The sequence below is a fragment of the Tachypleus tridentatus genome, chromosome 9, assembly GCF_004210375.1.
Source record: "Tachypleus tridentatus isolate NWPU-2018 chromosome 9, ASM421037v1, whole genome shotgun sequence".
NCBI classification, from domain to species: domain Eukaryota; kingdom Metazoa; phylum Arthropoda; class Merostomata; order Xiphosura; family Limulidae; genus Tachypleus; species Tachypleus tridentatus.
Genome location: NC_134833.1, coordinates 85,189,720 through 85,306,526, shown reverse-complemented (window position 1 = coordinate 85,306,526; position 116,807 = coordinate 85,189,720). Strand labels below are relative to the sequence as shown.

General features: G+C 31.6%; 2 protein-coding genes across 10 annotated transcripts; one reads left to right on the top strand and one right to left on the bottom strand.

Annotated features, from left to right (window-relative positions):
- Positions 1 to 700: 700 nt before the first annotated feature.
- On the bottom strand, positions 701 to 37,270 carry LOC143225662 (3-hydroxyisobutyryl-CoA hydrolase, mitochondrial-like). 9 transcript variants are annotated; one of them, XM_076455471.1, is made up of 14 exons: positions 36,751 to 36,791; positions 35,837 to 35,923; positions 34,584 to 34,744; positions 33,095 to 33,128; positions 30,131 to 30,268; positions 22,952 to 23,036; positions 19,847 to 19,927; positions 15,357 to 15,409; positions 13,383 to 13,461; positions 7,875 to 8,026; positions 6,178 to 6,264; positions 4,478 to 4,630; positions 3,653 to 3,791; positions 885 to 2,847 (listed from the first exon to the last, which is right to left on the bottom strand). In XM_076455471.1, exons 3-14 carry the CDS (start codon positions 34,604 to 34,606, stop codon positions 2,729 to 2,731), a joined length of 1,143 nt encoding a protein of 380 aa, XP_076311586.1. In that variant the 5' UTR covers positions 34,607 to 34,744; positions 35,837 to 35,923; positions 36,751 to 36,791; the 3' UTR covers positions 885 to 2,728. The 9 variants fall into 9 exon arrangements, with proteins under 9 accessions (XP_076311591.1, XP_076311593.1, XP_076311592.1 ...); XM_076455473.1 differs by lacking the exons at positions 35,837 to 35,923; positions 36,751 to 36,791 and adding an exon at positions 37,180 to 37,270; XM_076455474.1 differs by lacking the exons at positions 35,837 to 35,923; positions 36,751 to 36,791 and adding an exon at positions 37,014 to 37,137.
- Positions 37,271 to 38,711: 1,441 nt separating this feature from the next.
- LOC143225661 (salivary peroxidase/catechol oxidase-like) lies at positions 38,712 to 62,663 on the top strand. The gene is made up of 16 exons (XM_076455468.1): positions 38,712 to 38,808; positions 40,760 to 40,813; positions 45,266 to 45,418; positions 46,432 to 46,558; positions 47,109 to 47,320; positions 48,862 to 49,032; positions 50,841 to 51,020; positions 51,252 to 51,353; positions 51,948 to 52,058; positions 53,626 to 53,823; positions 54,226 to 54,362; positions 54,509 to 54,676; positions 55,270 to 55,472; positions 56,441 to 56,610; positions 59,294 to 59,402; positions 62,226 to 62,663. Exons 1-16 carry the CDS (start codon positions 38,718 to 38,720, stop codon positions 62,305 to 62,307), a joined length of 2,268 nt encoding a protein of 755 aa, XP_076311583.1. The 5' UTR covers positions 38,712 to 38,717; the 3' UTR covers positions 62,308 to 62,663.
- The last annotated feature ends 54,144 nt before the right edge of the window (positions 62,664 to 116,807 follow it).

Sequence of the window (116,807 nt, the reverse complement as noted above, 5' to 3'; positions counted from 1 at the left end):
TTAAACTTTAAAAGAGTGTTAACATTTACAAAGAAAGAAAGGACTTAATAGTTCATCTTCCAGACTGAGGGTTCGAAAGAGAGAGCTAAATATAAAATATAGTATTACATACCAAAGTCTACACTAGTATCTCCTCATGGTGTGTACACCACACATCGCTTGTTTGTTTGTTTTAGAATTTCGCACAAAGCTACTCGAGGGCTATCTGTGCTAGCCGTCCCTAATTTAGCAGTGTAAGACTAGAGGGAAGGCAGCTAGTCATCACCACCCACCGCCAACTCTTGGGCTACTCTTTTACCAACGAATAGTGGGATTGACCGTCACATTATACACCCCCACGGCTGGGAGGGCGAGCATGTTTAGCGTGACGGGGGCGCGAACCCGCGACCCTCGGATTACGAGTACCACACATCGCTGTTGGATTGTTTTGCCGATACATTAAATTACGGTGCAGTAACCTCAAGATGTCACACGACCTACCAACGAAGGGCACTATTGTCGACATTATTACACTACGAGAAGCATTACAACCATATTACCCAGATATTACAGGTTTTTCCAGAGAATGACAAAATAAGAAAGGCAGCCAAAACAAAATCAATGGCTTTTTTTTATCATGAGTTACGTAACACTAGACATATACAGAATACGAGATAAATTTATAATAATAATATACTAAACATGGAGGTAGAAATGCAGTATACATTTATATCACAAACGACTAACCAGTTATGTCAAAGGCGTAGCAACCACTTTTAATGCTTTAAAGAAATAATGATCAGTTATGTGATGGCTTATTCTTAGAATACGTATTGTTCTTTGTGAAACAAATAAACATACGGTTGTAAGAGAACAGAAGTCAGCATTTTAAGAATTAAAAAGCTATCAATGGTTTTATTAAAAGCATACTTACACATCAACCAGTAAATGCTTAGTTTTCAGGAGTATAAATATGGCCCATTTTGGTTTAGCTAATATTTCTGCCTTAACCTTCTTGTTAATCGATTTAGAAGTTTTACAGAAAAGGAACATTACTACAGTTTACGAAGATAAGATAATTCGTCATTTTTAGGAGCAATAAAAGAGCATAAAGTTATAAGGCCTAAGAAGCTGAGGACGCTATTAAGAAAGTGAAATTTCATTAACAACACTGACAACAAAATTGTTTCAATAAATCATTGTCAATTTTTAACTAGAATCATAAACATTATGAAACAATGGTTATTCACACCAAGTTCTTCTCGTAAACCAAATGGATCATGCACATGAACTTCTAATTTCATTCCAAACAATTTCTGAGCATTGTACCTAACAAGTCAATGATTGGCCAGCAAAGATAAATCAAAACTTTGAAGAAAAGGAAATAGTGTCCCTTTGTAACAGTTCATAATGCCATTTTCGAAAAACAATTATTGTGTACAGATACTTTCTAGACAACTGTAGGTCCCACATTCCATCAAATCTGAATTCTTTAACTGGGTGTTCAAAAGTAATCTCATGAAGTTCTTTTGAACGAGAATGAGATTTAGGCTGTTAATCAACCACGTGACAAATTTCATGTTCGCTAGCTTCACGGCACTCTGATTCAAAACTGGAAACCAGACGAATACCTATATAAACAGCTTAGGTGTCATTGTTCAGCAAGCTTGGACGTTCTGTTAACAAGCTATCCAGGAATTCAAAATTTCAAGGCGAGAGAATTTTTTTTTATATATTGTAATATTTTTAAAGGTAGACTTCAGTTACCATTACAATTTAAAGTTACTATTTCTGAAATGTTTGTTTTTATGTATTAGTGATGTAACAAACAAAAATCATACTAATGTTTTCAAAATGCATTCCATCACTTCTTTATTTATCACTACACCACTGCTTAAGAGTAAATGGTAAGCTTAAAAGTTTACTTTGAACAAGGGTAGGCAAGTAGTCTTGTAAAACCAATTGGTCCCTGGTTGTGTTATGTTACATTGATTTTTGACTATTTCTTTCCATGTTTCTTGTTTTAAAACATGTAGTTGTTCCATTTGTCACTGTGATGTTACTGAGTATTATTATAGAAATAACAAAAATCACACACACATAAATAAGCACTACTAACCTCAAGCTTATTACCATTTCAGAACACACTTTACTTAGACCACATCTAGATTATCATTGTCTAGTGGTAGGATTACCACAGAATTTATTTGATAATATTCTGTATCCAATTCATGTCTGAAGACAGATTTCTTAAAATAACTAAATATATTTTCTTTTGAAAGAAACAAAATATAATCAAGATTTATAGCAGCATCTAATATCATAGTTAATTCTAGTTGTTTTTTACATGTTTAATAAGTTTCCTGAAATTTCCTGAGAAAAACACCTTTTTTAATATACTGTCACTTGTGTGTTAATACAAACTAGTTTTTCCAACAAGTTTAACAAAGATAGAACTACTGCACTACATCCAACCATCTTAACATCCTTCATACTTTTAATATAACTTATTACAAAAAATAACTTAATGCTGTTACTTTCAACAAATACAAAAAGAAATAGCACAAAGTTCAAATATCTAAATAAAATTTTAAGTTCAACAAACAATCCATGTTGAAGAACTTATGTTTATCAAAACAAACTATGAAGAACTTTGGAAACATGATTACTTTGTCACAGATTCCATAGAGTATACAAAATACATATGGTTTATTATCTGCAGTTAACACTTTCAAATATTATGCTCTGGCTAAAAAACAAGCTCTTTGTCCTCAGGAAGGGCTGCGAAATAAGATTTAAGTACACTGTCACTAACTTCTTCTACTGTTGGTGGCATCCACACAGGTTTGTTGTCTTTGTCAATCAAAACTGAAAACATAAAGAGTACATTTTGTTTTCTCACAAAGACTGAAAACCAGAAAGTTGCAACACACAAAATTAAGTCAGTTTCATGTGCACTGGGTTACACGATTCTTTACATTATAATCTTTGCAACATTTTACCAAAAAGTGAAAAAAGGAAGAAAACGTGCACTTTATTACAAAAAATTAAAAAGTATATGTTTAATTACATAAGATGTTCTTTATTAGTTACATAACCATAAGAATCTTTAATTAGATATTTTAATAATGGGTGATGATAGATTGAAAGTAACTTTTAAGAATTATTTATTAAGTTCAACCTCCTGTTACTTTATACCAAAAAAAATGATATGTTATTTTGACTGGACTTCAGAAAGAAACTTTCACGACCTGTACTATATTATGTTCATTATTAATATAATTTTACTTTTTCACCATAATTTTGTCAATTTAAAATTTATCCCAGATGTTATTATCATAAAAACAATAAGAAACAGTTTGACACTTACACATAAGCCACAACAGACAAGTGACTGTTTTGTTATCTTTATGAAATATAGTGAATGGTTTAATTTCTCTAATACTTTGTACAGAAATCAATAGCAGTTTAATTACTACTTCAAAGAAGATAAACATCCTAAAACTTCAGACATCTTAAATTCACAGAAAAAAATGGCAATGTACACTATCTCTTAAAAATGTCATAACAAACAGGATTTATATCATAAATTTATATCATATGTACTTACGTAGACAGCTCACTAGCTGTTATCTAGTGCTCTAATGTCTGTATAGATAACTGGAGAACTTACATGCTCTAACTCCTTCAAGGAAGTCCTGATTCTTCACAAATCTCTGAGAAATTCTGTACTCCATCTTTAGGCACTCCTGAAGACTCATGTTTTTTCCAAGCTCTAGCTGATGGAAGATTACTTTAAGGGATGTGGGTGACTAGATAAAACATTATGAATTATCTTAAGTGACACTACATGTACACTTCTCCCTGTTTCATCTGTGGTGATTAATTTTCAAGCTATTAAGAAGGCTTTAAATAATAATGAAACCACCATTTACATTCTCCGAATCAAATGTTATACAAAGCAGTTGTTTTTAAGCCAAGCCAAAGTCTTTCCAATATTTTTTGTACTGTGAAGATAACTTTTTCCTGTGTTATTACTCAAGCATAAGTTTAAATTACTTAACATCTCAGTGCTTTATGACTGTACTAATAAGCTGCTAGGTTCATTTGTGAAGTATTATGATCACAGAATAATTTTTACAATTTATTTTCATTTGTTGAACTAAATCTTGATTGTTGTAAAATATTTAGTACACTAGTGAATTAAGTACTGTAGTAACTTAGCCAACCATAGTGATTTCTTTTTTAACTACAGCTTTAGGCAACAGATATCAAAAACATTATATCATAATTCTACATAAAATTAGAAAATTATTCATTTCTTTTATACTTCTTAAAAAAAACAACAATTAAAACCTTACATAATGTAAATATGTGATGAAGTCACTGTTTGATTAATTTTTAATCAGTACAATGTAAGTGTTACTAATTATCATTACTTTGCCAATTTCAGTGACAGTTTACAATACAAAATCTGACTGTACATTCGCTAACTTGCCATTTTAAACAAAGTCTGTAGATGCTGGTTAGCCCATTCAGATTTATCTCTTTTTAGATTTTCTATGATTGCATTCAAACTCCCACCATCAAACAGTGTGTTGATTTTTCTCAAAAGCAACTGGAAACTTAGGTCCCAATCTTTCATTGGAAACTAAAAGATAGCAACACTCCAAAATTTTCTTCACTTACTCAGTACTGTACAATTATATGAAGAATTACCAAAGAAAATATTTAAAAAATATGCCAAGAATTTAATGTTTTTGTATATCATATAACATTTTATACAAAATGCTGGTTACTTCGTGTTTTGGGAAATGCAAATTTGTACTTTTATTCAAATCTTAAGAAAATATATTTTTTTAATTCTCACTTTTATACCTTTTTATCTTTATACATAAATAAAATGTAAGTCAATTTTTCATGCATTTCTCATAAAAAAAAGTTCAAATATATTTTCCATCTAAGATGTTTAAAGTAATTGATATTAGTTCTTCTTCCATTATCATAAAAGCTAATATTACTCTAAATAGTAGCTACATCAGCATGTAATAAATTATACACTTCAACAAAATGGTCAAACAAATTATGTTAAAAATCCACATTATATGCATATAAGATTTACTTTTCATTTAATAATAAAAATAAAATAACTCATAGAATAAATAATTATGTAGAAAACTGTCATTCTGCTTTGAAAAATGTAGTACATTACGGCATCAACAACACTTGAGTCAAAAAACAATTAATGCAGGTTGTCAGAACTCATGTTTAACTTACCTTCATAAAGTTGACATGTTTTACTCTTGACCAATGTGTGTTTGTTTGTTTGAAGTTAAGCACAAAACTACACAATGGGCTATCTGTGCTCTGCCCACCACAGGTATCAAAACCTTATTTCTAGTGTTTCTAGTCCATTGACATATTTCTGTGCCACTGGGAGACCTTGATCAGTGAAATCAGTTTCACTGCCTATCAGTTAAAAATCCATTAATCTAGAAAAAAATACACTGAAAAAACTTTGCAGGATATATTTTTAAAATGTTCTATATTCTTCTTATTTTCAGTTACACTTTTGTGCTTATTGCAAAAGTACAGTCACAACAGTGTTGAGATAACTCAGATATTTGAACACTTAAAAATGTATGCTACTTTTACTTTATTTTCTATACATTTTTAAACATGGTTTTAGAAGTATAAATGAAGATATCTGGATTATTTTTCAGTGGTTACAAGAGAAAGTAAACTGATTATTTAAACTCCATATAATATGAAATTTTCTTAATTTCATATATTTTTGATAGTTTACTTAATCTACAGAAATAAAACTTCAAGATGTTAGGTGGACTACAGTAAATAATATTTCTCTGAAGATTGATGCATAATGTAAACATTCTGTTATATCTCTCCAAGAAACAAATACAATTTTTTCAAATTACGTCATTCTTTCAAAATCCAGTGTATCTTTCAAATATAGCTGCCTTAAACAAAATTTTTAATTTTATGGGGTATTCCAAAAAATAACTTTTTTTAAAGATCTAACTGATTGTTTAAAGTGGTTAAAAATTTAACTGACGAACTAGATTTTATTTTACCTTTCTACAAAAAAAGGTTTCCAATGATAATGTTTCAAGTAAAAATATTTTAATGTACATTATAAGCATGTATCAATCAAATTTAGGAAAAAAAACTGCCCATTACTTGTTCCTGGGTTTCGCATAACAACTTGTCGACTTTTTGAAGTGAAGGAGATTCTATCTTTAAAAGATCCTCTTCTATAGTTTTTATCTGTGAAAATAAAAGAGAAAGAATTGCTTCCTATTAATTGAGGTGAACTAATAAAGGTTTCATAATTTCTAAGGAAGCAACAGTTCACGAATATAAGAAAAAAGGAAGCCATAAATTTACTTATTCCAATATTTTTCAATTAAATTGATTAAAAAGTAAAACAGTAAATTCCTAATGCATGGGGTGTTATGAAAGAAATCAGATTTTTATTTCATACATGTCACACAAAACAGTTTACATGTACAGCCATTAAACATAAACCAACTGTGATAAAGATATAGCTAGCTAAGTATCACATCTCAATAATCCCTCTTATAAACAATGCACTTCCTCTATTTCAGTCTTTTGTGAGTTCATACACACTAAGTTAGTAAAATGTATAAGGAAGATGCAATGTAATAAAAGAATTTGCATACAGTTGTTAAAAAGAAAAACAAGGAAGTTCCTAAAGTAAATGTTGACATTGAATTTATGGACAATATTTTTGACCTGAACCAGTTATTCTAATTTCTCATTTTGCTTATTCTTACACTCATCTATTTATTTATAATGGATAAATTTTTTATGTGATTTCAGCTAATTTGGCTTAAAGTTGAAATTTATGACTTGTTTGTAGTGATAAAGTTCAAAACCCATATATTACTTTGTATTTTAACTTTCTACAAGGATATTTATTACAGCTGCAGAAATATTTTATAATCCATGATTTTATGTTTCTCAAAATTTTTAAGATGTGCAGATTTATACAAGGCCAAACTGAGAAATTCACAGAAGACTCACATGTCTTACATTTTTAATAAATATTTATATTTATCATCATATGAACAATTACTTAATATACTTGTTACTGATTTCTTTTATTAACAAGTTTCTCTTATATTTGAGGCAAGTGTACAAAATAAATCTGCTGCACATGTTTATGTAGTGGTGAATTTTACTGTAAATTAGAGATTTCATGGTAAGCAATAACTCAAAAACAAATTTCACAGTAATCTTAAAACCTTATACGTTAGGTATTAACCAAAAATATAAACAGAAGAAATGACCTAAAGAAGGGGTCTAAGAAAAAAAATTAAAGGTTGATATTTATTCCTCCTCTTTCTTTATAGATATTTTCTTCAGTTTTGCATACTTATAACAAAGTTATATGATATAATCCATTCACAATTAATATCATATGTTTTTATATTTTCTTGGCAAGTCAACCCAGAGTTACTTGAAACTCTACCCACACTTCTATCTTTGCTCTTACAGCTTCTCAACTATTAGAGTTTTGTTACAAGTTCAATTACTTATTGTTAATTTTGTGTTTTTCAATTCTTCTAATATATGACTTTGCTGAAGATAAGAATGAAATATTATGTAAGTACAACATAATTTTAATGCATTCTAGTACATTTGATTGAGAATGTACCATCATGTAAATTTATTTCAGTGTAGTTTTTTTTGTACATTCAAATAAACCCAAAGTAAATATGAGTTGCTGTTTTTTTCAGAATTTTTGTGCAAAGCAGAATGCAATGTGGAATTGCACATGCTGCTTTAGAGTCTCTGGAAAATGTTGTCAAAAACAATATACTAACAATAAGCAATAGTAATATATTTAATACACATACACTGTCACTGTTCACAAAATGTGTTGCTACCCCAGCTTTGACCACATCATGTCCAGTAAGTCGACAGCTTGTCAGAGCAAGATATCGGCCTAATTTACCCTGAAGACGAGGAAGAAAATGACTTCCACCCACACTTGCAAAAAAGCCTATATACATAGGATATAAAAGTATTAAAAGTTAATGGCTGTTCAAGAACATGATAATGAAGAAAGCAGTTTTCTTTCAATCAAGCTTCTCTTTAATCTAAAGTCCTATTGGTAAAGCATGCTTTAATAATGTATTATGAAAGCTCAAGACTGATATTGTTCTCTCAGTGATGAGAAGCTAAAATGGCCTTGTTTAGTTACTGCAGTATAATTATAAAAAAACACTAACATACATGTATAACTTTTTCATTGTAACATATATAACTTGTTTACATCTCTATTAATCAAGGAAAGCTATTTATCATTTTGTGGTAGTTATGTACATTGTAACTTTGATACTGTTTTTAATTTCTTAAATCTTTTTATTCTTCTATGCAACTTACTACTTGAAACACAAAAATTCCTTAGTATCTTAATTATATGTACAGAACCTTGTTTTGCCACATGTGAACTGCTTGAAAAAGAAACCTACTAGAAAGTACATGAACACTAGCAATAGAAGAAAATCTGCTCTCGTCTTGTACTGGAAACAGTTTATATTCTACTTTGTATAAGTTGTGTAAAGAGACAAAAATAATACTAACCTTATATTTGTGAATACATGTTTAGGAGACCCTGAAAAAATGCTACAACTGATAGATTAAAAAAACATTTAACTAACATACAGTTTTATATGGTATGCAACACTGAAACTAAAGAAATATGATTTCTTTTAGGATTACATCAGATTAAAATGATAAAAAGCCTAGGTATATCATTATATTTTATAGAGGATCATGCTCGAAAAACATCAGTGTTCTACAGGGTGTTCGAAAAGTAACCGTGCACTTATATATTTTATTAACAGACATGTTTCAATATAGAATACAGGAGGTGAATATGAATGACAATTATAAACAATGTTGAAAGTTACCCCTGTTGGCATCAGTACAGGCTTGAATCCTTCTTATTTTGTTTCTAATCACCGCTATCAGTTGCTGGCTTGAAAGAGACTGAATGAATGTTGATTACAAAAATGCACCGTGACTTTCCAAACACCCTGTATATTATACAAATTACCTTCCACAGTGCCAATACCAATAGAGCCTTAAAAACATTCACAAAAAATTGGATTCTATCGAGCTGGATATAAAAAATCACCAATGGTAGTGGCATGCAGCACAATTTATATTTATGGTTAAAGTGCTGTTAAATAAATAATTTTATTTGAAACAAAAATCCATGCTGGACCAGTTAGAAATATGTTTAAAAGTATCATTAGGTGTTATTCTATCACTTCTAATTTTATTTTATATAGATATTATGTAAACAAGTTGCAACGTTTTCTTCATGAGTACAACAAATTATACAGTCTTAGAATGACAGTGAAAATAGCTGTACAGTTCTTTCTAAAGAACATTAAAAATTACTAATTAAAGAATCTGTTTAGATTTAGCATCCATATACAAGACTAAATGACATGAGACAAAACTAAACAAGACCTTATAGGATCTCAGACTTAATACATGCATTTACAGTAAGCATATTGCAAAATTATTTTTCAATCACAGTAAATAAATCTATAAAATTAGAGAATTCACTACTATCAAAATGTTTTCGAGTTAAAAATTAGCTTAATTACATATTCAGCAATACAAGTTCTTTTTTCACATGTTTACTTGTTTGTTTAATGTAATATTTCAATAGGCATAGGAAGGTTGTACTTATAAACAAGTTTTAAATACAATGAGGTTCCAACTGCAATATTTATTGTTCAGGTATTATTGGCTAGTAATTCCTGCTTCACATTGTATCTAAGTTTTCTTAAAGGATCACTAGATATTTGTAAAAAAGCTAACTTCAAGGGATAATGATAACATCATCTACACTAGAATTATATATTTTAGATAATGTAAAATACATTTTTCTCCTTCTCATAAGTATAACACTCATGCTTGTTTTGTGAATTTTTTACATTGGTACAGCCTTAACAGTCAATAGCAAAAGTTCAAAATGCTGTTTGAACTGAATTCAGTAGAGTCTAGAGAATAGACAACACCAGAGACAGTGCAATGGGTGGCCACAAAACCATGTTTTTAAAAGTAGACCGAACAGATTTATTCAATACAAGGCACATAGGAGGACTGGGCAGCTATCCTTTAAAAAGAGAACAAAAAGGAGTGTCCTCTTGGTGAGTAATATAAACCACCACCAAGTTAAAATGGAATGGGATCAGTCAAACTGAATAAGAAGAGTGTGAACTAAACCACCTCAGACTGGCAGAAGTGTTTGGGTATAAAGATAAGGCCTTTCAACTGGAGACCATTATCCTGAAGCTTCCTACTGTTAAAACCACACCTCCTACTTATGGAGATGAACATAAGAGAAGAGAAAAATTTCAGAAGAGGGGGTAAGAAGCAGTAAACCTAAAGTCTTGAACTATTAATGCATATAGACAAAGGGGAAAGGGAGGAAATGAAGAAAAAAAACCCAAAGTAAAGGTTTAGATACCTGAAAACACATTTGAGTGCACTTGTGGAAGAGAATGGATATTCCAAATGGAGTGACTGTTTAAAAATACACATCTCAAAGAGACTAGAATGTAAAGAATGTAACAGAAAAAATATTATCCAACTGGAAAGTTTAACTACTTGAGGACTACGAGAGAGCAAAAGAGCATAATAAAGCTACCTCCACTTGAAATCAGCAAACCAAAGCTGGATATCCAATAAACGTTGTTGGCAAAGTTCTCCAAATGTGTAAGTCTGGTGAAATGCATACTACCCCACAAAAGATACGTGGAACCAAAATAAGTCCAAAGGTCAATCCATGAAACTGGTACCCAATCATGCGGTAAAAAAAATGAAAGACAAGAATGTATATTGTGGGCATTCTGTGTCCTGTAGAAACAGCCTACCCCCAATGTTTCATTACAACATATTAAAACAGGGAAGACCTAAGAAATGATTGAGGTGGAATCAACTAATCCACAACCCCAGGTAAAGGAGGGGGAGGTACTGAACACCAAATAAATAACATCTCAGAATGAAACAAAAGAGCAACCAAACAAAACTGAACTGACTGTAAGACATGATTAGCAGTGGATGGCAAACAAATAGTAGTGTCCCATCATATAAAATCCTAAAAGTAAAGAAAATGTGTGGAGAGAATGAACTGAAGATGACAATCAACACAGCATGAATAGGAAAAGGAAGAGTTATCCAATGAAGATATTTAAAGATAAGTGGAACATCAGAGAGAGGAAACCGAACTTAAGGGTAAAACAAAGCCAAGAAAAGAAAAACTAGGTGAGGGAAAAAACGCAATCAACCTAAATCAGGAAAAAATACACTTGATGGTAAGCTAAGGCAAAAAAACCAAACAAAAGCAAAGTATATTTTGGGTGGGGTTTGCAAGCATTTAGTCTCAAAAGAGGGATAAAAGATCACCAAGAAACAATGTCACGAGAATGCGAATATACAGAGAAATGCATAAAAAAACAACAAAAAAAACTTAGATAGGCCTGGCACATTCTACAGTAGAAGTCTGGAAACCACTCCATGAGAAGGTGGAGGAAAACTAACAAAATCTACGTCATCTGAAAATGTATTCAGCCACCATAAGTGGAAGACAAGAAATATTCAAAGCAGGAAGGGTGTGTCCCAGCCCCTAGGGACCCTCATAAACAAAATTAATGGTAGGTAGTATAAATTATAAATTAAATGTAATTAAGGGCAAAAAGTATAAGGTATAAATTAAATTAAATCAATGATGAAAAGTATAAAATATAAAGAAATATGAAAATGAAATAGTTCACACAGTGGAAATGTTAAGAAATTGTGTAATGAAGTAAACATAAGGTTGTGATGTTGTGTTGACAAAAAGATGTTTGACCAAAGTATTAATGAACCTATAAATAGAACCACAGGTAAACCAAAAATAACAGACACTTATTAAGCCTAATTGAATAAGAAACTTAACCAAATTATCAATTAGTCCAAAAGTAGAACTACAGATAAACCAAAAATAAATACTTGTGAAGCCTAAATGAACAACATATAACAACACAAAACACTAAAATAAAAACTTAACCAAATCATAAGTATAAAATTAAGGATGTGAGTAGTAGCAACAACCTATATATGTGACATGATGTATGGAAGAAAAAAACAATACAGTGAAATTACCAACAAGATGAATGACAGGCAATCCTAAAGTAATAAAGACCATGGTAGACCTAAGCAAATTGTAGATAAGAAAAAATAAAGCAAAACTAAAAGCTAACCTAAACCTAACTCCAAATATTGACCAATCTAATGAAACATATGTTATGGACCCCAACTTTGTAAAGATAAGATGTTATACTGTTATGGCTTTTATATACTTTTATTGTGAATATTATTTTTCTGTCATTAATTGGGGTCCATAACATATGTTTATGTTGGAAATGACTGATTCCATGGAGTCTGTCATGCTAACCAGCATGCAACAACTCTCACCTTGTGGTCTCTTCAATTGTTTTATTTTAATATTTTTCTGTATCTTTGTATCAATTTATTTTAACAGGTTTATTTATTATACAATACTAATACTGATAACTTCTTCAGTTATTTTGAGATGGAATTATTTTATATTTCTACCCAGTTACAGAAATTATTTTATTACAACAACTTTGTAATCATTTCTTCCATCACAGTTGTGTTTGGTTATTCATTTTGCATTATGAATTCTACATTACCACTTTAAAGATTATATGTTTTATATTAGCACAGTTACACATGTTTCAGATCAAGATACTCCACAGGAAGATTTTTCAGCTTCACTTTGTCAGGCCTTGCCTTGAGTATGAGGGAAGAAATGACTACAAAGTTGTTGTAATAAAATAATAAATTCTGTAACTGGGTAGAAATATAAAATAATTCCATTTCAAAATAACTGAAGAAGTTATCAGTATTAGTATTGTATAATAAATAAACCTGTCAAAATAAATTGATACAAAGATACAGAAAAATATTAAAATAAAACAATTGAAGAGACCACAAGGTGAGAGTTGTTGCATGCTGGTTAGCATGACAGACTCCATGGAATCAGTCATTTCCAACTGAAATGAGATAAAAAGCTTGTGGCATGCATAAAAAAAACATTTTACATATAGAGGGCAGCACTGAAAGGAGAATAACTATTTATGTGAGGAGAAGTAATGTACCACATCAGAAGTATTATTTTATCTTTTTTGTCATCATAGTAAAAAGGGAAATGTAAAGTTAAAAATAACTTCCAGCTCATCCATTTTTACAGTTACAAGCTTTCTTTTTATTGGATAGGAAAAATGAGCAACAAGATGTTAGGATGTTATATATTTACTTGACATGCATACCAATGGCAGCTTCTGGCATTGCAAAAACTGTTCTCTCTGTAGCTATTCTAAAATGTCCATGAACAGATAATCCTGCACCCTGTTAAAAACAAAAGAAAAATTAAATATAGTATTGCAAACAGTGTCATATGAATAATGTTTAACCCTCTACATTTCAAGGAAATGATTGATACTTCATTCAAAAATCAGGTAATAATGGTTATTAAAGAATTAATACACTTTACAAGAGTAATACAGTTAGTTTCCTTTCAACAACATGTCTATAAGGTCTTACAATTTTTTAGAGTTGATTTACTTAGTGTTTTTATTATTTATTCTTTTTCAAACACTTGGAGCAATCTAAGTATTGTAATGTAGAAAAGTCATGTTCGAGAATTTTCTTTGTTTCATCAGCTCAGTTGTTTCAGCCAAGTATGGAATTAGTAGTTTATGACAAGTACTTTTGTTTTGTAATGAATATACTCAATGTAATCTAATTAAGGTGCAATACTACAACTTACGTTTTTTGATACTTAAGGAAACATTTTTTTACGTTTACACCCATTTTAAAAGTACCACACAATTTTTTTTTGTATACTATGAGAAGAAAATTAATTATAAACTTTTACACTCCCCTTTTACAACTGGTGATATGTTATTTACGATTGCTTCAAATATCACTTTCTGTACAATGTACCTATCAGAAAATCACAAAATTTATGAACTATAGCAATCTCTTACATTACATTCCTCAGAAGTACATACTGAGTGTTTACCTTCTTTTTAAAAACATACATACACTGCTGGCCAAAATCTTAAGACCAATGAACATAAAGAAAAAATATGCATTTTGTTTTGACTCAACCACTTATTTGAGTAGAGCTTCGAAAGATAAAAATAAGAAAAGAGAAAATAAAAAAACTCTTTTAGCATTTAATATGGAAAACGTGAACACTATGAAATTAGCCTAAATACTAGCTGGTCAAATGTTTAAGACCATACCAAAAAGAAGTCCTAAACAGAGTAGCAAATGCCCAACAAAAAGTCTCAGTAGTGAGTTGCATGGCTGTCATTGCAAATAACTTCAAACATTTGCTTTTGCATGGTTGATATAAGCATTTGCAGAAGACTGGCTGGAATGTTATTCCAAGTGGTGAAGATGGCTTCACGAAGATCATGCACTGTTTGGAATTGACGTCTATTTCTATAGACTTCCCTTGCCATCCACCCTCAAACATTTTCAATAGGGTTCAGTTCGAGCAAATACGCTAGACTGTCCAAAAGAATCAAGTTATTTGCCATGAAAAAGTCCTTTGTCCTGTGGGCATTATGGATTGCAGCATTGTCCTGCTGAAAGATCCAGTAATTTCCACACAAGTGAGGGCCTTCAGTCAATAAGGATGCTCTCTCCAACATGCCAATGTAGCATGCTGCTGTTTGATGCCCCTGTATAACCTGAAACTCCATTATTCCATGGAAGGAGAAAGCACCCCAGATCATGATGGAACCTCCTCCACTGTGTCGTGTAGAAAATGTCTCCGATGGGATATCCTTATCGTGCCAGTAATGTTGGAAGCCTACTGGACCATCCAGGTTAAATTTTTTCTCATCAGAGAACAAAATCTTTATCCACTTTTCTACATCCCATGTTTGGTGCTTCTCAGCAAAGTTTAACCGAGCTGTTTCGTGGTGTGGCCTTTGAAGACGTTTATGGTTTTTAAAGCCTTTCTCTCGTAAGGGCCTTAATCTGGTTCAACAATTGGCTGGTGTCATGCCAGACAACCTGTTGAATCCTCCCACATAGCAAGAAGTAACATAAGTTTTTATTCCTGAATATGTAACACGACCATTAACTTATATAGCTTTATGAACATTTAAATATATATGACATACATATATACAAAAACATGACCATATGTCGCATGCACATCTAAATGCACTTAATATATCAAGTTTAGCTACTTTCTGACATTATTTTCAAATAAATGTACTTACTCCTCCCATGGTTAACCCATCTATTATAGATACATAAGGAATCTGGATAGTGCCTGTTACAAAAAAATGTAACATTTTGATTTTGTTTTCACATAATAAATTTAACACTTTTTTCATAATAAACATTTACAAGAAAAAAATAGCATATGAGTGTTTTATTTATCTTTAAAGGAATGTAATAAATTATCTCTTATTACACATGATAAATCTTATAAAAGAAGACTTAAAAACATGAAGATGCTGCACTGGCAATACCACATGAGCCTCAAACCAAAGCACAATGCAAAGCAAACATGGTTCGTTTGAGGCTCATGTAAAAAAAGCATCTAGCACTTGTAGTTTCGTTTATTTTCAAAACTACTCCATTGCCTGCATGCTATGATGGCATATTTTCACTTGTCCAGTCATCCCACTGAAGTTATGTTTTGGATTTTTAAATTTCGTGCAAAGCTACACAAAAGCCATCTGCATAAGACATCTCTAACTTAGTAGTGTAAGACGAGAGGGAAGGCAGCTAGTCATCACCACTCACCACCAACTCTTGGGCTACTCTTTTACCAACAAATAGTGGGATTGACTCACATTATAATACCCCCACAGCTGAAAGGGTGAACACTGGATTAAGCAGTCATCTATGAACAAGTCTGGCCAATGGATGAAGCTCTTTATCACTCTTTAACCTTTCCTTCTTAAGTTAGTGACTAGATAAGTAGCTAATACAAGCTGCAACTTAAGAAGAAATTTAGTTTTATAATTCACTGTTTAAGGTTCAAAGTTAACTAATGTTAACGTTTTCCTATATCAAAAATGTATTTATGACAATACTTACCTCTTCATATACTATACCTTTGTTCTAAAAACAGTTTCTCTTCTCTGTGCATCTAAGCATTGTTACGAATTATTATCTCACTTGCTTCAACCTTTATACCAAACTATATTGCCCAAAGCAAGTTATATCATGTGACTTACATCAGTACAACTCTACTCTAGATCTGTATATTAACTCCCTGTTATTGCCTATTCTTCAATTTTCTAGGTGGTCCTAACATCATTAGAAGAACATGAATATGTCCAGCCCTTACCAGGCAGATAAGGCTCCAAGTCTTACTATTGGAATTATAGGAGTGTGAACATAAATGTAGATCCATGCCATTGCAGATAGGTGATGAGGATCATTTTTTATTTTATCTTATTTAGTAATGTGGTATCATTGGAACACACCCTGAAAATTACAGAATTCTGCATACTGAGCCAACTTAATTATAAAGAGAAGGCAAGCAACATAAAACCCTTACCCTAACCTGAAGATGTGCAAAATGCAACAAACCAAACTCAAAGTTACAGGATCTATCATGCTTCAAGGTAACACTTCTTGCCATGGAATTATGAGCAGAACATAAGAACAAACTAAATCCAACCAACAGCACATGAGATGATGCTTCATGTGCAGAATTAGGAGGAGTTGAGGACCCTCTTCCATGATCATCAAAAATAAGAGAATAACCAAACAAAAGGTTCTCAACTGAACTAGACAGCAAAGAGTATTCTCTGAACTGGAATTATCAGGAGGATCCCACATAGAGTGGTCATGCTCCTACCATACATCTGGGAAAACCATCCAGGGTCATTGGTACAAGGGAACCCAGCTTTGTCCTTTTCTTATAGGGTGGGACAATGAATTAAAGTATCACTCAGGAGAACTAACTCTTTGTTCACCACTCCAGCAACTGGAACCTGGGAGTGGTAACAACTCCCACACTCCACTAGAAAAATTTGAGAAATACTCATTTTGAGGAGTTCCTAGGAATAATGCTCCAAAGAAAGTTCAATAAGTAAATGAGGAATACTCACACTGGGGAGTTCCTGGGAATAATGCTCCAAAGAAAGTGCAATAAGTGAACTACATTTCTATTTTGAAAAGCAAACACCCCCATGTATTCGATCTAGGATGTCAGAAAAGGAAGGACAAAATCCCCTTAAGCTATATTAATGGTAATCTATGATGGTGGTCCAGTAGCATACTTGTTACTGTGTTGTAATTGTGTACCACTTAGAAAGTGCATAAAGTGGTGTCAAAAAACACCCCATCTCAATAGAGCTCTTTGTTACAACAATTTTTTGTTTATCAGTCAACTGGGAGCTAGTAGATTTGGAATGAAGCACACTTGACCACACAACACCCATCACTGAGTGGAATCCAAATAAAAATAAGAAAAAGTGTCCCTGAAAAATAAAGATAAAATATTAATGAAATCATTTTAGAAAACCAATACTTTTAAATTTCATTTTCATTATTCTGTAAAATAAAGAAAACAAATATTAAACTCTAAACCTCATAGCAGTCTTAAAAGAAAAGAAGAAATTAAACACTTAAGATAAATTCACAGATAGTATGTAAAACTGTGGTCGTAACATTCTGCCATACGGAAAACTGAACAAGAACTTGTATATGGATTTAAGAAAGCAAAATTTAACTTGCTTTAAGCAATAAAGTAGGGTATGAAGAATGGAGCAAGTGAGGTAAGATTCATACCAATGCTTACTTAGATGGACAGAGAAGAAAGACTTTCATCTAGGTAAAGCTACAGTGCAAGAAAGATAAGTACATTTTGGAAAAATACACACTTGTATGTACACATCAATCATTTATATTAACTTAAAATGTACAGATTGAAAATGTAAAATATATTTTTGTAACTGATTTACCACAAATAATGAAAGTCCAGAAAGTTTAATTATTTATTATTACCCAGAATTAAGTTTTTAATTATTCTTTACATAAGTATAAGCTAAGTATTGTCCTACATATAATAATAATTTGATAAAATAATGAAAATAATAAAGATACTATGGTGATGCGACCTAGAAGATATATATATATTTTTATATTAAATGAATAACAAAGGAAATATCTATGTGATGTTTAAAAGTAAAGACTAAAGTGAAGTTCCAATAATACAGTTATTAAAAAAGTTATCCCCATTTTAATAGAAGATTATAACAGAGGATAGTTTTAATTTATCTTAAGACAGTTTGGTATGGGCATTAAAACTTGTATTAAAATAAAGTAGAGAACAATGTTTTGACCGTCTTAGGTCATCTTCAGGTTAACAGAGTTTGTATCTCAGGATGGCTGGTATGGGTATTAACACTAGTTTTAATTCCCATACCAACCATTCTGAGATATATTTTTACTTCAAGTGAGTTTCTCGCCATCACAAGAGGAAAGATTTCATTTCACTTAAAAATACTTCAATTCTCCTACTGTAAACAACTTTCACCTAAAAATTCCAACATTATATTCTTGTCACTTGCTATATGTAGCAGTGTGAATAGGGACTGTTTACAGAAGAACAAAAATGATATTTGACAACTATTTTCTTAACTCTTTACAACTGCTAGTCTTAATTGCTTATCAAAGACTTCATCAGTTCTCTAATTTTTCTACACAACACTGATAAGCAAGTTTCATTAAAGAAATATCCAATCACACACTGTAACAAACTTATTAAAACTTGTAGCAGTAGCTTTGAGTTATTAAATAATGCTGTTGCAATATAGAAGGTGAAAGAAAATAGTCATTCACTTGAGTCTGTTACCCATTCATGGGCAAGGAAGGTAAATGTATAAAATGGGATAGAGTCGAGTAAGGAGTAATAGGGTATGTAAAACTACCTTTAAAAGCACCAAACTGTAAACATATTAACAAACAAACAGAACAACTTTTTAGCTGTAGCTTTATAGAGAAAAGTAATTGGTCTGCATAAGGTTACAAGTTCTAACTGGGTGTTACAATTACTTTATTTGAACAGTTTTTGCAATTTACAGACTGTTATTATGAAAACAGTGTTTAATCTGGATACATTAACATACTTTCATTAAGTTATTCTCCTAGTACAATACTGAATTTTAATATTTATTATCTGTTATCTATATTTTATAATTTCTGCAATTTCTTAAGTCACTGCTCGTTAATAAAGTTGTTTGAATGTGAATTAATGAAGTTAAAACACAATTTATATTTGAGTAGCAATTTCCAAAAACTGCAGCCAAAGACACAAGTTACAGCTATCCAGTAAATATTTCTACTTACTTCAATTATTAATACATCAACATTTCTATTATCATTAATAGCAGTAGTATGTTTTCCAATGATATTGCATGTTTAACCATTTTTGTCCATCATACCATATTAGCAATATTTAATAAAAATGTGATTATCTTATGTAATTTGAATTAACATGCATGACTCCTACCTTAAATTTCATAATATTCCAAGCAGTATGTTTTTTATATTAGTTATTTTTTATTTTAATGACTACTTTAAATAACCAATAACTGCCATTTTCTCTTCAAATTCTTCATTCCTTATTACTAGTTTGCTCCTTACTTCAGAGTGATACTTTCACATGCACACACTGTTAGTTTTCTACAAAACATATTTTCCATACTAATTAATGATAACAGTTAAACACAATAATTTGTCTTACCAATCAGAAAATTTAGCCTATATTCTTCTCTAAAGAATTCTTCAGTTAAAGGATCTTCTTTCTTTGCAGCCAGAGCAACAGCTTAAGTAAGAAGTAACAAATTATTGCAAAACAAACTGTGTTACACTTTACAGAAAGAATGTATTGCAAAAATATCTAATTATTTTTCAACATGTGAAGTGCTCATTGAAGTATATTGCCTGAAATAATTTTCACAGAAAAAGCTAACTTAAACTCCACATATATATATATATATATATATATATAAAATCACATAAGGAATATCAACCCAAATTGTACCATTTTTACACATGTTTCGATACTTTACTGTTTCATGATAAAGAAGCACATGGAAATAATATTTTTTTTTCTACCAGTGAAAACTCCTCACCTAATTCTCATTTTCACCTAATATGCCCAGAAGGCCTTTTAATAAATAACACAAATATTTTTTTACATGAAATCTCCAAAAGGCATCCAGGCACTTCTTGACTTAACATTTAGCAATTGTTTATTGTTGTGTCCCAACTAATCAAATTTCCATAACAGGTCTAAAATGAGACTAAAATGTTTTTCAGTCTCTACACATACAATAACAGTGATTCTTCTTGATTGTTTTCTCTTCTAATATAATTTCCTTTTTAACTTTACTCACATAACATACATAAAGAAATTTCTAACACATAATGCCTTGTAATAATTACTTGTAACAGAATTCTTTAAATTACCTTTCAACAAAGAGGCAAGTACATAATCCTTATATATTTAAGTAACAAAGAACAATTTATAAATATAAAATTATGGAGGGATGGCACTGCCAGAAAAGAATACAAACAAGGATATAGGGATCATACAGCTATACACACAATCAACCTTACATAACTTTGAATATTAGTATTTAATATTACAGTACAATTCAGGAGTACAAAATGGTTATGAGATCCTTCAATTCAAATGACCTTGTAGCGAGAATCTGTAATAAATAAGACGTTTTAGTCTCAACTTGGTTTTCCTTGTGCGTAAGTCCTATGCTTTTAGCTACACTACGCTGATGCCTTACCTGACATTACCATGATATTATGATAAACAAACTGCATGCCAACAGTCAAGGATATACAGGGTGTTCCGAAAGTCACTGTGCAGTTTTGTCTGTTAATAAATATAAGTGCACAGTGATTTTCCAAACACCCTGTATAATTTGCAACTGTAGTAATATTAAAGTCCAGTATGCACTTTACACTGACCCAAAACACAGAGTGGATTTAGGTTTAAACGGACATTAGTGAGAAAGTAGTTGTAATGTTATCTTGACTGAAACAAGATGAACAATTTGATAGGTTGGTTGGTTACTTTGTGGATTGGTATCTTAGAAATGGTTTCTTGCCTTGTTGGGTAGAGAAACAAATGAAAGTGAGTGGCAATCAGTTTTTAAAGTAAAACTCTGTCATTGTTGGTTTATTTAGTGTAAATATTTGTATTGAGTACCTTGACCATCCCAATATCTACTGACTAAATATTATTACCTCTGATTTTATTTAGTGTTCTCTTTATTTTAAAACATAAATACAGATATCTTCATGATCAAATTAAACAAAATATTTTTGACTTTCTTTAAATATACCAACAATATTTTATCATAGGTATCAAATTCAATTCCATAGCCCCAAGATATAAATACAAGATTTTATTTAGTTGTCTTTATGTAATTTTGTAGAACCTAATAAACACATAGAAACTTAATAAATTTCTACAATGAATATTTATCAATAAAAAAACACGATTACTTGTGAAGTCATATTTAACTTGAATATAATCATCAAGTTTCCACTTGTTATGACAATTACATCATGTCCTTACAACTTAAGCATATTTAAATTCAAAGTTTTATATAACTGGCCATACAGGCATACATAAGTGGATTGGCATTGGAGTACAAACTTAATTTTGGGGAGAAATATGTTACTGTTATTAACGGAGGAAATTCCACAAGTTCAGCATTAACATGCAAGTCTTAGAAACAAGGTAGATTCCATATAAAATTAAAGATTGGTTATGGCAAGATCTACTTCAAGACTCAGTTTGATGCTTTGTTCAATTATGGATATCAAAGTATTAAAATTAAGCTACTGCTTCATTGCCAATTTTGTTACAACTAACCTACTAGTATATACAAACAATAATGAGAAAGAGTACAAAATACTGAGAATAACAACTCACATTTTCACAATTAAAGGCAAATTATACTAAATCTTGTTCCACCTTGGTTTATATAATCTATTACATAAATTCTCCTTGATTGAAAGTGTTTCCTCTTTCAAACTATATCCAATTACGTTAAATGCTACGTGTATACTGGTATTCCATATGCCAGAGAATGTAGTGAGACAGAAGACTTTTGTTTTTTGCTTCAGTTGCATGTTTCTTACAACTTTCCTTACTCTTTTTCTGTAAAGAGCAACATTGAAAACCAGTAAACAACCTACAAATTAAGATAATAGGATGTAGCTCAAATGAAGAAACAGCTCCCAACAAGAACCTACAACCAGGGGCTTAGATCATGGAAGAGATGGGGGTATACATCCCTCCCTTCATTTTAGGAGGAGGGTATGGTGCATACAATCATCCCCCCCTACAGTTTGGTTTGAGGAATTGTTTTATTACATCACAGGCCTACAAATTGTGTGTTTGTTCTTGTGATTCTCCTGTTCTTACCAATCAAATTACATAATTAGGCCAAGATGTAGGCTTTTTCAGTAGCCAAAATCTACATCTTTAATATAGGCGTGCTTCTAAGCTTTTCGATCTGAGCGATAGTTCATAAGTATCAGTCAGTAGGCCTAAGTATACATGCAAGTATAGTGGCAACAAGATTCACTCTGTGACTGTATATTTACAGCTTTCAGGTTCACATAATCAGAGATTACCAACTTGCAAATTGAACAGTCCACATAAGTGGTTGCAAAAATCATCCCCTCCCCCATCGGGTGCAAAAAATCTACGCCCCTGCCTACAACAATTATTTATAATCAAGTAAACTGAAAACTTTGAAAATTTTTCTATTACTCCAAAAATGTGCTAAAAGCATCAATATTATATATTATTTACCTCGAGCATCACCACCAGCACAAAAGATTTTGTCCCCTGTCCCCTTAACTACAATCATCTTCACACTGGAGTCTTCTTTCCAAGCCTAAAATCAGATATAAATAACACTATCAAGGAACTATAACAAGCAAGTACTACTGTACAGTGTTGTACTAAATGATTAATTCAAGCAAATAAAAATTTTAAATTTGATTTTTGAGTTGAACAAGTTTATATCTTGACAAGATGAAAGAGAAATGAACTCACTATTAAGCTATGTATATCTTCTTACACAATAAGTTATAATTTCCTTGTACTGAAAATGTAATTTCTGACTGGTACTTACAGTCATGTGAAAAAGTTAGGGCACCCTATGAAAGTAACATTTTTGGATATTTAATCTCAATTTTAACAATACTGAGAGATTATAGGAATATAACTAAACAATTAAAACTGAAGAAAAGACTTTTCAAGATCTTCTATAGATGTAATTCTACAAAAATGCATATTCTAATTGAAGAAAAAGTTAGGACACCCCCATACTTATTCCCACTTAAAATGGCTCAACTCACACACAAGTGTATCACATCAGGTGCACATGATAAGAAGATCGTTATTCAGCATTTTGAATGAAACTTGCCCTATTTGAACCTCAGACATTTAGTTTGGTGTGCTCCTGACTGTTGAAGTGAGAGTGAGCACCATGGTGAGAGTAAAAGAGCTGTCTGAGGTCTTCATAAAGAAAACTGTAGCAGCTTATGAGTCTGGTAAGGGATTTAAAAAGATCCCAAAAGATTTTGAAATCAGCCATTCCACTGTCCGAAAATAGTCGACAAGTGAAGGGATTTCAAAACAACTGCCAACATGCCCAGGTCTGGTCGTCCAAGCAAGTTCACTCTGAGAGCAGACCGTTAGATGCTAAAAGAGGTCTCCAAACACTCTAACATGTCATCATGGAACCTACAGCAGGCTCTGGCTGCTGTTGATGTGAAAGTGCATGCCTCTACAATCAGAAAGACTGCACAAGTTTAACTTGCATGGGAGGTGTGCAAGGAGGAAACCTTTGCTCTTTAAGAGAAACATCAAGGCCAGACTGAAGTTTGCCAGAGAGAATGTACACAAAGACCAGGACTTCTGGAATAATGTTCTTTGGACAGATGATGGACAACTCACAATCACAGAATCCACCATGAATTCTACTGTGTATCAGAGGGTGCTTGAGGATCATGTGAGACCATCTGCACGAAAATTAAAGCTGAAGCGGAACTGGACCATGCAACCGACAATGACCTAAAACATACCAGTAAATCCATCAAGGACTGGCTGAAAACTAAGAAATGGAGAGTCCTGGAATGGCCAAGTCAAAGCCCAGATCTTAATCCCATTGAGATGCTGTGGGGTGACTTGAAATGGGCTGTACATGCAAGAAACCCCAAAAACTTCTCACAACTGAAAGAATTCTGCATTGAGGAGTGGGGCAAACTTTCTTCAGAGTGATGTCAGAGACTGGTAGATCACTACAAGAAGCATCTCACTGCAGTTATTTCAGCCAAAGGGGGTAACACTAGCTATTAGGGGTAGGGTGTCCTAACTTTTTCCTCAGAATATGCATTTTTGTAGAATTACATTTACAGAAGATCTTGAAAAGACTTTTCTTCAGTTTTAATTGTTTAGTTATATTCCTATAATCTCTCAGTATTGTTGAAATTGAGATTAAATAACTGTATATCAAAAAATGTTACACAAATACAGAGGCTTTCATAGGGTGTCCTAACTTTTTCACATGACTGTACCTTCTCTCACAGACACAGCTTTTCTTGTTCAGTTCTGCCCTTTACTTACCACTAACCTTGAGCTCTTATGTGCCTCACCAATAGGATGAGCTCCAATGAACTCTACCATCCTAATAATACATTGCTCTCTCCATTCAGTTCTACCAAACTATCACTTTGAGTTGTTGCAAAAAATGGAAGTACCAGTTCTTAGTGGGGAGAAAGAGTGAGAAGTATGACCAGAAATTAAATACCTATTAGAAATATATTTTAAGTAGAGGAAAATTATAACTTCTAATATGGTAAATTACCTCTTTTCACAGATAGAGCTAGAATCTCACACTGAATAGTGGAATTTCCCAATACCAGGGAAAGAAAGAAGCACTCTTCAAAATCATTCAAAGAGCATCTGAAAAGTGAGAATCCGTGCAGTAGAGAATACTGCATGGGAGAATGCATCACATCTGTATCAGGAATATTCCATGCCCAAAGCAGAAAAAGGTGTTGGGAATGTGGATAGAAAAAGAGAGGAGCACATCCAAAATGGAGAGAACAGTGTTTGAATACAGATCTGAACTGCATGGCATCAGAATCTCAATCCCTTGATAGAGAGAGATGTGGATGAGGTAAGAGTAAGAGATGTGCCCCAAGGTGTAGAGTGGCTAGGGTGTGAAAGACTCTACATGGCAAGTTAACTGCATCCAAAACATAGCCACCAAGAACCAACATTCAAGTGGGAGTGGCAAACAGGATCATTCTGGAGATAAGTCAAATACAATCCAAAACTTAGCCATCAGGTATGGGTAGGAAAGAGTATCATACCATTTTCACCTCAAGATTAGCAGACCAGAAGGAGATATCACACTCACTGATCTGTGAACAGGTCACTGACCTTGAACCCCAACATCCAGATGACTATAATAAACAAGAAGTCCCTGCATTGTGCAACATTCCACTGAAAACCAATCAGACAGGAAACACCCTTCCTGTGCAGTATCATCTTCTCCACATGGAAATCCTCAAGGGAGTAGCACAAGAGGAAGAACTGTAGCAAGCTGAATGTTCATCAACTGTGACCCACGACTCTTTAGCAATATGCAAGACATACCAATAATATACGTGTGAGGACTTGTGTTGATTGGTTGGTCCTGCTCTGAATACAAAACTTAGCCACTGGAACCAACATCTGTGATAAGGGATCCCAAATGAATGGGTGAATTGAAAATTTCGACAGTTCACTCTAAAGCTACAACATCCCCTTGGATAGACACATTCAGAGATGAAGTATCAAACTGAAGGGCATCTGATTTCCACCAGCAGAACATCACCACTCTACAGTCAACTGAAAGTTCCATCAAAAGAAGTTGAAGAGAAGATGTATAGGCCCAATAGTGTTGGATGTTGAAAAAGACACTCCCAGAAAGTTAGGCAGGTAATGGGAAAGACTTTTATAACAGGAAATTCCAACCTCCCAAGCTGCGTATATAAGAAGCAGTTGAGTATGCCATGACAACTCCAGTGAGAAATGAGCTAACAAAAGCCAGATGACTAAGTTACCATATAAGTACAATCCCTCATCATGCTGAAGTCAAGTAAAACTGACCACTCAATAAAAAAACTGATGTATGTAAAACAAGGTTGAAGGGTAAGATGCAAAACTGGTATCCAAACCCATGGTGAACAAACCTAAAATAGCATAAAAGGCATGAAAAATAGGAATGTGTGTATGAATATGAAACATCTACCTTAGGCATCCTCAGTTCTAGAGAAATGGCCCATCAGTATGTGATTGCAGACAACATATTAAAATGATTAAAAAACAAGAGATGATTGGGGCAGGACAGATCATTCAAAAATACTTCAACATGCATTGAATATACATGAGTAATGGATGCACCCTTAAAGGTAGGAGAGAGAAATGATGAGAAGGTGCCAAACAGGAAACATAATAAAGAATGAAATGGCCCAGAATGAGATTAATGAAAACCAAAAAAAAAATTAAATGAAGCATCACAGATCTCCTACATGACCTTCAGTCACAGGAGTAACCCCCTCCTAAAAATGTATAAGTGTATAAAAAAAAAAAAAGAGCTGGCCATAAATCCCAAACAGGAGTGGATGATAAACAATCTTGGTGTAAGACAGTGACTTATCCCAGAAAATCCTAAAAGCAAAGAAGCCAAGTGTGCAAAGAAAGAGCCAAAGACAGCAATCACCCCAATGTGGAAGTAAGAGGAGAGGAGGTATCCCCAAGTATCAAGTAGAACATCTCTCAAAAAAGATCTACAGTGAACAATTCTTGTACAAGAATTAATAGAGGAAGAACTTAGTGAGGGACAGAGTTTCTAAGTGCAGAAAATAAAATAAAAACAGTCCACCTTATGGCAAGCTAAGGGACAATTAACCCAAACCCATGAAGGGCAAGAAATAATGGCCCAACATGAACGATAATGTTTGGAGAAAGAGTGGACAAAACAAATTACTTGAAAACCTGTCTAAATAGGGCTTAGGTAGGCCTAAGAGATTCTGCAGAAGAGGTATGAGAAACAAGGTAAAACCAGGTGGAGGAAAATGTCGAAATTCTAAATTGTCCCAAACAGCTTTAGGAAGAAATTGAACAATATTTGGAGAAGGTTGGGGGGACCCTGGCTCTAGGGCCTTTAACAAATGAAGCATCTAAAATAAACAAATGCTTCACAACTACACTTCCACGTGGGCTAACAACAGACTTATGGCCATGTTGCAAAACATTAAACAAATTTTTTACTAAGCTGTCACTTTAAAAACAAAACAAACACATGCTTTGACTAAGTTTTCTTATTAGCTAAGCCACAGACTTGTGAATGAGCTGCAAAATACTAGTAGTTGAATGTTAAAAGTCAAACATTAAACACATCTCTCAAGAACAACTCGCATCGTCTGCATAGTCATAAGAAGTGAGAGGATTCTCCTATAAGATTACACAACTAGATGGTTATGTAAGTTTAAGCAAATGTGTTAACAGATGTGAAAGTATCCATAAAGTACCAACAATGTAGCAACATATGTTACCCAGTTGAAAAGACGTTTACACAGGACAGACTAGACACGATGAGAAATTGTATACATACCTAACCTTTTATATCATTTGATATCCAGTCCTGAGTCACTGAGCATCAATCACTAAAAAGAGATGAGTCCATTCTAATTGCTGGACCAATCACCTCAAAGTCTATCCATATTAGTCTGAATGTATTATGCTGCAACACCATATAAAAATTCATGTCTCTGGACAATAAGTAGCTGGTTACCCCCAACATCAGAGTGCCATAGCCTCAAAGTTGCTCCAGAAAGTTCCAGTTATTCTAGCTAAGTTCCTGAGATACACAAACAGAAAATGGCAGTTTATAAACACATGCAAGACTTGCACTATACTAATTCCAAGTAAGCTGTAATTGTACTCTCCTTCAACTAACAATACTGCCAAATAATATATGACATATAAAGCAAAAGTTGTTAAAGTCATATAATTAATGTTGACAGGATTAGAAGCATTATGTAACTAACACAAGTTATGGAAAGTGTAAACTTTTAATGAATCAATGTTATTATTTTACATTAATTATAAGCCTTCATATGTTAATCACTGTTAACAAAGTGTACACCTTTTGGAGTAGAACTGGACTTGGTATTGTTTATTCTTTGCTTTACTTGTAAATTTCTTTGAGTTGGTTGACTTCTGTACCCACTCATGACTGTATACCCTAGGTTTTAAATAAATCTATTGTAACTGGTGTCTTGTCGCCACAAATGACGTTCTACCATTTCCACGAAAGAACAGTACTTTACCCAAATTAAATTAATTGTAAAAAGTAGAAAAAAAGTAATTATGAAAATTAAATAGTTTTTATGTTGTAAAATTAAGTATGTACTGACAAAAATTTATTAGAAGTTATTTGTTGGAGAAAACACTATAATTAACCTCATTTACAATTTACGAGTGAAATGAATGACAATGATAAGGCAAAAATAACAGACATGTTCATCCTGATCTCACATTGTAGTACAAAGGAAATTACTAAACTCTATTTGAAAACTGTCACTTTACAATAAGTATTTATAAATCTAACTACAATTATTGAACCCAAACAGCAACAAATAATAGGATAAAAAAAAATTAGAAAATTACAACAGGATAACAGCTTATCTGTCCGAGGTCAACAGACCACAGTCAAAATGTGTGGGACCCCAAACTCAAAGCCCAAAAAGGTCAACTCATACAACTATCAATCTCCTTACACAAGAAAGCTGACAATCCTTCTGTCAAGTATTGCCACATGAAACTTTTAAATGTGCTGAAAGTAAATGAAATTACTTTTCAAAGTGAAAAGAAAAACTCTGGGAAACCAAGTGATAATTTTAAATAAAAAAAAACAAGTCCACTTCATATGAATTCTCAAATGAAATGAAGGAAGAGAGCACAAACAAAAAATGTCATGATAACAGTATAATTATTTGTGAAAATAGGTAAGTTATCACACTAAGTTCCAATTTTCCCCTACTTAAAATATATTTCTGATAGATATTTACCTCTGCTAACATTTACCACCTGTTCTCTCCAATGAAAACCAGTGCTTTTATTTTCTGCCCAAATTTAAAGTGATAGTTTAGGGCAATCAAATAGAGAAGAATCACATGTTTCAGGAGGACGTGTTGCACTCATACCGGTGGAGCATTGTTACATGGTAATTGAAATGTGAGATGCAGTTGAGCCACACTGATAGTGGAGTATGTGGCATACAAAACAATTTTTACATATAGAGGGCAGCACTGAATATGAATAGTTATATCTGTGAGAGAGGTAAGTTACCATAAAAGAATCTAATTTATGAAATATATCAATGAAGTAAGTATTATATGTATAAAATTCTTTATATATAAAAATTATACATGTCAAATGTTCATATCACATATTAAAAACTGATATGTATTAGCTAATTTATATTTCAAGGAAACAGAATTTAAAGCTGAGCAAAACATTTACAAAAATCAATTCATTAGTAACACAAGAAAATAATGAAAATAAAATTATTTTTAACACTTTCAGTAAAGTATTCTGTCAGAAATATGTGTATTTGTGTACGAGTGGTTGAGTGCGTGTTACATGTATGTGCTGTTTATATTGACAACTGTTAAAACAATGTTAGCTGTAACTCAAACATAAAACTTACATCTACTTTTTTAAATTCCAATACTTTAAATGAAAACTTTTAGATACAGTAATTAAATATCAAATGAAATAATTTTACATGCATTTTATTTGTATTAAACTACCCCTAAGGTTATGTTTCACTGAATCAAAGTATATGATGAAGTCTCATTACAACTGAAAAGAGAAACTGTAAATGAAAATATTTATCTGAAACTAAGAATTATGAGCAACATATACCTTCATTTGATTTAAAATCTTTCTGATCATTGTCATACTGAGAGCATTCAAAGCCTTTGGTCGATTTAAAGTCACTATCCCTTTGTTTCCAATTCTCTCCAGAATAACTTCATCTGTAGTCACTGTGCTAAAACTTCTCTGTTTATAATAAGAAAATAATTATAAATTTGCTTACAGAAAATGAATGTCTGTTAAAAGAATTCTATTAACTTAACAATACATATTATACAATCAGATCAAGACAATGTAATATGATAATTAATGATTTTTACTTTGATTCTTTAAGGTATATTGCATGTAAGCTGATCAACTAGTACTTGTGTTATGTCTAATGATATAGCACAAAAAATGTTTTACTTATTTTGCTTTTTTAATGACAATAATACAGTTGCTTTTCAACGTAAAAATGTATATTAATTAGAAACTGTGAATGCTTTAGTGTTAAGATATTCACAGTAATTTCTGAACTAAAAGTTCATATTATCTGTTAGAGTATACATGCTTGTGATCAAAAATAGCAATAAGTGTATGTAAATGAGCAAAAACGTTGCAAAATGACTGTGTAAGGTTTGTTCTTTGAATTTCACACAAAGCTACACAAGGAATATCTATCCCAAATTTAGAAGTGTAAGACTAGAAGGAAGGCAACTAGTCATAACCACCCACTGCCAATGCTTGGGCTACTCTTTTACCCATGAATAGTGCAACTGATTGTCACATTATAATGCCCCTGCAGCCGAGAGGATGAGCATGTTTGGTGCGATGGGGATTTGAAACTGCAACCCTCAGATTACGAGCTGAGTGCCTTAACCTCCTAGCTATGCCGAGCTGACTGTGCAAAGACTTAGTTTTAATTATTTTTCTGATAAGTACTGTTTGTTTTTTTACATTAAACACATGGATATTTTTGATCTACTTAGTACTGCAGTTTTGAACCTATCGACTCTATTCAGCCCAGCAGAATCATTGATGTTAAAGATTAAATTTTAAGAAAACGAGCAAGTTTTTGGCACTTTTACCATATCATGAATAAGTATGAAAACATGTAACTAAGTTATAAAATTGATTTTTTATTTAATGTGGCACCAAAGCAAATAAATCTAAAGAACATATCTGCATAATAAAATAGAAATTTAACTATAAACTTAATGCATGTGATGCAATTCTTTATTAAGATTAGACTTGATAAAAGCTGGGCATACTAGATGATACAATTAATTACTTTCAAGTAGTGATTACACTAATTCGTATCAGGCAAGTTAAACTGATGAAACAAACTTAGTCTGGCTATTTCAACAGTTGATTATTTGAAATTACAATTAAATTGTTACAAAAATAATCAAATAATCAAAATCAGAATTATTACAATTATTTGCCAGTATCACTAATTTTTAACTGCTAACTAGAGAGAAGGCAAGTGGGTGGCAGAACATGTCTCTAAATTTATCATTATTATTTATTTTGCTTGCATGAACCATGGTTTTGAGAAGCACTGGACTAATGAATTAATTTAGTTGTTGATTAATCAATCAGTAAACACTTGTAAACTTAAAAAGCACCTTACATTTTAAGGACAAATATCAAACATTTAAAAAAAGTTTTCTAAAATTTGCAAACTGTTTTGATCTGATTAATTATCTCATCTATGTTTGCCATCAGGGACATAGATCCTGGGGGAATGAAGGGTATACATTAAGATTAGACTTGATAAAAGTCTACCACAATAGTACTTACTACTTCTTATGTTATATAAATACATAGTATTTCCCCAAGTGAAGTGTGACTACTTAATGACGTGTATGGTGCATACAATCATCCCCCCCTACACTTTGGTTTGAGGAATTGTTTTATTACATCACAGGCCTACCAATAGTGTGTATGTTCTTGTGATTCTTGTGTTCTTATCAATCAAGTTACATAATTAGGCCTAGATGTAGGCTTTTTCAGTAGCTAAAATGTACATCTTTAATATAGGCGTGCTTCTAAGCTTTTTGATCTAAGCGACAGTTCGTAAGTATCAGTCAGTAGGCCTAAGTATACATGCAAGTATCGTGGCAACAAGATTACTCTGTGACTGCATGTTTACAGCTCTCAGGTTCACGTAATCAGATTATACCAATTTGCAAATTGAACAGTTCACCTAAGTGGTTGCAAAAATCATACCCACCATCAGGTATAAAAATCTACGCCCCCGTTTGCCATAAGTGTATTACAAAAGGAGTTTAATCACTAAATATTAACAATTGTGATTTTTCAGTTTCTCACACACCAACAAAAACAAGAATTTAAATGAATTATTTCTACGATTAATACTAATTGAATAATGTTCTATATATTTTTTTAAATAGAATATTAAACTTCCTGAACTGATAAGTTGTACATCACGAGAATATTAATTTTGTGTGATTTTACAAGCTTGATTCACGTCAGTGTTTGAAGTGTCATTTTCGACTACTAGTGCGTTTTTTCTTCAGGTTTCAGTGAAGAATTGTTTATTTCATAACTTTATGCCCAAACAAGCATTGGTAAGGAAATTTACTACAAAATCTCAAATGAATAATTACCACACCCATATTTTGTCTTAAATAAGAAATTATTACTTAAGTTGCAATACACTGTATCAGATACAAACTAACATCAGACTTCTGAAAACGCAATTCTAATGTTTCAAGACATTCACAAAACTGTTTTACAGTAATGACTTGATAGCAATATGAAACCCTTAAAACATTCAACAATTTTTTTAACTGAAGGACAATCATAAAACATCACTTCTCAACTTCTTAACTATATCCAGTTTATAAGCTATTGTGATTACTTCCCATGAATTGTATTTTATTGTATATGAACAAAAATATTACATGTAACATAAAAACATACTCTGTTACTGTAGCAACATCACTGGTTTTAATAGTTTTTATGCTAAGTTTCTCTGTCTTGTCATCTTAATAATTAGTAACCTACCAATATGGAAGAAGCCAGTCTTTTCCAACAGAACCTATTATAAAATACACAGTTAAAAAAAATTATTATATCAAAAAATCCATTTTTTTTTCACTAATAGACCATAAATCTTGTTTATTGTGAAGCATTTTTAGTGACATGAGAACAGTAGGAAGTCACTACCATTTTTTACAAATCAAATTTGTATACTAGTACCTACGAAGTATACACACATGCATATACAATTTTGCCACGTGGAGCCTCCATAACTACTTATTCATCCTGGAAGATTGTTTACAGTATATTAGTTTGAGTTGTTAAAGAATATAGCATCTTCATAGCAATTGCTAGTGTGGGATGTGCACCCTAGTGAAGCACAAATGATCTCTTGAGGAGGAATGAACACTAATGGTAAAGAGTGCAATACTGGAAAATTGTTTTAGTACAGTTTTTATTGATGAAAATAATACATATTTACTAGAAAACCCAGAATATTTTAATGCATATCTGTATATTATGTCTCGTCGCTTAATTCACTCATTTAAAAAAATATATGGGGCATAGCTGACAAAAATTTGAGAAATCCTACATTAACACCCTCAATTTAGTTGATAGCACTCAACTGGTGTTCAAGATTTCCTGGATTTGTTTCTGAGCTGAGGAAATAAAAGAAAAAAAGGTTAAAGTACCACAATAGTACTTACTACTTCTTATGTTATTTAAATACATAGTATTTCCCCAAGTGAAGTGTGACTACTTAATGACTTATTTTAAAATTCTGTTGATAGTACTTTAGTGTCTTCATTTTTTTTATATATGTCATATATTGTTATAAAAAGAAAAAACAAACTCAATTTATTCTGTAATTTAGATGTTGATTAGACGCCATATGATGACAAGATCAAAGTTTAATAACACAGACTTAGAAAGTTCTTAATCTTTCGATGTCATATTAAAGTAGTAGATTATAAGTATAAAGTTACAATTGTGTTTAGTCATTAGAGTGAATAAGTCAATATTTTTGTTTCAGCTTGTAATTCACGAGTCAGTGGTCAATTTTAATTACTTGCTTCATCATCTATGAAGTTGTATAATTAAGATTAGTACTGTTGTGAAGTTATGCTCAATGTTAATTTGGACTACAAGTTGCCACAATGTTTAAGCTTGCGAGAACAAAGAAAGAAATCAGGTAATTTTTCAGTGTTATGTGAACTGGAATATTATCCCCACATATTTTAAAACACCATTTTCTATTGTAACAGCCTATTACAACATTTCTGCCTACCATGTACAACAAAACTAAAGTTGAATCCATTAAAATAATTCTAAATCAAATCCTGTTTGCTGAATTTATATCAAATTCTTAAACTAGTTGCTCAGAATAAAGAACTTGCCAAATTTTTACATAATTAAAAAAAAACAAAAAAACATAGCACATATCAATCATCTTCACAACTGTTTGTACAATGCACCTTACACATAAACAATACTAGAAGGTTAATCAACTAACCTTCTGACCATTCTCAGTGTCATTTTGTAATGATTTTATATTAAAACCAACACTAAGATGCCATTAACTCTTCTGAAACAAATACGTGATAGCCAACTTCTAGCTGTTTTTCAGGTAGTGTCTTTAATTGATGTCTGATGTACAGATGAGAAGTTGTAAATCTAGAATATATAAAAATAACCTTGTTTGCATCAAATATACTTAACTTAATCAAACGACAAGAAACTGCTTCTTTTTTACAAGTAAAATATCAATTCCAAATTAAAAACCTAATAAAGCCTTAAGTTAAATATATCAGCTTCATTCTACAAACAAAAATCAAATTTAGCAAATAAATGATTAACACTAAACATAACACTAAACAAGACTCACTTTTGTTTTTTGTTACAGAGACCTACATGTTTGAAGCTACAACTACTATGCTTATCTAGTATCCATTTAAAGCATTTAAAAGTTTTCTGGCGAGCTCTGCAGTTATCATATATAGTTTTTACATACAGATTTATCTTTCTGGCACATTCTGTCCAAATATTTATCTTGACAATGTAATTCAACTACATAACAAAGAACATGTAACCAAGCTTCACTTATGTAGATTTATCATAAAATGTTGAACACATACATACAAAGGAAAAACAAACTATGTACACAACTATATTGTACATACACATACTTGACTGTAAGGTGAGAAACCTAAATGTTAAAACCCAGGATGTTTAGGAATAAATTATGTACACAAATTACAATGGTCTTATATATTTATAGCTTTTTAAGAAAATTACATTCACTAAGGTCTTGTATACAGCCACTTCTAAATTTAGGAGATTGATAAAAATATATATATGGATATTATATATATATATATATATCTTAGGTAAAAGACAAACATTATATTTAATAACTCTTGATTTCACATATCAAATTACAGCAAATAGGTAACTTTCATAAAAGTAAAATAATAAAAACGTAATAGCCCTGATATAATAAAAAAGCAACTAACTGCACTGTCTAACATTATAATCTCATACTGTATTACTGATGCAAACAATTATCAGGACAACCTACTGTTGACAGATTTACTACCATGTGACACTAGGTCATCAGTCAGTGAAAGCAACTATTAAAAACTGTCTATTAAGAATGTACTATTTGTTGGTAGGTATTGATTTTATTAGTTAGATAAAAAGTCAGTTTTTTATTATTCCACAGTGTATATCTTGTGAAAAGTGGCCAATAAGCTTATCAGAAAGTACCTGAAAATCAATGTAGTACTGCTTCATTTTTCAGTTAATCCTCATGAAAAATAATACACTTCAGGTTGTGTATGCTCAACGACACTGCTAACATCATGAGAAAGAATTTATGAAGGACTTATGTGCTGCAAAAATACTTACAAAAAAACTACACCTACTTAATTCAAACGTAGAAATGAATGTACTAAAAAATTACATTTACAATTTATCTGGTTAAAAAGACACAACCTTGTCTCAGAAAATCAAGGGAAAAAATTTTTATCCAGGAAAACAACCTTTTGAAACATTCCTGTTCCGGTAAAACTGGTTGACTTAATTAAAACAATCGGCGTTATTCTGTTGATTTTTGAATACTACTCTGCGTTGTGACTTATGAAAAAACAGGTTGTTACATATTTGTTCAATAGTGAACAAACTTGAGCAACTATGAAAGAATAAAGCGTCCGTTATCATTACATGGTTAAAACAACTTTCACAACGATGAACTTGCTGTGCAAGTAATTCCTGCAGTTAGTTGTTTTTACTGTTACAAGTCACAAGATTCAATTTTCACGCTCTAAACATTCAGGAATTTGATCTTTTGAACTGAGAATATTTTTACTCTCTTGCTTAATAGTCAAATTCTTACATATGTAGCCAACTTGAAAATATAGTAATTCTATATTCATCTCGGCTTCATTTTCTCGTACTTAGTATACTTTTGTTGTTATTAGTCACCAGTGGCCGACTTATGCAGGTGATAACGGGACTGAATTTCTAAGCTTGAGTGAATGAAAGGTCCGTTTTGAGATTTAGTTTTTACAATTTTAATCACAATCATAATATGCGCACCAGAAAAATTCAGCCCCAGGACCTTAATCAACCACGAGTAGTCACAGATAATTAAAATAAACTCAGAAATTTGAACTAACTACCTTACTCTACCTGAAGATCTCCTCCACACACTATAAATTTTAAACACAGTTCGAGTCAGTTACCATTATAATCTAGATCATGTGACTGTGAACTTCGAGCATCGTGCTCAAGTTTGGAATTTTACGGCAGGTGAGACTACAACGATATGTGAGAGTTAAATCAATGGTTTTGAATTAGCGCTTAATTCTACAGCTAAAAAAGAAAACAAATACTGTAATTAAAATAAATTGCATAAAAGCAGATGCCTATTTGCCAGCCCTACCAGTTGATCAGTAAACCAGCTGAAGTATTCAGGTACTGACTTACGTTGATTATTATTTAACTTAAGTGATCGGAAGTCTCTGAAAAGTAGTCAGATGAGGTTATTAAAAATGCTCAGCCTTTTAGGCTTATAATAGAAATATAGACGATTGATTTTTACAATTTACCTAATGCACGACATGTTAATCTATCTGTTCGGTCTCACTGTTAGGCAACAGCCACACATGCTGACTACATGGTATTCTTGTAATATTTTTTCACAAATTAATTTTAAACGAAAGAAGTGCCCCCCAGCGGCTCAGCGGTATGTTTACGGACTTACAAGGCTAAAACTGGGTTTCGATACTCGTGGCGAGCAAAACACAGATAGCCCATTGTGTAACTTTGTGCTTGATTTAAAAACAATAACGAAAGGAGTATCAATTCTATAATTGGTGACTTCCCCAAACGAGAAAAACAACTCTTGAAAAATAACCTGAAGCGAAGATTATTCATATAAAATAATAAGGTTATAACTATGTGTTTTATAGCAAAGCCACATTAGATTATTTGCTGAGGCCGCCGTGAGGAATTCAGCCTCTGATTTTAGCGTTGTAAGTCCGTAGACTTGCCGCTGTACTGGCAAGCTATATCTAATACAGATTGAAATAGACGAAAAGTAATAAAAATGAATATATTTCACACAATAATTTTAGTAGAATTAATATAAACGACAAAATTGTAATATAACTCTATTTGCAAGACACATAAAACTAGTTGTTTGTTTGATGCATTATCAACGATTCCATGTTGATGACATTATAGATAAAACTCTAAATAACCCTTTTAATCGCCACTAACAACTTCTAGTAAACAATGAAAGCATGATGCCATAACTGGCAAAATTTTATATAAACTCAACTAACTACTTGAAGTAGCCAAGAAAAGCCCATTAAACTGTTTCCAAAGCATCAGTTTAGATCAGCAGGACGGCTACAACAAATCACTCTAACAATTGAGTAGGGTAATGGGACGTAACATGCAGTATAGTTTAAAAAATGTTTTTGTATCTACGAAAGGAGAAGTTAGCTAAAGTTTTCCAGTTCTATAGATCAATTCATCACTACAGAGGTGATTCTAAAATTGCTTTTAAATGATTGTAAAAGCTATAAAAGTAGATTATGTGAACTACCATGTGACTTTTTACATTTACAACAAATCTTAGCCTTTAGAAACACTTGACATGTGTATAGTTTCTTCAGAAAAAGCTGTTTTATTTCGTTCCTTGAAATTACAGTGAGATACTAAATTCATGTGAAACAGTGATACACGATTTTAAGTTGTATATATATATATAAAATTTGTCTTACTAATTTAGTATATTATTATGCTGCATATAAGTAGAATCATTTAAGTATTTTTACCTTATATTATACAGTAGTCTTAATGTTTTAAGCCGAATAATAGCTAAGATTTACTTGTAGGTCTGTTATGTTTAGTATTTCTCTGAACAGTTTTGGTGTTGACAGAATTCTTCATTAATAAATGATATGTGTGCTACAGCACTACTATTAAATTTGTGTAAGCGATGTCACGTAGCACAGGATTCTGGTAGTGAGAACTGTAAGTTAATAACAATTAAAAATTGTTTTTGATTTTTTCCCTACAACTATTCTAAAGTGGTATTATAGCTGTTAGTAAACGTTTCTACCTACAGAAAACAACGATGGAGATCGCAATTACAAATGCCGTCGTTATAATGACTATTTTGGCTTTCACGTTCAGTCTCTATTATAGGTTTGGAAGTAAAGCATTTGGTAAGTTACTTTTGTATTTATAGCTTGTTCTTGACCCTTCTGTATCATACACCGCCTTTCCTCTATGGTTGTAGAAATTACTTAACATAATAAATGGAATAAGACGTTTAGCAGCTAATTAAGTAAAAAAAAAAAAAAAAAGGTGAAGAGAAATATAGTAAAATAAATATTGATATGAGATTTCATGTAAAATATTCACTCGAAAGATTGAAGATAATTTAGGTAATCTCGAAAGTGAATAGTTTAATATTATTTTATAATATTTCTATATTATACTAAGTTTAATTTTAGAAAAATAATGATATAGTTTTGATAGTTGTTAAACAAAACACAGAGAAAGACGGAACTAAAAGAAGATATTTATTCAAAATTCTGTTGTTTTTATAGCCACCACTCGTATTAACCTGTTTTGGCGGGGCATGGAAAGCTGATTATGGCGCACGACTCGTAATCTGAGGGTTACGGGTTCGAATCCCGTTTACAGTGATTCGAGGATTTTGTTATTTTCCTTGGGTCACTAAAGCAAGTTTGAAAAAAATAATGAAATAAGAGAAAAAAAAGCAAATAAGCTAATAAAACAAAACACCAAAATATGGCTTTAACGGACGTTAAAATGATTGTTACAGAAACTTTTATATGTTAGACGTAAACAAAGACAAAAACAAAACACCACAGGTAACGTTTCATGTTCGTGTTAGGGCTTTGAACTCCAGGTATAAACTTTCTTCCAAAGTCTCAATACAATGCCATTCACATTCCGTAAAACATAGACAGCAATAGTTTATATTTTCCCACGTAACTGTAAAACTTTAGAGAGTGAATTAATGATCATCATGTTCAATGCATTAATTAAAATACAGAGACAACCTAGACTAACATTAACTATAGAGGTAACCATCTCATGGCTAGGTATTTTTATTTGTTAACCGCTGTAAAGTTAAGAACGTCGATTTATTATACTACTCTAATTACGTACTTTTTTCATTAACAGTTCATGTGAATAGCTTCTAATTGAGAATAACTACAGGAATGGTGCCAGTTTGTTCTAAAACAATTTTTGTACATATGGACAGTAGAATCTAGTAATTCTCATCACATCAGTTGGTACTAAGCCTTTAAAAATCTCTATGTTTACAATCGAGTGTAATTTGATGGTAGAAAAAGGGAACTCATTACGAATTGGTAAAAAAAAAAAAAGTTATTGGAGCATAATGTATACTAGAACACCGGTGATAAAACAGTTTCACAAGGTTGATACTTATAAAAGATGAAGCAGTGTGAACAGTCATATATCCCAAAAATAGATTGACCGTACTGTAAAACACAGCTAATGACGCCGTCTGTGTGAAAACATGACTATTAAAGGAAATCAGCAGGTCTAGCGAGCCTACACCGGCCGCCATGCTGAAAATATTGTAAAATGACCATTTGTTTCAATTAATTTGCACAAGGGTGTAGGAACAATACTCTATGAGGGTAAACTTACTGTGTTTAATCACTTAATACAGATGAAATTGTAGGAACAGTACTCTAAGAAGGTAAACTTACTGTGTTTAATAACTTATAACAGATGAAATTGTAGGAACAGTACTCTATGAAGGTAAACTTATTGTGTTTAATCACTTATAACAGATGAAATTGTAGGAACAGTACTCTATGAAGGTAAACTTACTGTGTTTAATCAATGTTCTGATACATTGTTTTACAGTTCTACAATAATTTCCACGCATTTGTCCATTGTTTGCACGCGAAATCCTTGAAATTTGTTTCATATTTTGGAATGATTACATTACAAATATACTGTTTATGAATCTATGATAGGCTTTCGTAAAATACATTACCTGTAGTTTATTTCCTACTTTAGTCGATATATCACAGTGAAAATACTTTCTGAAGATGTAAAGTTTTAGACAATTTTACAATCATTTTATAATGTTTTATGATTTGTTAGACGTCTCCATACACAATGTGAAGACACCTGACTTTTATGCTTGTGAAGATAAAGGTATGTTTATGTGAAGATAAAGGTATGTTTAAAGCCATTGGTGGCTGTTTAAATGTTTGCTACCATGAGAAAGCTGTCATACTATTTTGTATTATTTTCTTATCCATTTAATATATTAAAAACTATATATTTAAAGTACTAAAAAGAACGTTGAATGGAGTAATTTATCAGATAAATATGAGTGTTTTCAGTATTTGATGCATTTCTCCTGTTTTTGTTTTTTATATGGTGGTTTTTGTTGTTTTGAATTAAGCACAAAGCTACACAATGGGCTATCTGTGCTCTTCCCACCACAGGTATCGAAACCCGCTTTTATTGTTGTAAGTCCGCAGACACACTGCTGAGCCACTGGGGGCTTTTATATAGTGGTTTTAAACTTTTAACTGGAACTTAGATTTGAAATGTTTAACTTGAACATTACCTTAATAAGCTGAAGACAGGCCTGTACTGGCCTTGTATAGACCTACTTAATTGCAAACCATTGACCATAACCAAGGAAATTTTAGGATCACCAGCCGCCACAGTGTCTGAATAACGTGATTGATTATCCATTTCAAAACGTAAAGAAAGCTAAAATTCTGGAACGTGTTTAGTAGCGTAATGTATCGAACTCTTATGATCTACCGTCCGGTACATTATAAGACCATGCCTAACAAATCCAGCTAATCTTTATATTTTGGTCGAGGACCGATAACTCTAAAAGTGAATACAGCATCGCTTTGTGTTGAATAACAATAAACAGTGAAGTAAATGAACTATATATATGAATGTGATGAATAATAAAAAATTCTACATCTTATCCAGTGTGGTTTGTTTTGAATTTCGCGCAAAGCTACACGAGGGCTATCTGTGCTAGCCGTCCTTAATTTAGCAGTGTAAGACTAGATTGGAAGACAGGTAGTCATCACCACCCATTGCCAATTCTAAGGCTACTCTTTTACCAACGAATAGTGGGATTGACCGTAACATTATAACGCCCCACGGCTGAAAGAGCGAGCATGTTTGGTTTGACGGGGATTCGAATCCGCGACCTTCGGATTACGAGTCAAGTGCTTTATCCACCTGGCCATGCCGAGCCTTATCCACTCTGTCTGGCAAAAGTATTATAGTATACTATTCTATTGGTATTTTTGAGAGAGTGAAATTCAAAATAATTAATATATATCAATCATATACTAACAATCATCAAACACAAATTATTGATAATTAGATAAAACCGAATAACTACATAACATGATTTACCAATATTTCGTTCGTTTCAAACCTAATAGTTAAAACACGTGTATTAACATGTTCCAAAGGTAAGGCAACAAGTACCAGAAATAAATCGTCAGACTAGTCCAAACTTTCAAATATTCTAAATACGTTTTAAAGGAATAAAACATATAAAGATAACGTGAAAAAGTATGATGTCAATTTTTTTACAACATAAACGAACGTTCATATAAATCTGTATTATATGTATCTTATTAATTATAAATCATGCGTCAAATTAAAAACTAGTTACTAGTAATTACACGACCGATAACCAAAATACGAAAAAGAAACTGATTCGTTGTTCATTCTTATTTAAAAACCGAAAAACGAAAAAAGGAAATCAGTCCCGTGTTCGCTTTTTGTTTTTCTAAAAAAATAGAACAATGAAAAACAAACTGATTTCTTGATTTTGTTCCCTGACTCAAAAACTGAAAAAACGAACAACGACTCGTGGATCTGATTACATCTGGTTGGATTGTATTATCCAGTAAAGATAAATGAAGAAATGAAATGGAAATATATGCTTTTAGGTGATGTGAATACATTTTGTTTTATTTTATGTAAACATCAAAAAACTATGTAACTGATTTGTAAGAAAACCGATTTAACCTTGCTGTAATTTTTTTCTAATTTTTTTTTATAAACAATTTATGTTTCAACTTCCTTACACATTTCGTGAATTACTCCGTGAGGAAAAACAATAGTATAAACAGGAAAAAAAATGGTTTTGACAGTTTCCAGTAGCTGAGAATTGAATAAAACAGTTTTTTTATCAATTGATATCAAACATCTCTTCTGAAATTACGAGAAATGACACCTTTTGTGGATACGAATTGAGATCATGATTTCGTTCATGACTTTAAAAACGTTATATGGTTACAGCTCGAAAATGTATTCCAACATAGTTTGTTTGAATGCGATAAACTTTGTACTAAATTTTAAATTGTCAGTTGGAACGGATATAAAAGAAACAAGAATGACGTATAACGATGCACATAAGTTTTCTGGACTTGTTCCACCAAATTATTTTTCGCTGCATAAGGAATGAAGTGTTGTTTTTGAGGTAATACAATCTTCGTTATATTATAGTGAAACAAGGTGAGAACTATGATACTAACTGTGAACTATCGCCATGATAAAGTACAACTTAAACAAAAGAGTCAAAGTCCACGTGTGTAAAATAAAGTTGCAGCATTTAATATAACACTAAGAAGGATTTGAAACAGGACATGACGTTAAATAATGTAATAATAATAATGCAAGTCTACTAAACTCTGTTTTTATTTAACTGTTGATTTGATACAAATACGTGAGGCCTGGCATGGCCAAGTGGTTCAGGCGCTCGACTCGAGAGTCGCGAGTCCGAATTCCCGTCGCACCAAACATGCTCGCCCTTTCAGCCGTGAGGGAGTTATGTTACAATCAATCCCACTGTTCGTTGGTAAAAGAGTAGCCTAAGAGTTGGCAGTAGGTGGTGAGGACTAGCTGCCTTCCCTCTAGTCTTACACTGCTAAATTAGGGACGGCTAGTGCAGATAGCCCTCGTATAGCTTTGCGCGAAATTCAAACAAACACACAAATACAACTGGTTGTAGAGAAAATCATCTGAGAGACCACACACACACGTATATATATATATATACACAGAGCTTTCTGGGTTTTGAAACGTTCCACCTTATAGTCACATTAAGCAACACAAGGAGTAAATAACAAAGTAAAATGCGCTAAGGTTCACCTGTGTGTCTACTGCAGTTTAACTGACACGTATTCATTCATTTAAATATGTGGACAAAAACCTGGAATTCTTGGTGACGAGAAACCCATTTGAAGTAAAAATGTATCTCAGAACGGCTGTTATTGATAAGGAGAGGTTAAGAAAGAGGTTACCTGAAGATGACCTAGGAAGATCGAAACATTGTTCTCTCCTTATCAATAAAAGTGTTAACACCCATAACAGCCGTTCTGAGATACAAACCTGGAATAGATAATTTTACTTTATACTGTTTGTGTTTCTAACACTTCTTTAAATTTTTAAAAGCATGAATTTTGGCTTTACTACCAGACCAAGAAATATTTACGAAATAAAAGAGCCGGAAATATCAACTGTTACTTAACTTAAATTTTTTTTAACATGTTCATAAACATTTTGGTTGATCATGTGAAAACACTTTGAGAAGTTACATAACTAAGTTCCAAAAAAATATTACTCCGTATTCTTAAACTCTTTCCATTTTTACGTTAATTAATCACCGTAATTAAAAGGAAATTATTTGAAATGTTCTAATTAAAAGAGTTTCTGAACAATAGGAAAGCCAGGAATGACAGCAGCGTTATAGTTTTAAGCCTACACATAACAATAGTAAGAACGGATCAATAATTCAGACAATTGTCGAGAAATGAAGACTAAACGTATGAAACGATACCATGATAGGTATTCCAGTCCATAACATAACTATCTGATAAATTTCATACGTAATCAATAACAAAACATTTTTTTTAAATACAGACACTAATGTAGAATTTAGATCTAATATTAATAATACTTTCCCTCAAGTACTAAATTTTAAAATGTTTACTTCCACATTCAGTATAGATATTACTAAGAGAAGAACAACTTATATTCATGTTACTGTCCCTAATTAATAACTTTAAGTACACGTATAAGAGTTAGAGCTTTCTTATATTAAACGACGTGTCCCCTACCCCTCCCCAGTAGCAAAGTGATATGTCAGCGGACTTACAACACTAACATCCGAGTTTCGATACCCGTGGTAGGAAGAGCACAGATAGCTCATTGTGTTACTTTGTATTTAGCTTCAAACACAATTAAGAGATGTCGTTATAAAGGTTTATTTGTTTGTTAGATAATTTTCTGGAAAAGCTACACAAAAGAATATATACATGTGGTAGTCCCTTATTATAAGCTGATCAATTCCAAAGGGAAGGCACAAATAATGGGACTTGATCGTAACTCTTACAGACACTCACGGCCCAAAGACGCATCTGGAATTTACAGTCTAAGCATTCTAACCAATATTCCACTCCCACTATGAAAGCAGAAACGTTTTCTAGTTAGTAGAGTTTACAGTATCTGTCCCTGGAGTTTACGTGATTTGTGTGTGATGTTGCTATAAGATTACATTACATGTATTTATTATTAATTATTATAATACAAGTTTATAATAATGATGTCTAGGTTACATACATATACCTCGGGTTCCCTCTTTGGTCTCTCATAAACTGGTTAACATGCCAACAATAAGCAAACGTGAGCTGAAAGACTCTGCTAGAGCTACAGAAAAAGACTTATTGGCTATAAAAACCTTAGAAGACAAGCTTCTGGGGCTAGGTAAGATTAATATTAGTCGTTTAGAAATTAAGAACTAAAAGAACCCATGGAAGTGGTCTTAGAAATAAATGTCTTATTATTTGAGTGTCAGACGCCACCTAATTTATTTATCTATGTTTGTGTGGTAATGATTTGTAACACCTCTAAAGTTTGAGACCAGGAGTGTTTTATCACGTTAATATGGAAAACCCAAAATATTTGCTTGGGTTTTACACGATTAAATTGTGTGTCTGTGTACTGAATACTGCGATAACATTTTTTAATCCTTCAACTGTGTTTAACATCATATGGTGTTCGCGTAGGTGACTGCGATTGACATCATATGATGATCACGTAGGTGACTGCGGTTGACATCTTATGATGTTATAATTTTTTTGCGCGCAACATTTTGAATGACCCATTGCATGAGGTGATAGGGAGATTTACAGAAGCCGCAAATCAAGGGTTAACTTTATGCAGTATTCACGGAAGTTTTTTACATTTACCTTATATTAAATACACTTATAAGATATCACAAGAATTATCCGAGGGGTATTAGATTTGAACGTTTAATAGTCAATGTTGTAAAAACTTCTCATGTCATGAATTGTTGTCTACGTGAAATATATGTGGCTTTCAGTTACAGAGCTGACCAAAATTTAATATTTTTAATATACGTATGTTGAAATTATAACCATTAGTAAAGAATCTATAAAATACAAAAAATTGATTGCTTGTTTAAGTTTAGAGAAACTTATTTAGAAATATATAGGTTTAACGACTATAACAAGTTTTCTCCCATCTGTGACGTATATTAACTGCTAGGTTTCAGTTGGTAATAGTTTTTGAGCAGTAGAGATATTTTTCAAAGATTCAGATCTGCTATATTTTCTTCTAAATAATCACCTTCCTTTTAAAACCACAGTAACTGAAGATAATGGCGCCTTACAGCGAGTTTTTCATGAGAAACCAGACTGTTTTGATGTTCTATCGTTGATATCTGAAGTTAGTAAACTGTTGTTTTTTTCATTCAGGTTTTATTACACAGAGAAATACTCCTGCATTCCTGCATCAATTGTTTTTTGGAAAGAACGCTTTCGCTCAGACATTAGCAGATGATGGATTCATTGGTTTGAGAGTATCTCAGAAAATGGCTAATCTGTAAGAAGATTTAAAAATTATATGTTTTTTTCAACAAAGTGACTGTTGCTTAACGAAGCTGTTCAAGGCTTTTAGGGTTAACCTGTAATGAACTACTTTAAGTAGCTGTAGTTTTGAACACTGAAACTGTAGCTTAAAGATAATATGTGAGCATTATTATCAAACTTCGCAATTACATGAAAAATGATTGTACAAATTTACACGCGTACGTATCCTAGTGTAGATTATTTGAAATTATATGCAAGTATTAAGCATATATATATGTCATGTAGGGGGTCTACTGTATAAGAACTCATGTCAAAATAATATGAAGCTAATTTATTTTCATTTCTTATTGATGAGTGGTTCAGACCTTATAAAACATGCGTTAATTACGTAGATTTTATAAATCTTACAGCCACATACTCAAAGATACGTACGTAAAGACATATACATGTTTGCAAAAAAAACACAAAAAATTGTGTTCAATGATAGACTTATTATGCTTTATCACGTGCAATATATGTTTATGGGTGAATTTTCTATTCGCGAAAATCTTTTGTTGTTTCAGTCACCCCAATATGGACATTGATCAGTTAAACTATGGACTTATGACATTCAATTTGAAGGATACTGTGATGAACTCAGTTTGTAAACCCTTAAAGCCTTGTACGTTAACAAAATATCGTTCCCTGGATGGCAGCTGTAACAACTTACTGAACCCCACGTGGGGCAAGTCCTTCACTGGTTTTGTCCGATTGTTGCAGCCGGATTATGCTGATGGTAAGTATTACCAGGTTCACTAAAACAACGCCTGAGAATATGACGTAATGATATCCCATAGGAGCTGTTGTTTGTTACTGAGCACGAAACTTTACAAAGGGCTGTTTGTGCTTTGCCTAATAGGGGTATCGAAATCCGGTTTCTAACAGTATAAGTCCGCATACATACCTCCGTACTACTAGGAGGGATCTCTTAAGACTATAGTTACTAACAGTGACGCTAAAAAAAACACAAGTCATACGCGAGTATTGTTAAATTTTTGAGGTATTAGAAAATAACCGTGATAAAAAAAAACACAAGAGAGAATTTTCTCAATAGCCACGGCACGTGAAATTCTTTTAGGCAGGATTAGAATAAATTAATACATAAAATATTTGACGTCATTAATCGAGAGGGTGTTTCCTTCTGAGTCAGAAATTGTAATTAGAACTCAAATTGTTCAAGAGATGACGGAGCTATAAGCTGAAAGTTTGTACTCAAAAACAACAACAATTCGGAACCGTTCTATGAGTCTCTTACCCGCGGCTAAAAAAATGAAATGTGAGTGAGTTCGTTCTTTAATATAAAACACAGTTTGTATATAGTGTATAGTTTATAGAACAGTTTAACAAAACTGGTCAAGCTGGCTATTAAAAAGCTTTAAAGTATATGTATATATCCTTTTACAATCACAGCACAAAGCTAGATGTTATGCTTTAATCTAAAATAATCAAAGAACATAAGTTTGATCATGTACAATAGGACAATTAATACGTACAAAATGCTTAAACTGTTAATATAAGAAACACTATAATCTTACTTAAAGTGGTAGCACGTGTTAAAATAAACCGCTGTGATAACAAAGATTAAGTATTTGATGTTGGGTTAACATGTTCGATGTTGGGTTAAAAATATTTACACCATTCTCGTTTTCTACAAAATGTCTGCAATAATTATGAATAACGCATTAATATTAACATAGAGACAACTTAGACTGACATTAACTATAGAGACAACTAATTCATGGCTAAGTTTGGGCGTTAAACTAATCTGAGGGTCACAGGTTCGAATCCCTGTCACACCAAATGTGCTCGCCCTTTCATCCGTGTGGTGTTATAACGTTATGATCAATCCTACTCTTATTTGGTAAAAGAGTAGCCCTAGAGGTGGCGGAGAGTGACGATGAATAGATGCCTTTCCTTTCGTCTTCTAAATGAGAGACGGCCAACGCAAATAGCCCTCGTGTAGCTTTGCGCGAAATTCGAAATAAACCAAACAAAGTCGTATTTGCTAAAGCTCAACAATAGGCTTACTTGCACAAACCACAACCGTAAAAAAACTGTAACCTAGAGATGTAAGAAGGTATATTCATGATATAAACATATCATACAATTCGGGTATATGTGATATGTCACGTCTTCCAAAATTATGTTAGCTCTTCTTTATCAAACACTAATCTTTTTAACATAATTATACAGTTTCATGTCTGTACTTTATATTCTAGATTCATTTACCTGTGCAATACTTATGTCACAGTAAAACCAACCAATACGTATTGATAGGACTTGGAAATCCACGAATAGCGAGTGACTGTGGCCCTCTACCTAGTGCACGACTTGTTTCTGTTACGACATCACGAGACGTGAACATTCCTGACAGAGATTTAACGTTACTAATTATGCAATTTGCACAGTTTCTTGATCATGATTTGAGTCTAGCAAGCTTAACAAGAGGTAAGTAATTAAAGTTAGATGGAATTATCAGCAAAATATAAAAACAAAAATAAGTTGTAGTTTAAACAACTGAATGGTTTGAAATATAAGCAAATATACGTATACATTTCTATGGAGTAAATTATGTTGTTATCACAAACCAGTGTAACGTATTTAATATTGTACATTTATTTTAATACCTATGTTTGTTTCAGTTTAATATATATTTAGAAATGCATGCAACGTATATTGTTAAATGTGTATTAACAGGTTCCACCTTTTCGCTTTATTTGTGGATGATTTTTGAGTGTAAAAATCAACAAAGTACGATGTGTGTGTAAAATACTTGTATTGTTGCCTAGGCTGAAACTTCTAGAAAACTTTCTCTCAAGTTTATAAAAGGTAATCAACGCAACACGCAGGGAAACAGTTTAATGTTTTTAGTTCGCCACAGCCAGTATTCTATAAACTTCGGAAGCTTTAATTGTAATAAACGTTTATTAATCGGAAAGCTACAGTATTGGACCAGGTACTTTATACATTTCGAACATTAAAAACCTTCAATTTATAGAACTAGTTTCGGACGTTAGTATTTCTACGAGAACATTATAAATCTTCCTAGGCGAATAGTGAGTTTGTAAACCGCGTGCGTACAGCCAAGAATAAAGCTAGGTAGCTTTCCCACCATGTGAATTGTAGCTGTGTATCAACGTCGAATTAATTTGCTCTCAGTGAACCGTCGATAAAAGATTCAGTTGAAGACCAGATAGAAGATTCAGTATTGTTTGTAAGTTTGTAAAAATGTTGTATATAAATTATTATTTCTAACAAGTAGCCGTAATAACCGTTATTACAAACTTTATTGTTGTTTGTGTATTAAAGTATATTTGTGTTAAAAAAAAACAATGTATGTATCGATATGGTTGCCAAATATCATAAATTTGATAATATAAGTATTCAATTAACTTATAAATTAAAATTAAAATTTCCAGCATTTTAAATCGTAATACAATAAATCGGAAACTCCTCCGAGATAAATTATAATATGTAACAGTGGAACCTTTATAATTCCCAACCTTTGTTTGTGAACAGATGAAGTTTATAATTACAAGCAATATGTTATATGTAACTGATCAGATAAAATACTGAAGTGTTTTGTAAAGTCTTTGATTCAGTAGGACATTCTCACATTAGTGAATATATCACTGCACAACAATTTTCTTGAAAAGTTTTGCTTCCTGAAAACTTGTTGCTGATTCTGACAAGTACCTGGTGGGTATGCACAAATATAGTTTTGATTTTACTTCATCACGTAGGAACTCTGAGAAACAGACAGTTAACTGTTTACCGGCAATAACGTATTTAATTGCGTTTATGTTTCTAATACGCTATTGAGTTCAATATAATTAAAAGTGTTTTGCTCCTGATTTTCGTTCGTATTCAATGTCCAGTGCATTACGTTGCAGTGTCCGACAGTAGTCAGCAAGCATTGACGGATTCCAGTTGCCCTGATATCGTTTTTCCATTGTAGCAATGTCCTGGTGAAACCAAGTTTTTGATGAAACGGTACGTGATGGGCAAATTTGGATGTGATTTTCGTGATCAGCAGCCAAACATCTATAAGGAACATCCAACAGTGTTCAAGAAGCAAAAACTTTGTTGTGCAGTGTATATCTGACAAAATTAAATATGTCGAGATTAAACTGACAAAGTCGCTAACTTAAAATTGATTTAATATGTACTTTATTTTCATACATTAAATAACATGATACATGAAGGTATCAAAGGGCATGTAAGTTATTATGACTATATACTTTGTTGTCCACTAGGTAGCAACGGCTCTGGTATAGTGTGCTGCGAACCAGAATTTCTGGAGAAACCTGAGCTCCGTCATCCAGCTTGCTTCGAAATTTCCATTCCCGAGGATGATCCTTTCTTCTCACGGTACCGTGAAACGTGCATGGAATTTGTTAGATCAGCCCCAGCGCCACGCCCAGGTTGTACCTTGGGTAAGAAACGCAACATCACTTACACCCTTTTTTGACTCTTTCGAAACAACAAAAAGTCGCAATATTTACTGGAAGACTAAATTTACTTTATTTTTCGACTGCTCTTTTAGATTTTACGGTAAACATAAACAAAGATAAAGCATTTAAGATCACCAAGTTACTTCGAGACGCCTTTCCTAATTGCTGTATTTATTACACATTTGATCAGCCAAGCAATTATTTTTCTTTCAGGTCCGCGTGAACAACTAAATCAACTAACCGCTTTCATTGATGCTTCTACCATCTATGGATCTACAGAGGAACAGGCGAAAGAACTTAGAAGTGGAATCAATGGTGCCTTAAACAGATGCCTTTAGTAAATATGTAATAAAATATGAGGAATGAAACAAGACTATCTTATTTTTAGTGATTTTATTTGTTGACTTTAATCGATTCCAGTTCTTGGGGTACTCGAAACTTGTATTCGGGATAAATCTATCACAATTTGAGTTTACAGTTTTAAACTTCACACAATTTTATCTTTTGAGGCATAACTTACTAAGGATACAATTTTCTTAACAGTTAATACATGACATTTTTATGATGTCATATATGCCAACATAAAATATAATAGTAATTTTGCCTAAAGCAAAAAGTGTCGGTCTTCTATTCAAGTAGCTTTATTTAATAGAACAGAAATTAAATAAATAAGCATCCATACTTAAACGTGAAACCAGTCCAAATGGATACCATTTTATTAATGAGTGAGTGCATGTATATTCTACACAGAAATATACTCACAAGTTTACCATGATACCCATATTGAAAAATTACTTCTCTAATTTAAGACTCATTAGCAGGGTTTAACATTCGATCTAGTAACCACGATCGTCATTTTAACGTTACATTAAGTCTTAGTAATTTATTACATTTTTTTTTTTCCTACAGGACTGTTGCGTAGTTCGTGTTTCGGAAATACTGAACTTTTACCTCCACGAACCACTGTAAACGAGGAATGTCAAACACCTAACAACAGCAGATTTTCGTGTTTTGAAGCAGGTCTCCTTCATTTAATTTTTAAGCATTAAATTAACGATATTTATGAACAGAGAACTTGTCTTTGATTCAAATGCAGAATAACCATTTCAATAATGTTGATTTTAAAACGATCTGGTTTGTTTGTAGATTAACCAAATTGATCTTTTTACTTTGATAACTGTTAAGAAAGAAGAAGAGGAAAAAACAACTAATGCCCTTTCAAACTAATGTAATAAAATAGCTTTCAAAATGATTATATAAAATTAATGAAATAAAATAATTTGAAGGGTTGATTTGCCTAGATAAGTTTTATTTACCAACGTAATTCTGTGTTAATAAAGAGATAAAATAGTTGGAAAACCAATTATTTACAAGATAATTAAACACTTTGCACAAAAAGAGTTTAAAGTCATTATTATCAGGATATACTTGACAATGATAATCAAATTCTAAACGAATATTTTTGGTACATTGCTTTGAGTGAAATATAAGTGTTTACAAATAATACACATATTCAGAATTGGGGGAAATGCAATTGATTGTAAACTACTGGATAAATAACATGTACCTAGATACATTGAGGAAAGCCAACAGGGAACTTTTTGCAATGTAAACTACGCTGCAGGGCTATTTTCAAGATGCATGGTTGACAGATGTAGCATGACTGGACGTTGCAAAATAGACTGAAATGACGTGCTGAGCCTCCATAATTTTTTCAATACAATGTAAAAAACCACTGTAATAGTTAACGTTTATAGAATTAACATTTTGTAACAGTTAACATTTGAAAAACTAAAATGTCGTAACAGTTAATGTTATTGCTCAAGATAAAGTTTAGACAAAAGAGAGTAGACTTGAAAGCTGTTGTTATGAACCTAGTAAATTATCTGTTCTAGCAGTTCGAAGCTTCGTCCAAAACTTTCTAGATAGATGCAGTCCATTAGCAACACCTTTCAAGTACGGTTAATATTTTGTAGAATTAAGGTTTGCAACAGTTAACATCTGTAAAATTAACGTATTATTACACCGACCGTATCTACAGTTAAAGTTTCTAGAATTTGTTGTTGTAACAGTTAATATTTCTAGAATTATTGCAATTATAACATATCTGATGTTATGTGATACAGTTGTTAATGAATTATCCAAGTTGTTGTAACAAGTAAAGTATTAAGCTCATTACGTAAAAATAAATAACTTTTTAGGAATATTGTTTAGTAACAGTTAACATCGTAAGCTTTGCATTACAGAGGTTAACGATATGAGAATGTAACATAATGCGAAACAGCGTACTTGTAATTGTCTGAATAAAGAATTTATATGACAAAGAATATTATAATATTTATTATATAGCCAGTCTGGTTTACTGATTCAAGTATATTATGCTAAATAATCGTTCAAACAATATACATATTTCATGATGAGTGGAAAGATAAATAAGTATAATACATTAAGTTATCTAAATGTAAGGTTGGGTCACGTTCACATTACTAAACAAAAATAAGTTTACATATAAGCTTATCCATGTTGTCGTTGCTAAGAGAGTAATCCAAATATGCACATTTTGATATCTACAAACGACATTGAACAGGTGATGAGCGAGTTAACGAACAAATTAACCTAGCAATTCTTCACACCATCTGGATGAGAGAACATAACAGAGTAGCTAAGTTGTTGGCCTATTACAACCCAGGATGGAATGATGAGATACTTTACCAAGAAGCTCGACGTATTGTGGGCGCAGAGATGCAGCACATAGTGTTCAACGAATTCTTACCCCTACTACTAGGTAAGAAACGTTTTACTGGGAGTGATGAATGAACAATCAAATTTATAATGTTAATAATACTAGACCGCATCAGCTGAAATTTTCAAAAGGTGTTACACATTTTAAGATTAGGATGCTTCTATTAAAACTTTTGTAAGTTTGAGATCATTTAATGAGCAGGATTATGAAAAGTAGTATTTTAATTTTCGTGTTGAAATAACTTTAACATTATGTACTTTATACAAGATGAATATTGAAAATATATATGTTTCAGACACTTAATTTGCTCTGACTTATAAAATAACACAATAATAAAACACTGTTTGTATGCTATTTAATTTTAATGGAAGTGATGAAAAATTTGCATTTTTTCATTGTAAATATTTTTCCAGTTTTCAGTAAGTATTATATAAATCATTTTAGGTAAAGAAGTGATGAGAACTTTCGATTTGTTGTTAAAACCAGATGGATTCAGCAATTGTTACAACCCATTAATCAACCCTAGTATTGCTAATGGCTTCGCTTCAGCCGCTTATCGATATGGTCATTCTCTTGTGCAGGTAAGAGTGTATCTAATACTTACAGTTTTAATTTCGAAGCCATTTATTCAATCAATTATCAATTTATCCATGGTTCATAAATAATGATGTTTGATGATACGTTTACAGCAAGAAAGATTCACTCAATCGTTTTCGTTTTTTTCCAGGGAATCATAAAGATGGTAGACAAAACCAGTACAGTAGTGAACGAACTGCCTTTATCTAGTGTTTTCTTCAATCCTATGCATATGTATAGTCCTGGAAGTGTAGACAATTTATTGCGAGGTTTATTCAGGCAGCCTGCTCAACAGTTTGATTCATTTGTCACTGAGCAGGTTGGTTTATTAATTAACAATGTTTAATTACCTTGAAACACTTTTTGACTTTGTTCATTATTTCATAATTACTATATCGTAACTGTAATATTCAATATCTGATAAATTAAGCATAACTGTAGAAACTCTAATTTTGATCAGTTTTGATAAAGGTGTAGAAGGAATAAGTGTTTTAATGAACAATAATATTTGATGATTTTGATCAGTATGGTTTGGAGTAAAACACTGAGAAACAATAATATTAATGAATATTCACTTGCTGTTTCTTTACACTGAAGGAGCCTAGTAGTCAGCGGTAAATGTACATATTTATAATTACAATCCGGGGCTCGATTCCCCGCAGTTGACAAAACGCAAACAGTACACTGGGGAGATATGTGTTAAAAGGCATAACAGTTTTAATTCATAATTGGTTATGCAATCAGTTCAAAAATATTTCATTTACCCAGTTCACTGAAACATTCAATGATAGAATAAAATTTAAAATATAAACGATAGTAAAGTGAGTTTTAAAAAAGCTACTACCAGTTTTCATCACACTTTAGAACGTTATGTTAAATTAATTACCTGTTTGTTTTTTGTCACTTGTACAGCTAACCAATCACCTCTTTCAACCTGCCGGTAACAATTTCGGGATGGATCTTATTGCTTTGAACATTCAACGTGGACGGGACCATGGAATTCCAGGCTATAATGCTTGGAGGGAAAAATGTGGATTACCAAGGGCTCGGAACTTTGAAGATTTATTGATGTGGATGACTCCGGCATCAGTGATAGCCTTTGAAAGTTTATACAGGTTCTGCTGATAATTATTGTAGCTTATAAAACCAGTAATTTATTCAAATAAATGAATAGGTATTTGAAATAATGCAAGTGAGTTGAATATAATTCTTCATGTCCTTGAATCCAATCCTATAGGCTATTGATCCTTTCTATTGCTTCCCACGTATCAGTTGAAGCATCATTACGTATGTCTGATCTGATCTGGCAAATTTAAGTTACCTTTATTTTTTCACTCTTAAAATGTAACATATAATGACTTGTTGAAATAAACAAAATGATGTTTAATTTACAGCTATGTTCTTTTAAGGAGCTGCCACTAACTGTAATTTTATAATTTTAGTTGCTAAAACTAAATTGTTTTCATAACTGTTTTACTAAGACATTTACATCTTTTGAAGTTTCTAATTTTTTATAAGTCTAACATGTAAATTGGACAACCGTGTAATTGTATGAATAAGCAGTTCGTTAATCAACTGTTTTAATTTCCAAGGCCTAGAAAGTTGTTGTTGTTTAGAACGAACCAGCAAAAATTATGGATTTTTTAAAAAGAAATCTTGATTGACAGAACGTTTGCGAGTACCTCGCTGGTACAGCGGTAAGTTTTTGGATTTACAACTCTAAAATCAGGGGTTCTATTCCTATCTTAAGTGTAGACAATTAAGATCATATTTGAACAGATCTCATCAAGTGCATTCTAAAAACATAGTTTCACATTTATTTCTGTCCTTTAATAAACGATGTAACAAATTAACATTTTCGGGGGAAAGCACTTTTTTTCCACCCCCGTTCACGAAATTTATTATTGAAAAAATCTTTAAATCTTCAATAAAAATCTTACGGCGAATTTTTGTTTCAAGAGTGAACAGGTTAACAGTCACCACAAAATACAGTTTTAAATTTGAGTCACATATCTTCACTAAATAATTTGAACAATACAGTTAAGCTATAATAATACTTAAGCACTTTTTCATATTTACTTAGGAACGTCGATGATATAGACTTATTCCCAGCTGGTATTGCCGAACATTCTCTTCCTGGCGCCACCTTGGGGCCTACTTTTGCGTGTATTGTGGCTGAGCAGTTTCGGAGATTGAAATTAGGAGATCGGTTCTGGTTCGAAAACGGTGGTTTGGACACGTCTTTTACAGAAGGTTTGTACAGAAAAACGACCGTAATTTTCGGAGCTACTTGTAATAATAATTTATTGGATCTCTAATAAACAATAAAATTCTCTGAATTATTTTTAAATTGTGGGATCATTACATTCACACGATTTCATCTTGAGTGTCACCCCGTGAATCAGTGTTAAGTTTACGGAATTACAGTGTTAAAATGTAGGGCTCTAATCGTGTCGATTGATAAATTATAGATAGTCCATTGAGTAGCTTTGACCTGGGAAAGCTATACTAACCATCTGGGGAACTTAGACTCGTAAGACACTAGAGACCTACAGGGGGTGGAAAAAAGTGCTTTCCCCCGAAAATGTTAATTTGTTATATCGTTTATTAAATGACAGAAAAATATGTGAAACTATGTTTTTAGAATGCACTTGATGAGATCTGTTCAAATATGATCTTAAGTCCTAATTTTAACAGTCTTTCGTTAATACCTAAATAATTCATGATTTTTTAGTATAAAGTTTTGTGCACCTACTGTAGTTTCTTAGATCTTTTTGTTCTAATTATACTACAAAATAATTGAAAACGTATTTCTGTAATTATAACCTCGTTAAAAGATATCTTAGAAACAAGAGAATTGATGTTATTAAACGGCCAGGTCATTCACCTGATATCAATCTGATTTAAAATTTGTGGGCTGAGTTAAACCGATTAACGAAAGATCACAAGTCAAACACGAAAGATGAACTTTTTTGAAGTACTCGAAGGAGAACGGCAATTAATAGTTCAGGGATATCTGTACAAATTTATTGAAAACATGCCACGTGTGAAGCAGTACTGAAATACGATGGAATGCCGAATAAATATTAACTTGTGAAACTTGTTTATGCCATTTTGAGTTTCATTTTTATGTTGGAGTACTGGAGAGAAACTTGTTTGACTTATTTATAAGCTAATTGGAACAAGCAGATCTGAGAAACTGAAGCAGGTGTATAACATATTTTTATTAAAAAATGTAACTAAAATCATGAAAAGTTCAGATATTTACGAAAGCCAGTGTTAAAATTAGTATTTGAGATCATATTTGAACAGATCTCGTCGAGTGCGTTCTAAAAACATGTAGTTTGACATTTTTTCCTGTAATCTGGTAAAAGATACAAGAAACTAACAATATTATCAGTGCTTGTTCTTATACTTTGTGTCGCGTAAGAGAATTTCCAGAACCTGACTTGGCCTGATAGAGGTCGCTGGACCATATTCTCGTCTCCGATCGTATTTGAACCTTTTAGTCATGAAGAAATCATGTGTTGATTCATCCCACTGTTCGTTGGTAAAATAGTACCCCAAGAGTCGGCGGAGTGGTGTTGATTAGCTGCCTTTTCTCTTGTTGTTCACAACAAAATTAGGGACGGCTACTTGAAGAGGAAATGAGCGCCATCAGGTATATCTGTCCGAAACTCACCCATGATGCATCAGCATTTAAGGTGCCTCAGCGGTCAAACGTGGCCTCGGGATTAAACAACAAACAAACTTGCGTGAATGATAAAGAGACATTGACACAAGTTTTACGTTTAAGCAAAAGTTTGATTAATTATTTTTCATTTATTCTTATAAAATATCAATACTTTTAATGAGGGCTGTCTTTCTCACAGTGGATCCAATTATGGAAGATAGATTCACAAAAAAAGTTGAGAGAGTATGTATTTCTGTTACAAAAATTGTCAAAAGAAAATTAAACATGTTCATACACTAATTTATTTACTTTCTTGAAAGGTCGTAAATTAAATGGCCCGGCGTGGCCAGGTGGGTTAAGGCGTTCGACTCGTAATCTGAGACTCTCGAGTTCGAATCCCCGTCGCACGAAACATGCTCGCCCTTTCAGCCGTATGGGGGTTATAATGTTACGGTAAATCCCACTATTCGTTGGTAAAAGAGTAGCCCAACAGTTGGCTGTGCGTGGTTATGACTAGCTGCCTTCTCTCTACTCTTACACTGCTAAATTAAGGACAGCTAATGCAGATAGCCCTCGTGTAGCTTTGCGCGAAATTCGAAAACAAGAACGTACATTAAATAATTTCAAAATTAGTTTCATTGTTGGAATTATTAAACATACCTTTTAACATCTAAAAGAAAAATCCTTTCATATGTTTAGACTTCCCTTGCAATACATGAAAGTTTCTCGTCAGGAAACAATCTTATGTTTGAACAAATTAAAGTACGAATTTTAGCAGGTGTTGCATTAACCCATTGTAATAATAGCAGCTGTACATTAGGCTGACTACTGGGGTAAACCAAAGTCATACCAAGATTTGTACGGCCCGGCATGGCCAAGTGGTTAAGGTACTCGACTTGTAATCCGAGGGTTGTGGGTTCGAATCCCCGTTACACCAAACATGCTTGTCCTTTCAGTCGTGGGGGCATTATAATGTGATGGTCAATCCCACTATTCGTTGGTGAAAGAGTAGCACAAGAGCTGATGGTGGGTGATGATGACTAGCTGCCTTCCCTCTAGTCTTACACTGCTACATGAGGGACGGCTGAAACAGATAGTTCTCGTGTAGCTTTGCGCGAAATTCAAACCAAAATTTGTTAAGCAAAACTAAAACTACAAGTTCTAAGTGTCACAGCTAGAATACTTTATTTTCAAGTGCACTTGTATGTCAGTACTGTGGTCTATATCAGTATCAGGATAATAAAATGTTTTATTACTCTTTAGCTCAGCTAAGAGAAATTAGAAAAAGTAGCTTAGCTCGAATCATCTGTGACAATAGTGAAAACATTGAGAAGATACAACCAGTAGTATTCCTGCAACCCGAATATCGATGGTAAGTTCTACCTATTATTAATTTATAAGTTTCATACATATAGTTACACAGATATTTCAAAGATCACCAATCACAATAGAAGAATATAACTCAATGTCATGTACAAATGCTCTTTTTTTAAAAGTAATGAATAATTTTATTACCGAGTAAAAGTTTTTTATCACAAAAAACTTAAAATAGGTTAATTTCGTTTTGCTTAAATTAAATGTCAGTCTTATGTATAGACCTAAACGTGGCCTAAATGACAGCCGTTGCTTTGTGGCATCGATACATTTGAGGATGGGAAATTAGTTGCACAAGAATTTGAATGTGGAAATCTTATGTGAAGAGAGAGACACACTTATGTGTAAGAATAAACTGGCAAGTAATTAAATAGTACACAATCAGATCAAATATACCAGCACTACCGTTTGTTTTCAAAGTTTTATACTAATTAATTTTAAGCCAAAAATAAAAATAATATTCTAGAGATAAGCCTTGAGATAACCGAAACATTAGAAAGAAATTAGATTCTCTTTTGATAAGTTGAATGGATAATTCATAAGATGATGTTCATTGTTCCAAGTTCATTATTCTACCAGTCTCCGCTGTGACTGATGAATGTGATGTTCATGAATGTCTTAACTTTGTTTTTATGGACACGTTTAAATGGGCACATAGCCTCTGAAATCTCTATACGACTATTAAGAAACTATACAGTAAGTTAAGTTTAATTGCGACACATTTCTTGACAATGGATGTTCATGCTCATTTCAGTCACGCACAGTAATTTATGAGAACACATTCTCACGTCTAACTTGGGCTTTTCAGGCCTAGTCTCCTGCTTACAGTACGAGTAGTCTATCCTTCGTGAAGTCTTCTGGATGAACTCTTGGAAATGGTTATCTTGTTTTTAGAAGAAACAGTTTTCCTCCCCAGTTTGCTCGTTTACGTCATCGTTCTAAAGAATACGGAGTATCACCAGAATTTTAGTCCTCAAACTATTTGTACCAATATTTGTATCACCAACAATCTTATCTATGACAATCTTTTAGTTGGAGTATCCGTCCGTTGGACTGGGGTAATAAAAATTCGTTTGTAACAAAGTATAGGAAATTGTGCTTCTATTTTTTTGTCCTTAAAATGATAAACCCCAAATGCATAAAGGTACCAGTACTGAAAGAAAGACATACAGTTTTCAAGAATTCTATCAACATGAAATTTGATGGGGGTCAACCCCCCTCTCATAACCTTTCTATAACTGTGCCAACTTTGGTGCTGATTCTTCAAGAAATATGGAAATGTATATGGAACAGATTCGGAGGTGCTCATTTACATACTGACGTTTATTGTTGTGTATAAACATTGTACTACTGAAGTGGTCTCTATAAGAGATGACTCTAGCAAATGGTTTAGCAACTTTCTTTCTTTCCTTCATCTCTGCTAGGCGGCCCCCCGCTAGTACAGTGGTATGTCTTAGGATTTACAACGCTAAAATCAGGGGTTCGATTCCCCTCGGTGGGCTCAGCAGATAGCCCGATGTGGCTTTGCTATAAGAAAACACACACACTCTGCCAGGCCCGCACGGCCAGGTGGTTACGACACTCGTCTCGTAATCCGAGGGTCCCGGGTTGGAATCCCCGTCACACCAAACATGTTCGCACTTTCAGTCCCAGGGGCGTTATAATGTAACGATCAACCCACTATACGTTGGTAATAGAGTAGCCCAAGTGTTGGCGGTGGGTGGTGATGACTAGCTACCTTACCTCTAGTCTTACACTGCTAAGTTAGGGACGGCTAGCTCAGATAGCCCTCGTGTAGCTTTGCGCGAAATTCAAACCAAACCAATAATCTCTGCCATTTCTAGCACTGACTGAGTACACCTACAACTCAATGCTCTGATAATAGCTGAATGAACAGCAACCTCCTGTTGTAGATTCTTTTGTGGTAACTCCATTCTAAATACACTACAGTGGTGCCCTCGGTCAAGTTTTGGATCATAAATAACACAGAATTGAATGTAGGTTTGTGTAATGTTAAGTAAAAGGGTCTTTTATTTTTTCCTGATTTACCAATGGTAAGCTGTATCTAGAATTTGATGTCGTTCAACCTTCGGACAGTCAGCATTTTTTACCAAACTACACGAAATGATTGAACCTTCACGTAACACACTTCAAGACAAGCCTACTGACACGGAGAGACAGATAAACAAGAATATGCCATCACAAAACCATACTAATGAAGAGAAAAACGGTACACAGTTAAGAACTTTAATTTTGTTTCACCTGAAGAAAACTCCAATATAAAAGGCAATATATAGTCCCCCTCCAGAAACAGACAGAAATAATTATTTCTAAGCTCTATCGTCAGGTTTTCTTTGTTTATTTGTTGTTTGTTTTCCTTCGCTTCACCACAATCTGTCCCTTTAAGGCTGTAACGAAAAACCTATTATGTTAGCTCTTTACGATTTAAAACTGCAAAAAACATTTAGTTAAGATAAATTAAAGGCTCGGTGCTTTTACTTGAAAGTAGTAATTTATTATACTTTAATTAAAATGAATAAAACATAATATTGTATAATTTATGATGTGAGATTATGCGTATCAGTAGAAACTATTTCATTAATACCACATGAAACTAAGTGGCACAATCAGAAAATGGGTTTCACTTTCTTTTCTGAGCCTTTCCTGGCTAGATAAATTTTTCCTGAAATTTGTTTTTTGCATTAATATACGATTTTATTCGTTCGAGGAGGGTGTTCATAATGTGAATAGAATGGCTGTGTAAACTTCATGAAATGGATTATTGATAAACCGATTAAATATATTTTCTTTCTTTTTACAGGAATTTTCTGGTGTCATGTGATGGCCATGAGATCCCACGAGTTGATCTTAAACCATGGAAGAGTCACATGCCTTGTACTTAAATGATGAGCAATAAATTCTTAAGTTTTATGATAAAAATCAACTAACGCCATTATTATTTTAATTTTTGTTTCAGTGTAATTAGGTTTACAAGTGTTAAGATATCAATGAAAAACCATTTTGAAATAATTGACTCTAAATTGATAGTGTGAAGCAAAATGTTATCAGAATTGTTATATTTTTTATAATTCATAAAATAACAAAATCAGCTTAAAACTTTAAGATTATATAAACGTGTGTATATATTTCTATGTGTTTAAATATATATAAATATGTATTATTTACTCTTGTATTATTTACATCTCCATCCAATGCGTGTAATCAACTACTTTAATATTAAAATAGTAACTGAAGCCTAAAGTGAACGGTGATTTTATGTACATTTACATAATACTAATATTCTGTTAAACAGAATAATGTAACATTCTGAAACAAAGTATGATTTAAACAAACGTAAATATAAGCAACTCAAATTTGGAAAATAGTTCATCAAAAACCTTGAAATCATAGCTATCATCTTAAAAACACAATGGAACAGGAACCACGTAGAATGTCTTTAAACCAGTCATTGTTTTATGTTTTATAACACGCTTTTGATTGTTATATCTCTTTCAGTTTTGTTACGCAAAAATAAAAACTAAAAAACGTTGATTTACAAAACTATTATGTATCTAACGATCGGCCCGGCATGACCAGGTGGTTAAGGCACTCGACTCGAAACCCGAGGATCGCGGGTTCGAATCCCCATTACATTAAACATGCTTGCCCTTTCAGCCGTGGGGGCGTTATAATGTAACAGTCAATCCCATTATTCGTTGGTAAAAGCGTAGCCCAAGAGTTGGGGGTGGGTGGTAATAACGAGCTGCATTCCATCTAGTCTTGCACTGATAAATTAGGAACGGCTCGCGCAGATAGCCCTCGTGTAGCTTTGCGCGAAATTCAAAACCAACCACATCGTGGAGAACCCGATATTGTTATCAGAATTGTTATATTTTTTTATAATTCATATAAAAACAAAATCAGCATTCCAAGAAATGCTTTTTTCAAAGACTACTTTCTAAAGTAACGTTTTAATGAATTATTACAGCGTAACAGAGGGATAGAAGTCTGTTTCTTAATTGTTACTATGGAAGATTCGTTATTTTGAAACCATTTAAAGGTGGGATATATTGACTGAATGCAGTGACAGTGCACCAATAAACAAAATATAATGCCAGATTTCCTGTTAGCTACTCAGTTTCTTCAGTATAATTCTGGTGATTTTAGGTTAACGTTTTGGGAATGATGTAATTGTTGGGACTAGAGAGTTTGGTTTGTTTGCTAAGATATTAAAGATAATATTTTTATGTCTTGTTTAGAGCATTATGTCTGAAATTGTTGATTGCGGGATTCACATCCACAGAACACATACTTAATTTTTTCAATCACATTAACTCTATACATCCCAACATTAACTTCACATGTGAACAGGAAGGAAGCAATCAAATATCATTTCTTAACCTCAAAATTACAAGAACCGACACACAATTCAAAACAGAAATCCACCGAAAAATCACCCATACTGGACTATACATTCCTTGGGACTCAGCACATGAAACAAAACAAAAACTCAACATACTAAGAAACTAAATAAACACAGCCATAAAACTATGCTCACCAGATAAAATTAACGATGAATTAGACAAAATAAAGCAATACTTCATCAACATCAATAAGTTTCCTCCACAAACCGTAGAAAACATTATAAGCACACACCTACACAGAAAGCAAAATCAACCAACTAAAGTAAATATATCTCACGAATCAAAAAACCACGAAACCATATACTGCTGCATACCATATATTCCTGACATCAGCAGACAAATAACCAACATTTGGCAAAAACTTGTAACAAAATATGACATTTAAGTTAATACCAAATTTATTCAAAAACCAGGCACAAAACTGATTCTATACTATGTAAAAACTACACTGACAAACACCACACCAACATTATTTATAAAATACAATGTGATAACTGCCACGACTTCTATATTGGAGAAACAAGTAGAAAAATGGAAACCAGATTCAAAGAACATAAAAAGTCACCTTCACACGTTTTCGAACACTGCAAGTCAAATAAACACAACATAACCATAGAAGACACTCAAATACTAAATAAAGAAACAAACATAAACAAACGCAAAATTAAAGAAGCCTTACTTATACAACAACTTAAACCCAAAATAAACCAATATAAAGGAACGCCTTTATACCTATATTAATATAATATAAATAAAATTATATATTCAAACATCTAACACCGCCCTCTACATTTCGACACTCAGTTACACAACCACTTCCAAACATGTGGTCACCTTCCGGTCAGTTACCTCTTTCTTTGTGAACCTGACGATGACCGAAGAAGGTCGAAACGTTGTTCGCTCTTCTATGTAAAATATTTTCTCAACCCAAACAAGCCGTTTTTGCATAATAGCAGCTTCTGGTTACACATCACTCCTGCTTACTCAATAGCAGCTTCTGGTTACACAGCACTCCTGCTTACTCATTAGCAGCTTCTGGTTACACATCACACCTACTTACTGAATAGCAGCTTAATGGTTACACATCACTCCTACTAACTGAATAGAAGCTTCTGGTTACACATCACTCCTGCTTACTCAATAGCAGCTTCTGGTTACACATCACTCCTACTTACTGAATAGCAGCTTCTGGTTACACATCACTCCTACTTACTGAATAGCAGCTTCTGGTTACACATCACTCCTACTTACTGAATAGCAGCTTCTAGTTACACATCACCCCTACTTACTGAATAGCAGATTCTGGTTACACATCACTTTTACTTACTGAATAGCAGCCTCTAGTTACACATCACTCCTACTTACTGAATACCAGCTTCTGGTTACACATCACTCCTACTTACTGAATAGCAGCTTACTGGTTACACATCACTCCTACTTACTGAATATCAGTTTCTGGTTACACATCACTCTTACTTACTGAATAGAAGCTTCTGGTTACACATCACTCCTACTTACTGAATAGAAGCTTCTTGTTACACATCACTCCTACTTACTGAATATCAGTTTCTGGTTACACATCACTCTTACTTACTGAATAGAAGCTTCTGGTTACACATCACTCCTGAATAGAAGCTTCTGGTTACTTACTGAATAGAAGCTTCTGGTTACACATCACTCCTACTTACTGAATAGCAGCTTCTGGTTACACATTACTCCTACTTACTGAATAGCAGCTTCTGGTTACACATCACTCCTACTTACTGAATAGCAGCTTCTGGTTACACATCACTCTTACTTACTGAATAGAAGCTTCTGGTTACACATCACTCCTACTTACTGAATAGAAGCTTCTGGTTACACATCACTCCTACTTACTGAATAGCAGCTTCTGGTTACACATCACTCCTACTTACTGAATAGCAGCTTCTTGTTACACATCACTTCTACTTACTGAATAGAAGCTTCTGGTTACACATCACTCCTTCTTGTTACACTTACTTACTGAATAGAAGCTTCTGGTTACACATCACTCCTACTTACTGAATAGAAGCTTCTGGTTACACATCACTCCTACTTACTGAATAGAAGCTTCATATTTATTTCACTTCTTTCTCTTAGAATAAGTTATTTTTAAATGAAATTTTGTGGACATAAGGCTTCCGTAACCTTCGTTAAGTAAATTTGTTTGAGTGAAACAACTGGTGTTTAAAGTGATTTATGATGTTATTTATATGATATAATAACTTAATTTACAATATTAACCAAAATTAAGTGTTTTGAGGTTTTTCAGGGCTATTCGTTTTCAATGCACTTTCTTCGACTTAAATGAATATGAAATTATTTGATGAATTCAAATGAACCAAACCATATAAAGGTCTCCAACTGTGAGTACAAAAAACAAAACTTTACAATGTTTAAATTACTTGGTCTGCTTTTTTAAAACTATTTTCTTCTACCAGTTTTTCGTGACTTTAAAGGTCATTATACAGGTTATAACATTACAGATAACCTATAATACAAAAGATCAAATATGTCTTGCATTCTCAATTTGTTTAAATTTTTTTATTTTTCTGTCTATGTTTTGGAGTGATTATAAACGTATTTTGCTTTTAAAGTAGCACCTATTGGATTCTACCAAGGGCGGTTATTGTAGTTTTTATTTATTCTCCATTTTTAATAATTATGGTATGAATACGTGATTCTTTTTATATTATACACTCACTTTCGACGTTAGATCCTAAAGTGCTCTGATAAAGTTAATTATGTTTTAAACTAAAGTGACTTAGTACATATGAACGTATTACAAGTGTCTCTACACATATGAATGTGTATTTTAAGAGAAATATAACAAATGACCCTAAAGCTGCAACATATTCATTTGTATATCAGCAAACATCTAATTTTATGTAATATACTGGCAAAAACGTTCATTCTTTTCTTTTTACTTATTCAACATTAATTAAATAAAATTCGAAGGAAATGCGAGTTTTTTGTTATTAATTATACATCAATTTTTGCTGTGCCATCACAGGATCAAACACTTAATATCATATATTTAAGCTTTCAAGATTACCCTGAGCCATAATATTAATGACATGTTACAAATTTAATTTAGAAAAGTTAATATTACATTTCAAAATACAATCTATCATTCATATGCCATTTGGTAGTATGGGCTCTGTAATTAGATTTTACATGTTAAGAGATAAAATTACCATATATGAGGTACTTAAAACAACCATATCATCACGGATTATTAACACAGATAAGCATTCTCGTTTCTACGTACTGAATCAGAAAGTAACATTTTTCTTCTATATAGATCAATATATATTCGTATTGTAATACCTCAGCCTTCTCATGTTTGATAAAAATAGTTATACTTACTGTTATTCGATATAGGCCCAGCATGGCCGGGTGATTGGGACACTCGACTCGTAATCTGAGGTTCGCGGGTTTGAAGTACCGTCACACTGTGGGGACGTTAAAAGGTGACGAAAAATCCTACTATCCGTTGAAAAAAGAGTATCCCAAGAGTTGGCGGTGAGTGATGATGACTAGCTGCTTTCCCTCTGCTCTTACCCTGCTGAATTAGAGACGGCTAGCGTAGATGGCTCTCGTGTAGCTTTGCGCGAAATTCAAAACAAACAAAAATTATTCGATACAATAACAAATAAAAAAAAAATCCAGATTTCTGTACAAATGAAAATACACCATGTAGTTTTTTTATTAACTGTTTTGATAATGAGACAATTTTCTTGTTAGCCACTGATCTTGTTTTGTTGTGGTAGAGGAAGTGGTGTAGTTGATTCAGATAATTGTTTTGTAATCTAGTTATCCATGATTATTACACTCGAACTTTACGTTGATGCATGTTTGTATTTTTGAGATTTGCAAAGCCGCACTATTTACGATACGATTAAAAATATCCCCTCCAAAAAAAAGTAGCGACAATTGAACAGTGAGTTTAAAACAATGTGGTATTTCTTCTATATATGTGATTGTGTGACTTGAATCAGATAATTCGATCAACAAATTGAGTGCGACATTCATCTATACATTTGAGTACATTTATTGTTTGAAAAATGCTTTTTGATTTGTTCTTTTAAATACTTTTGTGTATAATAATACACCTAATTTTAACTTTAAGGTAGCTGTATGAAACTGATTTGTTCTTTTAAATACTTTTGTGTATAATAATACACCTAATTTTAACTTTAAGGTAGCTGTATGAAACTGAGGTGATTAACTTCTTTTTCCAGACAGTTTTGTTGAAGGTGTGAAAAATATTAGTAGAAACCTGAGCAAGTGGCGAATATAAACCAACCACCTAAATATGATCAGAAGTTTTTGTACAAACACTTGCTTTGATATTATTCTTGCATAATATATTATGTAATAAATCATGTTTTTTTTTTTCTGAAATAGGCTTGCTAATAAAAATTCGTTCTACGTCTCAAGATTGCCCTTTTAAGTTAATATATTAAATATCAAGAACTGTGGAACTGAAAACTGTTTTATGAAGCCTAGATTTTCTTTGTAATCTATCTAAACAGTGCCTGCCAGTGGCACAGCAGCATGTCTGCGAACTCTTACCGCTAGAAACCGGGTTTCGATACCCGTGGTGGGCAGAGCAGAGGTGTGTAGCTTTGTAATTAATTCCAAATAATCAATTAATATGAATTAGTATACTTTCACAACAGAGTTTCTAGGGAACATCCTAATTCAAAATGCATAAGTAAAGAATGCCAAACACATCAGTATACAGTCTTGAAGAGAATATACTATTATATATTGATGTTACTGTTTAGATGTGTGTAGTAGTTCTTGAATACATTCCTTATTAGTAACAGAGAAGGTAGCGCATGATCGTGAAAAATGTGCATAACTTTTTATTCTGGTCTCTATTACTTGTTTTAAGTATTTGTATAAGAAAGGTATGATTTTGGTTACAACATTTTCAAAACAAATCAATGTTTTGTGACGTTGCACGGCTCTATCTACCAGTAACTGCAGTGCGTCAAATTGTTCATCTTTTAAGAAATAGTATCAAAGAAATTGACATTGGACATTGCAAAAAAATTAGGTACAACAATGTACTGTATCCAGAGTCTTGAAACACCGTCGGACAACAGAAAATGTTGTTCAGGAAATTCTACAGGTTGAAACCGAAAAATTACTTCCCGAGATGACCATGTTTTGGTCATGTTAACACGTCAAGGTCGAAAAATGTCTTGCAACACCTTACAATAGGAATGGAATAATCAGATTCATTCCAGAGTATACAGAAGAACAGTGAATAGGAGACTGACTAAACAAGTTTATTTTGAAAGAAGGGCTACTGCAAATTGATGTTAACCAGAATTAACCACTATCAACATGCTTCTTGGACAAGACAGCATGCCAAATAACTGTTAGAACACTGGAAATATGTAATACTTTCAGATGACTTCTGTTTTCGGCTTGTTAAAGCTTGTCATAGGATCAATGTTTGTCGTTTGTCTGGGGAAGAGATAAGGAGAGAAAATCTTTCCCACTAGGGACACACAGGAGGTGGTACAGTACACGTTTAGGCAGCTATTCCTCATGGTAGAAAAACTGTTCTTAATATCGTTCAGGGAAACGCCAATAGCGCTTTCAACAAGTATCACACGCAGATGATATTTATGCCATAGGCCAGAAAAATGTTGGGCAATAACTTTGTGATTCAGGATGATAATGCCACTGCTCACATATTGTGCATATTGTACAGGATTATCTCGATTAAGATATTATTACAAGGTTACTATGGCCAGCAAAGTTTACAGATTGTAACTCTATTGATAACCGTTGGGCAGAATTGACTCGGAAAATTGCTAATCACGACCCTACACTTGTTACAGTAGATGAGTTGCAGTTTCTTCCGTTGACAAGTTTGGATGAAATTACAGTGAATTACATCAACAACCGAATCGACAGTATGTCACAATGCCTTGCAGAGGCTACTAGAATAAGAAGAGAACCAAGTGATTAATGTTTAATATTAACTGATATAAGACGCTATTCATAATAATTTGATATAATATTTTCCATTATATATATTTTGGCAAGGTTTTGTTCTGATAGGTGAAATGCTGAATTATACATCTTACTACAGATGTCTGATAAAATTATTTGTTGTTCTAATAAATTACTCATTGTGTCCATGAAACTTGTCTCGTTATACAAATTACACATGTTCATGTTTAATATATACATTCCTCAGTTTCACAGCATTTGTATTCCACGTTAATAATAATGATCTTATTTATTACAAAATGCGCAAACAATTTGGTCAAGACTGTATTTAGGTACTATAAAGAAACGGTGAAAGAAAGTATACAAAAGAAAGAAGACTGGGGAAGTAAAAAATACAGACAAGTAAATGAAAATGAGGAAATTTTTAAAATACCAAAATGAATGTACTGTTTAAATTAAACATAACCGTTATGTAATTTACGTTATATATGTATATATATATAACATTTAGACTAATTAAGAAAACAGCGAAAAAAAACTATTATACATGATTAATACAACAGAACTGTGGTACGTATGAAAATAAATTTTTGGTAGCTTACACTGTGATTAGTTACTATCCAATCTATCAGAAAGTGTTATCAGGAAAAAGTTTAAGTCATACTATGTCAAAGATGATAAAGTTAGTATTCTCAACCACGGGTTGGCCTGCACGAAATACCGATATGATAATTTTTTAGGGAACAGAATGTGTGTGTATTTTATTATAGCAAAACCACATCAGGCAATCTGCTGTGTCCACCGAGGGGAATCGAACCCCCTGATTTTAGCGTTGTATATTCGTAGACTTACCGCTGTATCAGCAGGTGACATTTAGGGTAGTTGAGATTAAGTAAAGGTTTTCCGCTGGTAGAAGTGTAAGTCTATGAATTTAGAACGCTAAAACCAGGGTTTCGATTCCTCTCGATGGACTTACCAGATAGCCCAATGCAGCTTTACTGTAAGAAAAAAAAACACATACACATATTAAGTAAAAGGTGAGCAAGGTAAGAAGGTGATGAAAAGTATTCTCAAGCAGAGGTTGGCCTTCACAAAATAACGATATGAGAATGTTTTAGGGAAATTGAGATTCAAAAAAGGTAAAAGTCAGGAAGCTAAGAAATGACTCAGCTGAACTATTTGTAGTAATGAAGGACATTTGAACAATTGTAAGTCCATAAACTCGTGGCATTATTAAAACAAATTATAATATACAAAACTTGTTCATGTTTCTTTTGTACTTCCTGCTATAATGTTTTGCGCCATTAAAAAAATCATTATTTTCTTTAATTATTTGTTTTTATGCTTCCTGTGTGTGTGTATCACAAGTGTGTTTGAAAGTTAATTCCATTAATATATATATGTGACACTAAATTACTTAATTAAATGCCCCTAGTGGCTCAGCGGTATGTCTGCGGACTTACAACGCTAAAAACCGAGTTTCGATACCTGTGGTGGGCAGAGCACAGATAGCGTTGTGCTTAATTCAAAACCACAACAACTTAATTAATATAAGAGGCTCAAAGTTGATGGGATTATTATATTTACAGCATGATATATAAAACTATATTAAATGCATTATTTTATAAAAACACAGAATTTGTTTGTTTGTTTGTTTTTGAATTTCGCACAAAGCTACTCGAGGGCTATCTGTGCTAGCCGTCCCTAATTTTGCAGTGTAAGTCTAGAGGGAAGGCAGCTAGTCATCACCACCCACCGCCAACTCTTGGGCTACTCTTTTACCAACGAATAGTGGGATTGACCGACACATTATAACGCCCCCACGGCTGAAAGGACGAGCATGTTTGGCGCAACGGGGATGCGAACCCGCGGCCCTCGGATTACGAGTCGCACGCCTTAACGTGCTTGGCCATGTCGGGCCGCAGAGAATTTGATTCCTTTTATACAGCTTGCAGGAACATTTGTTTTGAATTTCGCGCAAAGCTACTCGAGGGCTATCTGCGCTAGCTGTCCCTAATTTAGTACTGTAATACTAGAGGGAAGGCAGCTAGTCATCACCACCCACTGTCAACTCTTGGTATACTCTTTTACCAACGAATAGTGTGATTGACCGTCACATTAGAACGGCCTCACGACTAAAAGGGCGAGCATGTTTGGTGCGACTGGGATTCGTATAGACCCGGTATGGCCAGGTGATTAAGGCACTTGACTCGTAATTCGAGGGTCGCGGGCTTGAATCCCCGTCACTCTAAACATGCTCGCCCTCTCAGCCGGGGGGTGCGTTACAATGTGAAGGTCAAACCCACCATTCGTTGGTAAAAGAGTAACTCAAGAGTTGGCGGTGGGTGATGATGACTAGCTGCATTTCCTCTAGTCTTGCATTGCAAAATTAGAGACGACTAGAGCAGATAGCCCTCGAATAGCTTTGCGCGAAATTCAAAACAATCCAAACCTTTTACGTGTATATGTTCTAGGTGGCGTTTTGTTATAGTTAGTTAAACAGATAAAACTGTGCTTGAGAAAATTAAGAAAAAAAATATTTATTCAGCTAATGTTTTCTGAAACATTTATATTTTATCAATACTTCACTGTGAAGTGATTATATTAATGTTTAAATATTATTCTGCATTATTATTTTCATAAAGTGCGAGATTTATAATGTAATGTAATGAAAATTGACACACCATTATTTCAAAACCTTTTCCTTTAATGTGCAAGTGGATTCCTGACGTTTGTTACAAATTACAATTAGTTAACAGTTTAGTTTACTTTTAAACAGTTTCAATATCCAATTTTCACGCGCTAAGCATTCAGCAATTTAATCTCGTAAAACGTAGCGCATTTTTGCGCTCTTGTTTATTATTCATATAGATTAATAAATACTCAAGGTGAGAGTCTAGTAATTCTATATCCTTCCCGGATCCGCTTTCTCATACTCTGTATACGTTTTTGATTAGTAGTTACATAAATTGAAATAAATTCATGAAATTTAACCACTTATCGGTGGTTTTCCGCTTTGTCCTCTAGAACATACCGTCTACTGGGAACAAGGTTCTAAGTCAGATGGCATCTCGATCTCTGTAACATGGACTTTGAACATAGAATTTTGTTGCAGGTGAGCCTACAAAAAGTTGTTTCACTTACGTACTTTATAGAAGTGGTTTTGAATCATTACTCATTTTTAAATTAAAATACAGAACTATTCCAGCTCAAATAGGCAACATCAAAGCAGGTGTCCTATTGTTTGGCGAGGAATTAAAGCGTTTAAATATTCACTTGGAGTTGGACACCATTTGAGAGAACGGAAGTCTCTGAAAATTAGTCAAGTAAGGTTATTAAAGAATACACATAAGATTAAGTGACTGTTAAAACGTTCGCAATATAACTTAAGTTTTGTTTCGGTTTTATCCGTTAAACGTGAATTTCACACTCGAATGCATGAAAAGTTTATAGAAGTTAGATATGTAATGCTAGGTTTCATGTACGTACGAATTACTATTTATTGATTTATTAACCATTAATTGGCTCGTAATTTATAATTCCGACCACTTTAGTTTAATTATTGAAATAAGCAGACGTTAGAGAAGTTTCATCTGTGAAGTAATTAAAAATATATATAAAAAACTGTTAAGCCTTATAATTTTAAAACACATTTTAACTCAATAATGAAACTGAACATAAATAATCTAAATATGTTCGTATTGCATATAACCTTTTATCGATTTTGTAGAAACAAAATTAGAATTACTTAACATTAATTTATTGGAGATTCCGTAATGTTCAGATTTGTATTATGGAGATTTCTTAGTTTAAAATACAATGATTTTCTGTTATTGTTTTTAGCCTTAAACCTTAGACCTTAAGGAATAGAAGGATTACGAATAGGTGAAAGATCGCAATTTTCGGAATGAGGCTTAAATGCAGAATAGAAGAGAATGATAAGTATTATCGTGGTACATTTACCCATCATTAGGTGGCGTTAGTAAAATAATATTGTAAGAGCACTTTTTATCTTGCCTATTGAACGAAATTGTCCTAATATCTTTATAACTATATCACGTGCAAAGAATAATGTTAATTTTGTTAGAATGTTAATAGACGAAGAAGAAATAAGAAATTATTATATTGATATCAACTTTAAGTTGAAACCTCGGGGTCTGCATCCAAACAAATTATAAAAGAAAACGCTACCACTATAAGAAATAATTTCAAAATTTCAAATGCAGATAAAACACTGTTGTCTTGTGGGAAATGCAATTACTTATGGATAAAGCTATGAAAAAGAAAATAATTATGTTAAGCTAGAACATCAAGCTTTTAAAATATTTGTAACTTGAAATCTCTTTTATAAACGAAACTCGATACACGCATAGAACAAAAATGTAATTTTTTTAGATTAATAAAAATACAGATTTTTTAAAATAAAATTTAAAACGATAAAATATTGAGCAATTAGAACGTCGGTCTTATTCCTAAAGTTAGCCTGTATGTAATTAGAAGTTATAGAAAATAATATTAATGGTAAACTTTTAATGGCTAGAATTCATAGTAATAGTTCAGGAGCGCGTATCTTATTATAGTATTTGATACGATACATATCTAGATTCAAAAGTTTTTCCCAACGGTTAATTACAAAGTTTGACTTAACTTTGATCAATCCAAATGACACCTGGTATGAGAAGTACAATATAAAAAGTTAATATCTAATTGGTTATTGTTGATTTGTTACGTTAATTTTCAAGTAATGTTTTTGATAAAAGAAATGAAGACAATATGTAGTACTTAATACTAATTTCCCTTTATTGAATCGTTAATTTGTAGCAAAAATACTTTATTACAAATTCTGATTTTTTCTATATAAAAAGACTTATAATGTTTACTAAATGCTTCCCATAATTCATGAAAATACATAAATCGTATCTGACGATGTATCGCTACAATCGTATTACGACTTCACAATACGTTATTAATATGGTATCGTTTTATCGTCACACCTTTGATATTTGGTCTTAAATTCATATTCTAAGTTAACAGAGAAAACAGTCACCGTAATAAAAAATATATCTAAAGGAACAATTGAAAAACTGTAAAACGAAATATACTACACGTATTAAACATTTTAACCAATGCCATTAAGGAAACTAACACTAAAAACACAAATAGAATATAATTTTGTTTATACGGTGTATAAAACTAGTTATTTGCTTCGTGCAATTATCAATGATTTCGTGTTCCCAGAAAACATGATACCATTATGGACAAAGCTTTTATAATCTGAATTAACAATACCTATTAACAGTGAGAGTCCGTTAAAAGCACTCAACAGCATCAGTTTAGATTAGAGATATGGCTACAATACAACACATGTAACTATTTAGCCACAAGGTCTGATGGCGAGGCGCTACATACACACACAACATCCTGTGTTTATATCTACATTAGGAGAAACTAGCTGAAGTTTTCCGTTCTTCAGACCAATTCATCACTATAGATGTGATTCCAACATTGCTTTTAAATGATGGTAAAAGCTGTAAAAGTAAATTATGTGAACTACCATATGACTTTTTACATTTACAACAAATCCTAGCATGTATAAACACCTGACATGTGTATGGTTTCTTTAAGTGAAGCTAATTTGTTGCATTTCTAAAGCTAACAGTGGAGGACAGGATTCGTTTTAATTACAATAAATTAAGACTTAGACATTTCTAAACATTGTATAAATTTATGTGAAACAGCACTATAGATCAGATTGTAACTAATATGTAGCTATAATTTTCCTTAATTGTTTAATAAATTATACCGTATATGAGCTGAATCATTTTATAATCTTTATTTTACGTCTTAAGGCGTTCTTAACGTTTTAATAGCTAAATAGTTCTCGCCATCTAGTCCATCAACTTCATCCAAACCTAGTTCGTTTTTTTCTTGATAGTACTTTTCATCAATAAGACAATCTATGCTCTACAGGGCTAGCCTGTTGTTTTATCAATGTCAAGAAATTTTAGTGGTAAAAGTCCTAAGTTAAGAATAATTTACGATTTTTCTGCAAATATTGTAAAGCAAAAGTGGAATAACTGTCTGGCAGAACACAGGATAGAAATACATATACAACAAAGTTATATATGATGTTTTAACAGAGAACCTAAAGTATTAGGGGAAACTTGTGGCTCAATTTAGTATTAATTAATAAAGAATTGTTAATTAAAATTTCACAAAAAAGTTGTTTGATGTAATAGTTATGAGTCAGTGTTTCTGTTTATAGCAGCAATGTGGATTGCGATTGAAAACATAGTTATTATGACCTTTTTTGGTTTTCACATTCAATCCCCAAGGTAACTGGTATGGAAGTGAAGGAGCTGGTAAGTTATTATCATAGCTTTTTTTTAAAATTTCAGTTTCCTACTCCATTTCTTTTCTTTCATGAACAACAAAATTACTTAACGTAATAAATGATTTACATTTAACCGAAGAATTTAAATACCATAAGATAAAGTTAAATAACGAAAATGTTATATTAAAAAAACAAACATATACTGAATGAATCAGTGACAGGTCTTTAATAAAATATATCACCCGTAATTTATTTTGTACTTTATTCGACATACAACAACATAAATACGTTTTAATACAAAGGTTTTTAAGTAACAAAAAAATAATTGTATACTGTTTTAAAATTTGTTAGAAATCGAAGGATATGTTAAAGGAAGAGCGAAGAAAAGTCATTGGACTTCTAGTCAAATTAAAGGTGTTTGTAAAGTTTTTAATTTTTGTTTCAGAACTTTTGACAAAATTGAAAAAATAACTTGTGTTTCTATTTTCTGATTTACTTCTCTATTTAATTCATCAAAATTTATATATTTTAAGTATTTAAAATCACTTTATGGTGTGTGTGTGTGTGTGTGGAATTATATTACATTATCCTTCTTCTCTATAGTATTTTTAAATTTTAATCAGAAGTTGGAGTTGTAATTTTAAACCAAAACAGTATCTTCGTGGGCAAAATGGCCAAGACCAATAATGTTCTAGTACGGAGCGTTTTCATGAGCGTCATGTCTCCAAATCAGTGCATTTATACTCTCATAAGTTAACTAACTTAGAAAGTACCAACCAAACAAGTACCTGTGTGCACTTAAACACATCTTCTTATATAATTAGAGAATAAACTTTCCATTTTTCTTCGTTTGTTCAGTACTTCTTATAAAAACATTGTAGTAAACTATCATATTGCAGTTTGGGAGAGACTGAATACAGAGCAATTGATAGCTGTAAATTAAAATTTTGTTATAATACAAAAAAATGACCAAACAGAAATCTGCGATCCACAAGTAAAAACGAATAATTATAAAACATGGCAACTAGATATTTTAGCATCTTTATGTCCGATAGTTAATAAACGGTCACTGACATATTCCACAGGTTAGAGCACAATTATCAGCAGTTAGTTGTCGAGTACATTGAAATCTTCAAACGTTCGTATTACTTATAAGTGCAAAAGTTGGCATTAAGATACAGAGATATGTGCATCATACAATAAAACACATACAAGTACGAATTATTTGCCTATTATTCATTATAAAATATTTGTTAAAAAAAATAAGTATGTAAAAATGTACTGCTACATACCGACACTATAACCACAGAAGCCTAGTCATGATTATGATAATGCAGAAATGCTCTTTTAGGTAACAATTAAAAGTCATTGTAAATTTATCTTTTGCAAAATGTTGAGGGTAAGTACAAAACTAATTCAGAATTCAATGAAAAAAAAATTAATAAGGATATATCATGATTGTAATACATTAGCATCGAAAGTGCCAGTCACATATTCGTTACTATCTTCTGATTAAACCCAAAGTTACCTTATAATAAAGTATTACAAGGCTATAGATTAAAAATACTTTATTTAGTTGTAGGTTATTGAAGTAAACAGAGAATAATCTGAAAACTCCAGCAAAATTGGTATATTTTCTAATCATTTCGAAGGCTCATCACGTGAGGTGGAGTGCATAATTACATAAATATTAAAGTTCTGAGAGCTTGAATAGGATCACTTGTGTCAAAGTTATGCAACATGAGTTTTGTGTAATTAATACATTTGATTCTTTTTTTGGAATGCTTACCCCATGCAGTAACAACTGGATTCTTTGACAGTAGGATAAGGAAACCTGATACACACACTTACGAAATGATGAAACCTGAGTATATTTAAGCAGCATGTGGAATATCCGAAACAAAAGTTGCAATGTATTATTTTGCTTTCGTTTTGTATTTTAATACATTTCTGTGACTTGAAAAATTGTTGCTTGTGTTACTTGACAAATAAAAATCCCGGAAGTATCAGCACTTAGCAAAACATGATAACACAATCCATCAACACAAATTATGTTTGAATTGTACAAAGAGTACACTTATAGGTGTTTTGACAAAGATAACTGTTTTGACAAGTTTGTTTTTGGTTTTAATGTAAAAAACGTCTAAGTATGCCTGGTTTATTAAAATCGCTGTTTAATTGCTTGCTTGTTTCTTTTTGAATTTCTCGTGAAGCTACACGAGGGTAACCTGCACGAGCCCTCCCTAATTTAGCAGTGTAAGACTAGAGGGTAAACAGCTAGTCATCACCACCCAACGCCAAATTTTGGGCTACTCTTTTACCAACGAATAGTGAAATTGACCGTACTTTATAACGTCCCCACGGCTAAAAGGATGAGGATGATTGGCCTGACGGGGATTCGAATCCGCGATCCTCGGAAAAATATATTTAGTATTAAGGAAACATAGTTGTACTAAATTTGCTACTCGACAATTCTGGCAATTGTTTCTTGAGTTCATTTCCTGATCGCAACGTTTTACCCAAAGGTGTAGAAACCCCAGAAGACTGACAGTTTCATTGCTAAGGATTCTTATTATTGTAGACTTCTGTTAACTTACAACATCACTTTCTTGTGGACTTTTATAATATTGCGTGGAACATCTCAGTTTCTAATTAAACAACTTCTACGCTCACAACTGAATGAATTATAGAAATCCACGTCAAATAAGTTGGTGTCACTGACTGTAATACGAGTATATTGTCTAAAATTCGAGTGACTTTCAAAGTTATGGAGACTGAGAATATAATTTGTTGTTACAAAAAGGGTGATCTGGTCAAAATGTGAATAAAAGTATTGGAACACTAAATGCATAGTATGTTACTGAAGTGTATTATACCTCTCTATGTAAAATATGAGTTTCTTAAGTTTAATAAAAGTAAAGGGTAAATAAATATAAACATTACTGTATGTAGTTGGATTTCCTGTATATTAAAGATATTGTGACTTAGTGTTTTGTATTTCTGCAATAACCTGTACAGGTTTGTTTATTACTTATAAAACAAATTCTTAAATATATCTGTGTGTTCGAAATGTCACATCACTAAAACGTACTTTGTATGATTTTTTGACAGATATTTAGTAAATTATACAAATTATTATTTCTTATATACATTGACCGGTATACTGTAATGAAAATGCCTTTTTTGAAAGCATAACATTTTGAATTACCATTCAACAACTATCCATTGTTCTATGTTTTAATAGAAACTGGAGAATACCTTGGAGTAAGTCTAGAACAAAACCAACGGACGTTTAGTGAAAAGAAAGGTAATTGTAAAGTTACAATAAAAATATACCAGTCCCTAGTGCTAGTGGTAAGCCTGCAGGTTTACTACACTTACATTAGGGTTTCGATAATTGTAGTAGATACAGCCCAGATAGCCCATTGTGTAATTTTGTACTCAATAATAAACAGCAAATAAAAATCACGACCCCATTCTTTTATGTGCAAAATAACCGTATTGGTATGTAATAATACGATTGCCATATGTTCCATTATAATCAACACAAATAGGTAAAGGTTCAATGAAATATACATGCAGTCAAATAATCTTCACACCTCATTTAAAGTTAATTAATGTATTAATGGATTGAGAACAAAAAAGCTGAAGAATAAATGTGCAATAGATACAATTTATGGATTGTTATTTAACTTATATTAGGTAAACGTATAGAAGTTGAAACTTAAAATAAAAAGACATAAATACGTAATTGCTAAATTAGGGACGGCTGATGCAGATAGCCCTCGTGTAGCTTTAAGCGAAATTCAAAACAAACCAATCCAATCAGTGAAGTCAGCTAGTCTTCACCATCCACCGCCAACTCTTGGGCTACTCATTTAATAACAGATACTAGGATTGATCGCCCCCCACAGCTGAAAAGGCGAACATGTTTCTTGTGACGGGAATTCGAACTCTCTACCCTCAGATTACGAGTCGAGCGCCTTAACCACTGTGCCATGCCGGGCTTAGATAGAAGAAAGGTAAAAGCGTTTATCAACCGAATGTTAACACAGAATCTTTAATCTTACTTTAATGTGACCCTTAACGACAATCATACACTTCTAGACACTTGTTCTGTTGTTTTGTAATTAATAACAAAGTTACACAAAGGGCTATCAGTGCTCTGCCCGCCATGGGTATCGAAACCTGGTTTTTAGCCTCTTAAGTCCGCAGACATACCACTGGAGAGCCCTAGAGACTTCTCATACAGCTTGAGATTAATTTAAATTGTATTAAGGTGTAATATTTTGACTGGAAAAGTACTATCAGAATATGTAAAATTTTGGGTAAGTAAAGTTAATTTCAACTGATGACTTTTTTTTTTTCTAATTTCAACTCTTTACCCAGAGCTTCAGAAGACCAGGAAGACTGAGAGTCACTTAATCAAGGATTCCTGTTCCTTTCAATTACTGTAAATTTTAGCATGTCACTTTGTTATTAAACTCCTGTAATTTACTGTATCTCTGAACAATGAATTTAGAATAGCTTATAGTTGCAGTGGATGGTCAATATGAACTGATAAAGTGTGAATAAAAATACTTGAATAATGTATATACTCCAATCAGAAACAAGTCAGACCGATAATTTTAATAGTTTGGGTAACTATGATTAAGCTGTTACAACTCTAGGTTTCTCGGTTTCCACCATTATCACACATTGTTTCTTTATTTATCACATCCAGTTTGTTTTTGGTCATCCATATTTTTCTTTCACTTCCACGGTCGTATGTATAATAGTCACATAAGTGTCTAGTTTACTAGTCACATGATCAAACCACTACAATTTCTAACAACGGTTGTTACGTATTATAATTTATCCTGGACGTGTCTCCCATTTATTATGTTACATACGTTACGTATTATGATTTCAAGTAGCCATCCCTCCGCTAGTACAGCGGTATGTCTCCGGATTTACAACGCTCAAATCAGGGGTTCGATTCCCCGCGGTGGGCTGAGCAGGTAGCCCGATGTGGCTTTGCTATAAGAAAAACAATCAATAGCCGGAAATTTTAATTTAAATTTAAAAGTTATTTGAATGTCAATATATATTAAACTTATGGTATTTGCTAACAAGATTGATAAACACAATTTTCTTTCTTAACACAAACATATTTTAGTATATAAATAACAATAATACAATTGATAATACTGGTTATTAGAAATAATGCTTTATATACAAAGGTTTTACAAAGTATACTGGGTCTCCTATCTTGTCTAGAACTGAATATGTTATCGACAGTCTTGACGCACGACCAGTGAACTAATTCTGAGTTAATATTGTTACACTTTGCTTAAGTTAGCTAGCTGTCTATTCTTGGCTGGTCTCACGCAGTTGCAAGTTAACTTTTCACCGACGACAATATCTAATGTTATCGCAGAAACGCTAACGTCAGAAATTAATTCGTTGAAGTTCAACGGTTTGTTATGTTCGAAATCTATAAACGTTCCTGATCAAATGCATGTAGTTTACTGATTAGTAAGCGTTTATCACAGTTATAGCTTCTGAAAGTTACAGTATACTGACTGTAGCAGACCAACAATATTAAAGTATCTCCCCGCGTGTTGTGATAGCTACCTTTTACACTCATTAGGTGAGATTTTCGAAAATTCAGTTGATTCATACATACACGAATCGTGCATATATTATTGATTCTTACGCTCGAAAATCAAAAAATTTAAAGAACAGGCGGGAGTTTTGCAATACACATTTAACAATATACGTTACACGCATTTCCAAATATACATTAACCTAAAACAAATATAAATATTAAAACAAGTAAATAACAACAAATCCGTTACACGGCTAATAGGCGCCATTTTCTGATCAACAGGTTTAATGAAATGTTTTGTAAATGGTGTTGGAGATGTGCATTTTGAATGTACCTTCTACCTTTTTCAATCTGTTTTTATGTGTCTATGCATTATCTTCATATAGTGCTGTAGATGTAACTACAATACTGAGAAGAATGATTTTGTTTTTAAAGTGGTGTACTAACTTCTCCTGTGGTTAACACCAATATGTATATTATTTTCTGCTTTGGTGTTCTATGTTCTGTGATTTTCTACCAAAATATTTAAAACTGCTTACTTTTCTAGTTTTTCTTAACTAATTATCATATCCTGCAATCTTGCATGAACAATTCCAATGCTAGAATGGGCCATTGCTTTGTTCTTCTCTGAACTAATACCTATGTCACATTCTTTCACTTTCTTATGCAGTTTTGTTGTTAGGTATGCTAATTCTTTATATAATAATCCTGCAATTAGGTTTACATGTCATTTGCAAGTCTGTGATAATTTATTTTTCAACTTCCATCAAATATTCCAGGACGTCTGTCATGACTTATTCAAGGAATGTATTGGACAAAACATGGATACATTTCTGCTGTATTACAATAGTTGTTTTAAACGATTCACGAATGTTATTGAGACCCTACTACTAGCTTTTTATACAAAACTAGAATGATGCTATGTACGTTTTGACTAATGTTATGTTTTCTGTCATTACTCCAAGTAGCGTTTATTGGTATACTTTGTCAAACGCCTTTCTCAGGTCAATACAGTTTACCATTTAGCTCTCTTTAATAATTACGGTATTTTTCACACTTGACTTTAATACTGAATATTTGTTTTGCATTATTTATCTGTGCTTTAAATTGTGCTTGTTCTTAAGCATAGATAAATGATGACCTTAGCCTCTTTTGTAAAGTGTTTAGTTTCTTGCATAATGAGACAGGTGGTACGATAATTGATGGGTGATGGGAAATATTATGGATTTTAACAAATGAATTGGCCATATTATACTCTTTAAAAGAGTATTGCAGATCTTATGCAGTAATTCGATTGTTGTTCCTCTGACTTAACAAACTTCTCTGATATAATTTTTACATCCGCCACTCTTCCATTGATCAGACTTTTCACTGAACCTTCTATTTCTACAACTAGAATACACACAAACTCATATATATGTAGAATAGTAATTAATAAAATTTAGTACTTATAAATGATGAAATGGTGTGAACAGTATTGTATATAATTAGATTTGCTGTGTTTGATGAATAAATACTTTGATTCATTGTGTTGTACTTTTACAAGAATATCCACATATGTATATATGTATATATTATAATTTTACTCGGATTCTAAAACTTAATTTCTGTGTTGGAAATATCGCCTTTGAAAATACAATGTTGATGAAAACGTAACAAAACATATCACCAGTAAGTTACGATAAATTTTTTTGCTATAACTTAATGAAAATACTGAGTTAATTAACCGTACAATAACCGTTAAATAATTATATGTTATTTTACGGTTTGTAAGAAATAGGAGAACATGATGGAGAAAAAGGAAGCGAGAACAACCTGTTGTTTGATGAGGGTAAGTATAAGGTTTCAAGTGATTGTAAGTTTCACGTCATATAAGATACGCTGCTTCTACATGTTTTTGCATACACAAAAGAAACCAATATTTCCTACTCAAACGAATTGCTCTTTTCTTTTTCAGTGCACTACAAAAGAAAATTATATATTTCACTCACTCATTAAATAACGAAACGCTGGATTTGTTATATTAATATGTACGTTTTAAGGAATTTCGTAACATTGTTCTTGTAAAGTATTTTCAACCTTTTCAATCGAACTTAAGTTTTAAATTTTAAATTGGAATGAATGACATATTTACGGTAGAGAATCGTAGCGTCAAAATTTAATCTTATGAAGCGTTTAAAGTGTTACGAAAAGTAGGGTAATCGGTCAGCAGTATTCGCTTCCACAGAGGTTTGAAAGTATAAATAAGGGAAATGACTGTCACTTTTATAACATATCAATGGTGAAATTATTGATTATTATAAAATGATCAACGATTACTGAAAAATTGCTCGAATAATCTGGTTTCTTTTAATAGAGTCCACATTCACAAAGAGAGATGAAGATTCGAACCCGGCAAGGCTAGGTGGTTAGGGCGCTTGACTCACAGTCTCGCCAATCATGTTCGTCCCTTTCGGCCAATCGGGGGTGTTATTATGTTAAGGTCAATCCCAATGTGCGTTGGTAAAAGAGTGGCTTAAGGTTGGCGGTGTGTGATGATGATTTTTCTCTAGTCTTTCACTGCTAAATTAGGGACGGTTAGAGCAATCAGCCCTAGTGCAGGTTTGCGCGAAATTCGAAACGAACAAACAGAAAGATGCTTACAAAGGGTAAATTCATAAGAACACTATTTAATATATTTAAATTTGCTTTATTTAACTAACGTATTAACCCCTGGTTTTGTAGTCCCTAATTTTTATCTGTTATTCGTAATTTCTAATTTATATTTTTGTTGAAAATGCCACATTTCAGAAACACATATGTGGTTTATTAATCCGTGTTACAACATTAATAAAAAAAGAACCAAGTATAATTTATGTTATGGTTTAATCGGTATACTGCATGTATTTCTTTGAAGACACAAAATGTTAAATAATCTAAAATAAATAATACTCTTTTACAACATTTCAGAAACTGGAGGAGAGAAAAAGAAATTTTACTAACCCTCTGGTAAAACTAATGTTAAGTAAATTTAACGGCTTAAAGAATAAGCAAAGTTCATGAGTTTTATTAACTATCAGAGAGAAAAGGATATTTTGTTCGTATGATATATATTTTCATTAATGTTTTATTATATATTTGATACACGTCGAACATTCATACTGATCTCTGAACTAAATTTTAGGATTGAATGTCACTTTTATAACGTGTTTCCAACTAAAATTATGACGTATCTTGAGCATCATTACCGCTTGAAGTTCGATGTGTTAACTGTTATCAAAATAAAAACAACAACCTGAGTAAACCTTATATTTATAATCCCAAATATGCTCGCTCTTTCAGTTGTAGGGGCCCCCCGGCTGAAAGGGCGAGCATGTTTGGTGTGACGGGGATTTGATCTCGCGATCCTCATATAACGAGTCGAACGCTTTAACTCACCTGGCCATGCCGGGCCCGCAACTAGTTATAACGCACGAAGGAAAATGTTTGAAGGTGTGAATTATATCCATGCTATTAATTATAAATTATGTATTAAGTAGAAAACGAGCGGCTGAATAACTACTGCTAATAAATATTGATATTATGGTGGTAATATTCAAATAGACTTGTCTTTAATTTCCAATCAACTGTAACTCTTAAGAGTTATTGTAAAAAGAATCGTGTAGAAAGATTGATTATAATAATAAAAGTAATTCACGAAATAATGTAAAAAGAGTCACAATCTTTAGGGGTCGAATCATTATTGCAATGCTTCGTCATCCTCCGTACTATTAAAGTATTTCTCGTAAATGCATTAGTGTTTCCTGAATTTCTTTTTAGATTAGTCCCAAAGCTACTTTATACCCATCAGTTACTTAGCTTTAACCTAATAAACTTTATTTGTTAATTCAAGAGTTCGTAATGTGTGTTGGAGGGAATTAATGATTAAATGTCAAAGTTTTGAGACCTCTAGTAGGATAAGGCAGAGTTACACGATATAGTTATTATATAATTAATATATTCGATTTTATATTAACACTCTGGCTCGATATAGTGACGACAGTTCGACAGTTCTGTGTGAAAAATCTCACATACTGTAACAGTTATGAAACAATGAATTCCGAACTTATAACTTAACATAGTGCAAAGAGCCCTGGAGTAGCTTTGCGCGAAATTCAAAACAAACCAAACCAAAGTTCGATAACATGAGATGTCCTCTAATTCGCGGAAGTGAAACACATTTGAGACGCAATTCAGTATAAAAAATATTCTTTTGCTATTCTAATAATCTTTGTAATAACATAAAAGGTGTTAATGATATCTTGTGATAAAAACAGAACGGGAAATATCGGCTCACAGTATGGCAAGTTTATCCAATCTATTAACACAAATGACGACTAAATTGTCCAAATAATATATTTCGAGATGAATGAGAATGCATGGCATGAAAACATCCTTTTTTTACAAGATAGTAAATCAGTTACAAACTATTTTTAAAATTTTGGTTTATGAAATTACTGTTTATTTGCTTGTCTTGCTCTAGTGTCTAAGGTAAATTAACAATTTGTTTAACGCTTGGATTGGCTCGCGCCATATTACACGTTCAATAGAAGATTGAAATAGTCTACAGTTAATTGCACAAATAGCATGACTTCTACAATAATAGGGAACAAAATTATTAAAAGAAGGACATAAAACTTACTGATTCACTTCTTTTTTGTCGAGAGGATACACTTGCTTAATATTTCACACCTGAACAGAGTGTCTCAATTATTACGTTTGGTCCTGTACTGTTTGATTTTTGGTTTGCATTTTGATTTAGTTTTCACTATGTCTATTGAAAACTTGTTGTTTTAATTTAATATCATTATACATTTTCTTAAGTTAACTCTAAAATACTACTTTTATGATTATTTTACGATAGAGTAATATTTTATGACTGGAAGTTCTGCTTTTCTCTGCTTTGTCAGTGCGCAAGTCAATAATGTAGGAATTTTAATTTTTATCTAATCCTAAGACAGTTTAGGGTGCTATTCTATCATTTGCGCCCCCAGTGGCACAGCAGTATTTCTACGGACTCACACTGCAAAAAACTTAGTTTCAATACTCATGATGGGCAAAGCACAGATAGTCCATTGTGTATAGTTTTATGTTTGTTTCCAAACAAACAAACTATCATTAACCGATCAAAAGACATGTCCACTTCCATCGATATCTTGAGTGGTTCATTTTTACGAGTTCAGTGTCCAGCCCTTTATGGGTTTTCATTTAGTGAGAAATCATCTCCAAATACTTGTTTTTTACTTTTTTATAAAATGCCATACATGAGTTACTAGTTTATATAGTGTTTTCTAAAGCTTTTAAAATTTGTATAAAATAAAAATAAATTAAATAGTCAAAGTTAATGAACACTGTATCGCTATATCATATGTTGACAAAAATTACAGCTACTTCAACAACTCGATACACATCTGGCCTACTGAAAAACATCAGGGTGAAAGAAAATAAAATATTACTGTTTTGGCCATGCGTCATTTCTCGACTTTGGACGCTCTGTATACCTAAAAAAGGGCATGTATAACGGAGACAAAGCGAACATAAAAAGGTACCTCTGGTACAAAAATAACTGTTAATTATGTACATTACTCAAGCCCAAAATAAACCAATCCAAAGGAACAACTTTATATCTATTCTTATTCAGTGCGGATGTCTTTAATTTCTAAATTTCACCTGTTTTGACAGAAACATATAATTATATTTAATAGTTCACTTATCGCAGAGTCACTACGGCTATTTATGGACAGGTTAAAATTATATTTTAAAGTTAGAAAATATAATTTACTTGTATTACATAATATTGACGACACTTCAGTCATCATAATTTTATTCAACACCTTTCCCTCAAAGGTTTTTATTTGCTCTTACCTAGACTCTCAAATAAATCATTGAGATCTTCTCTACATTTACTATTGTTTTATTTCTTATTGTTTCACTGTATACTTTTAGTGGTATTCGAGATCCATGACAAAATATTAAAACTTTGTTCAGGACATTCACACTTGTGGTTATAAGGAATGAGAAACGTTATGAATACGATTGCATGAAATAGAATTTGATTTGTAAATAATTTTTCTCATTCACGGTTATCGATCTGAATATAAACTTAAATGTTTCTTCTCTTTTCTCCCTAAGACTTAGAAATTCTTTTTCCTTATTTTCAATATTACATTGTATTAACGTGCAATACAAAAGTAAGTCAACAGAATTTTATAAAATATACGACAATTCGTTTTCTTTAAACCTAATACGTATAGGAGAGTAGAAGTCCTTTTATCAAAATTAATTGTTGGTATATCTATTAATAAATATTTATAATCTCATCATTTTCTATGAATAGAAAGTAATGAAGAAAAAGAAGAGAAAGCCAAATCGTGCTTTGAAGAAACTAAAGGTATGTTTTTCAAATTAAATACGACCAGTTATTCCTGACATCCATTAATTAGCAAATTACAGTTAATTAGAAAAATTTTAACAAACATCTCAATACTTCAGACTACCTTTTCCAGTGGTGTTAGACTCTTCAATTATCAAGCGAAGTACTTCAAACATACGGTGAGATTTCTGTTCGAAGTCAGTAAATTACTACTCAGATATTCTCGGTGCAACTGATAATCATTTCACTGTTACTTTTCAATTAACTTATTCTTCGGTTCTCTGTTTTGGAAATGATAAGTTTCATCATGTTATTATCTCCTGAACATTGTTAATTATGCATGTTTAGAATGAAGACGTGCGTATCTGGTACTGTTTATTTCTCGATAGTGCTATAACGGTTCTTGAAAAAACGATCAGACTCCCTTATTTTTCGAGTTCCGAAATATAATATATTATTTCAACTGGATTGGTCTATTTTCATTCTTCTAAATGATATTGAAGATTTTTTCTCCAAATGAAATGTTTTTTCTCGAAATATTGTTTTCGTTACACTTTATTCATTTTTCTTGTAATAAAATATATCAGTGTTACAATTCAACCAACAGATTTTTAATTAAGATTATAATAGGAACAGAAAGTATGTTGTCGAAACAAAACTTCACGCTGTTTATTATATACATTAAAAGTTTCATCGCAGTTAAAATATTCAATATAATCTCTCATGATACAATATAAATGTTCTTAAATACAGAAGAGACAGTAATTCCAAAGTGTAATTAAGTAGAAGTTTCCATACATTTCTTAATATTATTTCTGAATAATTCTAGAGACTATTTTCATTGTAACCCAATTATACCTGTTCATCAGAACTCTTACTGCTTTTTTGCCACACCCGTTCAAAAGCTTTCGTTTTTTGAATAGGTATAACTGTGATTTGTGTTTTATAAATTGATGACAATGTTCTCGTGGATTCCTACTTCTAATGTGTGTTCTTCAGTATTTAACTGTTTTAAAAACCCTCATTTTTATTCAGTGCGGATGTTTTCAGTTTCTAATTTTGATATGTTTTAATAGAAACATAGAATAATAGTTGATAGTTCACTTATCGAAGTGTCACTACGGCTGTTTATTATGAGGTGAAGATTATATTTTAAAGTTAGAAAATATAATTTTCTTGTATTGCACAATATTAACCACACTTCAGTCGTTCTAATTTTATTCAAGACCTTTCCCTCAAACGTTATTTTTTGCTCTTCAGTAGACTTTCAAATGTATGATTAAGATCTTCTCTACATTTCCTATTGTTTTATTTCTTATTGTTTCACTGTATACTTTCAGTGGTATTCGAAATCCATATCAAAATATTAAATCTTTGTTCAGGACATTCACACTTGTGGGTATAAGGAATGAGAAACGTTTTGAATACAATTGCATCAAATAGAATTTGATTTGTAATTAATTTTTCTCATTCACGGTTATCGATCTGAATATAAACTTAAATGTTTCTTCTCTTTTCTCCCTAAGACTTAGAAATTCTTTTTCCTTATTTTCAATGTTACATTGTATTAACATGCAATACAAAAGTAAGTCAACAGAATTTTATAAAATATACGACAATTCGTTTTCTTTAAACCTAATACGTATAGGAGAGTAGAAGTCCTTTTTCTCAAAATTAATTGTTGGTATATCTATTAATAAATATATATAATCTCATCATTTTCTGAGAATAGAAAGTGATGAAGAAAAAGAAAAGAAATCCAAATCAAGCTCTGAAGAAACTAAAGGTATGTTTTTCAAATTAAATACGCTCAGTTATTCCTGACATCCATTAATTAGCAAATTACAGTTAATTAGAAAAATTTTAAGAAACATCTCAATACTTCAGACTACCTTTTCGAGTGGTATTAGACTCTCCAAATATCAAGCGAAGTACTTCAAACACACGGTGAGATTTCTGTTCGAAGTCAGTAAATTACTACTCAGATATTCTCGGTGCAATTGATAATCATTTCACTGTTACTTTTCAATTAACTTATTCTTCGGTTCTCTGTTTTGGAAATGATAAGTTTCATCATGTCAGTATCTCCTGAACATTGTTAATTATGCATGTTTAGAATGAAGACGTGCGTATCTGGTACTGTTTATTTCTCGATAGTGCTATAACGGTTCTTGAAAAAACGATCAGACTCCCTTATTTTTCGAGTTCCGAAATATAATATATTATTTCAACTGGATTGGTCTATTTTCATTCTTCTAAATGATATTGAAGATTTTTTTTTCCAAATGAAATGTTTTTTTCTCGAAATATTGTTTTTCGTTACACTTTATTCATTTTTCTTCTAATAAAATATATCAGTGTTACAATTCAACCAACAGATTTTTAATTAAGATTATAATAGGAACAGAAAGTATGTTGTCGAAACAAAACTTCACGCTGTTTATTATATACATTAAAAGTTTCATCGCAGTTAAGATATTCAATATAATCTCTCATGATACAATATAAATGTTCTTAAATACAGGAGACAGTAATTCCAAAGTGTAATTAAGTAGAAGTTTCCATACATTTCTTAATATTATTTCTGAATAATTCTAGAGACTATTTTCATTGTAACCCAATTATACCTGTTCATCAGAACTCTTACTGCTTTTTTGCCACACCCGTTCAAAAGCTTTCGTTTTTTGAATATGTATAATTATGATTCAGCTTTTATAAATTGATGACAGTGTTCTCGTAGATTCCTATTTCTAATGTATGTTCTTCAGTATTTAACTGTTTTAAAACCCTTATTTTTATTCCGTGCGAATGTTTTCAGTTTCTAATTTTGATATGTTTTAATAGAAACATAGAATAATAGTTGATAGTTCACTTATCGAAGTGTCACTACGGCTGTTTATTGAGAGGTGAAGATTATATTTTAAAGTTAGAAAATATAATTTATTGTACCACACAATATTAACCACACTTCAGTCGTCCTAATTTTATTCAAGAACTTTCCCTCAAACGTTATTTTACCCTTCCGTAGACTTTCAAATGTATGATTAAGATCTTTTCTACATTTCCTATTGTTTTATTTCTTATTGTTTCACTGTATACTTTCAGTGGTATTCGAAATCCATATCAAAATATTAAATTTTTGTTCAGGACATTCACACTTGTGGGTATAAGGAATGAGAAACGTTATGAATACGATTGCATGAAATAGAATTTGATTTGTAAATAATTTTTCTCATTCACGGTTATCGATCTGAATATAAACTTAAATGTTTCTTCTCTTTTCTCCCTAAGACTTAGAAATTCTTTTTCCTTATTTTCAATATTACATTGTATTAACATGCAATACAAAAGTAAGTCAACAGAATTTTATAAAATATACGACAATTCGTTTTCTTTAAACCTAATACGTATAGGAGAGTAGAAGTCCTTTTTCTCAAAATTAATTGTTGGTATATCTATTAATAAATATATATAATCTCATCATTTTCTGAGAATAGAAAGTGATGAAGAAAAAGAAGAGAAATCCAAATCAAGCTCTGAAGAAACTAAAGGTATGTTTTTCAAATTAAATACGCTCAGTTATTCCTGACATCCATTAATTAGCAAATTACAGTTAATTAGAAAAATTTTAAGAAACATCTCAATACTTCAGACTACCTTTTCGAGTGGTATTAGACTCTCCAATTATCAAGCGAAGTACTTCAAACACACGGTGAGATTTCTGTTCGAAGTCAGTAAATTACTACTCAGATATTCTCGGTGCAACTGATAATCATTTCACTGTTACTTTTCAATTAACTTATTCTTCGGTTCTCTGTTTTGGAAATGATAAGTTTCATCATGTTAGTATCTCCTGAACATTGTTAATTATGCATGTTTAGAATGAAGACGTGCGTATCTGGTACTGTTTATTTCTCGATAGTGCTATAACGGTTCTTGAAAAAACGATCAGACTCCCTTATTTTCGAGTTCCGAAATATAATATATTATTTCAACTGGATTGGTCTATTTTCATTCTTCTAAATGATATTGAAGATTTTTTTCCAAATGAAATGTTTTTTCTCGAAATATTGTTTTTCGTTACACTTTATTCATTTTTCTTCTAATAAAATATATCAGTGTTACAATTCAACCAACAGATTTTTAATTAAGATTATAATAGGAACAGAAAGTATGTTGTCGAAACAAAACTTCACGCTGTTTATTATATACATTAAAAGTTTCATCGCAGTTAAGATATTCAATATAATCTCTCATGATACAATATAAATGTTCTTAAATACAGGAGACAGTAATTCCAAAGTGTAATTAAGTAGAAGTTTCCATACATTTCTTAATATTATTTCTGAATAATTCTAGAGACTATTTTCATTGTAACCCAATTATACCTGTTCATCAGAACTCTTACTGCTTTTTTGCCACACCCGTTCAAAAGCTTTCGTTTTTTGAATATGTATAATTATGATTCAGCTTTTATAAATTGGTGATAGTGTTCTCGTAGATTCCTATTTCTAATGTATGTTCTTCAGTATTTAACTGTTTTAAAACCCTTATTTTTATTCCGTGCGAATGTTTTCAGTTTCTAATTTTGATATGTTTTAATAGAAACATAGAATAATAGTTGATAGTTCACTTATCGAAGTGTCACTACGGCTGTTTATTGAGAGGTGAAGATTATATTTTAAAGTTAGAAAATATAATTTTCTTGTATTGCACAATATTAACCACACTTCAGTCGTCCTAATTTTATTCAAGACCTTTCCCTCAAACGTTATTTTTTGCTCTTCAGTAGACTTTCAAATGTATCATTGAGATCTTCTCTACATTTACTATTGTTTTATTTCTTATTGTTTCACTGTATACGTTTAGTGGTATTCGAAACCAAATCAAAATATTAAATTTGTGTTCAGGAAATTCGCACTTGTGGGTATAAAAATCAAAAACGTTATGAATACGATTGCATGAAATAGAAGTTGATTAGTAAATAATTTTTCTCATTAACGGTTATCGATCTGGATATAAACTTAAATGTTTCTTCTCTTTTCTCCCTAAGACTTGGAAATTTTTTTTCCTTATTTTAAATATTACATTGTATTAACATGCAATACAAAAGTAAGTCAACAGAATTTTATAAAATATACGACAATTCGTTTTCTTTATACCTAATACGTATAGGAGAGTAGATGTCCTTTTTCTCAAAATTAATTGTTGGTATATCTATTAATAAATATATATAATCTCATCATTTTCTAAGAATAGAAAGTGATGAAGAAAAAGAAGAGAAATCCAAATCGAGCTCTGAAGAAACTAAAGGTATGTTTTTCAAATTAAATACGCTCAGTTATTCCTGACATCCATTAATTAGCAAATTACAGTTAATTAGAAAAATTTTAAAAAACATTTCAATACTTCAGACTACCTTTTCGAATGGTATTAGACTCTCCAATTATCAAGCGAAGTACTTCAAACACACGGTGAGATTTCTGTTCGTAGTCAGTAAATTACTACTCAGATATTCTCGGTGCAACTGATAATCATTTCACTGTTACGGTTCAATTAACTTATTCTTCGGTTCTCTGTTTTGGAAATGATAAGTTTCATCATGTTAGTATCTCCTGAACATTGTTAATTATGCATGTTTAGAATGAGGACGTGCGTATCTGGTACTGTTTATTTCTCGATAGTCCTATAACGGTTCTTGAAAAAAACGATCAGACTCCCTTATTTTTCGAGTTCCGAAATATAATATATTATTTCAACTGGATTGGTCTATTTTCATTTTTCTATATAATATTGAAGATTTTTTTTCCAAATGAAATGTTTTTCTCGAAATATTGTTTTCGTTACACTTTATTCATTTTTCTTCTAATAAAATATATCAGTGTTACAATTCAACCAACAGATTTTTAATTAAGATTATAATAGGAACAGAAAGTATGTTGTCGAAACAAAACTTCACGCTGTTTATTATATACATTAAAAGTTTCATCGCAGTTAAGATATTCAATATAATCTCTCATGATACAATATAAATGTTCTTAAATACAGGAGACAGTAATTCCAAAGTGTAATTAAGTAGAAGTTTCCATACATTTCTTAATATTATTTCTGAATAATTCTAGAGACTATTTTCATTGTAACCCAATTATACCTGTTCATCAGAACTCTTACTGCTTTTTTGCCACACCCGTTCAAAAGCTTTCGTTTTTTGAATATGTATAATTATGATTCAGCTTTTATAAATTGATGACAGTGTTCTCGTAGATTCCTATTTCTAATGTATGTTCTTCAGTATTTAACTGTTTTAAAAAACCTTTATTTTTATTCCGTGCGAATGTTTTCAGTTTCTAATTTTGATATGTTTTAATAGAAACACAGAATAATAGTTGATAGTTCACTTATCGAAGTGTCACTACGGCTGTTTATTGAGAGATGAAGATTATATTTTAAAGTTAGAAAATATAATTTTCTTGTATTGCACAATATTAACCACACTTCAGTCGTCCTAATTTTATTCAAGACCTTTCCCTCAAACGTTATTTTTTGCTCTTCAGTAGACTTTCAAATGTATCATTGAGATCTTCTCTACATTTACTATTGTTTTATTTCTTATTGTTTCTCTGTATATTTTTTGTGGTATTCGAAATCCATATCAAAATATTAAAACTTTGTTCAGGACATTCACACTTGTGGTTATAAGGAATGAGAAACGTTATGAATACGATTGCATGAAATAGAATTTGATTTGTAAATAATTTTTCTCATTCACGGTTATCGATCTGAATATAAACTTAAATGTTTCTTCTCTTTTCTCCCTAAGACTTAGAAATTCTTTTTCCTTATTTTCAATATTACATTGTATTAACATGCAATACAAAAGTAAGTCAACAGAATTTTATAAAATATACGACAATTCGTTTTCTTTAAACCTAATACGTATAAGAGAGTAGAAGTCCTTTTCTCAAAATTAATTGTTGGTATATCTATTAATAAATATATATAATCTCATCATTTTCTGAGAATAGAAAGTGATGAAGAAAAAGAAGAGAAATCCAAATCAAGCTCTGAAGAAACTAAAGGTATGTTTTTCAAATTAAATACGCTCAGTTATTCCTGACATCCATTAATTAGCAAATTACAGTTAATTAGAAAAATTTTAAGAAACATCTCAATACTTCAGACTACCTTTTCGAGTGGTATTAGACTCTCCAATTATCAAGCGAAGTACTTCAAACACACGGTGAGATTTCTGTTCGAAGTCAGTAAATTACTACTCAGATATTCTCGGTGCAACTGATAATCATTTCACTGTTACTTTTCAATTAACTTATTCTTCGGTTCTCTGTTTTGGAAATGATAAGTTTCATCATGTCAGTATCTCCTGAACATTGTTAATTATGCATGTTTAGAATGAAGACGTGCGTATCTGGTACTGTTTATTTCTCGATAGTGCTATAACGGTTCTTGAAAAAACGATCAGACTCCCTTATTTTTCGAGTTCCGAAATATAATATATTATTTCAACTGGATTGGTCTATTTTCATTCTTCTAAATGATATTGAAGATTTTTTTTCCAAATGAAATGTTTTTTCTCGAAATATTGTTTTTCGTTACACTTTATTCATTTTTCTTCTAATAAAATATATCAGTGTTACAATTCAATCAACAGATTTTTAATTAAGATTATAATAGGAACAGAAAGTATGTTGTCGAAACAAAACTTCACGCTGTTTATTATATACATTAAAAGTTTCATCGCAGTTAAGATATTCAATGTAATCTCTCATGATACAATATAAATGTTCTTAAACACAGGAGAGAGTAATTCCAAAGTGTAATTAAGTAGAAGTTTCCATACATTTCTTAATATTATTTCTGAATAATTCTAGAGACTATTTTCATTGTAACCCAATTATACCTGTTCATCAGAACTCTTACTGCTTTTTTGCCACACCCGTTCAAAAGCTTTCGTTTTTTGAATATGTATAATTATGATTCAGCTTTTATAAATTGATGACAGTGTTCTCGTAGATTCCTATTTCTAATGTATGTTCTTCAGTATTTAACTGTTTTAAAACCCTTATTTTTATTCCGTGCGAATGTTTTCAGTTTCTAATTTTGATATGTTTTAATAGAAACATAGAATAATAGTTGATAGTTCACTTATCGAAGTGTCACTACGGCTGTTTATTGAGAGGTGAAGATTATATTTTAAAGTTAGAAAATATAATTTTCTTGTATTGCACAATATTAACCACACTTCAGTCGTCCTAATTTTATTCAAGACCTTTCCCTCAAACGTTATTTTTTGCCCTTCAGTTGACTCTCAAATAAATCATTGAGATCTTCTCTACATTTACTATTGTTTTATTTCTTATTGTTTCACTGTATACGTTTAGTGGTATTCGAAACCAAATCAAAATATTAAATTTTTGTTCAGGAAATTCGCACTTGTGGGTATAAAAATCAAAAACGTTATGAATACGATTGCATGAAATAGAAGTTGATTAGTAAATAATTTTTCTCATTAACGGTTATCGATCTGGATATAAACTTAAATGTTTCTTCTCTTTTCTCCCTAAGACTTGGAAATTTTTTTTCCTTATTTTAAATATTACATTGTATTAACATGCAATACAAAAGTAAGTCAACAGAATTTTATAAAATATACGACAATTCGTTTTCTTTAAACCTAATACGTATAAGAGAGTAGAAGTCCTTTTTCTCAAAATTAATTGTTGGTATATCTATTAATAAATATATATAATCTCATCATTTTCTGAGAATAGAAAGTGATGAAGAAAAAGAAGAGAAATCCAAATCAAGCTCTGAAGAAACTAAAGGTATATTTTTCAAATTAAATACGCTCAGTTATTCCTGACATCCATTAATTAGCAAATTACAGTTAATTAGAAAAATTTTAAGAAACATCTCAATACTTCAGACTACCTTTTCGAGTGGTATTAGACTCTCCAAATATCAAGCGAAGTACTTCAAACACACGGTGAGATTTCTGTTCGAACTCAGTAAATTACTACTCAGATATTCTCGGTGCAATTGATAATCATTTCACTGTTACTTTTCAATTAACTTATTTTTCGGTTCTCTGTTTTGGAAATGATAAGTTTCATCGTGTCAGTATCTCCTGAACATTGTTAATTATGCATGTTTAGAATGAAGACGTGCGTATCTGGTACTGTTTATTTCTCGATAGTGCTATAACGGTTCTTGAAAAAACGATCATACTCCCTTATTTTTCGAGTTCCGAAATATAATATATTATTTCAACTGGATTGGTCTATTTTCATTCTTCTAAATGATATTGAAGATTTTTTTTCCAAATGAAATGTTTTTTCTCGAAATATTGTTTTTCGTTACACTTTATTCATTTTTCTTCTAATAAAATATATCAGTGTTACAATTCAACCAACAGATTTTTAATTAAGATTATAATAGGAACAGAAAGTATGTTGTCGAAACAAAACTTCACGCTGTTTATTATATACATTAAAAGTTTCATCGCAGTTAAGATATTCAATATAATCTCTCATGATACAATATAAATGTTCTTAAATACAGGAGACAGTAATTCCAAAGTGTAATTAAGTAGAAGTTTCCATACATTTCTTAATATTATTTCTGAATAATTCTAGAGACTATTTTCATTGTAACCCAATTATACCTGTTCATCAGAACTCTTACTGCTTTTTTGCCACACCCGTTCAAAAGCTTTCGTTTTTTGAATATGTATAATTATGATTCAGCTTTTATAAATTGATGACAGTGTTCTCGTAGATTCCTATTTCTAATGTATGTTCTTCAGTATTTAACTGTTTTAAAAACCCTTATTTTTATTCTGTGCGAATGTTTTCAGTTTCTAATTTTGATATATTTTAATAGAAACATAGAATTATATTTAACAGTTCACTTATCGGAGCGTCACTATGGCTGTCTATTGAGAGGTGAAGATTATATTTTAAAGTTAGAAAATATAATTTATTGTACCACACAATATTAACCACACTTCAGTCGTCCTAATTTTATTCAAGAACTTTAGCACAAACGTTATTTTACCCTTCCGTAGACTTTCAAATGTATGATTAAGATCTTTTCTACATTTCCTATTGTTTTATTTCTTATTGTTTCACTGTATACTTTCAGTGGTATTTGAAATCGATATCAAAATATTAAATTTTTGTTCAGGACATTCACACTTGTGGGTATAAAAAATGAGAAACGTTTTGAACACAATTGCATGAAATAGAATTTGATTTGTAAATAATTTTTCTCATTCACGGTTATCGATCTAAATATAAACTTAAATGTTTCTTCTCTTTTCTCCCTAAGACTTAAAAATTCTTTTTCCTTATTTTCAATGTTACATTGTATTAACATGCAATACAGAAGTAAGTCAACAGAATTGTATAAAATATACGACAATTAGTTTTCTTTAAACCTAATACGTATAGGAGAGTAGAAGTCCTTTTTATCAAAATTAATTGTTGGTATATCTATTAATAAATATATATAATCTCATCATTTTCTGAGAATAGAAAGTGATGAAGAAAAAGAAAAGAAATCCAAATCAAGCTCTGAAGAAACTAAAGGTATATTTTTCAAATTAAATACGCTCAGTTATTCCTGACATCCATTAATTAGCAAATTACAGTTAATTAGAAAAATTTTAAGAAACATCTCAATACTTCAGACTACCTTTTCGAGTGGTATTAGACTCTCCAATTATCAAGCGAAGTACTTCAAACACACGGTGAGATTTCTGTTCGAAGTCAGTAAATTACTACTCAGATATTCTCGGTGCAACTGATAATCATTTCACTGTTACTTTTCAATTAACTTATTCTTCGGTTCTCTGTTTTGAAATGATAAGTTTCATCATGTTAGTATCTCCTGAACATTGTTAATTATGCATGTTTAGAATGAAGACGTGCGTATCTGGTACTGTTTATTTCTCGATAGTGCTATAACGGTTCTTGAAAAACGATCAGACTCCCTTATTTTTCGAGTTCCGAAATATAATATATTATTTCAACTGGATTGGTCTATTTTCATTCTTCTAAATGATATTGAAGATTTTTTTTCCAAATGAAATGTTTTTCTCGAAATATTGTTTTCGTTACACTTTATTCATTTTTTTTCTAATAAAATATATCAGTGTTACAATTCAACCAACAGATTTTTAATTAAGATTATAATAGGAACAGAAAGTATGTTGTCGAAACAAAACTTCACGCTGTTTATTATATACATTAAAAGTTTCATCGCAGTTAAGATATTCAATATAATCTCTCATGATACAATATAAATGTTCTTAAATACAGGAGACAGTAATTCCAAAGTGTAATTAAGTAGAAGTTTCCATACATTTCTTAATATTATTTCTGAATAATTCTAGAGACTATTTTCATTGTAACGCAATTATACCTGTTCATCAGAACTCTTACTGCTTTTTTGCCACACCCGTTCAAAAGCTTTCGTTTTTTGAATATGTATAATTATGATTCAGCTTTTATAAATTGATGACAGTGTTCTCGTAGATTCCTATTTCTAATGTATGTTCTTCAGTATTTAACTGTTTTAAAAACCCTTATTTTTATTCCGTGCGAATGTTTTCAGTTTCTAATTTTGATATGTTTTAATAGAAACATAGAATTATATTTAACAATTCACTTATCGAAGTGTCACTACGGCTGTTTATTGAGAGGTGAAGATTATATTTTAAAGTTAGAAAATATAATTTTCTTGTATTGCACAATATTAACCACACTTCAGTCGTCCTAATTTTATTCAAGACCTTTCCCTCAAACGTTATTTTTTGCTCTTCAGTAGACTCTCAAATGTATCATTGAGATCTTCTCTACATTTACTATTGTTTTATTTCTTATTGTTTCTCTGTATATTTTTTGTGGTATTCGAAATCCATATCAAAATATTAAAACTTTGTTCAGGACATTCACACTTGTGGTTATAAGGAATGAGAAACGTTATGAATACGATTGCATGAAATAGAATTTGATTTGTAAATAATTTTTCTCATTCACGGTTATCGATCTGAATATAAACTTAAATGTTTCTTCTCTTTTCTCCCTAAGACTTAGAAATTCTTTTTCCTTATTTTCAATATTACATTGTATTAACATGCAATACAAAAGTAAGTCAACAGAATTTTATAAAATATACGACAATTCGTTTTCTTTAAACCTAATACGTATAGGAGAGTAGAAGTCCTTTTTCTCAAAATTAATTGTTGGTATATCTATTAATAAATATATATAATCTCATCATTTTCTGAGAATAGAAAGTGATGAAGAAAAAGAAGAGAAATCCAAATCAAGCTCTGAAGAAACTAAAGGTATGTTTTTCAAATTAAATACGCTCAGTTATTCCTGACATCCATTAATTAGCAAATTACAGTTAATTAGAAAAATTTTAAGAAACATCTCAATACTTCAGACTACCTTTTCGAGTGGTATTAGACTCTCCAATTATCAAGCGAAGTACTTCAAACACACGGTGAGATTTCTGTTCGAAGTCAGTAAATTACTACTCAGATATTCTCGGTGCAACTGATAATCATTTCACTGTTACTTTTCAATTAACTTATTCTTCGGTTCTCTGTTTTGGAAATGATAAGTTTCATCATGTTAGTATCTCCTGAACATTGTTAATTATGCATGTTTAGAATGAAGACGTGCGTATCTGGTACTGTTTATTTCTCGATAGTGCTATAACGGTTCTTGAAAAAACGGTCACACTCCCTTATTTTTCGAGTTCCGAAATATAATATATTATTTCAACTGGATTGGTCTATTTTCATTCTTCTAAATAATATTGAAGATTTTTTTCCAAATGAAATGTTTTTTCTCGAAATATTGTTTTTCGTTACACTTTATTCATTTTTCTTCTAATAAAATATATCAGTGTTACAATTCAACCAACAGATTTTTTAATTATGATTATAATAGGAACAGAAAGTATGTTGTCGAAACAAAACTTCACGCTGATAATTATATACTTTAAAAGTTTCATCGCAGTTAAGATATTCAATATAATCTCTCATGATACAATAAAAATGTTCTTAAATACAAAAGGAGACAGTAATTCCAAAGTGTAATTAAGTAGAAGTTTCCATACATTTCTTAATATTATTTCTGAATAATTCTAGAGACTCTTTTCATTGTAACCCAATTATACCTGTTCATCAGAACTCTTACTGCTTTTTTGCCACACCCGTTCAAAAGCTTTCGTTTTTTGAATATGTATAATTATGATTCAGCTTTTATAAATTGATGACAGTGTTCTCGTAGATTCCTATTTCTAATGTATGTTCTTCAGTATTTAACTGTTTTAAAAACCCTTATTTTTATTCCGTGCGAATGTTTTCAGTTTCTAATTTTGATATGTTTTAATAGAAACATAGAATAATAGTTGATAGTTCACTTATCGAAGTGTCATTACGGCTGTTTATTGAGAGATGAAGATTATATTTTAAAGTTAGAAAATATAATTTTCTTGTATTGCACAATATTAACCACACTTCAGTCGTCCTAATTTTATTCAAGACCTTTCCCTCAAACGTAATTTTTTGTTCTTCAGTAGTCTTTCAAATGTATCATTGAGATCTTCTCTACATTTACTATTGTTTTATTTCTTATTGTTTCTCTGTATATTTTTTGCGGTATTCGAAATCCATATCAAAATATTAAAACTTTGTTCAGGACATTCACACTTGTGGTTATAAGGAATGAGAAACGTTATGAATACGATTGCATGAAATAGAATTTGTTTTGTAAATAATTTTTCTCATTCACGGTTATCGATCTGAATATAAACTTAAAGGTTTCTTCTCTTTTCTCCCTAAGATTTAGAAATTTTTTTCCTTATTTTCAATATTACATTGTAATAACATGCAATACAAATGTAAGTCAACAGAATTTTATAAAATATACGACAATTCGTTTTCTTTAAACCTAATACGTATAGGAGAGTAGAAGTCCTTTTTCTCAAAATTAATTGTTGGTATATCTATTAATAAATATATATAATCTCATCATTTTCTGAGAATAGAAAGTGATGAAGAAAAAGAAGAGAAATCCAAATCAAGCTCTGAAGAAACTAAAGGTATGTTTTTCAAATTAAATACGCTCAGTTATTCCTGACATCCATTAATTAGCAAATTACAGTTAATTAGAAAAATTTTAAGAAACATCTCAATACTTCAGACTACCTTTTCGAGTGGTATTAGACTCTCCAATTATCAAGCGAAGTACTTCAAACACATGGTGAGATTTCTGTTCGAAGTCAGTAAATTACTACTCAGATATTCTCGGTGCAACTGATAATCATTTCACTGTTACTTTTCAATTTACTTATTCTTCGGTTCTCTGTTTTGGAAATGATAAGTTTTATCATGTTAGTATCTCCTGAACATTGTTAATTATGCATGTTTAGAATGAAGACGTGCGTATCTGGTACTGTTTATTTCTCGATAGTGCTATAACGGTTCTTGAAAAAACGGTCACACTCCCTTATTTTTCGAGTTCCGAAATATAATATATTATTTCAACTGGATTGGTCTATTTTCATTCTTCTAAATGATATTGAAGTTTTTTTTTTCAAAATGAAATGTTTTTTCTCGAAATATTGTTTTTCGTTACACTTTATTCATTTTTCTTGTAATAAAATATATCAGTGTTACAATTCAATCAACAGATTTTTACTTAAGATTATAATGGGAACAGAAAGTATGTTGTCGAAACAAAACTTCACGATTTATATGCAAAAACGGCTCGTTTTGGGTTGAGAAAATATTTTACATAGAAGAGCGAACAACGTTTCGAACTTCTTCGGTCATCGTCAGGTTCACAAAGAAAGAGGTAACTGACCGGAAGCTGACCACATGTTTGAAAGGGGTTGTGTAATTGTGTGTCGAAATGTAGAGGGCGGTATTAGATGTTTGAATATATAATTTTATTTATTTTATTATATTAATATAGGTATAAAGGCGTTCCTTTATATTGGTTTATTTTGGGTTGAAGTTGTTGTATAAGTAAGTCTTCTTTAATTTTGCGTTTGTTTATGTTTGTTTCTTTATTTAGTATTTGAGTGTTTTCTATGGTTATGTTGTGTTTATTTGACTTGCAGTGTTCGAAAACGTGTGAAGGTGACTTTTTATGTTCTTTGAATCTGGTTTCCATTTTCCTACTTGTTTCTCCAATATAGAAGTCGTGGCAGTTATCACATTGTATTTTATAAATAGTGTTGGTGTTGTGTTTGTCAGTGTAGTTTTTACATAGTATAGACCTCAGTTTTGTGCCTGGTTTTTGAATAAATTTGGTATTAACTGGAATGTCATATTTTGTTACTAATTTTTGCCAAATGTTGGTTATTTGTTTGCTGATGTCAGGAATATATGGTATACAGCAGTATATGTTTTCGTGGTTTTTTGATTCGTGAGCTGTATTTACTTTAGTTGGTGGTTGATTTTGCTTTTTGTCTAGGTGTGTGCGTATAATGTTTTCTACGGTTTGTGGAGGAAACTTATTGATGTTGATGAAGTATTGTTTTATTTTGTCTAATTCATCGTTAATTTTATCTGGTGAGCATAGTTTTATGGCTGTGTTCATTTGGTTTCTTAGTATGTTGAGTTTTTGTTTTGTTTCATGTGCTGAGTCCCAAGGAATGTATAGTCCAGTATGGGTGATTTTTCGGTGGATTTCTGTTTTGAATTGTTTGTCAGTTCTTGTAATTTTGAGGTTAAGAAATGATATTTGATTGCTTTCTTCCTGTTCACATGTGAAGTTAATGTTGGGATGTATAGAGTTAATGTGATTGAAAAAATTAAGTATGTGTTCTGTAGATTTGAATCCCGCAACCGTGTCATCTACATATCTGTACCAGTATAGTGGTGGATGTAATGCTGTGTTAATTGCTTGTGTTTCAACTTGTGTCATAAAAAATATTGGCTAGAACTGGTGATACTGGGTTGCCCATGCTTAGGCCATTTGTTTGTATATAGTTTTGGTTGTTGAACATGAAGTTGGTCTTTATCGTGGTGAATTCTATGAGGGTTGCTAACTGGTTACTGGGAATTTCTATAGTTGGGTTAGGGTCTCGGATATAGAGTTCTAAGGCTATCTTGCAGGCTTCAGTAGTTGGAACTTCTGTAAAGAGGGATATAACATCGAAACTGGCCATTAAGGCTTTATGATTAAGTTGATTTAGATTAGACTTGAAATTAAAAGAGTCTTTGATGAATGAGCTGGCTGATGTTACATATTTAGAGAATGCCCATGCTATGTATTTACCAAGATTGTAATTAAACGATTCATATGTGGACATTATTGGTCGTAATGGACAATCTGGTTTATGAGGTTTGGGGATGCCGTATATTTGCGGTGTGCGTGAGTCGGTTTTACGTAGGTAGGAATAAAGTGTTTGTGAAATTGTGTTGGCTTTTTTCATTTGTAGTAGTAATTTGTTCAGTTGCGTCTCGTGTGTCTTTGTTGGATTTGTGTGTATTGGTTTAAATTTGTTCGTGTCTGATAAGATGTTATTCATTTTTTGAATGTATTCATTCATGTTCATTATGACTATAGCGTTACCTTTATCTGCTTTTAGAATTTTTATGTTTTTGTCTTGTTTTAGGTTTTTAATGGAATTAATGTATCTTTTTGTAAGGTTGTTTTTTAGTTTTCTGTTTTGTGAAATTATGTTGATGGTTTTGTGAGAAAATTCTTTGAAAAAATCGTTTAAGATGTTGTTTTTAGGTGTTTCTGGAAAATATAAATTTGTAATTTTACCTGGGAAGTTTGGCTGTTGGATGTCAATAAAATTATCTAAGTTGTCTTCTTTCTGTTGGTTGTGTTTGGTTGTTTCCTTGTTTTTCTTCTCTGTAGAAAGTATCACAAGTCTCCTGGCTAAGTCTTCTAAACATGTTTTGATTTCTATGGTTGGAATGTACCTAGGTGCTATTGCGAAGTTGAGTCCTTTGTTAAGTAGATGTATCTCGTCTGTGTTTAATTGTCGGTCGGATCTGTTAACTATGAGGTTAATCTGTTAATTATGAGAAAAAATAAATATTTTCTCAACCCAAAACGAGCCGTTTTTGCATATAAATTTCTCAACAAGTGGGTTTCTCGACATCACTGAAAACTTCACGATGTTTATTATATACATTAAAAGTTTCATCGCAGTTAAGATATTCAATATAATCTCTCATGATACAATAAAAATGTTCTTAAATACAGGAGACAGTAATTCAAAAGTGTAATTAAGTAGAAGTTTCCATACATTTTTAATATTATTTCTGAATAATTCTAGAGACTATTTTCATTGTAACCCAATTATACCTGTTCATAAGAACTCTTACTGCTTTTTTGCCACACCCGTTCAAAAGCTTTCGTTTTTTGAATATGTATAATTATGATTCATCTTTTATAAACTGGTGATAGTGTTCTCGTAGATTCCTATTTCTAATGTATGTTTATTAGTATTTAACTGTTTAAAAAACCCTTATTTTTATTCCGTGCGAATGTTTTCAGTTTCTAATTTTGATATGTTTTAATAGAAACATAGAACAATAGTTGATAGTTCACTTATCGAAGTGTCACTGCGGCTGTTTATTGAGAGGTGAAGATTATATTTTAAAGTTAGAAAATATAATTTTTTGTGCCACACAATATTAACCACACTTCAGTCGTCCTAATTTTATTCAAGACCTTTCCCTCAAACGTTATTTTTTGCTCTTCAGTAGTCTTTCAAATGTATCATTGAGATCTTCTCTACATTTACTATTGTTTTATTTCTTATTGTTTCTCTGTATATTTTTTGTGGTATTCGAAATCCATATCAAAATATTAAAACTTTGTTCAGGTCATTCACACTTGTGGTTATAAGGAATGAGAAACGTTATGAATACGATTGCATGAAATAGAATTTGATTTGTAAATAATTTTTCTCATTCACGGTTATCGATCTGAATATGAACTTAAATGTTTCTTCTCTTTTCTCTTTAAGACTTAGAAATTCTTTTTCTTATTTTCAATAGTACATTGTATTAACATGCAAAACAAAAGTAAGTCAACATAATTTTATAAAATATACGACAATTCGTTTTATTTAAACCTAATACGTATAGGAGAGTAGAAGTCCTTTTTCTCAAAATTAATTGTTGGTATATCTATTAATAAATATATATAATCTCATCATTTTCTAAGAATAGAAAGTGATGAAGGAAAAGAAGAGAAATCCAAATCAAGCTCTGAAGAAACTAAAGGTATGTTTTTCAAATTAAATACGCTCAGTTATTCCTGACATCCATTAATTAGCAAATTACAGTTAATTAGAAAAATTTTAAGAAACATCTCAATACTTCAGATTACCTTTTCGAGTTGTATTAGACTCTACAATTATCAAGCGAAGTACTTCAAACACATGGTGAGATTTCTGTTCGAAGTCAGTAAATTACTACTCAGATATTCTCGGTGCAACTGATAATCATTTCACTGTTACTTTTCAATTTACTTATTCTTCGGTTCTCTGTTTTGGAAATGATAAGTTTCATCATGTTATTATCTCCTGAACATTGTTAATTATGCATGTTTAGAATGAAGACGTGCGTATCTGGTACTGTTTATTTCTCGATAGTGCTATAACGGTTCTTGAAAAAAACGGTCACACTCCCTTATTTTTCGAGTTCCGAAATATAATATATTATTTCAACTGGATTGGTCTATTTTCATTCTTCTAAATGATATTGAAGTTTTTTTTTTCAAAATGAAATGTTTTTTCTCGAAATATTGTTTTTCGTTACACTTTATTCATTTCTCTTGTAATAAAATATATCAGTGTTACAATTCAATCAACAGATTTTTATTTAAGATTATAATAGGAACAGAAAGTATGTTGTCGAAACAAAACTTCACGATGTTTATTATATACATTAAAAGTTTCATCGCAGTTAAGATATTCAATATAATCTCTCATGATACAATAAAAATGTTCTTAAATACAGGAGACAGTAATTCAAAAGTGTAATTAAGTAGAAGTTTCCATACATTTTTAATATTATTTCTGAATAATTCTAGAGACTATTTTCATTGTAACCCAATTATACCTGTTCATAAGAACTCTTACTGCTTTTTTGCCACACCCGTTCAAAAGCTTTCGTTTTTTGAATATGTATAATTATGATTCATCTTTTATAAACTGGTGATAGTGTTCTCGTAGATTCCTATTTCTAATGTATGTTTATTAGTATTTAACTGTTTAAAAAAACCCTTATTTTTATTCCGTGCGAATGTTTTCAGTTTCTAATTTTGATATGTTTTAATAGAAACATAGAACAATAGTTGATAGTTCACTTATCGAAGTGTCACTACGGCTGTTTATTGAGAGATGAAGATTATATTTTAAAGTTAGAAAATATAATTTTCTTGTATTGCCCAATATTAACCACACTTCGGTCGTCCTAATTTTATTCAAGACCTTTCCCTCAAACGTTATTTTTTGCTCTTCAGTAGACTCTCAAATGTATCATTGAGATCTTCTATACATTTACTATTGTTTTATTTCTTATTGTTTCTCTGTATATTTTTTGCGGTATTCGAAATCCATATCAAAATATTAAAACTTTGTTCAGGTCATTCACACTTGTGGTTATAAGGAATGAGAAACGTTATGAATACGATTGCATGAAATAGAATTTGATTTGTAAATAATTTTTCTCATTTACGGTTATCGATCTGAATATGAACTTAAATGTTTCTTCTCTTTTCTCTTTAAGACTTAGAAATTCTTTTTCCTTATTTTCAATAGTACATTGTATTAACATGCAAAACAAAAGTAAGTCAACATAATTTTATAAAATATACGACAATTCGTTTTCTTTAAACCAAATACGTATAGGAGAGTAGAAGTCCTTTTTCTCAAAATTAATTGTTGTTATATCTATTAATAAATATATATAATCTCATCATTTTCTGAGAATAGAAAGTGATGAAGGAAAAGAAGAGAAATCCAAATCAAGCTCTGAAGAAACTAAAGGTATGTTTTTCAAATTAAATACGCTCAGTTATTCCTGACATCCATTAATTAGCAAATTACAGTTAATTAGAAAAATTTTAAGAAACATCTCAATACTTCAGATTACCTTTTCGAGTTGTATTAGACTCTACAATTATCAAGCGAAGTACTTCAAACACATGGTGAGATTTCTGTTCGAAGTCAGTAAATTACTACTCAGATATTCTCGGTGCAACTGATAATCATTTCACTGTTACTTTTCAATTTACTTATTCTTCGGTTCTCTGTTTTGGAAATGATAAGTTTCATCATGTTATTATCTCCTGAACATTGTTAATTATGCATGTTTAGAATGAAGACGTGCGTATCTGGTACTGTTTATTTCTCGATAGTGCTATAACGGTTCTTGAAAAACGGTCACACTCCCTTATTTTTCGAGTTCCGAAATATAATATATTATTTCAACTGGATTGGTCTATTTTCATTCTTCTAAATGATATTGAAGTTTTTTTTTCCAAATGAAATGTTTTTCTCGAAATATTGTTTTCGTTACACTTTATTCATTTTTCTTCTAATAAAATATATCAGTGTTACAATTCAACCAACAGATTTTAATTAAGATTATAATAGGAACAGAAAGTATGTTGTCGAAACAAAACTTCACGCTGTTTATTATATACATTAAAAGTTTCATCGCAGTTAAGATATTTAATATAATCTCTCATGATACAATAAAAATGTTCTTAAATACAGGAGACAGTAATTCCAAAGTGTAATTAAGTAGAAGTTTCCATACATTTTTTAATATTATTTCTGAATAATTCTAGAGACTATTTTCATTGTAACGCAATTATACCTGTTCATCAGAACTCTTACTGCTTTTTTTGCCACACCCGTTCAAAAGCTTTCGTTTTTGAATATGTATAATTATGAATCAGCTTTTATAAATTGGTGATAGTGTTCTCGTAGATTCCTATTTCTAATGTATGTTCTTCAGTATTTAACTGTTTTAAAAACCCTTATTTTTATTCCGTGCGAATGTTTTCAGTTTCTAATTTTGATATGTTTTAATAGAAACATAGAATAATAGTTGATAGTTCACTTATCGAAGTGTCACTACGGCTGTTTATTGAGAGATGAAGATTATATTTTAAAGTTAGAAAATATAATTTTCTTGTATTGCACAATATTAACCACACTTCAGTCGTCCTAATTTTATTCAAGACCTTTCCCTCAAACGTTATTTTTTGCTCTTCAGTAGACTCTCAAATGTATCATTGAGATCTTCTATACATTTACTATTGTTTTATTTCTTATTGTTTCTCTGTATATTTTTTGTGGTATTCGAAATCCATATCAAAATATTAAAACTTTGTTCAGACATTCACACTTGTGGTTATAAGGAATGAGAAACGTTATGAATACGATTGCATGAAATAGAATTTGATTTGTAAATAATTTTTCTCATTCACGGTTATCGATCTGAATATGAACTTAAATGTTTCTTCTCTTTTCTCTTTAAGACTTAGAAATTCTTTTTCCTTATTTTCAATAGTACATTGTATTAACATGCAAAACAAAAGTAAGTCAACATAATTTTATAAAATATACGACAATTCGTTTTCTTTAAACCTGATACGTATAGGAGAGTAGAAGTCCTTTTTCTCAAAATTAATTGTTCGTATATCTATTAATAAATATATATAATCTCATCATTTTCTGAGAATAGAAAGCGATGAAGAGAAAGAAGAGAAATCCAAATCAAGCTCTGAAAAAACTAAAGGTATATTTTCCAAATTAAATACGCTCAGTCATTCCTGAGATCCATTAATTAGCAAATTACAGTTAATTAGAAAATTTTTTTAAAACATCTCAATACTTCAGACTACCTTTTTGAATGGTATTAGACTCTCCAATTATCAAGCGAAGTACTTCAAACACACGGTGAGATTTCTGTTCGAAGTCAGTAAATTACTACTCAGATATTCTCGGTGCAACTGATAATCATTTCACTGTTACTTTTCAATTAACTTATTCTTCGGTTCTCTTTATTGGAAATGATAAATTTCATCATGTTAGTATCTCCTGAACATTGTTAATTATGCATGTTTAGAATGAAGACGTGCGTATCTGGTACTGTTTATTTCTCGATAGTGCTATAACGGTTCTTGAAAAAACGATCAGACTCCCTTATTTTTCGAGTTCCGAAATATAATATATTATTTCAACTAGATTGGTCTATTTTCATTTTTCTAAATAATATTGAAGATTTTTCTTCCAAATCAAATGTTTTTTCTAGAAATATTGTTTTTCATTACACTTTATTCATTTTTCTTCTAATAAAATATATCAGTGTTACAATTCAACCAACAGATTTTTAATTAAGATTATAATAGGAACAGAAAGTATGTTGTCGAAACAAAACTTCACGCTGTTTATTATATACATTAAAAGTTTCATCGCAGTTAAGATATTCAATATAATCTCTCATGATACAATATAATACCTCTTAAGTACAGGAGACAATAATTCCAAACTGTAATTAAGTAGAAGTTTCCATACATTTCTTAATATTATTTCTGAATAATTCTAGAGACTCTTTTCATTGTAACCCAATTATACCTGTTCATCAGAACTCTTACTGCTTTTTTGCCACACCCGTTCAAAAGCTTTTGTTTTTTGAATATGTATAATTATGATTCAGCTTTTATAAATTGGTGACAGTGTTCTCGTAGATTCCTATTTCTAATGTATGTTCTTCAGTATTTAACTGTTTTAAAAACCCTTATTTTTATTCCGTGCGGATGTTTTCAGTTTCTAATTTTGATATGTTTTAATAGAAACATAGAATAATAGTTGATAGTTCACTTATCGAAGTGTCACTACGGCTTTTTATTAAGAGGTGAAGATTATATTTTAAAGTTAGAAAATATAATTTTCTTGTGTTGCACAATATTAACCACACTTCAGTCGTCCTAATTTTATTCAAGACCTTTCCCTCAAACGTTATTTTTTGCTCTTCAGTAGACTCTCAAATGTATCATTGAGATCTTCTATACATTTACTATTGTTTTATTTCTTATTGTTTCTCTGTATATTTTTTGTGGTATTCGAAATCCATATCAAAATATTAAAACTTTGTTCAGATCATTCACACTTGTGGTTATAAGGAATGAGAAACGTTATGAATACGATTGCATGAAATAGAATTTGATTTGTAAATAATTTTTCTCATTCACGGTTATCGATCTGAATATGAACTTAAATGTTTCTTCTCTTTTCTCTTTAAGACTTAGAAATTCTTTTTCCTTATTTTCAATAGTACATTGTATTAACATGCAAAACAAAAGTAAGTCAACATAATTTTATAAAATATACGACAATTCGTTTTCTTTAAACCTAATACGTATAGGAGAGTAGAAGTCCTTTTTCTCAAAATTAATTGTTCGTATATCTATTAATAAATATATATAATCTCATCATTTTCTGAGAATAGAAAGCGATGAAGAGAAAGAAGAGAAATCCAAATCAAGCTCTGAAAAAACTAAAGGTATATTTTCCAAATTAAATACGCTCAGTCATTCCTGAGATCCATTAATTAGCAAATTACAGTTAATTAGAAAATTTTTTTAAAACATCTCAATACTTCAGACTACCTTTTTTGAATGGTATTAGACTCTCCAATTATCAAGCGAAGTACTTCAAACACACGGTGAGATTTCTGTTCGAAGTCAGTAAATTACTACTCAGATATTCTCGGTGCAACTGATAATCATTTCACTGTTACTTTTCAATTAACTTATTCTTCGGTTCTCTGTTTTGGAAATGATAAGTTTCATCATGTTAGTATCTCCTGAACATTGTTAATTATGCATGTTTAGAATGAAGACGTGCGTATCTGATACTGTTTATTTCTCGATAGTGCTATAACGGTTGTTGAAAAAACGGTCACACTCCCTTATTTTTCGAGTTCCGAAATATAATATATTATTTCAACTGGATTGGTCTATTTTCATTCTTCTAAATAATATTGAAGATTTTTTTTCCAAATGAAATGTTTTTTCTCGAAATATTGTTTTTCGTTACACTTTATTCATTTTTCTTCTAATAAAATATGTCAGTGTTACAATTCAACCAACAGATTTTTAATTAAGATTATAATAGGAACAGAAAGTAAGTTGTCGAAGCAAAACTTCACGCTGTTTATTATATACATTAAAAGTTTCATCGCAGTTAAGATATTCAATATAATCTCTCATGATACAATATAATAGCTCTTAAATACAGGAGACAGTAATTCCAAACTGTAATTAAGTAGAAGTTTCCATACATTTCTTAATATTATTTCTGAATAATTCTAGAGACTCTTTTCATTGTAACCCAATTATACCTGTTCATCAGAAGTCTTACTGCTTTTTTGCCACACCCGTTCAAAAGCTTTTGTTTTTTGAATATGTATAATTATGATTCAGCTTTTATAAATTGGTGACAGTGTTCTCGTAGATTCCTATTTCTAATGTATGTTCTTCAGTATTTACTGTTTTAAAAACCCTTATTTTTATTCCGTGCGGATGTTTTCAGTTTCTAATTTTGATATGTTTTAATAGAAACATAGAATAATAGTTGATAGTTCACTTATCGAAGTGTCACTGCGGCTGTTTATTGAAAGGTGAAGATTATATTTTAAAGTTAGAAAATATAATTTTCTTGTGTTGCACAATATTAACCACACTTCAGTCGTCCTAATTTTATTCAAGACCTTTCCCTCAAACGTTATTTTTTGCTCTTCAGTAGACTCTCAAATGTATCATTGAGATCTTCTATACATTTACTATTGTTTTATTTCTTATTGTTTCTCTGTATATTTTTTGTGGTATTCGAAATCCATATCAAAATATTAAAACTTTGTTCAGGTCATTCACACTTGTGGTTATAAGGAATGAGAAACGTTATGAATACGATTGCATGAAATAGAATTTGATTTGTAAATAATTTTTCTCATTCACGGTTATCGATCTGAATATGAACTTAAATGTTTCTTCTCTTTTCTCCCTAAGACTTAGAAATTCTTTTTCCTTATTTTCAATAGTACATTGTATTAACATGCAAAACAAAAGTAAGTCAACATAATTTTATAAAATATACGACAATTCGTTTTCTTTAAACCTAATACGTATAGGAGAGTAGATGTCCTTTTTCTCAAAATTAATTGTTGGTATATCTATTAATAAATATATATAATCTCATCATTTTCTGAGAATAGAAAGTGATGAAGAAAAAGAAGAGAAATCCAAATCAAGCTCTGAAGAAACTAAAGGTATGTTTTTTCAAATTAAATACGCTCAGTTATTCCTGACATCCATTAATTAGCAAAATACAGTTAATTAGAAAAATTTTAAGAAGCATTTCAATACTTCAGACTACATTTTCGAGTGGTGTTAGACTCTTCAATTATCAAGCGAAGTACTTCAAACACACGGTGAGATTTCTCTTCGAAGTCAGTAAATTACTACTCAGATATTCTCGGTGCAACTGATAATCATTTCACTGTTACTTTTCAATTAACTTGTTCTTCGGTTCTCTGTTTTGAAAATGATAAGTTTTATCATGTTAGTATCTCCTGAACATTGTTAATTATGCATGTTTAGAATGAAGACGTGCGTATCTGGTACTGTTTATTTCTCGATAGTGCTATAACGGTTCTTGAAAAAACGCTCTTCTCACTTATTTTTCGAGTTCCGACACATAATATATTATTAAAACTGGTTATTTTCATTTTTCTAAATGATATTGAAGATTTTTTCTCACCAGTGAAATATTTTTCTCTGAAGATTGTTTTTCGTTACACTTTATTCATTTTTCTTCTAATGAAATATATCACTATTACACTTCAAAAACAGATATTTATTTATGATTATAGTTAAAACAGAACGTTCTGAACACTGATGTATGTTGTCGAAATTGATATTTTTCATGATTATTCTGAGTGTTTTTATTTTTTCTCTAAACACTTTGAGTCCAGTTTTAGTGTTTTAATGTCACTCTAAAATGAAGATATAAGTTTTTAATAAAATATGTAAAAACAGTCACATGTCACAACGGAACCAATATAATGTTTCCAAAGTACATTGGGAACGAATGAACTTTAAATCATTATAAATATTTAGATATTATTTACCGATATCCTAGAAATGATGGAATGATGACGAGAAAATAAAAACAACAAAACTATTCTGAATGAAGTAAAATCCTATCTTAGAATACATATGTAATGATACAGAACTTTACAGGAAATTCTATTTAAATTATAACTTTATGTAAACGTGTTATGTAGGAGTTTCAAATAGGTCTTTAATATTATATCAGACAACTTATTTATTATAAATGTAACCGGTATATGACAGTGATAACTTCCATTTCTGAAATTGAATTATCAAATAATTATACGTATAAATATACTATTTTTACTTCTGTCTACGACTAGAAAGACACCGTGTGAAACATAAATGTGTGTGTGCGTTTCACTTTATAGCAAAGCCACCTAGGGCAATCTGCTGAGTCCAGCAGTGAAAGAAAAGAAACACAATAAGAGTTCTGAAGGAAGTGAAGGTCTGCATTAAAAAAAATCTAAAACAACCACATGATATCACTGCACAACAATTTTTTGAAAAGTTTTGCTGATTGTGACAGGTACCTGGTGGGTATGCACAAATACAGTTTTGGTTTTACTTCATCACTTAGGAACTCCGGGAAATAGACAGTTAACTTTTTATCGGCAATAACGTGTTTAATTGCGTTTATGTGTCTAATACGCTACTTAGTTCAACATAATTAAAGGTGTTTTCCTTCTGATCTTCGTTTGTATTCAATGTCCGGTGCATCACGTTGCAGTGTCCACCAGTAGTCAACAAGCTTTGACGGATTACAGTTGCCCTAATATCGTTTTTCAATTGTAACAATGTCCTGGTGAAACCACAATTTCGATGAAACGGTACGTGATGGGCAGATGTGATTTTCGTGACCAGCAGCTAGAAATCTATAAGGAACACCCAACAGTGTTCAAGAGGCAAACACTTTGTTGTGCAGTGTAATTTGATATTGTAAATAACTCTTCTAACTCATTGTTTTGTAGCTCAATATAAACTTCCAAGTTTCTTCTGGTTTTACGTCTCTAAGAGATAGACTTTTACTTTTGAATTTTCGAATGTGAAAACGTCCAGTGAAACGTTTTTAGTGAAATATACGAACAGGAATTTACTCTAAATCCAATAGGTATACCCTAGTAAAAGTACCCTCTTTGAGAATTCAATTTTCGAATAACTGTAAATTAATATATACTGTCTTATAATTTTGTATGAATAGTAAAACATGGAGGAAAAGGGAAGATAGACGTTAAGAGCTCTGAAGAAAGTGATGGTATGCTTGTGTGTGTGCTGTTTTCCCAGTTCACAATAATTTTCCTCAACGGCTGTTATATAAACAGTTGTTCTGCAGTATTTTTCTGTTCTCAAAACACTGTAATCCATCAGGTTATGATGGCCTCATCATTTTTATTACGAATTAGTCTTAGCATCGCTTTTACTGGTTAACTAATGAGACTTTTAGAGAGGTTATTGATGAAACGATAAAAATGATTCTTCTTCGAGTGCTGAAATATAATATACTTGAACCACTGTGATGGCCTATTTTCATTCTTTCATACAATTCTGAAAGTATTTGCTGCTACGTCAATTGTTTTTTTCATCGACTCTCAGCCTGGTATGACCGGTTGGTTAGAGCGCTCGACTCGTGATCTTAGAGTCGTGGTTTGGAATCCCTCTCATACCAAACATGTTTGATCTTTCAGTCGTGAGGAGCGTAATAATGTGACGTTGAATCCCACTATTCGTTTGTAAGAGTAACCCATGAGTTGGCAGTGTGTAGTAATGATTAGTTGTCTTCCATCTATTCTTACACTGAAAAATCTGGAAGGGGAGCGCAGATAGTCCTCGTGTATCTTCTTTGCATGAAATTTAACAACAAAGTGACTTTCTATGTTTCGAGAGAAAAAATACAAATTCTAAAGAGAGAAAAATAGAAGTATTAGGTATTCGGTGTTTTGGTTATATGTATATAAATACACGCAAAACAAAAATTTATGAGTTTTGCTACTTATGAAGGATGAAAAGAGAAACGTGATTATATTTTCTTTATTATATGAATGTACTGACGCGTTTTTTTGTATTTTTAGAAGAATGCATAAATATGTATCTTTAATTTACACTCGAAATCTCAGAAATTTACTTTCGCGTTGAAAATGTGAAATAAAAACACGTCATACATAAATCTGTAATGTGTGTTTAATTAAAAGCACACAACTTGTAATTTATGAGATACTTTAATCTATACACATTAAAATACTGTTTAGGACAAAAAGTTTCAGGTTACTGCTTAATAATTAGATAATGTTTTACTGTTTTTTAGATGTCCGTCGGTATTTGACGAAAGGTTACCGGACCTGTAGTGAATGTAAAGGTATATGTAACGTTCTTAGTGTCTCTTCCAGTACATTCGATTACATACAAAAAATGCTTGGTCTATGAATCTTCGTAAGTGAAAATGAAAAGAGTAGCTGATGCTTC

Excerpts from the sequence above, each read along its gene's own strand:
- LOC143225662 (XM_076455473.1), bottom strand. The coding sequence starts at position 34,606 with ATGACACTGAGAATGGTCAGAAG. Across the intron at positions 30,269-33,094 it reads GACTGGCTTCTTCCATATTG|AGAAGTTTTAGCACAGTGAC; the intron begins GTAGGTTACTAA and ends TATTATAAACAG. Across the intron at positions 4,631-6,177 it reads TATGCGAAACCCAGGAACAA|TTTCCAATGAAAGATTGGGA; the intron begins GTAATGGGCAGT and ends GCTATCTTTTAG.
- LOC143225661 (XM_076455468.1), top strand. The coding sequence starts at position 38,718 with ATGGAGATCGCAATTACAAATGCCGTCGTTATAATGACTATTTTGGCT. Across the intron at positions 40,814-45,265 it reads TTATGCTTGTGAAGATAAAG|GTTACATACATATACCTCGG; the intron begins GTATGTTTATGT and ends AATGATGTCTAG. Across the intron at positions 54,677-55,269 it reads ATTCATTTGTCACTGAGCAG|CTAACCAATCACCTCTTTCA; the intron begins GTTGGTTTATTA and ends TCACTTGTACAG.